General features: G+C 36.6%; 4 protein-coding genes and 1 long non-coding RNA gene across 6 annotated transcripts in view; 1 reads left to right on the top strand and 4 right to left on the bottom strand.

Annotated features, from left to right (window-relative positions):
* Positions 1-27,742: 27,742 nt before the first annotated feature.
* got1l1 (glutamic-oxaloacetic transaminase 1 like 1) lies at positions 27,743-38,086 on the bottom strand. The gene is made up of 8 exons (XM_056464468.1): positions 37,915-38,086; positions 37,322-37,503; positions 34,965-35,088; positions 34,586-34,803; positions 31,769-31,919; positions 31,517-31,676; positions 28,269-28,411; positions 27,743-28,126 (listed from the first exon to the last, which is right to left on the bottom strand). The coding sequence occupies exons 1-8, from the start codon at positions 38,039-38,041 to the stop codon at positions 27,987-27,989; spliced, it is 1,245 nt and encodes a 414-aa protein (XP_056320443.1). The 5' UTR covers positions 38,042-38,086; the 3' UTR covers positions 27,743-27,986.
* A 496-nt stretch (positions 38,087-38,582) lies between these two features.
* Positions 38,583-40,871, bottom strand: npm2a (nucleophosmin/nucleoplasmin, 2a). Its single transcript, XM_056463102.1, has 5 exons — positions 40,760-40,871; positions 40,605-40,687; positions 39,172-39,282; positions 39,008-39,101; positions 38,583-38,669 (listed from the first exon to the last, which is right to left on the bottom strand). The coding sequence occupies exons 1-5, from the start codon at positions 40,869-40,871 to the stop codon at positions 38,602-38,604; spliced, it is 468 nt and encodes a 155-aa protein (XP_056319077.1). The 3' UTR covers positions 38,583-38,601.
* An 8,727-nt stretch (positions 40,872-49,598) lies between these two features.
* On the bottom strand, positions 49,599-96,614 carry adrb3a (adrenoceptor beta 3a). The gene is made up of 2 exons (XM_056463151.1): positions 94,764-96,614; positions 49,599-50,770 (listed from the first exon to the last, which is right to left on the bottom strand). Exons 1-2 carry the CDS (start codon positions 96,074-96,076, stop codon positions 50,743-50,745), a joined length of 1,341 nt encoding a protein of 446 aa, XP_056319126.1. The 5' UTR covers positions 96,077-96,614; the 3' UTR covers positions 49,599-50,742.
* LOC130233216 (uncharacterized) lies at positions 75,179-77,057 on the top strand. Its single transcript, XR_008838195.1, has 3 exons — positions 75,179-75,263; positions 75,972-76,054; positions 76,958-77,057. It is a non-coding gene; the product is annotated as an uncharacterized LOC130233216 (long non-coding RNA).
* Positions 96,615-143,777: 47,163 nt separating the features above from the next.
* LOC130233214 (uncharacterized) overlaps positions 143,778-144,179 on the bottom strand; it is a 4,536-nt gene continuing 4,134 nt past the window's right edge. For both annotated transcript variants that reach the window (XM_056463149.1, XM_056463150.1), the window contains exon 2: positions 143,778-144,179. This exon is cut by the window's right edge. The gene's annotated coding sequence lies outside the window, so the exon portion shown is untranslated.

The following is a 144,179-nucleotide window of genomic DNA, read 5'->3' as shown; positions in this document are numbered from 1 at the left end:
CCACATTAGCCAGAGCTAACTGTGCCAAATATTTGCCAAAAGTGGCCCACATATGTTTTAAGATAACTGGGCCACATTTGCCATATCTTCTCTGGGCCACTATAGGCTAACGGCTGCATTAGCCAGAGTTTACTGTGCTGAATATTCGCCAAAAGTGGCCCACATATGTTTTATGATAACTAGACCACATTTGCACTTACACGTGTGAGCCACTTTAGGTTTAGACCCAGATTACCCTTAAATGACTATGTCACATTTTTGCCAACTGTTGCCCACATTTGTCCTCCATCATTTGGGCCAAATTGACCATCTTCCACATGGATCACATTAAGCTTACATTCAGATTACATTTTGCCATAAGTGCCAAATCTTTGCCTTAAATGGCCCATATATGAATTTGAATCTTCTGGCTATTGCGGCTGTGAGTCTAATGTGGCCCAGAGAAAATATGGCAAATGTGGTCCAGTTATCTTAAAACATATGTGGACTACTTTTTGCAAATATTCGGCTAAGTAAACTCTGGCTAATGCAGCCATTAGCCTATAGTGGTCCAGAGAAGATATGGCAAATGTGGCCCAGTTATCTTAAAACATATGTGGGCCACATAGACTAAAGTCACCATCATGGAGAAAAACGTTTGCTTTAGCTGGGCTCAAAGCCCTGAACCTCTTAATATAAATTTTCTTTTAGGCTGCTGTAACTTTTAAGAACTTTGCTTGAAAAGTTTGTTTATTACAGTAAAGAAGCCAAGTAAAAATAATAAAAAAAACTATAAAATTAAGTGAGGCACAACCTGTGATGAAATTATATAGTTCACTGATATTAGAAGTAACATAATAACATGCTTGCACATGCCACATAATTATGATGGTTTATAAGCTAAAAAAATTCTATGGTTCAACTTCTGCTCACATAGACATCAATAATCAGCGAATGAACCTCAACAATGGTGACAATTAACAAAATAAACAAAACTCACAAACATTACAAAAAGGATACTAAAAGTGACAAAATCAACAACGTCAACATAAACAGCAGAATCAAAAGCAAATAATGAAAACTGTAGCATCAATAAGCTATATAATGTATTTATACTGCAATGCATGCTGGGATTTTTGTCTGAGTGCAATTGAGAACTGATGATAAACACCTGCTATTAACAACTATAAAAATAAAAAACTATAAACTGTTTGACTTATTTCTCCCCTGAATAATATCCAGCTGTAGAAGCGCAGATACCCACATTTCAGAACACGCAATCCTCCTGACCACACAATCCAGGCTTCCAAGTAGGAAGTACAGGTTGGATACAGCTAGAAGTGTTACAGCTGTAGCTACTGAGAATGTGCACATACAGATTTAATCATTTTTGTAACGCTGTACAACAATAAATACTGTTTTTACATTATTCAAATTAGTAGATTGGTAGGTTGGCATAGGAGTAGACATTAATAAAACACATCTGATTATAGTAAAATGTAGGTTTAGGGTTGTTTTAGGTTTAATAAAATAAAACACTATAGGTTAAACAAACATTAACGGTCTAATCAAAACTTACAGTCAAAATGTGGTTGATTACATTGATCAAAATTAATATCAATAAAAAAATCTAGTTTAGTATTTGTAGTATTGTGGGTGTTGTTAAGGAGTGGCATGTGGTTGACACTGTCACGCGTGACCCAGGGCGCATACCTTGTTGTGCATTTACAGTATACTTTGCATGCTGTTTGTGTTGCTCTGCAGTAATACTTCTGTAATGCTAGCTATTTATTTTCTGAACACTACCTTAATGTAGAAGTAGCTCAAATTCATTCATTCAGAGGCGGGAACCGGCATACGTGCAACAACTTTTAATCATAAGGTAAACACAAAACAAAAGTTTCCAGGACCTCCTTCACGGGATTTGATACTTGTAAACACTCACTCCAAAGGGTTCATGCGGCTCTCTGTCACGCCCACACTTGTCATCGCAACCAAGCTGTCCAATCACAGTGCTTGTGATATGCGCTGTTGCGACATGTAGTTAAATTTTTTGTGAGGTGCGAGTCAGCGTTGGCGACGGCCACGGCAAGGGCTATGCGTCCACATGCAGGCTGTGCGTGCATTTGACCCTAGTCATTGACGCAGAAGTATAAATCAGCCTTAACAGCACAAAGAACACTAGTTCAAGTCCCAGCTAAGCCTGGAGGCATTTCTGTGTGGAGTTTGCATGTTCTGCAATTGGCCATAGTGTATGAGTGTGTGTGTGTGTGTGTGTGTGTGTGAATGAGAGAGTGTATAGGTTGTTTCCCAATACTGGGTTGCAGCTGGAAGGGCATCTGCTCTGAAGGGCCAAACATATGCCAGAGTAATTGGTGGTTTATAATGATAATGAGTTAAGCTTTGCTCAACCTGTGGGATTTCAGCCATCTGAGACAAATTTTTAGGAAAGTTTTAAAGAGTCCTGAAATCCTGGGCTAAAATCTGTGGTATTTGATCATTAAATTGACATGTTCATCGACAGCCGCTTAATAGCCGTGGCAATCAGATTTTCCCTCTACTGAGGTTCTGGCAGTGCCAGAAAATTTCAGACACTTTGCTGCAGTGGGACAACAGCTGCAATGAGCGTCAATCCAAGATCCAATAGGAGCATCGAATCTGATTACACAATCCATGTGAAAAATCAAATGACCACGGGGGAAATGCCAAAACTGTTGTTTTAATCTCCCTCGTTTTATTATTGAGACACGATGTGTGCAAAATTGCCGCTACAGATTGTTTATGTTTGCTGTGAGGAATTATTTACGAATGTGGGACAGTGAAAGTGCCACGGATGGATGATGTCAAACTCCAGGGGAGTTTTCTTGTGTTTGGCGTGTCTTCATTGTCGTTCAGTCTAACATTATGACACTGTGACATTGGAACCATGTTCGTGCAATCTGACATGCTACAATTGTTTGGGATTATTAAAAAAAATTGCACAGTGTGAACTGGCCTTAAGTCAGTGAGTGAGTGAGTGTATTTTTAATAAGTATTTTATATATAAATCAGTTAAACAAATTGACATCCAGTACAGTAGGTGGTGGGTAATAATGCTTCTAAGGAGTCAGTTGCCAATAAACAAGAAATTAATCCTTTATGGTTTACCTATTTTAAAGGCTGATTTATACTTCTGTGTCAAGCTCATGTGTATTGTTTGGCGCAACTATTGCACGGTCGCATAGCCCTCACTGTGGCTGATGCCAATGCTGATGCACACCTCTTAAAAAATCGAACTACCTGTTGCCATTAGGACAAGCAAGCGTAGCGCAAGCTATGTGACTGGCCTAATTAACAAACTTCAACTAGTTTACAATGCAGCTGCTAGAGTGCTTTCTAGAACAAAGAAATATGCTCATATTACTCCAGTTCTTTCATCATTGCATTGGCTCCCTATTAAATAACATATAAATTTACAAATTTTATTGACTACCTTCAAAGCCCTAAATGGCTTAGCTCCCCAGTATTTGAGGGAGCTCCTGGTGTATTTTAGCCCATCACATCCACTACGCTCAATTAATTCTGGACAATTGATTATTCCCAGAATATCAAAATCAACTGTAGGCGGTAGATCTTTCTCATATCTGGCACCTAAACTCTGGAACAGCCTTCCTAGCACAGTTTGGGAAGCAGACACACTCTGTCAGTTTAAAACTAGATTAAAGACACATCTCTTTGCATTAGCAAACACATAAAACACACAAAAAATGCATTTGAAATTCAAATCCTCTAAAGCAGGGGTCACCAATCTCGGTCCTGGAGGGTCAGTGTCCCTGCAGGATTTAGCTCCAACTTGCCTCAAGACACCTGCCTGGATGTTTCAAGTATACCTAGTAAGACCTTGATTAGCTTGTTCAGGTATGTTTGATTAGGGTTGGATCTAAAATCTGCAGGACATTGGCCCTCCAGGAACAAGTTTGGTGACTCCTGCTCTAAAGGATAGTTATTCTGCATTATTTAAGGCAACAGAAGTTGGGAACACTTCCCAAAAGACATTATAATTTGAACGGCATCTGCACTTATATTAGTCTGTTTTTATTATTCCTGAGGTTTTCATAATACTGGACCAGGCCATATCCTGAGCAGCTGCTGTGGTGGTCATGGAGGAGTGGAGAGCATGAGACTGATTGCTGTAAGACCCCACTGATGTTTTCCACGATAGACGTCTAGCGTTCTCCAGCCTCTGGCGCCTAGACTGCAGTTCTGCATTAGGCGTTTGGCTATAGGAGAAATGGTCATGCCCAACTGAGCCTGGTTTCTCTCAAGGTTTTTTAATTCTTCACTTTTAACAATTGGTGAAATTTTTTCCTCGCCGCTGTCACCACTGGCTTGCATGGTTCGGGACTTGTGGAGCTGCACATAGAAGAATTTGCTCTGCATTGTTTGAACTCTAAGCAGTGAATATTAAACCACACTGAACTGAACTAAACTGAACTTAAACACTAAAAATTGAACTGACACGGGTTCAGTTTACTATAATCTTCTATGTGAAGCTGCTTTGACACAATCTACATTGTAAAAGCGCTATACAAATAAAGATTAATTGAATTGAATTGATTGGTGGGCTTGGTAGCATAGATGAGTGTGGGCGGTGCTGAGAGCCGTGAGCCTGATGGAGCGAGTGTTTACAAGTGTCAAGTCCTGTGAAGGAGCTCCAGATGAAAACACTTGTTAATTGTTTACCTTATTATCAAAGTTGTTCTGGTTCCCGCCTCTGACTGAGTGAGTTTGAGGTACTAGTACATTAAGGTAGCATTCATAATAAACAAAACACTCACTAAAAAACTCAAAACAGAAGAGCATGAAAAGCTAGTGCCAGCTATCATTTTAGAAAGTGTTATTGCAGAGCAACACAAACAGCACGCAGGCGTAGAAATGCATAACAAGACAAGCGCTGTGAGTCACAGCAGTCAGTCAACGCAGAAGTATAAATCAGCCTTAAGAACCCACACACTTTAGGGGGACCCAGGAGTTACTATTAGGGGGCTTAATTCATCCCAATTGTTAGCTATCAATGTTTTGAAGAACAATTGTTGCTTTACTTGGGCACTTTGGTGCTGTTTGCCTTTTTTTTTTTTTCATCAGATAGGTATTCGTTTCTGAAATGGGTAGATGTATATGCCCTCCGACCTGCATTTGAGATGATTGCTCAAATCACTTCAGGAGGTGGTCTCATTCCAGATGAATCTGGACAGGTCTAAATGCGTTGTTTAAACCACATATGTAATTTTTTTTCCTTCCAAGTGCAAATGCATACATGCAAACGCCACAGTTTACAGTTAAAGATTTAAAGTTAAATTAATATTAAAAGGCAGCATTAACGACAGAGATGCTGCACCTGTAGTCATGTATCTCCATGAAAATAGCAAAAATAATGGAAACAATATAGTGTTTCATTTGTTTACAAAGGCATTGCACTTTTGTTTTACAATTTACAATGATGTATATTATACCTGTATGACAAAAAATATTTTTTTGTTTAGCTTGTATTGACAGAAGTTGCAAAGCCTGCCTTGTGCGCTTGTGAAGATGTTTTGCAGCCTGCATATAAAATAATGCGCGACTTGTGTAAGGTGTGTAAACGTGACCATCTTAGTGTTACACATGAATCTTAAGTTTAACTATGGGGGGCAACTGTTTGTAGGGTGTCCCTTTTTTCTGTTTAATTTTAAAATTGGTGGGCATCTGAATCTAGTTACTATAGAGAAAAAAATCATTTGATAATATTGTGTTGTATTCTGGTTTTGTGTACCTGAAGGTGAAGGATTGAGCCAGGGCAAATCTCTAATGGGTTTGCACTTTGACAGTCATTCATTTTCTTCATTGTTAACCCTGTCAATGAGCACCTGTGAAATGGAAGCACAGGAGCATAATACATCCCATCTCAGCCTGTATTATAATATACACAGTAACACAGCGTCACTAGCGCACCAATAATTATAGGACATAGAGGGAGAGAGATCGGGTGAGCCAGGAAAATCAGAAGCTATTATGACTCATATCTCACTATAATTTTGGTGACCAGATTTATCTGAAATTGATTATCTGAAGAATAAATCTTCTATAAGCCAGAGATAAAGAAGGAAGATAGAAAGTGAAATTACACATTAAGAACACAACACCATTTTATACTCAGTATTTACATGAAATCATTTAATCTCCGCTCTCTATGTCCCATAGTCTCTCAAAGGAACATGCCACATAAGTAACAGATTACCAAGACAGCATGCTGTTATAGTAATAAATAGTTAACTATATACAGGTGTGCTCAAAATTATTAATTTCCTCTAGAAAAGTCAATACTTTAATATATTTTTTTTATTTACACAAACTACCTTGGTGCAATTTTCTTTGTGTCCAATTCATATTGCTGTAATTTTCATTGTGTCCAATTTATATTTGTTGTTCTGTAAAGATATACATGCTGGCTAATTGGTATTTTCATATAAATAAATAAGGCCAGAACTTTTCCTTTGTGCTTGTTCCAAATTAGTCATACCCTAGTCATAATCACAGTGAAAAAAAAATAAAATAAATAATAACAATATATATATATATATATATATATATATATATATATATATATATATATATATATATATATATATATATATATGTGTGTGTATATATATATATATATATATATATATGTGTATATTTTATGAAACCACATGGTTTTCACACTTGATCATAATCATTGACCATTAATTTACCAGTCTCAAACTATAACTAATCAATTTGGCATACAATATTTGATGGAAACACCTGCCCTGTAAATTATTTAATAAGAAGGGACGATCATTAATTATTAAATCTCTGTCACCATGGCCAAGAAGAAAAAAATCCACCATAACCAATTTTCCATGCCTGGCAAGAGATACACTCGCATTTCAAAACAATTTAATGCCCATGTGTCAACCATATTGAGTATGATCAAGAAGATGAAGAAACTTAAAGAGGAAGTAAAGCAGTCAGGTTTCCATTATGTTGCAAACTGATTTCCACTTTAATAAAAATGCATATAGCAAACTTGATTAATGTAACCCTTTTGAAGAAAATGACATGTTTTACTATAGCTTTTTGACCTAGGGCACTGCCATCTTGATAGGGCACTGCCATCTTGTCTTCTTCTTCCCACAACAATAACGAACTTTGCTACAGTGGTGCCGAAACCTGGGATGGAGAAGAAGCCTCACTGCCAGAATGACCTCTCTGTCAAGGCTGCCATTTGCGGAAACCATCCAGGCCCTCGCGGTTCTCCAACGACAACAACAAGACGCACTGGTAAAACTGAAAAAAGTACAGGATCAACATTTCCAAGTCCTCATAAAGAACTAGCGTGATGACCACGAGTGAATCGGGAGTCTGCTAACCAAGGAGGTCCGTCCCGCTTTGACTTCCACTGCCCACACTCCCATTACCTTTTCCAAAAAATCACTGCAGGACAACTGGTAAGCGTTCCTTGTTCTCTTTGAGAAGATGGCTGAGGGACATGACTGGCCACAGGCCAAATGGTCGGTAAGACTCATCCCACTAATGTCAGGCGAAGCCCAACTCGCCACACAGCACTTACTGATCCAGAATCTCCTGGAATATGATGATCTGAAGTGAGCCATTCCCCAGCGGGCTGGCCACAACCCGGAGGAGCAACGCCAGCTCTTAAGTTCGATGGAATGGAAAGCGGCCGGCCCTTTGTGTATGCCCAGCAGCTCAGTGATGCCTGCCACGGATGGCTGCTACAGGATGGCTGAACCGTTGCACATATAATAGATGCCGTCGAGCTGGAGCAGTTCATCGCCAGCCTCCCCTACAGAACACTGGAGTGGGCCAGTGCTACTGGCCAGAGAATCTGGAGACGGTATAACCGCTTTCTCTCATGTTCCCAGGCCCAGACTGCGGGGACCACCCACGCCAGCACCCAGATGGTGGTCTAACGTATATGCACAAATATAGAATTGTAAAGCATCCTATAGAAAATATCAATTTAAAAGAGAGATCTGTGAGGGGCTTACTCATTTATGCTAAAAATTTATATTTTTCATTTATTCTTTCATGCATTTATTTATTTTTTCATTCATGCACTCCTGCAGTCCAATTAAACTCAAGATCTCAGCCTCTATTTACACACTGTAATGTGTGTAACGTGTGCTGTACGGGTTATGTTGAGTTTAGTTCTGGGTAGCATTTTTTGGAATAAATAATAATTAGGGTGGTGAGGTGCCTGAATAAACGTTGTGTTCCGTGCCTTAAAATGATAAAGCTTGGAGAATTGCAAATAATTTTTTAGCCCGCCTTTCTGATTGTGCATCAGTCAAACCAGAGGAAATGATAATGATTTTGAAAATGGCTCTGTAAAAGTGTTGTAATTGTGCAATGTCCAGTGTCTTAGAATGTCTCAGGAAATGCTGTACATATGCCACTGTGCTTTATGATGAAAGTCATTTTCTGCTCCAGTGGAGATTTCTGGAGGTGCCAGTAATTGCAAGAATAACTGTATAAATATACATGAAACATGTATGTCACACTGTATAACAAACTACATACTGTGCACTTGGGACAGTGTTTGTGATTTATGACCACAGAGACCACAAAGTGTTTAATTTTGTTGAGAACATTCCTTTAATCTAAGGCAGTGGGACAGAGAAAGGGTTCTTTCACAGACTAGCAGTCTGAACAGGTAAAGAACACCAAAAAAAAAAACAAAACACAAAATTCCAATTCTTGTTGTTCAATCAATACACCACGGAGAAAAAGAAAACACTTATTGGACAATGAAACAAGAATGCATGTGTTATGTGAAGGGACGCTGACAAGGAAGTGTGGATCTAAATGCAGAGTTTATTCATCATAGAATAGTCAGGCAAACAATGGTCAACACAGGGGTAAACAGATGTATACAGGCAAATCCAGAGTCATTGTCATACACAGGCGGATGGTCAAAAGGCAGGAAGCAGACAACGTAAATATTCAAACAAACAAAACAAAGCTAGGCAAGGTATGAGTACAGATTAGCCCATTGCACATACACGCATAAACATTTGTTATCTAAAATTATCTTGAATTTATTCATTCATATATATATATATATATATATATATATATATATATATATATATATATATATATATATATATATAAAATTTTATTTAATTTTCATTCAAAAAGGTTGTTGATTCGGCTTTTAGTTCAAGAAGCTAAGAAACCACTGCGCATTATATCTCGCCAATATCATCATATGAATGGTTAAAAGCAATCCAGGCTGTCAGAAACTCTAGTACCCAGTGTATCTAGGCTTCCAGATGTCCATATGTGATTTTACCAATATAAAAGAAACCTCAAATGTCACTGTGTACGTCACAACAGGTGAGTCAAATCTGGCTGCTGGTAAACTACACTGACCTATTTATAAAAACAAGAGCAAACCAATTCATCTGCATTGTTAACACCAATGAGTAAAGCTTTATTTTGGTAAATATGGACAAGTTAGCTAGTGAAAAAAGGTGTAACTAATGGATATTATCAGATATCATCCTGTTGAACACTGTAAAAGGTATTACCTAGATCTAACCTATAAAAAGTGAGGCAAGTCGCTGCATCAGATGTTTTAGGTTGGATCAACTTCCAGGCTTTTTTAAGTATATTAAACATTGAAACATTATAAAAAAAAAACAAACAAAAAAAAAAAAAACAGTAATTATGTCGGATCCTTTTGAGAAGTCATCTAAGACAACTCACTGAGGAAATTTTGATTTTGATTTAGGATGCATATGGTCCAGTCCCACAGTCTCTGATATATCTCAAATGTATACAGTTTTGATGGATACTTGAAGTCGAGGGCATCGATAAGTCCAAACAAGAGCCATCATGCATTTGACAGGTTTGGTAAGACTCTGACAGTCCTATGATAATCCAGACTGTGTTGGGCTGATGGCAGATTTTTCCTGTGGGCAGCCGCCAAGCTCAGCATGCACCTCTGATTCCTCACAACACACAACACCCAAACACTGCCGTGCTTTATCATACTATGGTTGTCAGTGGTTACAGGTATCCAGTTTTCTTCTAACAGGTTTGGAACATGTGAATGATGAGAGAATTTTAAGTTTTGGGCGAAATATCTCTTTAAGTCTTTTGAATTAGTCAAGTTGCAGTGATCAACCCATTGTAATGTTTGTGAGTGAACACTAAATTATTGAATTTTATATGTTTTAAAAGTAACTTTAAAGTAATTCGTGGTCTGATTAATTGTTACATGAAGTAATTAGTAATGTGATCAAATAACAATTTTTATTAGTAGTCAATCATTTTTAATTGATTCCTTTTTTTTTAAGTAACTTACCCAACACTGGTTACTACTTCCAAGGTTGCAAAATTTATCTGGCCCACTTCTAGTCCATTTAATTAAATTAATCTTTATTTCTATAGTACATAATGCAGATTTTGTCAGAGCAGCTTAACATAAAAGTTCTAGTAAATTAAAACTGCTTCAATTCAGTTGTCACAGTTGAAGTTCAGTTCAGTTCAGTGTAATGCAACTCCAACAATGCAAGCTCCACTAGTCTCAAGCCAGGCAAGCCAGTTTTGACAGTGGTGAGGAACAAACTTCACCAATTGATGAAAGTGAAGGATGTATTGTGTTCCTTCTTTCTGGTTTTCCAAGTGATGGTTTAGGTATGATGACTACTTTCTCTCCCTGTGTGAGATCAGTGGCATCAGCAGATGCTAACAGAAAGCTGACAAATTCTTTAATCTGAGGCCTCTCCCTTGGAGTGAGAATAGTCTCTCTGTGCCCTCTAACATCCAAAACATTGCACACATTTTGGTATGGATGTAAAGGATGTAAAATATTATATGCATTTTTTTTTTCGCAAACCATGTATTTTTACCCAAGAAGGGCCATTCAGACTCCAAAGGCAGAAGTGCTGATAAAAATGCAATATAATCACATAATAGCAACGCTCTCCCACATATTTGGCTATTAAAACTGCCCTTATTTAAATTTTTTGTATAAAATTGTAGAAGGATGGTTTGATTAAAACTACAATTTTTTCACCTTTATACTGTTAACTTTTTTTTTGGCAGAACTACAGTTAGAACCGCTGCAGTTAAATTCCATTCTTACACAGCTAAGCAAGGACATCAGCTGTCAGAAAGTTGAATTCCAATGAGTAGCAATCGAAGTAGGAACTCTTGTGTCTTAAATTCCTTCTTAACAGAAATACTTGTTTGCAGCAACTTTAGTCAAAGTTGAACTGCCAGCCAGCCCACCACTAACAAACAATTGTGGTGTTTGTGCAAATCCTTAAAGTCTGTTGTGACTTTTGGAGGTAAGTGTCACATCCACCCTCTCCTCCTCATCCACTGGAATAGCATTCCAAAGTTATGCATCATCAGCCACCCTCATCTGCTTCAGTTGAATTAGATACATGTGGTAAATGCCTTCTACATATCTGCATCATTTTCATTTAATCCTTTTTTGTTTGATTTCACACTGATTTCATATTTGTTGCAGATTTCAGCCTATAATGCCGCATCTGCTGCAGTGCTCATCCTGTAAGCAGTGGTGCCAAGGTAGCCTCTCATTATTCTGTCTGACAAGATGTCCACAGTGACAGACATATTTAAAACTTTTCAGTTATTTTATAAGATTTTGAAATAGAAAAGTGGCAAAATTTTATTATATCTGTAAATATATTTGTATGATAAATATTTAATTATTTGATTTATACGTATATGGCTTCAAACATTAGGTGTATGTTAGGTGTATGTCCGAATGAAAACTGTAATAACTAATTTTGTTCTGCATTTATTTGATCAAATTAGTAGTTAACAATTTATCTAATTCATTACTGTTTTCCAGATTTAGATATTATAATAGATTGATAGATGATTTAATCAATAATTTATTGATTGATTTTGTGGGGCAGCATGGTGGCGCAGTGGGTAGCACAATTGCCTCACAGCAAGAAGGTTGCTGGTTCGATCCCTGGCTGAGCTAGTTGGCATTTCTGGGTGGAGTTTGCATGTTCTCCCCGTGTTTGTGTGGGTTTCCTCTGGGTGCTCTGTTTTCCCCCACAGTCCAAAGACATGTGGTATAGCGGAATTGAGTAAGCTAAATTGTCCGTAGTGAATTGTTTATTATGAGTGAGTGTGTGTGGATGTTTCCCAGTGATGGGCTGCAGCTAGAGGGGCATCTGCTGTGTAAAACATGTACTGGATAAGTTGGCGGTTCATTCCGCTGTGGTGACCCCTGATTAATAAAGGGAATAAGCCAAAAAGAGAATGAATGAATGAATGAATGAATGAATGATTGATTTTGCCACGATGCGAACAATTCACTACTAATGTGTAAATGTGTAATATATCTCTATAGAGCTCTGAATATAAAAGTCTTCACTGTGGTTTTACACTATTGGAAATACACTATTTGAAGTAAGACTGTTAGAGACCAAGACTAATGAGAGTGTGTTTGTGATCTATGTAAAGAGAGTTTTATTCGGTAAAGGGCAATCCAATAATCTTAATCAATAAGGTAGAGCATGGGCTTTTCACATTAAGAGGTCAAACAGGTACATGGACACACAAAAACTTTACTTCCAAATGTGAACTAAATGTGACTAATCATTTAGTAAAAGCAGGAATGCTTATTGACTGATGGCACAACACAAACACGCACGCCATACAATCCTATGCTATGACGTCCATCAACTCTTTTTTTTTTACAACGCAGATTGTGTCAAAGCAGCTCCAGGAATTGACAAAAATGGAAAAAAACAGGCTCAGTTGGGGGACCTGGTCAAACAAATGAAGAGCCTGCAGTTTATCCAGCTGTAGATAACTGACTTATCAGTGTCTGGATCACAGTGTGCCAGTCCCAGGTGGGGTGCATTCAAGCTAGCCATAGGGATCTGTTCCGAGGACTCAATGTTTTATAGTGGTGCTGTGCTGGTAATGGTTCTATACAGAAATGTTATATGCAGTCATGTTAATATAGTGTTTTTTCATTAACATCATATGCAGTGTTACTAAGTTTTTGTGTATGATACTGAGTCATGAGAAATGAGTCAGAGTGTCAGGCAGTCACTACGGCCGATTCCCCCACCTGGATACCAGCTATTATAACAATCTATGGATAAACACACACCTCGTTCTCTCGCTCTGCACTGCTGTGGTCTGCGTATTAAGCAAATAACAAGCTGACAGATGAGATGAGTCAATTTCATATCCAGTTTAAAGAGGACTTATAACTTATCCAGCAGATGCTGGATTACGCAGCAGATGCCCTTCCAGCAGCAACACATCACTGGGAAACACCCATACACTTTCATTCATACACACACTACGAACGATTTAGCTTCCCCAATTCACCTATAGCGCATGTGTTTGGACTTGTGGGGGAAACTGGAACACGCAGAGGAAAGCTACGCGAGGGAAAACATGCAAATCCTCACAGAAATGCCAAATGACCCAGCCGATGCTCGAACTAGCAACTTTTTTGCTGTGTGGCGACAGCGCTACCCACTGCGCCACCGCATCCCCCTGTTGTGTATAGTTATTATAGTTGTAGCTTAATTAAGTTAGTTTTTATTCTGATTTTAATTTTAAATTTGCTGTAATTTTCTGTTTTATTTGAATGTTTTTGTTAGTTTTAGTTTAGATTTATTATAGGTAATTTATTTTATTTTTTACGCACTTCTATTTAGTTTCAGTTTAAGGTTGAGTGATTCTAGGTTAACAGAACACATCCAGTGTAGACAAAGACAAAGTTTAACGTTTTCACTAAAATGAATTCTTGTGAAAACCTCTTAGTGATAAAAAAATAAATAATTGTTTAAACATATATTTCAGTTAAACATTATAACATTTTAATTGACCAATACTACAGTGCTTAATTTGAGCCGGATCTTGCCAGATCCTGTTCCAAAAAATGCCAGAATCCTGTTTACGAAAAGATATTTGTGCTTTGTGCTCCGGTATTTATTTTAATGGATCTAACAATAACTTGTGTGTGGTGAATATCTACATGTGTGTGTGTGTGAGAGAGAGAATGTGAATGAGCGCAAGCGAATCCTGCGTGGATTGTGTGTGCACGCACACATATGACAGTAATAATTAATAATAATAATAATTCCTTACATTTATATAGAGCTTTTCTAGACACTCACAGTGCTTTACACAATGGGGGGATTTCCTCATTCGCAGCATCCACCTGTATGACACGACGGCAGCCATATTGCGCCAGACCGCACACCACACACCAGGTGATTGGTGGAGAGGAGCCAATTATTATATGGGGCTGGTTTGGACCCATGATGAACAGAGGCCAGTGGGCAAATTTGGCCAAGATGCCACAACAACCACAGAGAGTCAGGACCTTGGTTTAAGGTCTCATCTGAAAGAAGGTGCTCACTGAGCAGTATCGAGTCCCTATCAATATATTGGGGCGTTAGGACTCACGCAGACCACAGGTTGAGCGTCCCATGTTGGCATCACTAACACCACATCTGGCAGCAACCTAGCTTTCTCATGTGGTCTCCCTTTTAGGTACTGACTGGGTGCAGACCTACTTTGCTTCAGTGGGCGACCATGTGAAAGTTGCAGAGAGCTAGCTGCCGGCAAGTCACGGTATTCACCATGCACAGGTAAAAGGTAAGTCTTGTTAAACTATTGGCCCTCAACAATATTTTCAGCCAATTTGCTTTCTTATGTTTACAATCCCTTTCATTGGTTGGTGATTGTGTCACACGTTTCACTAATGACATAGTGGCCTACCTAAATAATGTTTGTATTTTTTAAAATGCCAAAGAGGCAGAACCACAAGTAAATCTGATAATGAGCCTGACTAAGGTCCAATTCTACCCCTTAGCCCTTCCCCTTACCCCTTATTTTGCATGCTCCCGCCAAGTGGTAGGGGTGTCACTATTCTCTTTAGCTTGAAGGCGTAGGGCTTAGGGCAAGGGGTAGATACCCCTTCGAATGAAGATTTTTCAGGATCACACTCGAAACCAAGGGGTAAGAAAATTTGCCAGAATACACCAGCCACAGCTGCACCCACAAGTAAGGAGATCCACAAATTAGTATTTTTTTGTAATTATGATGAATTTTTACAACAAACAAGCATGTGTTTTAATATATTCATAACCGCGTTCATGTTTTACCGTCATGCTTAAAAAAAACGCTAAAATAAAAACCGCTAAATTTCACGATCTATAATCCCTAAGAATAACTCCTGTATAGCAGTCCCACAACATTCTGACACTCAATGACACTCGAACATCATGTAAGAAAAGTCTAGTGGCTAGGAATGAGCTTTTTACAGTGTCTGCTATAATGTTAATTTTATCTTTTGTGTGTTTACATGAATATAGATTTGAATATTGAATTGAATATTCATTTACATGATAAATATGGCTACTGTGTAAATGTACAGTACAGTTACGATCTTATTGCCACATTAGATTGTTATGAAAACATAATATATGCCTTCAGTGATTTCCTGAAGATAAATACCAAAAAAATAACACAACTGGAATAACTAGAGCAGTCACGATCGTCTGATCTCATATGAAGCATGAGATCGCAATGACATATGATGATGTGTGCAGGTGCTGTAGTGCTGTCCCAATTCTTAGGGGTAAATTTTGAAGCCCTTCCCCTTAACAGTCATTTTTAAGGGCCAAGGAGAAGGGAAAGGGGTAGGGGTACAAAATTAGAATTGGGATTGGGCCCAAAAGAGATCTTGAGAAGAAGAAACTGCCTGAATGGATCAGCAATCTCAAGTCAGCCAGAAAACATGTCAAAAGCGGTAACTGTGGGCTTTTCTTGAAGATTAGACAGAGTGAGTCATCAATTAAAAAAAAAAAAAATTTCACTTGGCACATAATAGTAAAAGGAACTGAATAGTGATTGTTCACACAATTTATGTTTGTAGCTACATGTTTTTATGATCCATGACTGACCTGTAATGTTATATGGCACAAAACAATTAAAGACCGTTCAGAAATGTGATGCTCTTTCTGTGCGGTATCACCATTTAATGACGTCATGTTCCAGGAAAACTGAAAGTATTTGGTGAACGTTGGTCATGGCAACTTTTATTTCCTAATTGTGTTTCGGGAATTATTCATTTACAAATTAAGCACTGAAAAACTAAGTTTTGGTTTATTAAAATTACATTCAATAGTGGTGCAAGCTTAACTGGCGTTGTAGGCAAACGACGGTCTTGCCGTCCTCACAGTCTTCGTGTATGAAAGTGTAACCCAGGGGCGGGGGGATTTAGTTGGTGTCTCCATGCTGCCCCTAGCAAGATGCCAGTGTTCGTACCGCCCTTTCACGGACGAAATTGAAGAGCGGGTGGCAGGGCTTTAGGGGGGTGGGAGTTTTGAGGAGGGCGGGGTGTCGTGGACGAAAGTGAAGAGGGTGTTGGCGAAGTTGGAGTTGTTGTCACGGACAAACGTGAAAACTTTTTGGGGGGTTGAGTGGGGGGTGGGGGGTGGGTATGGGTGTGGGGTTCCAAGTAACAGGCCGCACCAAGATGCAAGGGTTCGTGCCACCCTTTCAAATGACGAGGTGGGAGTTGTTGTCACGGACAAAAGTGAAATCTAGGAGGGGTGGTAGTTGGTGTCTCCGTGCCGCCCTTTTGGACGAAAGTGAAGAGCATGGTGCCCCCTAGCAACATGCTGCCTCTAGATGCCAGAGTTCGTGCCACCAAAGGTCGCAAGAAGGTCGCTGGTTCGAGCCCTGGCTGGGTCAGTTGGCATTTCTGTGTGGAGTTTGCATGTTTTCCCCATGTTTGCCTGGGTTTCGGTTTACACAAGTCCAATCAAAACGCGGTATAGGTGAATTGGGTAAACTAATATGTTCTGCAGTGTATGTGTGTGAATGAGTCTGTATGGATGTTTCCCAGTGATGGCTTGCAGCTGGAAGGGCATCCGCTGCATAAAACATATGCTGGATAAGTTGGCGATTCATTCCGCTGTGGCGACCCTGATTAATAAAGAGACTAAGCTGAAAGTCATCTCATAAGTAAAGTTTAGACTTGCAGACTGCAGTTGTGATTCTACTGAACATATTCCACTTTAAAATGAGATATGTACAATTCTTGAAAAATGTTGACCGATCTGTGACATGATGAAATACACCCAGTTCAGAGCAAACAGCTCATAGAGAGCACAAAAAAGCCTGAAACCATCAGTCAACCGTAACAAGAATATGACGCATTGCCTTTATATATAAACCACTCATGATAAGAACACACTTATTACCTCTATGCTTTCTCCTCTGCTTGAGACTTGAAAAACAAAACATGAAATGTGCATATTTATCTAGTTGCCTGGTTTTCAATGAGCACTCTTCAATAATGGTAGAGTGTTTTTGTGGTCTTCCACCTCAACTGTGCTGCTCCAGAATCCTATTTCAGCCTGGAGGGAAATGATTGACATGTCTAAGTACTTCTGCTCAAAGTCATGGTAGTGCCCTTTAAACCTTTCTTGTTAACCATCTTATTGATTTAATATCTGTCCAGCTTGGAGTCATGTGACGGTTCATTTCAAAATAAGTATAGGTCAGTTTTTGGGTCCATCCAATAGGCCCAATGATGGTGTTTAATAGTGGCTGATGGTTTACTGTGTGCTCACTTATTTCAGTATACAAAGCTGTTTTAAATTCAATTAAACTCACATCTGACCACACACTGAATGGAATAATGGCTCTAGGGCTGTCCGCTCCTGTTAGTCAGATCTGGGCCACAAATAGCCAGAGCTAACTGTGTCAAATATTTGGCAAAAATGGCCAACATATGTTTCAAGATAACTGGGCCACATTTGCCATATCGTCTCTGGGCCGCTTTAGGCTCACAGCCACATTAGCCATAGTTTCCTGTGCCGAATATTTGTCAAAAGTGGCCCACATATGATTTAGGATAACTGGGCCACATTTGCCATATCTTCTCTGGGCCGCTTTAGGCTAACAGCCACATTAGCCATAGTTTACTGTGCCGAATATTTGCCAAAAGTGGCCCACATATGTTTTAACATAACTGGGCCACATTTTCCAGATCTTCTGCGCCACTATAGGCTAACAGTTGCATCAGCCAAAGTTTACTGTGCCAAAAGTGGCCCACATATGTTTTAAAATAACTGGGCCACATTTGCCATATTTTCTTTGGGCCACTTTAGGCTCACAGCGCAATAGCCAGAGCTTACTGTGCCAAAAATTTGCCAAAAGTGGCACACATATGTCTTAAGATAACTGGGCCACATTTGCACTTACATGTGTGAGCCACTTTAGGTTTAGACCCAGATTACCCTTAAATGACAATGCCACATTTTTGCCAACTGTGGTCCACATTTGTCCTTCATCATTCGGGTCAAATTCATCATTTTCCACATGGGCCACATTAGGCTCACATTCAGATTACATTTTGCCAAAGGTGCCAAATCTTAGACAATATAAATTTTAGTTGAAATATTGTAGTTTGTATTTGTTTGTTTGCATTAACTTATTTGAATTTAAATGTATTATTGTTCTATTAAAGATGTTTAGAGTATATCTATTTACTCTAAAGTGACTATAAAGTTTTAATCATTATTATGAGGTTAAATGAAGTAAAATGGCATAACATTGTGGTAGACGAATGTTAACATTTGATTTAAGCTTAACCTTAAGACTTAGCCTGAGAGTTAACCTGCCCCAGAACGTATTTCTAGCAACGTATTTCCCAGCATAAGTTGCTAGAGTAACTGAGTTTAAACTATCATAAATTAGATTTTTGAAGCAGAATCCGCCATTAATAAACCTCACTTACCAAATTAAGCATGCCTAATCAATCTAGAATTTTTTATGTAGTCCACATAGTTCTGCACCTACTAAATTAATATAATACTACAAGTCATAAAAATTGCCATACAAAATTAGCAGAACAACATACTATATATATTGGTAACTTTAAATATTCCTCTAATTTGAAAAGTACTAACAAGTATTTAATTAGGTCTCACAAAACTCTGTTGTTAAAAATTAATAATGAAAAAGGCTTGAGGTGTAACTTATTTAACAATCTCCTAGAGTTAATAATGCAAGATCAATTTGAATAATCTGAAACATTTATTAGTAAATGTATTATGCCAGATATATAGTCAGTTCAGTGATTTCTCAAAGATAAATCTTAAGTTAAAAAAATACTCCTTAAATAGAGAAAATTTTCTGAAAAATTACTTAAATACTCAGACCAAGAGTACCCAAGTAGAGTACCCAAGTAATTTGCCTGTGGAATGCTAGATCTGAAGAATTTGTGTCCTATGGGCCATTTGAATGAAATGCCCCAGCTAAGGGCACACACTAGTATGCATTGTATCTCAGTCACACCAACACATTTCAGATGATATCAGACGTGATGGAGAACTTACCTGCAGAAACACTTAAACAAAACACTGGAGGGATTACTAGCATTTTGGAGGAGGTTTTTGTGGTGGAGGAGGTGTTTGTGAATATACAATTTTTGTATTGTCCATATGCCGAGATGTCAAATTACATGGTTTATTTTTCAACCTTACAGGAGGAAAAAAAGTAATAAAATCAAAACAAATAAAAAATGAAGAAAAAAAAATGAAGAGGATGTGCATGCCCACTGATTAGCTGTATCCACTGATATGTAATATGCTGGAAGCAACTTATTACATTTATTTTTCATTAAATTGTCTTAGCATAACAGTAGTGTCAAAGTCTAAGCTCTGCATGTTGTTGAAATTAATGAATAATTATAATATTTGATTGGATTCAGACTGGGCACCAAAACTGTAATGACAATTGGTTGATCTCACTCAGAGCACCAAAATTGTAGTAATAATTTTGGTCTCAAATTTTAGTATTGATGGTATAAAAATGATTAACAATGAGTTTTTGATTAACCTTCACTTAAAATCAGTCAGTGTGAGAGTCAGATCATCTGTTGCTTCTTTTAAAACAGGGCACCAGCCATGGATTTTCACCGCAACAGACAATAATAATAAAAATCTTGTTAAATGGATATGGAATAATCAAATTTGAAGGAGTTTAAAGTATACTTAATAATCTGAAGGATTGGTGAGATATTAATTTGTAGAGCCTCTTCTGTATACCAACAGAAGACAGACACGGTTATAATAAAATACATTGTATTAACAACTGAGCAAGGCTTAACTAACAACAGCTACATGGCCAATAAATAATGTGCATAAGATTGAATAACGGAAGTTAGTGGCTGTGAAGTTTATATTATATTATGTAAATATAAACTTGAACCTATAAAGTTAAAGCTTATTCTAAAAAAATTAACATCAGCTAATGTAAAACCTAATGTAAATTAGGACATAAACTATAGAATACATACTTTACACTACACCAAATCTCTGATAAAAAGTTTTGTATAGTGGTACAGTACACGTACACTTTTGCTAGATAATGAGATGATCCCAGGGGTCTTCCACTGGGTGATCTAGGCAGTGTTATTAGCTATTCTTATAACACCAAGAAGGTCCTAGTACTGGAACTCAAAGAAAAGGATTTTGTCAACAAAAAAAACAATCTTTAAACTCCGAAAGACAGAGTAACACAGACCTCTGAAGAGATTTTACTGAAGCTTGTGTGGTTGCTGCCCTTGTTGCGGTTTCAAACTCCCCAGATTCACTTCTTGCAGACTCATTTTTGGCCACGCCAAGACATCCTTTTCGCTTTCAGATCCTTTCACTAAGATTCTGAGAGAGTCTCAGAGGGTTTTCTCCAAGTGAATCTTCACAGAGAGAGACTGAAAGCAGGCTAAAGCAGGCTGCTTCTCCCGGTCTAGAGTGTGCGATATGCGGCGGCAGATGGTCGAGCTGGGTTTCTCCCTACTTCTCCATACTTCCACACCAACATCAGCTTCTGCAGTTTGCGTTCGAAGGTCAAGCCTGACAGTCTCTCTGTCTCTGCGGGTTTTCACCAAGCTCGCGTAGGGTGGCCTAGCGCCCCTTCGGCCGGGGACATCCGCATACTCAATGATCTCGATTGGCTGATATTAGCGTATTCACGGGATAAATTGATTACGCGCAGAGACAGGGTGTTTCGGCACCTCAACTTATTGGGGCTTCAGGTCAACTGAGAAAAGAGCAAGCTGGCCCCCGTAAAGAGTATCTTCTTTCTCTGGTTGGAGCTGGACTCAATCCCCATGATGGCGCGCCTCCCGCGAGAGCTTATGGCATCCGCAACTGCTGTCTCGCCACTCGGGTGCTCCATATGAGACACATTCAGCATTGGCTTCACAATCAGGTCTCACGACACGCATGGCATGTACTGGATGACTGTCACTCTGCTGTGTCACCACGCCCTCAGCCTCTGGACGGACCCTGCATTTCTACAGGCCTGCATGCCTCTATAACAAGTGTCCAGGCATGTCATCGTTTCAATGGATGCTTCCAGTTGTGCTGGGCCATGTGTTGCGGGCATGCAGCTGTGGGTCCATGGTAGGAAACTGGTTGCATTGGCGTTTTAATTTGCCTGGAGCTGTTGGCAGTGTATCTTGCGCTGCGCTGTTTTTTTTGGGGTGCTAGAGGGGAATCATACGCTGGTCAAGATGGACAGCACGGCGAAGTTGGCACATATCAACCACAAGGGGGGTATACGCTTTCGCCACATGTCTCAGTTCGCTTACCATCTGCTCCTCCGGAGTCACACATGGCGGAATCGCTGCATCCCATTTTCCCAGCCGAGCTCAACCATACAGCCTATGCTCTCTCACGGTAGTTTCGCCTGGGAAAATGGAGACTCCAGCCCAGATTGTCCAGCTGTTATGGGTGAGTTCTAGTGCACTGGCTACACAGTTGGCCTCGGGGCATGCGTAATGCGCATTTCTCCAGTGAGCCTACTCGCACAGAGACTGTGTAAAGTCAGGGAGGACGAGGAACAGATCTGTTTATTGCGCCTCTCTGGCTCAATCGGAGCTGTACGTCATTTCTCCTCGTGATGGCCCCTCCCTGGCACATCCCCTGGAAGAAGCTTCTTCTCTGGGACAGGCACCGTTAGGCACCCGCGCCCAGATCTATGGAACCTCATATGTGATTCATAGATGGAGCACGGAGGACTTAGGTGACCTACCGATTAGGTGGTTAACGCAGTCACTCAGGCTAGAGCACCCTCTACGAGGCATGCCTACGCCCTGAAGTGGAGTCTATTTGCTGTGTGGTTTACTTTTCTCCGAGAAGGACCCTGAACATGCCAGATCAGTGTGATGCTATCCTCCTTCAGTCGGCTGGAGATAAGGCTGTCCCCTCCGCACTGAGGGGTTGGCGTTACAATCATCCTCACTCTGAGGACGTGGCAATGGCGGTGCACTGGGAAAGCATGGCCTCATCATCCAGTTCCAAGAGGTGTGAGACGTGGATATTAATTCTATCCTGTTCCTTTCTCATACCCACTTGAAGATCTCTATTAGGAGAGATATGCTCGATCCACTCAACTCAATATCTTTAAGATTCCTGTCCAGGTAGACAGCTCTGCAGGTCGCGTTGGCTTCGGTCAAATGGGCAGGTCTCTGGAGGCATTTTTGATCAGCGAAATGTGCCAGCATTTTGAGACAGCCCACTCTCATGTTTTTCCTGAAACCCCGGCCCACCTCGGCGCCCTTGGTTTCTACAGCATTCATTTTAGACTACGTAGAGAACCTGCAAGTGCTGCTCACGGAGGAGATAGACCCAGCCCCTTTATTGCTGTGTCCTGTTTGTGCTTTGCGTATTTATACAGACCGTACTCAGAGCTTTTAGATCCTCTGAGCACTTTATTTGTTACGGTGATCAGCAGAAGGGAAGAGCCATGTCCAAACAGAACCCTGCAGAGTTTCTCCGAGGGCCCCAGCATCTGACTCAGCGAAGGGGTCAGGTGGTTGGCCCGTTATGTTGTTGGCATGCCCGCTGATCAACCCACGTTCTGGGTATAGGTGTCTGCTATGCGCGATCCAATATGCCCACTCAGCCACAATGTAGTCCCACCTCTTAGATGGGCTCGTGTCTTCCCTCCCGCTAATCTTTTCATATGAGTACTGCCCCTTTTCAGAGCTAGACCATATGCCTTCTTGCCACCATGTCTCCCTACGCTTTCCAAACGTACTGTTGTATGTTAAATTCCTAGAACTTAACTAGGTGTATTTTTACAACTCCCCGAAAAATATATCTAAACCTATAAAACTTCCCAGGTAAGTGAGATAAATAGGTGCCAGGGGACACGTTGAAGTACTGCGCCTCTTGTGATGCAGGTGCACTCATGCTGTAGCTTGGAATAACCCCTCACTAGAGACGTGGTAAGGCTCAATCGTTGTGCCGTTTTTATAGATTTCCCCATAGTGGAAGTTTTCCACATAGCATTGAAGTTCCCCTCCTGATAGGCAATGCAACAGTTACTAAAGTAACCCTCATTACCTGAGAGGGGAAGGGAAATGCTATGTTCCTTCGCCACAACGATTGCCCCTTAGCTTTTAGCCGTAAAAGTTCTTTCAGCTAGAAAAGAATGTATTGCATAAGCTGCGTCTTTATACAAGATTAATTGTAATTGATGCCAGCTGTGCACCCTGACGCTGCCAACTCATTTGCATTTCATTGGCCCATTTTTATACTCTTTCAGACGATTGGATTCTGATGAAATCCCCATAGTGGAAGTTTTCCACATAGCATTTTTGTTCCCGGGGAACAAATGGTTACTTTAGTAACCATTGCGTTTCTTCACATTTATAAAAAATACTGTGGATCTTTGAAAACATGTGCAGCAGTGATGTAACTTTGTGAATAAAGAACTATGTGCCTCTACATATATGGTACACCCTCACTCTGCATTTGTCATCGAATACACATGCATGAACGTAAAATGAAGATGTAGAAGGTATGCACATGACGTCACCAGTTTCACAAAATCATCTTTTTGCAACTTACTCCAAGTCAATGACTGTATTGTTTTCAAAAGTCTTTCTTTTTTAAACCTGTTCTCAAACAGTAGTTTTCTGCCCTCACAAAAATCTGACACCTTTGCAACCAGAAAACGTATACCATTTTAGATGAAAATTGTGTCAATCCATTTGAACAGGGATCACTGTCATCTGTCTAGAAACCGTTTTGATTGCAATTCATATTGGTAACCATAAAACAAGATTTATTTTTATCTTTCAGGTGCTGTGAGTCATCTGAGGGCAGTTAAACTTGTGTGGAGGAAATAGCTGTCAGAGCTGCAGTGATTGTTGGTCTATACCAGATGTATTTAGATTGTATTGAACTGTCACTGTGTAGGTGGCTTGTTGCTGTCCCTGCTGTCATTTACAAAAACTCCATCATACAAACTGTGGAGCACTAGTGTTTGAGACTTGTAAGAGGCTAAATTACCATATGCATTTGTTTATATGACAAAACATGTCTTTTCGACTCAAGAAGGTCCATACTGACTCCAAAGGCAGATACTGATAAGATCAGGGCCTGGTGTGTGGACTTTGGGGGTTTTACGATGTGGTCACATGTTGATTGGTCAGTTTGAATGTCTCAGCATTTGGGCTTTAGTCATATGGTCAAAAAAGATACAAAATAGGTGGTAAAACGCTGCTCTGGCTCTTTTCCTGGTCTGCTTTCCTGCTCTGCTCCTCTCCTCCTCTGGAGTATATCTTCTCTGACTCTACTGCAATCAGGCTAACTTCTGGGCCTTTTCTCTTTGTCTCTCTCTGAGGGAGAGGGAGGCCTTGTGTCTCTCCTTCTACCTCTGGTAACTTTAATTTTACATTTAAGCTGGGTACAATTTATATCATATGTTTTATCATTCCATATTTTATCATTTTATACAGTTATTTTGTAATTAATTCAGTTTTAACCATAGCAAATTATTGTCATTAAATCATCTCATTATCAAGTATTTGTGAATTACTTTTGATTTAACATCAACACTTAACTGTTCCATATTGCAATACAAACAATCACATAATATCAACGCTCTCCCACATTTATAGCTATTAATACTGCCCTTATTTCCATTTTTGGTATAAGATTGCAGAAGAATTGTTTGACTAGAATGTACAGTTTGTTTAATTTCAATACTGATAACTTTTTAGTCATTCGGCAGAACTACAGTTCGAACAGCTGTGGTTTAAAACCCATTCCTACAGACTATTAGGGGTAAAATAAAATAAAACCAGACTAAACCTAAACCTCTGAAAACACAGTGCATTTACATGCATATTCATGCATATAATGTTATGCTGTATAAAGATTTATTTTATTATTTAAAGGTTAATATACCTTAAAATCTGATCAGAAAAGTTTTTGCTTATTATATTGTTGAATAAAAAGCACTTATTGGTGCTCTAGCAGTTTTTGTGTGTGCAGGTCTAATTGTGCACATGAAGAGTATGAGTAAAAAACGTAATGGGTGCTAATCTTTATCCGTGTATTTCAGACTCACACAACAAATCCATTGGTTGATCTATGTCAATCAGATGGCCTCTGGACAGTCCATGGCCAAATGAAGTAAATAAAAAAAAAATAATAATAATAATAAAAAATTATATATATATATATATATATATATATATATATATATATATATATATATATATATATATATATATATATATATATATATTATTATTTTTTTTTTTATGGTCCAGGTTGCTCGCTATTGCTGGTATAATGTTGACACAATGTACAGTATGGTCACATTTCATTATGGTCCCAGCAAGCAAAACATATTTTGCTTGTGACATTTGTCAGAAAATCTTCTTTTATGTATGGGAAGAATGAAAGCATGTGAACAATACATGAATGAGAAAATGTTATCAAACGTTATCATAATGATCTAATGTGGGAATAAGATCGTAGCTATACTGCGCATTTACACCGTGGCCATATTCCTCTATGTAAACACACAAAACAACATTAACATTACAGCAGACACTGTAAAAAGCTCATTCTCAGCCACTAGACTTTTCTGATAGGGTATTCGAGTGTCATCGATTGTCAGAATGTTGTGGGACTGCTATACAGGAGTAATGGATTATAGATCACAAAATTTTGCAGTTTTTATTTTAACTTTTTTTTTTAAGCATGATGGTAATAAACAAACGCGATTGTGAATATATTATAACATATGTTTGTTTGTTGTAAAAATTCGTAATAATGACAAAAAAATACAAATTTGTGGATCTCCTTACTTCCGAGTTCAGCAATACTGTCGTTGTGGCTGGTGTATTCTGGGAAATTTTCTTACACCACGGTTTCGAGTGTGGTCCTGAAAAATCTTTATTCGAAGGGCTAATCACCCCTTCCCCTTAGATCTACGCCTTCAAGCTAAAGACAATTGTGACACCCCTACCCTTTGACGTGAACGCGCAAAACGAGGGGTAGGGTAAGGGGAAGGGCTAAGGGGTAGAATTGGGATTGGGCCGCAGACAGAGAGAAGCAAAATGAGTGAGAGGACAAGCATTCAGCCGTACATGTACGACCCGGACACAGACAAAGCAGAGACTACTGTTAAGGAATCTATATCCCTAATGTGCCAGAATGCAAATAAACAATGCATGCGTCATCCGTATAGGGATGCAACGATTAACCGGTTTCACTATTAACAGCGCTTTAATTCGTCACGGTTAACTGTAAAGGCTTCTCAACACCGTGTTTCTGCACGGAACAAAACTGCGGCAACAAAACAAAGTTATGCTAACTGTGTGCTAGTTTAAAGTTCCAAACTTGTACACTAAAATTAATAACCATGCACACTGGATTAACTTTGACTGGGGCTATAGGCAAGGTTAGTTCGTTATTTCCAATGGAGGGATGTGCACTCAAGGCAACGAGCTCACACTTCCCAGCCGCACTTAGCTGACTTAGATGACAGGGTGCTTCTGTGACCGCAGGAAATGCAAACGACTGAAGTTTAAGGAAGACACAATGAAAAGTACACAGGTTTTCAAACCCACCTAAAGTTACAAACAATGGCGCCAATGAGAGTGATCATGTGGTGAATGTTGATCCGCCAGCCGAGATCAATCGAATGTTTTTGGAGAGAATGCTGAAAGACTCAGTGGATCAGCTGTTTAATTGCCCAAATCTTGATATGTTGCGTTCACAGCGTTTTCAGCACAAATGGCCGCTAAATGTAAAATCTCGGTTGCTCATTTGCAGGAAGATGATGAAGGCTCTTGTGTTGAGCCCAATGAGCCTTACATCCAAAAATAGAGCAAGGGTGTTCCTTTGGTGACATCACTTTGACTCACACGCTGAAAATGGCGGACGTGAAACAACAAACTGAGGATGTGGTAATGCGCGCCTGTCAATCAATATTGGTGGGCGGGGAGACCGCACTCCTATGTCAAGTTGCGGTCGATGTCAAAACCGCTCTAGTTGGTCCACCGTTTTTATGTTGTTAAATTGAATAAAATAAAAAAAAGGACTGGGTGTGTTTATATCACCCCAATATGACGGTCTATACACTATACCTTCACACGTCTGTCCAAAGAGCTTGAAAAGTAGATTTTTCACCATAGGTGTCCTTTAATAAAAAAAATTCTGGCTCCTTTGTGAAAACTCATGCTTCATCTTGTTTTTTTATGGCTACGAAAGTAAGAAGGAAAGAAAGAAATCATTTTCTACTCTTTTATTAGTGAAAATTAAATGGTGCCTCTAATTTTAGACCATACTGATGTGTGAAATGGCTAATGAATGCATTTCTATGTGTTTTATGTGACAATGTTGCTTAATAGGTGCCATCACAAAATGCTGTGGGTGAAATGAAGTGTTCATTTATTTCTCATTGTTTGTTACAGGGACTGTCTATTGCAGCTCTGTCTATATTATAGCCTTCATTAAAAGTTAAGCTTAACATTAAAAGATTTTGTGTGCTGAGAATCCTGTTTGAACATGTAAATTATACCTACTGTCGATTCAATGAAAAAAAAAGATGATGAAAAGAATATTTCAGATGAAGAGTTTGATCTGAGATCAAAGTCCAGCACTCAAGGCTTGATGGATGGATTCAGCAACATAGTCCAGGTTACGACTATTAATTGCACTAATATTAAAACACCCGTTTGGTAATAAGTAGATGTGCTTCTTCTGAACCAGAAACTCAACCTGTTGAACTGAAGGTAAAAAGTAATTACTTTCTTGAAAGTTTTTCAATTGCATCTTCAAATGAATAATGTGCTGAGATTCTCTGCTAAGCTGCTTTAAGTAAAAAGTAGCATTCATTTTGTCCTTAGGCACATATTATTTATCACTCACCACTGAGTCCAAAACAGCAATAAAACCCTCCCGGTTTTATTATGTGGTCCCAACACCCCGGAACACCCAAAAGCCTCAGTCTCTCACGTAAATGTTCTCGGATAAGCATGCAGCGTTCAGCCATGGCCTTCACACTCTCCTGCCTGTAAATTAATTAAAAATAAAATACATCAATAATTCAAACTCTTTTGCTGAATAATTTAATTAGTAAGCCGTGGGAATTTGTTCATCTTAGAATTATTACTGCATAATACATGTGAACAAGTGAACGATCGAGATCTACATTTTATTTTTTAATATGACATTTCATTAGTGAATGATTTTACATTGCACAAACATTTGATCTTAACGGAAATGGGACCAGTCATGAACAAATATTTATTTGGAGAGCTTTGATATGAAGAGGCTGTGCCAATAAAGCGTTATAATGAAAAGCCTTTAAAGGTTTTGTTTATTCCTGGCCTTATATCCCCCCAAAAAAATTGTCCTAAAAAATAGTTTAATATTCACTGCTGAGAGTTCAAACACTAGAAAAGCAAATATATCGATGCACAGCTCCACAGGTCCCGTACCATGGCAGCCAGTGGCGAGGAAAAAAAACAATCACTGAAAAGTGGCGAAAACTGAAGAATTAAAAAACCTCGAGAGAAACCAGGCTCAGTTGGGCACGACCATTTCTCCTATAGCCAAATGTCTTGTGCAGAGCTGCAGTCTAGGCACCAGAGGCTGGAGAGTGCTGGACGTCCATCGTGGAGGAGCTGCAGGTGCACATGCAAGCTTAAACGTGCACTCAATAGAGCTAGTGTCATCTATGTGTGGGTTAAAAGTCTCATGAAATTAAATTTTTTTTAGATTACAAACAAGTTTTTTAGATGTTATCATCAGTATTGTTAGTTTTTAGGATATCTTTAAGCTAGTGCACCAAAACAGTGACAAAATTTTACGTTTAGAAACTATCACTAGCTATCACTAGCCGAGCAGTGATAAAACAAAATGCTATTGGCTGTTTTCTAAAAAGGGGAGGGGATAAACCCACCCGCTCTTCATGTTTCAGTTGAGATTATGGTCAAACATCAAATAAAAATGCTAATTTTAAAACACTTCACAGGACCTTTAAGGATGGGGTTTGGTGTATGCATTACATGCAGTCTCAGCACTGCATGTGCACCTGGTCTGCAGCCATACCCTTCTTACTATGATTGTATGATCTTTCTGCACAGAAAACTAGTGCTAATGTTTAAAACACATTTTTACAGAAATACATTTTAATGTCAATTTACAAAAAGATCAAATATGATGGTGAGATCCATTTTTGGTGAGTTGTTTATTTAAATAGAGCAATCGTGCTTAGATCAACAAAACTATCTGTCAGAAATTGACTGAATGAGGTGGTCTGAGTGTGATTGAAAATGGATACTGGAACAATTTGCACGTGGTGAGAAATAATAGACCAATCAAATAGGTTGATCACAATGTATGATGGAGAGTATAGTTCAAACTGAACAGATGTATTTATTGAACAGATGAGGATAAATACTGTTAACTGCTAGAGTTGTAGTTTGAATTTAGAACCACATGGTTGTAATGGATGATTTGAAATGTTTCTTTTACCAAACTCCTGAATGAACTTGACATTTCAAGAGCTGGATTGTAGACTTCAAAGGATAACTAGGAGGAAGCTCACACACGAACACGAGTGGAGTGGAACACACAGGAGAGTGGAGAGTCTGGGGACAGGGGCCAAGGCATGTCTTTTTCAATAATATAGACCTGACAAATTGCTGTGGGGACTGAGTGCTTTGATATTAGTGAGTAAGTGGAATTGTGATTAGTAATCCGGTAAGGGAGTCTCTCATGACCGTGACAGAACCTCCCACTCCACGGCCCACTATGGAGGCCTGAATCCTAGATGTTGTAGGGTCATGCTAGGCCTTTGAGTGCTGGAGCATTAGGATGGGATGCATGGAACTCCGATAGAAGGTTGATATGATACCCATCTCTGGATCTTTTCATCTTCTCCTGTCGACAAGGAATTCCAGCTTATCTCCACTGCATTGGAAACCCTATTCCCATCCTCATTCATGATCTCGAGATCGTCTGCAGGACAAGGCTCTGTGGAGATAGGATAATTTACTCCAGAGGATGGGGTTGGATCAATAAATCTGGGACTAGGTTTCTTGCAGGGCAGTCTGAGGCAGATATCCTTGGTAGAGTGCCAAAGCTTCTGTCCTGGAAGGAAAGTTGAAGTAGGGGCTCTGGGGACATCCGCTTCGAGTTGACTTCAGCATGCCAGAAATGTTGGCGAGTTGAATACCAGTCCGGTTCACTCTCCCAGAATCAGTGTTTCAAAGATACTACTTATGATCTCTCCCCTGAACAGGGGAAAGAGGAGGTTGGCAATTGATTACACACTAGAAGAGAATGAGATACATGGTATGATGATGAAGGGAGTTCTGCATGTCCCGGACCAAACAATTAAGCAGTTCCAGTTTCTTTCTTCTTGTCATTACAAGAAGATACCCCTCTTGTTGACTTACGGCATGTATACAACAAATGAGTGAAAGACCCTCTCCAGCCAGTGTCTGCATTCTCTGAGGGTGAATTTGATGCCGAGTAACTTTTCATCCCCAATATTGTAGTTCTGTTCCACCAGGCATAGGTTTTTGTTGGTTGACTGGTCGGACTGTGTATAGGTCGGACTGTTGAAAGGTCGGACTGTGTATACAAATGTTCCCATTAATCCATATTTTTATACTTAATGGAAATGGCAAGATGTGCATAAATTATTGAAAATGTACCTAAAACTCTGAGTAGGATAAACTTTATCTCATAAGAAAATATGCATAAACTACTATGGAACAAAATTTACAGAATAAAATCTAGCATGCACATAAAAAAGGTCATTAATTCAACATTCATCTTATGAGGTGAAAGTAATTTATTATACGAGAAAAATGGCAAATTCCATTCTTCTTATTTATATCTGTTGCCAGTTTTTCAGGATGAGACTATTTAGTTCTCTATGAATGAATGGAAAATGAATGGTTTATTTGTAATTGTTTTATGCAACTGTAATTATAACTTGCGAATCATAGCTTAAATTTTTTACAAACATAATAATATCTTGGTTTGATATTTTGTACATATAGTGCTTTTTATTATTCATACTGTTTTTATAATTTCATCAGTAAGTTGACATGAAATACAACATATATATTTTGCATAATGCACAATGCATTTGATCTTACCACTCTACCAGATGAGCAGGGTTACTTAGAATGGTGGCAACCACTCTGGCACCTTCTATTGGTGGGCAGGACCAAAGTGTTTGCACAAGCTTCTCAGCTTGAGATTGTACAGCCAACACATTCTGCTTTAATACGCAGAGAAGATGCCCCACTCTCTCACCTGTGAATGTGAATAGCCAATATAATTCCAGTAGTTTAACATGCATTAATTTATAAATCACATTTAGATATGTTTTTGGAATCATATCATACCATAAATGCCAAAATTGTGTGAAAAAGATTGAGCGCAGAGGAGCTCAAGCCCCAAAGACACACAGTGGTGAAGAGGCCAGGCATCTTGCTCAAGAGAACCACTGCTCAAGCCTTGGCCAGTCATCAAGAAGAATGGAAACAACTGGCACCTCTAATAAAGGGAAAAAGAAGTGAAAGCCTTCAAGGTAAGGAATCCATAAATTTGAAATGCTATTAAAGCTCTCTGTGGCTATTAATGCTTAAATTATGTTTGATCTGGACTAATCACAATGACATAAAAAGCAATACAGCATACCTTGTCAATAAACTAAACACATACTGATGTAAAAGGCATTTTTGACTTTATTCTCCTCTGAAACACTAGACAATGCACTGATTGGCACAACTCTAAAGGTCCATTCACTACAGCAATAAACCTTTCCATGTGTTGACACAACATAAGATTTAGCGGTCCAGCTTTGTATCATCCAGTGGTTTAGAGGAAAATCTAGTCAAAAATGTGTTTTACTTTGGTATATATATACTGTATATAATACATACGTATGTGTTTGTGTGTGTGCATGTGTGTAAAGACAATACAAGTTTGAAGTTTACGTAAAATATAGTAAACTAGTTATGTTATATGGTTTTACAACAGTAACAATATATACAATGTTTTATTACATCATGATTATTTCATCTTAAATAATCATTCATATACAGTATGTAAAAGTCAATTCACATAGCACAGATGAATGGCAACAAACAAGGCTGTCAGAGATTGTTGAATCAGTGTGTTACCCCTGTCGGCATCTGTTGCTGTTGGTCATTGGCGTTTTTTCACATGATTAATCTGTGTTTATTGGATCATGGAATGTCTGAGAAGTGTGATATGATTTCTAACAAACAGCAACAAACTCTGACATAATCTGAGGGACCAGATGGGCTTCATGTAAATTTCTTTAAAGCTCTGAGATGTTTATTATTGTGCATGGACATTCTTGGGGTAATGTGAACACGAGATCATTTCTATAATTTTACAGATATTTACTGACTGGTATGTGTGAAAGGAGCTAATAGCCCTTCACACCGTGATATTGGTATGTATCCTGAAAATTTCAGGAATGGCTTCACCGGTATATTAAAAAGCACTGTTCACACAGGCAAGGCATGTTGTAATTTTTACAGAAAAGCACCATTCACACATCCATGTAAAATTACCAGTAAATTCTGACATTATAACTAGAAATGACATCTGAACGGTTTCGCTTGTATTTGTAAAAATGAAGGGGTCGGTCTTTTTTTGTTATTGGTTTTACTTTTATTTTGAGGTGAACTCCTTAAAAAGATTTTTTTGGCACACGCTTGCTTGGGATTATATACTGACACACCTCTATAACTAGTAATGAGCAATTAAAATAATAATGATAGCCTATAGATACTGTAACAGGTCGAGCAGATGGTTACAGTATCTTTAGCATTCATGCGGCTGTATTTGTCCAAGACAAACCAAATTACTAAATTACAAAAAGCCAATTCTGTGGATGGTGAACAAATTCAATAAAGAAATATGCAGGAACACATTTGTATGTCGAGTCGTGCATTTGAATTTGTGCTGCAGCTTGAGAGATGACCTTTGAAATGAAAGAATACAGGTGTTTTTAATGAAATCTGACTCACCGGAGCACTCCTTTACATGCACGCATACAGCTGAACGCAGAGCTTGTAAGTAAACCCATTTCTGTTTAACATAAGCATTTAATCGATCCATTTTCCTACTCTATTCACACAGACCAGCATTCCTGGAAATTACCAGTAATGTTAAAACTTGTCTTTCTGGAAGTAATTTTCCAGAAAAGTCTGTATGGGTGAAATGGGCTAGTATTGAAGGTTGTAACCACACCGTTGTGATTGTGCAACCATTTCACAGCAAAACAAAACTTTTTGATTTGGTGACTAATTCGTACAATTGCATTCATACAATTTAGTACAATCTGCTTATCCCCCAATGACAGTTGTGTTTAAGGGTTAGGTTGGGTACCATGCCTCCTTTTTAATACGTACATTTTCATACAGCATTAGCCACTAAACTGACAAAACATAAAATACTTATGTTTCTTCAGTCCTGGGATAAACCGTACGTCACTGTATGCGTCAAAGGGCTATGATTACAAAATTGTTCACCTGTTTTATTTACAGCAATATATAAAGCACAAAATACAAAATTGTAATTAGAAATTTGAATAACAGGATTGTTTGTTTTAAAGAGCACAGATATTATAACTTGAATGATGGCTCAAACACATTTAAGAAAGTTTTTTAAAACCTTAGAAAGACCCTCACCCTAATGTTAAGATTGTTAATGTATATTTGATCTTAGTCTTGGGGTTTATAATGTATACATTTTATGATTAACTTAATAAAATATTGTACTGTCACTCTACCTACACTCAAAAAAATATATTTTTTTGTTTGTTCAAACTACTTTTCATTGGGACAACTTATTTTTTTATGTTTAATACACATAAGTTTGTAAAGTGTTAAGTTAAATTAATTTTTTTGTTTTGAATGAATTGTGTAGAACCTTACATTTTTTACAGTGTACACTAAAAAACACTTTTGCTTGTTATTCAAACTACTTATTTAAAATGAGTTGAAACAACACGATTCTTAAGTTTTTTGGGGGGAACAACTTAAATGTTTTATGGTGAATCCACTTAAATTTGAAGTAAGAAATGCATGAATTCAACTGTTTTGGGAGAACATGATGGAATTGAGAGCTCTGCATTTTTTTGTGTGATTGGGAAGTATTTGTATGATTGATTTCTTAGACCATACCACCATGACCTCAGCAACACGTTTCCAGTCCTCCTGGGAGAGCTCAGCACCAGTGGGGTTGTGGCCTGAAACAAACAGAACCACCACACAGTGCTCTGGAGCATTCTCCAAGTCTTGCACCATGTTTTCCACACACAGTCCATTGGAATCTGCATTGCAGTACCGATAATGTTGCACATCATCAATCCCTGCTGCCTTAAATGTGCCTGTCAGTGAATCTTTAGAAAAAAAAGAAAAAAAAAAACATTATGATGGCTTCATTAAATTGATATATTTTAAAGTTCTTCAGGTTAGAGGAGAAAGAACTGAAACTTTATATTTAAATTAATACACAGTTTACCAGACTTCACTTAATGAAAGGTTTACATTTTGAACTCACCATCACAGGTATTGGGGAGCAAAATGGGTCCACTCCAGGAAGAATTTGAACGGTACCAGGATCTCAGCAACTCGGCACCCAGACGCACTGCTCCAGTGCATCCAACGGTTTGGATGCCAAACACCTATTATATGGCCAAACACATTTCATGAGCTATCTAATCCACCACATAAGGCTTTTTTTTCCTTTGCATGTACAGTCAGGTCATAAATATTGAGACATAACAAGTGGGAGGCACATTTGCAGACTGTTGTAATTCATACACCGTTCACCTTATTTGGATGTAAATACTCAAATTTAAGCTGACGGTGTGCACTTAAAGCACATCTTGTTCATTTCATTTCAAATCCATTGTGTTGGTGTATAGAGCCTAAAATGTTGGAATTGTGTCGATGTCCCAATATTTATGGACCTGACTGTATATCCCCCCAACCCCTCTCAGTGTGGCTCAAATATCATTATATATTTAAAACAACAACATACATTTGTTGCATGAACAACAAAAAGTAATTTACTTCACAAAATGGCAATTAACACCATTAATAATGATTTAAAAGGTGCCATAGAATAAAAACCTTACATTGCTTAATAGTTAATGTAAATCATTGTGTAAAAAAAAAAAAAAAAAAAAAAAAATAGCAGGCCAATTGGAACAAATCACTGACTGACAAGCCACATGAGATCATTAAAACGAATACCCGTGTGTTTGATTGGCCACAATGTTTTTTCCATCCATTCCCATGCTGACTGGACTAAAATGGCATGGAATGGTTAAGCAAACAGAACCATTTGGCCTGATAGTGAAAACTAGCTAGAGAGTGTAAGGCACTAAAATGAACTGCATGAGCGTGAGAACAGGTCATTAATAATCATGACCCTTACAAATCTGTCTAAAAAAAAAAAAAAAAAAATATATCATATCCTAGTGTTGGAAATGGATCTGTAAAAACATGTCTCAAGATTTGTTTTACACTTAACTAAGCCACATACAGTTGCTTATATACTGTAGATATGAGAGAACGGTTTATTTTAGCAATACATTCTCACACCTTCAAAGTTACTAAATTTACTTAATTTAATCTTGTTTTAAGTACATTTTATTGGGCTTTCTTTTCTTAAACATAGAAATGCTTCTAAAGTAAATGCTTCTAAAGTAATTTAAATCAACATCAATGTGAATTTCTTAATGCACTCTGTACAACAACAAATCAACAAAACAAAGGTACCTAGCTGACCTCAGTACTTTGTACACAATTACACAAGAAAGAACAAGAAGAGTCATTTTGAGAAAAAAAATATATATATCTTACTGGAAATGGTCTCATCGCATGATGCAATACCAGTAAGGTGAGAATGTTTTATAGAATCCAAATGAAAACAGATCGACTAAAAATTGATAACATTTCAATAATGCCTGAACTAACTGTTGGAATTACATCTGTTTTCAGTAGTATTTAGTAGCTAATTGTATGTGCTTATAGCAGCTTGTCTAGGCATCTTTTAGCAGCATCAGCACAAAGCAAATCTGGGCCAAATCAAGAGGAAATTATAACAGAATGAGGACAAATTCTCACATTTAATTTGCTACTAAAAAGCTTTGGCAGTTTTTTTTTTTTTTGACCGTTTATTAGCACTTGTAATGCACATTGTAAATGTTATTCCTAATCCATATCAACAGCTAAATCATCTACCTTACTCCTAGTAATAACTAAATTAAAGGTTCTATTGTCTAATTTACTAAATACTATTGTCCCCATACTAATTTACTTTTTTTTTACCTGGTTTTTAGAACAATGTACCAAGTGCAAGATAAATAAATTAATAAAACATTAATCCATTTAGGTGAAAGTGTCAGATTTAAAGGTTTGAATGTTTATATCTTATATGCGACTTTTGTCCCTGCTTTGCAGCACATTAGCTTATAGATATCCGTAAGACTAACATACTGATACTAACATTATTCAAATGCCATTATTTTTTAATTAAAGTAATTCTAAAGTGTAATATTTATCATTGGGAATATTTATCATTAGTTCCCTTATATTTCATGTATTATGTCTATTATTAAACCAATTGCGTCACATCTTTGTAATGCAGTAATCAAAAGCTATTTGCAGTTTACAACTTCCACACTGACATTTCATGATAGTGTTGATGAAAAACGGTTTTAAACCATCTACAAACAAACCACACACTATATATGTACAGTACCAAGCTTTCACAGCGCTATCAGTTTATTCAGCTTGCAAGTCTCTATTTATCAAATGCAATATTGGGGTAGTGTTCAACGTGTGCATTTAACAGCTGTAGGAAGATACAGTGACGTTGGTTACTGAAAATAATTAAAAGAATGTTACCCTGCTTTCAATAATGGCGGGGCTATCTTTGCCTAATGCAAGTTCAGTTGCCCTCCTGGTGAATTCTGGGATTCCAAGGATGGGTGGGTACTCTGGGGTTAGAGTCGGGTCTGTGGCAATTTGCTGTTTAATTTTGCGTACAAGAGGAAGCCATGTGGTGTGTCCTTGCTCTCCAACATACTCTGGTCATAGATAGAAATGTACATTTTATTATAAACAGCCAGTAAAACAAGTAGTGAAATGTACTGTATGACATTTCTGAGGATTAACTATATAAAACTATACTATCGATCATGCTATTGTGTATGTGATGTTGGGCCACTAGTGTAAAATTCACCATCATGTTGACTTTCCTATGCATAATTTTCTAACACTACAACATAAATTACTAGCAGACACAACTTGAAACTCAGTTTTGATTTCACATGTTGTTATACTGGTCTATAATATATATATATATATATATATATATATATATATATATATATATATATATATATATATATATATATATATATATATATTAATAATGTTAATAATTGCAGCAAGTTATAATTATGTCACATGTGGGGAATGGCAGTAAAATTACTCACCTCTCCCAGCAAGATTCACTTTATCAGGGTGTGTGTCTCGTTTGAAATCCTCTATAATCTTCAACTTGGATGACATGAAGGCTGCACCATTAAACACAGAGCTAGATGACAATTTGCGCTGGTGCATCACTGGTTCTTCTCCCTCTACAAACACGTCATTCTCCAGCTCCTTGTCAATGACAGTAAGCAAGGGTTTGTTTACTGTCTGTTGCTTGGATGCGTGACTGTTTCCAAGCAACGGCTCATTAACTCTATAAACACTACCAGGCCTTGATGTCATACCCTAATCAAACTAGTATGCCTATTCTTGTTGTATCAAATTAAACAAAGTGAAGTTAATCTTACAATTTACAGCAGGCGGCTAAAAATCTAGGTTAAAAAAAAAAAAAAAAAAATCACATTGAATATTTTTTTTTATTTAACATTCTTTGGTTTGTGTTCTATGAGGCATGTATGTCACAATATAAAGGGAAATACATCATATAAAAAGTAGCATTATATACAATCACTTTATTGCATTACACTTTCCTTTGTCTTTAGCATTAAAACACTTGAAGATAATAGTTCTTTCCCCCCCAAAAAAACTGAATAACACTTATGTTTTAATAAGTATACATTGACGTGATGCTGATCACACAGGAACTATCAAGGTCACAACTGTCAAAATAGGCTTTCAAGATTGCCATTTTAACCATCTTCATCGTCCTCTTCCTCCTCCTCTTCTTCTTCCTGCTCAATCATTTCAATAGGATTCACTGCAAAAACACAGCAAAATTATGATTATTTTTATTTTTTAGCATGGTTGGACACCATTCAACATTTTATTAAACATTTCATTTACTACATATAAAAGTACATATAAATTATAAACAAGTCAGAGTTGTAATTAAATTAGAATTTAAGTATTTTTAAAACTATAAATTTAATTTCTTCAGTTGTGAAAAAAACTAATTTTCCCTTCAATTCAATTTCAGTTCATAAAAACCTCCCAGCCATTACAATTTTAACTGGTCTAAAACTGTTTTTTTTTTTTTTTGGTCCAATCTTGTAGAACACGAAAATATAAAATAAGTATTCGAATACAAGCTCTTACATGTTATATGCTGAGCAGAGACAAACACAGGCCCTTTACCAGAGCACAGTTTAAAGGTAACAGGGGGTATAAGCTCCAAGCCTGGAAAACTGATCTGCAACATAATGACAAAACATTCAGATCTCTAAAGACCTTCAGGCAAACTATAACACACTAATAATCACCATTGGCATACAGTGGCGGAGGGAGGCAATGGGCAATGGTTTGGAAGCACCAACACCATCACAGACAGCCACTATATGCATCTCATCACCTGCATCCTCACTAAGACATATCTGTGAAAATAGAAATCAGACCATTTCTTTTAATAACATACTTTTTTATTGTGGTATAGGTTTTTAGTAGGGCCAGACAGAATCAGTAGGCATTTCTTGCTATTTCTGCTGAGAATTTTGTAAAAACGTTGGGGAATTATGCGGATTTTAGGATTATCATAACTAAAAACCTAATATCTAAAATAAAAATAATTTTTTAACTTTTATTTAATGTTTACAAAGCAAGTATTGTATAATATCTACTAAAAGACAGAAAATATTACTTTACAAACTGCTGTAAATAAATCATATGAACATTTTCATATTACTTTTATTACATCTTAATAATATTAGTGAAATTAATTTAAAAAACTGAATAAATATAAATTTACACAAGTAAATACAATGATTTAATTCTGCATGCACAGATTCTGTGTGGGCCTAGTTATCAGTTACACTCAACTAATATATTTTTTCCAAGATGCTTTTATTCAAAAATGTAAGTCACTCGCCCTCATGTCTGACACATAAAAGCATAATTATTGATTTGTTTTAAAAAAATCTTTATGAAAGAAGGCAGACTTTTATTATTCTTGCTATTTTGTAAATACTAGTTTATAATATTTTATTATATAATTTAGAAAAAATAATCCCATTTTTGAAATGGCTATAATGAGGATAATGATTCGATTAGTCGAATGGTGCGATGCTTCCTTCAAAAATTTGGTACACTGAAAAAAAATTGTCAGCAAAATTGTTGTAAGCAACTTATATGTGAAGAATTTAAACAAACAAATTTAATTTAGTACTACTAACTACTTACAACTAGAAAAAATAGTAAATCCAAGGAATCATCTTTGAATATTTTTCAACATTAGATTAGTAGGTGCTGAAGCCAAATCTGGAGTTTATCTAGCAAAATAACTTATGACAACGGTCCAAAAACTAGTAAACCCAAATTTATGTTGTAAAAAAATTTTCAATACAAATTTGAAAAAGAGGAAAAATCAAGAGAAGGAAAAAAAAAAAGATAGAAAAATTTTGTTGAAATTTTGTAGGTTGTAATGATTTTTTGCAATATTTAGTTTGAATTTAATTGTATTATCGTTCAATTTCTTAATATGTTTGGTGACTAAAATATTATTTTAATAAACAAAGCGGTTTAATCTGTTTTGTTTGAATGCACCGCCTATATATTCACTAAAAAATGATAAAAATATTCATTTTCAAAATGGGGTGTAGCCTGCTCAATTAGGCTGAGCACTGTATGTGGGTAAGCAAATTGTTTCACTGATGACGAGTCCCAAAAATGAGCTTGATAAAATAACTGACAGATTTGTTACCGTTTTGATGAAAAACTGGTTCTCCAGAAGATCATTTTCTGCTTTAAAGACAGCTGTGGTTTTAGAGCCACTGAGTACACAACCTTAAAGAAATAAGCCACAAGCGGTAGGTAAAACAATACAGGCCACTAAAATGGTCACTAAAAATATCTTACCCCAGTGAACACAGGCTCTGTCTGACAAAGATGATGAGCTGGATAATTCAGACAAGCTACATGAAGTTGCAGAGTCATTTTCATCGAAGCTGCTCGTCATTTCAGCAAACATAATCGCTTCTACTTTTGGTATATTTCAGTTCGTAAATGTTTGTTTACAAAGTGGCGTTTTGTGTTATGTTTTTTCGCGCCCTGTGAAAATAATCAATAATGTACGGTCAAAACAAAATATATCAAATAATACTTGCCCTGCAACAGGATTTTAATAAATGTAATGTTTTATTATAAACAATGCTATTCACGAGGCTCACCTGTAAACGGCGAGAAAAACCCTGCACGCAAACCATTGATAAACTGACCCCTTTGATGATGAACTTCAGGTGTTTTGCCTCAGCGTATGAGGCACTTCGTCAGACACCAGAGGGCGCTAGATAACTTTTTTTTATCAAATTTGTTGCCTGAGGTTGTTGTGAATGTTTGATCCTACAGCAAATAGTTTTTGTGTTTTATAAAATTATTATTTTAACTTTTTGTTTCCTTCTGTATATTATAAATATACGTTTTTCAATATTTTAGATTTTTATTGAGAAATATACCAAAATAGATGGATATTAACTGTTGAAACTATGTATACAGTTGAAGTCAGAATTATTAACCCCCCTGAATTATTAGCCCCCCCTGTTTATTTTCCCCCCAATTTCTGTTTAACGGAGAGATTTTTTTCCACACATTTCTAAACATAATAGTTTTAATAACTCATTTCTAATAACGGATTTATTTTATCTTTGCCATGATGACAGTAAATAATACTTGACTATATATTTTTGAAGACACATCTATACAGCTTAAAGTGACATTTAAAGTCTTAACTAGGTTAATTAGGTTAACTAGGCATGTTAGGGTAATTAGGCACGTTATTGTATAACAATGGTTTGTTCTGTAGACTATCGAGAAAAAATTGCTTAAAGGGGCTAATAATTTTGACCTTAAAATGTTTTTTTTTTAATAAATTAAAAAATGTGTTTTTTTTCTAGCTAAATTTAAACAAATACGACTTTCTCCAGAAGAAAAAAATATTATCAGACATACTGTGAAAATGTCCTTGCTCTGTTAAAAAAAATCAAAATGGGGCTAATAAATCTGACTTCAACTATATATATATATATATATACTGTTGCATTAACTGTTACATGTTTCCTGCTCACCCATCAGGTTTTCTAGCAACGGTTTAGTCCTTTTTCAAAATTCTTTAAAAAATCTTGTTTTGTTTTTTGTTTTACAGTCAAATAGCTTTTCTTTCATCTTGCTTAAGCTTGTAATGTCCTACATTGCAAAAATAGTTTAGCTAATTGTATGTATGTGTGTGTGTGTGTGTGTATGTGTGTATTTATGTATGTTATTTGTATATGTATTATTTATTTGATTTACCAGTGATTTTATTACATCACTAAACAATTGGTAATGTTTAAGAGATTATTAATTAATTAATTTAAACAACACTATAATAATAGTAAAACAAAACTCACAATATTGTGAAAATGTAAATGTAAAAAACCAGTTTTATTAAGAACATACACTACAGGTCAAAAGTTTGGGTTAAGTTTTTTTAATTATTCATTTTATTCAATACATTTATTTAACAGAAACTTTTTCTGTTCATTAAGGCGGCATTTATTAAATGTACAAAAAATTGTAGAATTGTTAAACATTTATTTTATTAAATATTTATTTATTACTTACTCTATGCAGTTTCAAATGAAATTATTACTCCAGTCATTATTGCTTTTATTACTATAATCATTAATAATAATAATAATAATAATAATAATAATAATAATATAATTAATAGTAACAATAATAATTAACATTAGAGTGATTTCTGAAAGATCATGTGACTGAAGACTGGAGTAATGAAGCTGAAAATTCATCATTAAAATCACTGGAATAAATTATTAAATTAAAGTTTAAACTACTTTCGAACTGTTATTTTATAGTACAATAACATTTCTCAATTTTACAATTTTTACTGTATTTTTGATTAAATAAATGCACTCTTGGTGAGCAGGATATGCTTCTTTTAAAACATTTTAAATCCTACTGACCCTTTGACCGGAAGTGTGTACATTGTGAAATTAACAGTGTTCATTTGAAATAGATATTTTTTATAACATTATAAATGCCTTCGTTGTGTCAATTAATAACCCTGCTGACTAAAAGTATTAAATGTGTGGATGGAGAGTTCAAGTGCTTTTTTGATACATTTCTTTGTTTGAGTACTTGTTTATCAAAAATCAGAAAAAAGAGATTAAAAGACTTCTGACCTTTTGCTAACCTCTTAGTGTTTTTATTGTCTCATGATTTTCATGTGCTTCTGTTGTAGGGTGAAATTCTTGTACACATTGTTTTGGCAGGTGAGTCTCGATGTTCCCTGTGTTGCTTATCAGATAGTCAACCAATCTGTCCTGCTCTATGACATTTTTACCTCTTCTTTTGTGAGGAATTCTCCACATTCTCTCTTCGGTAAGTTTCAAAAGAACATACCCACTCACTCTACTCATGTTATCTCCAGTGCCCCAGTTATCTTGGCATCGGCACCCTGCCTAGACCTGCAGTTTATTTGAGGAACACAGAATCACATAAGCGGACACAGTATTATTTGGAACTTTGAAAGAAATATGATTCAAGTTGCTTAAACACACAGCTGTTTTGGTTGATGCTATTTTAAGCCAATTCCGGGAAATAATCATACATTTTATTATCTAAATGTTTATACTTAGTTAAGGACATGAATGTAATGCTTTCGGTTCAGTACACATGTGTCAAATGCAATCCTTGTTTTCTAACCCACTTGTAATCCAAGAAAAAGTAAAAAAGAAAACGAGATTTGTCATTTTGTCTATACTGTATGTTTTGGCTTTGTTTACTCCACATATTAGATGATATACCTACATTGATTGGAGTAGAATTAAGGGATATGCACAAAGAGACTCACAGACACACACACTGCTCAGTCAGTAAGCCTGTCTGGCAATTAACTTCAATCATTAAAAACATACAATATTTTTATATTTATTTATTTTTTTAATAAAATGACATATTGTTTAGTTAAATTTGCCCCCATTCCTCAGTTGGAATTGTTTAAAGTTTGGAAATTAAAATAATTGACCACCAGTTTCTTTTTGACTGAAGAAAGAAAGAAATATATTAGATGACAAAAGGCTAAATTACTGTAGAAGTATTTTTTATTCTGGAAGTGAACTAATTTTTTAAAGACGGCCATAGCCTCTTCTTTATTTATTGTAATTCATCTTCATTTTACAATTTAGCACCCTATTGTTTTTGTTAAAATGTAGTCAAACATTTATTTACTTTTTTTTTACATTTATTCTTATGGGGGTGATACAGATATAAATTTATGATTGATGAAACGATCTCTAAAAATGAAACAGTTGATATCAGAATTATCAACCTCCCCCTTTTTTCTTTTTTAAATATTTCCTAAACTATGTTAAACAGCGCAATGAAATTTTCACAGTATGTCTGATAATTTTTTCTTCTGGATAAAGTCTTTTATATTATTATTTCGGCTAGAATAAAATAAGTTTTTAATAAAAAAAAAAACATTTTAAGGTCAAAATTATTTGCCCCTTTTAGCTATATTTTTTCGATATATATTTATTATTTCAACAATAATTTGCCTAATTACCCTAACCTGCCTAGCTACCCTAATTAACCAAGTTAAGTTTTTAAATGTCACTTTAAGCTGTGTATAAATGTCTTGAAAAATATCTAGTGAAATATTATTTACTGTCATCATGGCAAAGAAAAAATTAATCAGTTATTAGAAATGAGTTATTAAAACTATTATGTTTAGAAATGTGTTGAAAAAAATTCTCTCTGTTAAACAGAAATTGGGAAAAAAAATAAACATGGGGCTAATAGTTCAGGGGGTTTAAGAATTCGGACTTCAACTTTATTAACTGTATTGAAATATTCAGACCTATTTAAATTATACAATGTGATTCTTGTTGTCATCAATTAAGAATGCTATTAGCTTAGTGTCAACAATTACTGTGATTATATTATTTCTTTAATATGTGGTTTATATTAGAAATATAATACAATTCATTTGTAAATATTACAATCTTGTAACTCCTCGCTGACAAATGTCCAGAATTTGTCCCATACATGACCTCATTTGTCCTATTTTGATTGCTATGCCATCATGGTGAAAATAACCCATTGAAAAGGCTTTAGGACCAAACAGAATCCTCAGTTGACTGTCGCTTCGATGTGACTTCAGCTAATCAGTTTTGGCCAATGCTAACAAATATTTTTCATGAGGCCAACATACAGCTAGGTAATCTGATGTAAGAGAAGTCATCATTTGCTACTGTGTTCTTGAGAAAACATTTTACAAGTAACTTTTATTCTAAATCTTGAACCTTATCTTTGACAAAGTAGGACCAATGAAAAGGTGTGAAGCACTAAAAGTGTACCATATTAAAATTTATTTATTTACTGATTAATTGAATACTGTTTTTGTAAAATACTCAAAAAAAATAATAAATAAAAATAATTCCTTACATTTATATAGCGCTTTTCTGGGCACTTTTTTTTCTTCTCATCCACCAAAAAGTGTGGTTATGATGACCATTCAACAAGCTAATTCAGGCTGAAATGTCACTAAAATGCATTATTTAAATTTCATTATTAAATAAAAAATGAGGTGTATAATTGTAGAAAGGTCAACTTTTTGAGAAAAAAGAACCATCCATTTCACCAGCTGTATGTCAGTGTATATTCCACTTATTATATCAAACAGTTATCAAACACGTGTTATCATTTTTAAGGAAACTATATTTCTTTATTATTATTTTATTGCTCAGACCTAGCTATTTATATTTTCTTTTCTTTTTTTCCTTTAAAAAATGCCTTTATCTAACAAAATAATTTCTAATAACTGATTTCTTATATCTTTGCCATGATGACAATACATAATATTATCCTAAATATTTTTCAAGATACTAGTATTCAGATTAAAGTCTAATTTAAAGGCTTAACTAGGTTATTTATGTTAGCTAGGCTAGTTAGGGTAATTAGGCAAGTCATTGTATTACAGTGGTTTGTTCTGTAGACAATAAAAATGCTTAAAGGGGCTAATAATATTGACCTTAAAATGTTTTTAAAATGTTTTTAAAATCTGCCTTTATCCTAGCAGAAATAAAACCAATAAGACTTTCTCCAGAAGAAAAAAAAATATTACAGGACATATCTAATGCACATCTGTAACAGTGTGGTTGTGGGCATTCCATACCCTTAGAGGAATCTTAAATCCTCTTCATTCCAACATTTATTTGTTTTAGAGAGTCTGAGCAGCTCCATTTGTCTTACAACCACAATCTGATATAACTCTTTAGGAAAACTCATCTTCCCTCCTGACATAATGCTGTTTATTATCGCTTTGAGCTGCATGGGAGGTTTAGAGATCATAATCTTCTGGGATTTTTTTTTTCTTTTCTTTTTCTTTTTTTAGTCCAGGTCATTGACCGAGGGTAGGTACAGTGTTGGTGTTATAATACCCATCAAATACCTGGTGCCAGTCTAAATGTCAGTTTTGACGTTTTTCTTTTTGTAAATCCTGTGAGTTTTTTACATTTTGTTTTTATCTTACCCTCTCTCCACATGTTCTCATTTTGTGCACATTTTATGCTGTGGAAATTATTCTTGTGATTCTTCCTCTTGTTCTCCTTTAATTGTTTCCATCCAGTAGAGTTGTAAGTTTGGCTGTTGCATCCACAGAATGTTCTGGTACACACAAATACTCATGCACGTATCTGTTTGGTTAGCATTTTTTTCATTTTATGTCAGTTTATGTTGAGCAGAGTCCCATGGATTTAATTATACTGACTTCAAAGCAAAAAAGCAAGTGTTTTCAGATAATAACACCAGTGTAGTAAAAGGAGAAATCATTTAAAAAGTAAGATGTTTGGCTAATAGTGGTATTGATATGTTGGCTCCAATGTGGCCACTTAGGGCTGATAACCCATATTACAATTTAGAATATAATTGAAAAGAATATACTTTCTGAATTAATTGTTGGACACTTCTTATTTGCAATTAAATGTAAATATTTTTTTTAAAGTTTAAATTTATATCAATGGCAGTTAGTTGAATTGAAATGTGCTCTTTTTGATTTTTTTTTTCTTTCTTTTGCATGAATTATTACATTACTAATGTTGTTAAGGACAAATAAGTTCACAATGGACTAGAATTAGCATACTAAATACTTTAATACTAAATATTAGCAAACTTAGCATAATTTGGGCAATATATTTCAGCTCAAACCTTTATATAGACCTACACACAATTAGGATAGTTTTATATACTGAGCTTGAAAGGTAGACTGTATTTATTGATATGTTTGATTAATTTAATATCAAGCGGTTTTTACGTACCACTTAAGCACTTATTAAAGAAATCCAGTGAAAAAGTGATTCATTTTGATTTGGACGGCAAGTGTCATGTTAAATGTATGACCTGATATTAAATTTATTTGTAAATCATTCATTCATTCCTTTATCCATTCAATTTGGACAATATGTCAGCTCAAACATTACTTTTTATAGACCTACACACAGGAGGGTTTTATATACTGAGTTTGAAAGGCAGACTGTATTCATTGATATGTTTGCTTAATTTAATATCAAGCAGTTTTCACATAATTATTTTTTATTTCTATTTGTAATCTTAATTAAATAACATTTCGGTAACACTTTATAATAACTACAAATGAACCATTTATTAAGCATTAGCAAATTGTGAATCCATTATCTGTTAAGCATTAACTATACATTAATAAGCGTTAGTAAGCAGTTTATAACTGCAGCTGCAAATGCTGTATTCTTGACTTAAAACCCCATATATAATGTGCTTAATAATTATACTTTCATACTTTGTTAATGATTTATTTTTCATTACTAAATTAAGTATTGTGTTATTTACAAACCAGTTATTTAAGCATAGTTGGTGGTTTTTAAGATTATTCAGAATGAGTTAGTAAATGATTAATAAACTATCAAAATTAACATTTATATATCTTATTATTCAGGCAAATATTAATAGTTAATTTGCATGTTAATAAATGCTTTATTAACTCAACTTCATCCAGTTTTGTGACCTAATCTAAAGTGAGGACTATTTATGCTTTATAAATCCCTTATGAAGGACAATTAAAGGGTCAGTTATATTCTAAACATGAAAAAAGAAAATAAACGACTTTATTAATTTTGATTTATTTGAAGAAACACAACTGAAACTGTATCAAATGAAAAATAAATCTTTGGAGCCTTATCTAAAATAAAATTACTGTACAGTTTAAATACTGCATCCTATTATATTGTTAAATTATTATATTGTTGTTTTTTATCCAATTTTATGTCGTATTTTGACACTTCTGTTATTCAACAATGTTTAAACTTTACAGTAATTTTACTTTTTAAATAAGATTGCAAAGATTATTGTTCATTTGATACCAAGCCTTTAATTGTCATTTATAAGGGATTCATGAAGTATAAAGGGTCCTCACTTTAGGTCACAAAACTGCATGAAGTTGTGTTAATAAAGCATTTATTAACCCACATAGTAACGATTACTATACGCCTGAATAATAAGATATATAAACATCGATTTCAACAGTTTATTAATCATTTACTGACTCATTCTGAATGATCTTCAAAACCACCAACTACCTAAATACAAGTGATTTGTAAAAAATGTAACTTATAATTTAGTAATGAAAAATAAATTATTAACAAAGGATGAAAATACAATTATTACTATACAATAACAATACAATAATTACAATAATTACTATAAATGTGGTTATAAGTCAATAATACAGCATTTATAGCTGCAGTTATAAACTGTTTACTAACGTTTATTAATGTAGAGTTGATGCTTAACAAATGATGAATTCACTAGATGCTAATGCTTAATAAATCATGCATAGTGTGTAGTTTATATAAAGTGTTACCAACATTTCTTTTTGGTCACACTTAATTTTGATGGTCTGTTTTTAAGTTACTAAGAATTTAAGTTACATTGCATATACATGCCAACTAATTCTCATTAGATTATAAGAAGACTGTTAGGTTGGGGTTGGGGTTAGTGTAAGTTTCGTATAGTCAGTTAAATGTCTGTTAAAGGAGCAGTATTAACAGATATTAAGCAGACGGTCTACTAATTCTCAAATCGACCATCAAAATAAAGTGTTAACTTTTTTTTTACTACAGTTGTAATTTAAGTTATTTTTGAAGAAATCAGTGATAGAGATAGTGATTTATTTTGAATTGAACACCAAGTGTCATTTAAGTGTATGACCTGATATTATACAACAAATTCTTGAATGTGTTCCCATTCTTTCCCATTATATCAAAAAATACATTATAGAATATGAGGTTTATGTTTGGTTATGTCATAGAAGCATTACTGTGCATCATTAACAGGCCTATACGTTGATGTTGTTGGAAAAGTGAAAAGCAGCATTTTAATATTTATAAAGCAGATAAATCTGATGAGATCATATTTGTTATCATCTAACATTCACTTAAATTTAATCCTTAATTCATATTTAATGATGTATATTATAATGTCTTTACAATTGATGTTGTGTTCATTTATAGACTTGTTGCATTAGGGATTAATTAGTAATTGACTATATTATAAAAAATAATGACTGGTTTCTCAATTTTTACTGTAACTTTTAATTTAAGCACATCACTGTTTTAGAGAGTGTGAGGAATTGACCTTAAACTCATTGTTTTCAGTCGCACAGCAGTTTACAGTGATAGTACATTTACGCAACAACAATGTGTTAAAACTTGAAAAGATTTTCATTAAGCACTTTTGACAGTTTTAGAATACAAATGATGCCCGTTCACAAGGAACTTGGCTAAAATCTTGCATGCCAGTTGGTGATGGTTATTTGTAAAAACTTTGTGCCTTTTTCTTTTTTTTTTTTTGTTAAGCATTTTACTGCAAACATTTAATACACAAGCATGACAACCCATTTTCATTTTCATGTTTTGTTTGCTCAAAGATGAAAATTTTCAAACACTTGAAAGGCTTTTTCAAAGCTTAAAAAGTGATATTGTCCATATGCTGATGTGTAAAAAAGGCCAACAATAAAACTTTACTTGAAGGTAGTGTCATATAAATGTCCCTTTATTTACACAGCAACCAAATTAGAGGGTTCCAATTCAAGTTATTAGAACTTTCATAACACTATAAAATATTCTTTAGAGTTTCTTATATTTTTAAAGTGGGAAGTCTAGTAGCTTATATTTAGGTGGCTGGACTGGAAAGTTCAGTGGACTACTGAAGTGTTAACCTGTACAACACAAACATAACAATGTGGCAAGCATTTGATAAATTCACAGCTAAAATATTGGGAGTAAAATAAATAATAATAATTTAGCACATGAAATTGTACAAAATCTATACTTTTTTTATGAAAACACACACACACACAGACACACAACGTGCATGGAAAGTCTTTACAGAGCAACTGTGTCCATTTGACATTTGAAGAAGTCCATACTCAGAACATAGCACTGAAAACACGTTGGAGGACCTACAGGTCTGATTTGTTTTCTGCCAAATAAACTGGACCAAACCGGGCTGAAGTCGATCGTTCCAGTTCGTTATGCAGTTTTCCATCTTATACTCCTTCATGAGCAGTACCAGTTCGGTCATTCTCTTGCGTTGTTTGATTTCATTCTCTCAGCGTTTGTCTCTCTATGGTCATATCTTTTCACTCTTCTGTGTTTCATTTTTGGAGCTGGCTCCCCTCATGGCTTCATGGATGTTTTGCTGGGGCCTTGTGGTCTCTGCCGGGGAAGTCCAGCCAACTGTGACGTAGGTCAGTCCTTTTCCCTGTTTCTTCCCTTAGTGTCTTTTTCTTTCAGCCATGCTTGGCACTCTCAGCCATCCTGCTCCTGAAGATTAGAGCTGAAAATAAATAAATAAACAAAAGTATGCAATTGTTGCAGTGTTTTCTGTATTACAATTATATCTTTTTCCAAAATCCATGTTTAGCAATCTGTTGGACGTGGCAGATTCCTTCTATTCAAATTTAGGGCACATTAAATTCAGGGTGACTTTAGATTTGTTTTTATCATTATGGTTTTTAAGATGAGAAAGAAAGCATGTTGGTTTCTGAATTTCAAGTTTAATCCTAACAATTATATTTTTATACTATAAAATTCCCATATATTACAACAAAACATGATAAAGGTTTCCTGAGCACCAAGTCAAGCTGTAAAAAATGCTGGGCTCCACACAAATTCTCTATGTTGTCACAACAACACACATTGATTAAGTTAGCTTAATTATTTTTTACAAATTTAAGTGGATTTGAACATAAAACAATTAATTTGTTTTTAAAACTTGTGTTGTTTTAGAATTTTAAATAAGTTATTAAATAAGTAATTTGAACAAGCAGCAAAAGTCGTTTTTTGAGTGCAGCATTTATTTCTACATCTAATACTAGAAGAAGACTAAAGAAAAAGTCTAAAAATGATCTTTGTCATCATAGGATTTTTTCTACATTTACATTATAATTTGAATGTTTGATCACCAGTGGTGGAAAGAATACTCAAAATCATACTTAAGTAAAAGTAACTTTACTTGTCAAAAAACGTAGTGCAGGTAAAGTAAAAGGATCTGTTGTAAAAATTACTCATAGTATGTGTAAAAAGTATCACTTTCAAAAGTACTCAAGAGTAAAGAGTATTACACTACAAAAAGCAGAAGCATTTACATGTAATTTGTGGATGTGTGTAAACGTAACATTCTGTAGTCAAAATACATTAATATTAGGTTAGATTTAGGTTGTACTGTCAGGTGACTAAAATTCAATGTCTAGCCAGCGTCTAAGGAAAACAATATTTTGATGTCCAATAATGACATGAAATTACATAGATTTTTGGTTGATTTTAGGTTGTGTTGGAAAGTGACCAAAATCCAACGTCTGATAGACGTCCACACAACAGCTGTAACATCATTAGATGTTGATATTTTTTGTTGATTTTAGGTTGGACATTGGACATTGACATCGACCTGATGTTGGGTTCTGATGTCAACACAATTTTCATTTCCAAACAAAATGCAACGTCCCCACGATGTTGGGATGCAACGTCAACCTGACGTCATGACGCGATTTTGGTCATCATTCAGTAAACATCCGTCATTTTCTCATCAGTGACATGCATCTAAACAGTCTCTGGGTGAATGCGTGTTAAGATTTTGAACATCTTCTTGAACACTTTTAATGCTTCCAAACAGTTTGCTGCAATTATAAATTACTCATGCCTTGAGGTAGTTCTATATGATGCGATTAACCTTCTATGTGTGATCTGAGTGAACAGGAATCACATGACTGATTTTTCTAATCCCCATAGACAAGAAAAAATAAAATAGTGACTGCAGGTTGAAAGAAAGTAGTGGAGTAAAACTACCAATACTGCACTAAAAATGTACTCAAGATAAAGTTAAAGTACACATTTTTAAAACTATTTAGTAAATTACTATTCCTTGGAAAACCTACTTAATTATAGTAGTTTGAGTATTTGTAATGGATTTAGTTTGAAGCAGTTTTCTGGGCCCAGTATTATCAACGGGTGATCTAGTAAGCGAATGTTTTTCTTCTTCTTCAAACTGAATGATTTAATGAGTTTTGTATTCAATGATATATTGTTTGTATGCTAATTTGGTCAATTATATGTTTAAAAGATTAATTTAGAGCATGGTAGAAGAGACATTTCGAAGTGCATTGAATACACAGTTGTTTCAGCGTGCATAAATGGGAAATCTACTTTAATGTATATGAACTGGAGAGAAATTTTGAAGTGCAGTGAATACAAGGTTGTTTCAGCGTGCACAAATGGAAAATCTACTTTAACGTATATAAACTGGAGACATTAGGAAGTGCAGTGAATACACGGTTGTTTCAGCGTGCATAAATGAAAGATCTACTTTAACGTATATAAACTGGAGAGACATTTTGAATTGCAGTGAATACACAGTTGTTTCAGCGTGCACAAATGGAAAATCTACTTTGTTAAGCTTGTAAGATTGAGTTTTCTATTTGTTAATGTGTTGATTATTGCCTCGACATTATTATTATTATTATTATTGTTATTTGTTTGTGTTTAAATTTGATCATTATTGGTTTTGCATATTCTGGAAGTCTGGAAATTTAAGTTTGTTTGGTTTATGATGAGTTAAACTAAAATGTATTAAAGTTTTTTCTCTTTAATTATTATATTGATTTGGTTGATTGAACATTTGATTTTAAATCAAACAGTTGTTACAACTTTATTATTATTATTTATTTAATGGAATTATTTGAGTAACTGTAGTGGAATATTCTACCCCTGATGCCCAAACCCATTTTATTAGCCAAAAACCGCTACAGATATTTCATATTATTTATGTTTTTCTGAGCATTAGTCTTCTTTCAAAATCATTGAAAAAAAATTCCCAAGTATTTAAACTTTTGTTTTAATGCCAAAATGTGAACTAGTTGTCCTCTTGCAGTGTCTTTGCTCATGTCTTGTCTTGCCTGGGGCAGCAATTGAACTAAGAGTCCAAACTAGTGCCCCCTCATAAATGTGTGTGTCTGACGCTTCAGGTTGGTGGTTAATCTGTAGCAGATGGTTGAAATGCTGCCAATTAGGAATGAAAAACGTTTGGGCTCATAGCACTAATAACAAGAGAGCATATACATCTTACATTGCTTAAGTAAGTTTTAAACCAGCCTATGACATGTCTCGGTCCTAATCAACTGTCACTTCTCCACTCCCTTGCTCAAATAAAGACTGGCTGGCTGAGAGATGTTTTTGACATTTTTATTCTCTGTCATCTCATAGTACCCTCTCGTTAACCTCAGCCCTAGCTCTTCTTCTTCTCCTCCACTATTTTCTTTTGCTCAAAATGCCTGAGATTCTGATCCTATCTCCGCTACTGTACATGTCTCCACAGGAACACATAAACAATACTGAGCATTTATGTGCTATCTGAGGGAAGAGGAAAAAACAAAATGAGAAATGTTCAGAGAACCCGGCCCACTGTTCGATCCTCAGGGGGGCAGCATGATGGAATACAAGACCACCAGACGCATTTCCTAGGTAAAGTGTCTTGGTTAATTAATTGTCAGAGTCAAGTCAAAGTCAGCTTTATTGTCAATTCGACCACATATATGTGACAAACAGAGAATTGAAATTGCTTTTCTCTCAGACCTTAGGTGCATAACAGATAATATTAATACAAAAAGTAGGAGTTAAATGGTATACCAAATGTATAATGGGGTGATGTGATTGCAGCTAGATCATTTAATAACTAAATATGAATTCATAACTAAATATATGTGATCAACTATAGTTTACTAATGTTTGGTGAAGCTACAAAACGTGGCTAAAAGCTGCATGTGTGTACTGTTGACATGTATTTAATAATGTCTAGTCTCTACCAAAAGCAGTTATGCTTATTGTATTGTGCTTGTCAAGACCTTTCTAATTATAGCCTATGTAACATAAAGCTTATGTATAATGTTAACATTTTTACTGTCAGTAAACAAATATTTTATCCATAAATATCGGGGCATCGACACAATTCTAACCTTTGAAACGAAACGAACAAGATGTGCTTTAACTTTAGAATGTCAGCTTTAATTTGAGGGTATTTACATCCAAATCAGGTGAACAGTGTAGGAATTACAACAGTTTGCACATGTGCCTCCCACTTGTTAAGAGACCAAAAGTAATGGGACAGAATAATAATCATAATTCAAACTTTCAATTTTTAATACTTGGTTGCAAATCATTTGTAGTCAATTACAGCCTGAAGTCTCGAATGCATAGACATCACCAGACGCTGGGTTTAAACCCAGCTGATGCTCTGCCAGGCCTGTACTGCAACTGTCTTCAGTTCCTGCTTATTCTTGGGTGCATTACAATAAATTTGAGCTATGTAATCAGATTACTTTTCAAATAAAGTAAAGCATTACTTTTTAATCTCCAGGAAAATATCTGATTTACTATTCAAAAAAGTAATGGCAGTTACTTTGTTTTTCCATTTATTGACAGAAACCCAATGTTGATAAAATCAAATAAGTGCAAATGCGTCATGTATAACGTATATACATGAAACTTACTGAACAGTAGTTCTAGCTTAATGTGAACAAGTATTTGCTCATTTGATTTGCACAAAAACAAATTTAGCGTCTCTTAACATGAGGAAAATCTGTGAAATGCAAACTCAGAGCAGCCATTGCTAAAGAGTGTTCTATTTTCTTTTCATGTATCCTATTGTTTATGCAGTCCAGGAAGGCAACACTGCTGAATGGTTTGTGTGAGCTTTGCCCTCAACTGTATAAATGTGAATTTACATTTCCTTCAGCTTGAGGTTTGCTTACTTCAAATTTCACTTTTGGTCTAAAACAGCCTTACATTTGTCGAAAATACAATTGATATAAATAGCTTGACAAACAAGCATGGTCAGATGTATTTGATTGTTTTAGACAAAGTAACGCTACGGTTACTAAAGTAACCCTTCGTTCCCCGAGGGGGGGAACGGAAATGCTATGTGGAAACTTCCACTATGGGGATTTCGTCAGAATCCAATCATCTGAAAGAGTATAAAAACGGGCCAATGAAATGCCAATGAGTTGGCAGCGTCAGCGTGCACAGCTGGCGTCAATGACAATCAGTCATGCTATAAAGACGCAGCCAGTGCCATGCTCGACATCCTTTTCTAGCTGAAGAGACTTTCACGCTCAACAGCTAAGGGACAATCGTTGTGGCGAAGGAACATAGCATTTCCGTTCCCCCCCTCGGGGAACGAAGGGTTACTTTAGTAACCGTAGCGTTCCCCTTCGGATGGGGAACTCCAATGCTATGTGGAAACTTCCACTATGGGGAAATCTATGGAAAACGCCACAACGAAAGAACCTTACTGCGTCCCTGGCGAAGGGTGTGCCACGCAGTAGAGCGAGCGCACCTACAACGCCCCGAGACACAGTCTTCCAACGTGTCCCCTGGCCCTCACTTACCTGTTCAGAACAGTTATGTTTTTCGGGGAGTCGCAATAACCCAGTAAAATAGGTTTTGATACGACAGTACGTTGGGAAAGCGTTCAGTCCCGATAGGGAGGACGCTGCGGAGCTCACCTGTTACCCAGAGGGGAGACCTGGTGACAACCTATGGACTAGCCCAGAGATGGGGAGTCCTTGCATAAGGATGGTTAGCGGGGAGGGAAGACACGAGCCTGCCCTAGAAGGGGGGACTATACCGTGGCTGAGTGAACGTATGGGATCGCCAGCGGGGATCACACATAGCAGGCACCTATACCCAGAACGCGGGCTGAACGCATGCCGACAACGTAACGGGCCAACACCTGACTCCTCCGCTGAGTCAGGTGCTGGGGGCCTCGGAGGAACTCTGCAGGGTTCGCCAAAGAAATGGGGAACTAAACTGACAAAGCTGAAAAAGCGCACGTATCTCCGGGTTAGGGAGAGTGGCGCAGCAAGCGTGTTTCGACACCTCAACCGAATCGTTTCCTCAATCACCAAGGGTTGCCTAATACCCTTGAGGAAACCGGCTCCACTCGCAGATTGTAAAATTGCAAATGTATTGGGTGTCACCCAACCCGTAGCTCTACAAATGTCTGTCAGAGAGGCGCCGCGTGCTAACGCACAGGAGGATGCGATGCTCCGTAGTGGAGTGCGCTCTCACCCCCGGGGGACACGGCTCACCCTGGCCCAAAGGCGAAGGAGATGGCATCCACTATCCAGTGGGCCAACCTCTGTTTAGATACGGCACTTCCCATCTGCCGACCACTGTAATGGACAAAGAGCTGGTCAGAGGATCTAAGGCTCTGAGTGTGGTCCCCATATATTCACAAAGCGCGAATCAGGACACAACAATGAAAGGGCTGGGTCTGCCTCCTCCGCGGGCAGCGCTTGCAGGCTCACTACCTGATTGTTAAACGGCGTGGTAGGAACCTTGGGCACATAGCCGGGCCGGGGTCTCAGGACAACGTGAGAGTAGGCCGGCCCGAATTCTAGGCACGAGTCACTGACCGAAAATGCCTCCAGGTACCTAACCCTCTTAACCGATGCCAACACGACCAGCAGAGCTGTCTTCAAGGACAGAAATCTCAAGGATACTGAGTCGAGTGGTTCGAAGGGATCCCCACGTAGGCTCGTAGCACTACCGCGAGATCTCAAGAGGGTATGAGAGGGGGGCGGGGTGGAAACATCCGCCTAGCACCTCTGAGGAACTGGATGATGAGGTTATGCCTCCCCACGGTGCCGCCATCCACGCATCATGATGAGCGGAGATGGCGGCCACGTAAACCCTCAGTGTGGAGCGCGACAGCCTTCGCTCCACCTGTCCTGAAGGAAAGAAAGCACAACACTGATCTGGCAAGATCGGGGGTCTTCTCGGCGAGAAGCACACCACTCAGTGAATAGACTCCACTCCAGGGCGTAGGCATGCCTCGTAGAGGGTGCACTAGCCTGAGTGATGGTATTAACCACCGCCACCGGTAGGTTACCTAAGTCTTCCTCGTCGCGTCCTATGGACCCCACGTGGAGGTTCCACAGAACTAAGCGAGGGTGCCAGATGGTGCCCTGTCCCTGAGAGAGTAGGTCCTCTCTCAAAGGGACTCGCCAGGGGGGGCGTCGCGAGGAGGGAGAGTTCTGATATCCAGGTCCGGTTGGGCCAGGGGCGCAACTAGCAAGACCTGCCCCTCGTCCTCCCTGACCTTGCACAGAAACTGCGCGAGTAGGCTCACTGGGGGGAGTGCATACTTACGCATGACTCGGGGTGGAGTCGCCATTCTCCCGGGGAAGGAGCTGCCGTGAGAGCCTGTTGGCCGCACGGTTGAGCCCATCCGGGGTGTGAATAGCAAGCAGCGACTTCAGCCGCGTATGACTCCAGAGGAGCAGACGGCGAGCGAGCTGAGACATGCAGCGGGAGCGTATACCCCCATCCGGATGGAATACGCTACCGCGGCCGTGCTGTCCGTCCTGACCAGCACGTGTTGCTCCCTCAGCACCGGTAAAAAGCGGCGCAGAGCGAGAAACACTGCCAACAGCTCTAGGCAGTTGATATGCCAATGCAGCTGGGTTCCCCTCCACAGGTCCGCAGCAGCATGCCCGCTACACACGGCCCCCCACCCCATACTGGAGGCATCTGCCGAAACGACAGCCTGCCTGGACGCCTGACCTAGGGGCACACTGGCCCGTAGGAAGAAGGGGTCCTTTCCAGGGGGTGCGGGTGCGGTGACACAGCGCAGTGACAGTCACTCGGTGTGTGCCCGTGTGCCATGCGCGTCTGGGGACCCGATCGTGAAGCCAATGCTGTAGTGGTCTCATATGGAGCAATCCGAGCGGCGTGGCCGCGGCTACGGATGCCATATGCCCCAGGAGCCTCTGAAATAATTTCAGGGGGACCACTTTTTTTTCCTGTCAAACTCTCTCAGACAGTTCAGCATTACCTCGGCGCGCTCTCGTGAGAGGCGCGCCTCCATGGTGATCGAGTCCAGCTCCAACCAGAGAAAGGAGATGCTCTGCACGGAGGCGAGCTTGCTCTTTTCTCGGTTGACCTGAAACCCCAACGGGCGGAGGTGCCGGAGCACCTTGTCTCTGTGCATAATCAATTGCTCCCGAGAGTGGGCTAAAAATCAACCAGTCATCGAAATAATTGAGCGTGCGGATGCCGGCGAGCCGAAGGGGCGCGAGGGCACCCTCCGCGAGCTTGGTGAAAACTCGCGGAGACAGAGAGAGCCCGAAGGGGAGGACCTTGTATTGCCACGCTCGACCTTCAAACGCAAACCGCAGAAACTGCCGGTGGCGTGGAAGTGTGGAGATATGAAAATACGCGTCCTTCAGATCTATTGCTGCAAACCAATCCTGAGGACGAACGCATCGCGTGATGCGCATCTGCGTAAGCATTTCGGAGCGCAGCCAGTGAAGGCAGCGGTTCAAAATGTGCAGATATAGGATTGGCCATAGCCCACCGCTTTTTTTTTTTTTTTTTTTTTGGGGGGGGCACGATGAAGTGCGGGCTGTAAAACCCGCGCTCCATCTCGGCTGGAGGGCCGGCTCGATTGCATCCTTCGCCAGGAGGACAGCAATCTCCTCTCGCAAGACAGGGGCGGACGCAGGACTGACCCTGGTCGCCCGTGAACCTGGGAGGCCGTTTAGCGAACTGAATCGCATAGCCGAGTCTGGTCGTATGGATGAGCCATTGCGATGGGCTGGCCCGCGCTAACCAGGCAGGCAGAGCCCCCGCAAATGGTCCCACCCGCACGATCGCTGACGTGCCAGCGGCGGGGCAGCGTGGAGTGAGTGGGCTCATCCGGGGAGCGCTGGGGTCCCACAGGAGAGCAGGAGAGGAGATGTTCTCGTCTCGCACTCAAACTCCAGGAGAGGGGCTGGGAGTGGAGAGAAAGGAGACCGTTCTCTCGTGCTCCATGAGCCATTGGCGAAATGCACAGATCCTGCGAGCTGGAAGGCATAGCGTCCCAGACTGGCAGTGTTCGGGCTGTCACATCCGGAGAAGGGGAGAAGTGCTCTTTCACTGAGGATTTTTATGGCGTTTTTTTTTTTTTTTTTTTTTTACGCCTTTAAATAACGTGCCCCGCCCTCCAGCGGGGAAAGAGCAAATTCCCTCCTCCCCAGATGGCCCGCCTCAGGGACGCTTCGCGGTCCGTTTTACCGAACTTAGCGGCGCCCTGGGCGGGGGACGCTGGTTGCCTGTGCGATGCTCGGCGCAGCCGCGTGGCCGGAGGCGCAGGCGGGGCGGCGAAGCAAAGCTGCGGGCGGGCGTCCTCGGCGAAAAAGCAGCGGATGTGGATGGCTCGGCGGGGGGGAGCGGTCATACAATCCCGCCGATAGAGACCTCGCCCATCGCCTCCGACTGCTCTTTCACCGGCGTGAATTCCTGGGCGAATTCACTGCCAGTGTCGCCGAACAGGCCAGCCTGGGAAATGGGTGAGTTAAGAAAGCGAACTTTGTCAACGTCACGCACATCACCAGGTTTAGCCTGAGGTGGCATTCCTGGATCACGGATGTGATCATCGTCCTTCCCAGGGCACACACAGCCGATTTTTTTTTTTTTTTTTTTTTGTAAGAGCATAGTCGGTTGCGGTGCGGAGCGCATGCTCAGTCCTGGGTCAGAACCATCCTCGCGCAGCCGGGTCAGCACCTGCGCTTGGTAGCGCTGGTAGGTGGCCATAGCGTGCATGGTGAGGGGGAAGGCGCACGCAGCACACTGCGTGAGCCTACTGTGCCCATCCAGGAAGAAGGGGATGGGGAGGCTTAGAAAGTCTCGCCTTCATCATCCACATCACACCCCTCTAATCGGTCCGGCCGCGGAGCTGGGGGATAAACCATCTCCAGAGCCACGGCCGAAGCAGCCTGGGGAAGCACAGCCGCAAAGTCTGCTTCTGGATTCGACGCCGCGCTCAAAGTCCCGGAGGGAGCGAGCGGGTTCGAATCCTCGTCAGACCTTGACAGCCCAACCTCCAAGGATGGTGAGGATGGAAGCGCACGCAGATCGGGCAGAAAAAAGTGCCCTCAGGACAGCGTGAGTTTACTGTGCACTTCCGGGAAGAAGGGGACGGGAGGCTTTGAAGGTCTTGCCTCCTTATATCCTCCACATACACCCATCTAGTCGGTCCGGCCGCGGGGCTGGGGGATAAACCATCACCAGACCCACGGCCGAAGCAGCCCGAGAAAGCACGGCCATCATGTCTGCTTTTTAGATGCTAACGCCGCGCTCTCCACCCCGGAGGGAGGGAGCGAGCGGGCTCGCATCCTCATCAGACAATGACAGCCCATCCTCCGATGCAGCGATGGACATCTGACCCCCGGTGTCATCAGGTGAGAGAGCGACCATCCAAGGACGGAGCGCTTCTCTTCACCTGAAGCTTGGATGGAGCGCGTGGAGGAGCGAGAGGTCCACGGCCCGGGGGCGGCGGATTTACTCTCACTGAAACCCTCAGATCTGCCCGAGTGCCAACCGCAGTGCGGGGGACAACTGGGGTGGGTGGCTCTTTTGCAAGAGCGAGCCGCGATCTTAACTGCGCAACAGACATGACATCAGTGATGGCATGCACTGCCCGCGAGCACCGCATTAACATGCTGGACCCCCAGACATGAAACGCTGTGCTCGTGCCCATCATCCGGGGATAGGAAACCACCGCATCCAGAAACGCACGGTCGGAGTGACGTCTTGAAAAAGACGCGCTGCACGACCGTGTTGCTCTTTTAGGAAAGCTTTTTTCCTATATACAAACCGCTCTTGGAGGACCGGACCCAAAGGACGCCAGGCAAGGGAGAAATACCCAGCTCGACCATCTGCCACTGCGTATACGCGCTCTGGACCGGGAGAAGCTGCTTCTCGATCTCTCTCTGTAGACACAGGTTGGAGATACCCTCAAAGACTCTCTCAGAAGCTTCGTGAAAGGCTCTGAAAGCGAAAGGATGTCGAGCATGGCACTGGCTGCGTCTTTATAGCATGACTGATTGTCATTGACGCCAGCTGTGCACGCTGACGCTGCCAACTCATTGGCATTTCATTGGCCCGTTTTTATACTCTTTCAGATGATTGGATTCTGACGAAATCCCCATAGTGGAAGTTTCCACATAGCATTGGAGTTCCCCATCCGAAGGGGAACATTCAATTTCAAAAAGTTGGGAATTTTTTTTTTGTAAAATGCAATCAAATCAAGAATATGTGATTTATGAATTCTTTTTATATATTGAAATAATAATAAAAAAATGTCACAGACCAAATTTGTTGTATTTTTATAAACTTAAACAATTTTTGATTTTGATAGCTGCAACATACTCCAAAAGTCTTGTGACAGAAGCAAAATAAAAGGAAAACTGTTATAGGACATGATTAAAAGAAACCAGAGAAATCTGTTTAGGGCAAGGCAGCAAACCTCAGCTCAATGTACTCAACATTTAAGCCTTCCTATGGCATTGAATTTTACAATCCTGTGTTGTTAATTGAAGGGCACCCTACCCCTTTTTCCAGATTTAATATACGTCTTTTGTGCCTCCAGAATGTGTCTGTAAAGTTTCAGCTCAAAACACCCATCAGATTTTTTATTATACCTTTGATAAGTTTCTATTTGATACTTTTTTGCGTCAGCTTGCGGTTTTGTTGTACTTCACCTTTAAGGCTAGTCCTCCCCACCCACCGTTTTTACGTGCCTTGCTGCGTGCCTTAATCTCCTCCCTCTGATGATTCAGAAAACAGACAGACTTAAAGGAAGCAGATCTCACGTAACACTTGTGAGAAATACTACAGTAAGAACTTTACCAATCAGCATTTGATGCATTTGTTAAGATGCAATGATGAGTCACACAAAATGTTGTTACAAAGTTCACGTGCACACACACAGATACACACACACACATACACAGAGCAGCGCACGCGTTTAGCTATGCACTCTGTTTGCACGCAAATGTGACAGGTTACAGGTTAATATCCACTGCTTTATGAATATCTGTTATGCTAATGTAAAAAATAAACTTGATTTAACGTCCACAAACCGGGATTGAAGCGTCTACTTTTATAATTGTTCTGACACGCGGCTGTGCTGATAAGGTAAAGCTGAAGTAAATCGCTGTAATTCATTACACACATGCACTGTTTTAAAACATTTAAACATGTGAAACTCACTCTTAATCACATTTGATGATGATTGATGATCCTAGCAAACTGAACAGGCCTTTTATTCCCGGTTGCTTTGTGCTCGTCTTCTCTTGTTGATATGATTATACACGTGACTACCGGGAAACTTTAATACGCAGCTGTAAATCAATATGGTGGGCGGAAGGGCCGCACTCCTACGTCAAGTTGCGGTCGGTCTGAAAACCGCTCCAATTGGTCCACCGTTTTTATGTTGATAAATTGAAAAAAAGGACTGGGTGTGTTTAAGTCACCCCAATATGATGGTCTATACATTATACCTAAACATATGTCTGTCCAAACAGCTTCAAAAGTAGATTTTTCACCATAGGTGCCCTTTAAATGTTCTCAGTGGTACTTCAGAAAAGTCTCAGTTACTGAACACAGTCTGCTGCTGCATCAAGGAATGCAAAGTGAGTCTTTAATATTTTGGTATGTGTCAGTTCTGTGTAGTGATGTCACGGTGTTCTCAGGGCCGGAACTAATCTCAAATAATCAAAAAAAAAGTTTCTGATAAAGATAAGTTTTTTGAGAATGAGAACTCAATGTCCAATAGGACAATCAAGAATTTCATGACTGATAGATGCAAAAGCATGTTATGCTTCAGGGAGCAAACGAACAAATGAAATGGGTGACATGAAAATCTGCACATAAACTATTGTATATAAAGGAATATATTAGTAGTGTATCGTACCTGCCAACATTTCTGTTTTTCCCAAAAATCTCCCGTTTTTCACACCCATCTCTCACCACCCTTCCATTTTGTTATTTCTCATGGGAAAATCCCATAATTTTTATGGCCCAGTCTAGTTATGAAAAATCCCTTTTTGTCCATGTTTGTCAGGTTGCCAGATTTCGTGAAGCTCATAACCTCACACAATTGATGAAATATTTAAATCTAAAAGCATTGCAACATACATTACAACCCAGTGCTGTTGATTTCTGTGCAAGTAGTAGATGCGGGATTTGAATGGGGCGGCCCCCACACATACCCCGGTCTTCCATAATGATGAAGACAAATGTTGGCAGGTATGGAAAGTATAGAGTTAGATAATGCCAACAAAATGACGTCTTTCATGGAAGTTTATGATTTATGATCAAGTCTTATTCCGCATGTGCTACAACAGTGTGGGTTCAAAGTTACAGCGCGAGTGTGCTTAACTGCCATGACAGCAGTACAGATTTGTCTTTTACTGAGAATATGTGGCTCATCATGTAAAATCAGGAATTCAAGCAATTCAAGGAAAATCAGACAATGAAAGATTAACAATGAAAGATTAACAATTAGTATTGTCCATTTCCAAACAACTAAACATCGTAATTAAAAGGAAAGTTGATTTAACTTCATGTTAAAACAAATTTGGCAGTGTGTTGTAGTAATGGAATTCAAAATCTCTCTATAGTTACATAATTTAATGGTCATTGAAATCATTGGAAATCTTTTCTCTGCACTTTAGTAAAGTAATTAAAAATTAAAGAGCATTAACAAGCCAAATATTCTTAATTTTATTGCATTTTACAAAATAATAAAAATAAAACAATAAAAAAAATAATTTCACATAGCACAAGATTGTAATTCATTACTTTTGCTTTAAACGTTGTGACATTGCCACTAAGATATTACATAATTTGTTTGAATTAGGGATGCTCATTTAGTTAATTTTGATAACTGACAAACCACCACTCGTTAATGGAATATTAACCGTTAACTGGTCAGATAAATATTAAATTATTATTACATTTTAATAAAATAATAATCGATGTGTCTATTTTGTGTCTGACACAGTAAATATTGCATTTTAAAACACTGATTTATTTTAACATGCAAATATACTAATAACAGAACACAACAACAGAGCATCTTCACGTACCTGCAGTGTTTCCAACAGCACAGAAAAAAAGAATAAACTAAATAAAAAGAATAAAATAAATAGGCCTGCCCTAGATATTTTTCACTTAAATGACAAATTTAGATTACAAAACGAAAACTCTGACTGAATCCTTTTTAATAACCAGCATAGGCTGTTTTTTTCCCAATCCTAAATTTTTTTGTCCTCCGTCAAATAAAAATAGCAGGCTACCTTAAATCGATCGCTCCACAGAAAATATGCATTTAATTAATTATATTATAAAAATAATATTATTATATTATTATATATAATATTATATTATATCATAAAACCTTTTTACATTTTTAATAGAAATCATTATTTTAAAGATTATGTCTTGAGTGTCTCTCACTAGCGGTTCAAGTGTTTGCACTGCGTTGTGATAAAAGCCAATAATTACAACGTGCGCATATCTTGACTTTTTGTAAACAGTTTTGTTGTTTAAATTTGATATTGCATTAATTTGCATACATGTTTTACAAGCTGTAAAATTAAAGTTATAGCCTATTTGTTGTGTTTATGATGCAGATTCAGGACAGAGGCGATTAGCATCAGCGCTAGTTTGGCATCAACTCGTCTGTGTCAAACTGCAATATTCTTCTTCCATTTTGCTTTTTTTGGCAAATATGTCTGTAGGCACTTGTGGTTGCACGTTACTATCCCGTGAGTTAACAAACATGTGTTGTAGTTGCACATTAAGGGGCCGATCACAGCGAATGTGGTTTTCCGTTTCAAAATTGCAAGGAGCACGTGCCACACTGTCACTGCCTTTTTTGTTGACAAGAAAAAAAGAAGCGCCATGCTCTTTTTTTATGTCACTAGAAAATGACGGAATCAGCTGCATATTGAGTGTGCGCGAGTGTTGCTGTCTATGTTGTAATAATTGTAATATTTAATAATATTGTGAAATTTAAGATTTGTAAATTAATACAGCTCTGGATAACTTGTAACAGCTAGCACAAGCCTCTCCTCTATCTTTAAAAGTTCTCCGTAGTCGTCTTGACAACACAAACACTGCTGCTCTGGGAAAAAGATGACCCTCTCAACGCAAAAAGCATCTTCGCTGTGATCGACCCCTTATGCAGCCAAACTTTAAAAATAGATAAAATCATATTTTTAATCATTTAACTGAAACATTAATTGGTTAAAAACGCACTTTCGGTTAACGGTTAATCGATTATTTTAAGGATCCCTAGTTTGAATACACAAATGTCTGATGACAGAGTGCAACAGCTAATGTCCACATTTCCCCCGTTTATTTTCTCCATAGTAAACCACCCAGCCTCAAGACAAGAGTTCAAGTTTCTTCCTTGAAGTATTTCTGCTTAATGATGGTAAAATACAAAACGATAATTTTATTATTTATTTCATTATCTATTCAACCAGTTTAACTACATCCTCTTTAAGCATTAGCTAAGCTTTTGTATTATATTTCACTGAATTATAAACAAGGACATTTCAAAAGGTTCAAAAAGTCAGTTTTAAAGTCTCTAAACATACTTTAACAACATGTTTTGTATTTAACTGCTCCTTTAAAGATATTTAACCCTACATTATCATCCATTTTTATTACCAATAGCATTTTAATATAATTTACCACATCAGTGTTTTAACACTTTACATCAACCACGACTAAAGTTCCACTGCAATCTCCAAACTAGAATAATCACCATGTTTTATTATCCAAATAGGTACAATGAACAATATATAACACTGTCTCTGGCCACCATGAGCCTCAGCCGGAAGCCTATGTTTCACCATAGCAGCGGAGGTCAGTGGCAGCGCAGGCTTGCTTCTGTTTTGAGTTTGGCCAGTGTTTTCAGGCTAGTCTGTGGAAGTCACACTGGGATATGTTTCCCATCTATTCAAATAGTGTGTATTTAGTTTAAAATATCTTTCTCTGAGTAAAGGTAGATGGTTATGTTGGCCATTTCTTGCACTATTTTGGACACCGCTTTATTTGGAAAGGTGGTCCAATAAAATGTCAGATGTAAAACATGGTCAACTTAAGTGATTGATGACCTGAAAATATTTTAATCACGTCTGGCCTTGCTGCCATGCCTAGAAAGGCCACCTGGAACACGTTTTGAATTTCTTCGTTTGTGATCTTGCTAACTCAGCTAGAGCTGTTCCCTTCTGTCACGCGTCCACTGTTGTTTTTCTTACAAAGCTATTCATTAAGATAGAGAGCTTTGGGAGTTACCTGACACTTCAGGGGTCGAAGGGGTCTATTATGTTATAATTTCAAATTGTGGGGTGTACTATTCCCAGTGTAATTATTACAATTTATCATCTAACGTATGTCATGGCATGACTGCACATTTTTTCGCTCCAAAATTAAAATCTTCACTATTATCATATTCTGCTGGCTCTGTCCACTTATCACAATTGTTTCACGCTGCCACTCAAGTTGTCACTCTCCCTCTGTTATGGCTTCTTTCCTGATTGCATCATAAAGAATTAGAGGAACAAGGGGTATTTTTAACCTTTGGATTCTGATGCGCTGAGAGGATGTGCCACTTCCGTTTTTATTGCCGCCGTTTATATGCATGTGAGAGCAATGATAAGAGCACTACATAAGGTTTGGACAGTTTATTTTATTTATTTATTTATTTTATCTGGACACTTACTTTGTTTCCAACAAAGGCTCATTCTGAATGTGTAGCCCTATATATGTTTCTGGAGATTGCAAATTATGTAGACAGAAGTAGGTACGGCTGCATTTCATTTTTAAAACGAATGTTACGGGGCGGTATTACGCCATTCTTTTTCACGTTTACCAATTGACCGCTTACCTCCGTATGTTAGTTCGCCATGTACGTCAGTGGATTTGAGATAGAGAGAGGAGTTGATCACGACAACGGCGCTCGAGTCCGGTGAATAACGGTTCCAGAAAGCAGGTTAGACAAAAACAGAATCCAAAAAATAAAATAAATAAGTAAATAACAGGGTGAGAATGTGGTAAAATCTGAAAACGTGGTCAAAATCAAATGAAGGCTTTTCTTTTTCTGGATTGCTTTTGAAAATTGTTGGTTGGGTTTAGGGAAGTGGGTAGGTGGGTCAATCTGTGCTTTTTAAAATACTATTGGTTGGGCTTAGGGAAGGAGGAGGGTGGGTCAGTCGATCGGTCAGTCAGTCAGTCAAACGGTCAGTCAACAGTGGCCTGTGGTGGATTTACGAGAGAACAGCAGGCACGAATGGCACTCTCAAGAGAAATTGGAGATCTTAAAAAGCGTACACAGTGAACATTGAACAGTGAACATTTGTGGATCATCACCTTTCTTCAAAGTTGTCATAAAACTATCAAATAATACTTATTCTTGTGTTAGAACATTTATTCATTTTCTTTTCAGATTAGTCCCTTTATAAATCAGGGATCGCCACAGCGGAATGAACCACCAACTTATCCAGCATGTTTTACGCAATGGATGCCCTTCCTGCCGCAACCCAAGACTGGGAAACACCCATACACTTTTGTTCATTCATTCATTTATTCATTTTCTTTTCAGCTTAGTCCCTTAAATAATCAGGGGTCGCCACAGCGGAATCAACCGCCAATTTATCCAGCATATGTTTTACACAGCGGATGCCTTTCCAGCTGCAACCTGACATTGGGAAACACCCATACCCTCTTGCATTCACACACATACACTACGGCCAATTTAGTTCATTCAATTCACCTACAGTATAGCGCATGTCTTTAAACTCTGTTTTATTTAAATTTAAACTTCTTTATTTAAATTTTAACTTCTCCAGCGCATTAGTCCGGGCAACCTGAAAATATGCAAATTTAGTTTGATTCAGACATTTAGAAACAAAACTTATAAGAAAGAAGTTGTTCAATCTTATTGGTGGTTCCGAATATGTAATGTAATCGTAAGCTTGGGGAACAGTTTTGGAGAATTTGATTCAGACAGAATGCCCGAACATACTGCCCAAGAGGCATTTCAAAGATGGCTGCCGAGTGAAATGACTTGCCTTAAAGGGACTTTGGTATTAGTTAATCAATTCAAACTCTTCTTTAATTTATGTCAATTTTTGTTTCTAAATCACTTATACATTATTTCCAACAGAATCTCAACAGAATTTTAGGCAGGATTTGAAACCTGGGAAATTTAGAGCCAACTCAATATTCAAATCCTTCCACATCCACTGTTTGTATTTCTGAATGAATTTATAGGAACTCAAGCATGGTGACAATTTAAGATTCAAAAAAATGAAAACACTAAAAAAGCCACACCTATAAAATAAAAAGACATTAAAAAGCATAATTCTGTCACATATGCTCTCTCATATCTTGTTCTCCATTGAGTTCCACCTTGATTTACGGCAGTTAGCCCTTACTTGCCATAGCTTTTCCATTTTAGATGAATCACAGTCATTTATTTAGCACAATACCTGTCACACACAGTGCCTAAGGGGAAATGAGGTCGCCGTTGTTATAAAATGTAGACCTGGATCGGAAAGCATGATTTATATCAGGCTAAATAGAAAGATTTAGCTTGTACTTCGAGTGGAATATCAGTATCCTGCCATTTATCAAATCTGTCTTTGGGTATCCAGAAGGCCTTTCATGTGAAGTGCATGGAGTTAATCTTATAGATGCTGTATGTATGTGCGTAAGAAACAGCAATATCCACAACAATGTCATATAAGTTTCTCATGAGAAATATTTCCATGACATGATTCCTGACAAGCTTTGACAAGAAACACTGTCCAGAAAGGGAGAAAAAGACTTTCTACAAATATCAAGGAAGTGAATGTTATACTGGGAACTATATCATGGACAGGAACGGGTGACACTTTTTTTGAGCATTCCATTCAGATATATATTTATATATATATATATATATATATATATATATATATATATATATATATATATATATATATATATATATATATATATGTATATATAATAAAAAACTACATGATCCTGTCTCAGCGAGTTGGCTCTAGTTCTGAGTTCATGGCAATTCAGTTCTCTTGTTTGCTTTTTGTCACAGACACATCCATCTCTTTTGTCAAGGAAATTTGGTGTCATTAAACAAAATGTTTGTGTAGTCTGTTTGAGTAATAAGATGTTGTATTCTGATTATGTACTTCCATGGATGTAAATCCATCTCATCATTCAGCAAAATGGAGCTCTTCCAAGGCTGATTTCATGCACCAGTACCAGCTGAACCAAATGGTTATATGAACAAAAAGTAATAATGTGCTTGTTGTCCATCTAAGTTACGCTGTTTAACCATAAATTAACTGTTAAGGCTTCGGGTCAGAGTTCAGAGCGCTAATATTATTTCAGCCACTTTCAAACCACAGTATTGGCATGCTTAAGGAAATGACCTCACAATCAACAAATGTTCTCACAAAGTTTTATACGCTTTTACACTTAATCTATTAAAAGGATCTACAAGAATGGATTTATTCCCAGCAGACAGCTTTTTAAAATATCGCAAAACTTTTTGCAACAACTATGTGTGTAAAGTTTGATCACCAAGACCATCAGGAGTTTAGCTAAAATTATCAGATTTCAGAATTGTTTGACATACACTGATAGTTGAAAGACAACAGTTTGGACAAATATTTTCACTTGGCCCATCTGTCAATCCAGTTGGAGAAGTAATTACTCAATCTTTACTGCATCTTGGTGTAGCAGAACAACAGAAATGCCCTTTGACCTCCAAAGCTTATCCTTTAAAGGAATTCTGGATTTTTTCCTCAGAGTTCCTTGTTCTGAACCGAACAAGCCCTTACTGATTTGATATACTATATACCTCTGAGACAACTGTCACAAGCCAAACTTTAAAAACAGAAAGGCTTTACAGGGCAGAACTTTGAGGTTTTCACATGCTGATTACAGCTCAGAAAATATCCTTGTCATTTTCTTGTCTAATGTACCCATATGGCCAAATCAGTTATAAACTCAGATATAAGTTTTCATTCAAATCACATATTAGCCACCAATAATACAGACATTTGGTGTTCTCCAGCAATAAAATCCAAGTCAGAGTGAGTAAGGCTTAGATGTAAAAGTCATCACCTCATAAGCGGTCTATAATCCACCACTGCTGCTGGCCACTGACTAAAAAATCACACTTTATCATAGCTGTAATAAAATGTGGCACAGGGGTTTGCGAGATGGGAGCAGATGATCCTCTCTGTGAAAACAACTTGACTCTTGCTTCTCATGAGAAATTTGGAAATGCTGAGATATTGACTTTATTACACAGCTGTTTTGGCAGAATGAGTGAGTGGAACACTCTTAAAGAAAGGAACAGAAAGATCATCCACAACTGGCTTAGCAAATCATGTTACCATAGATCGAATTAAATTCTGAGTCAATTACTGCTTAAACTAATTTGGGTGAGATTATTTGCCAACTCACAGGAGAATGGGTATCATATACATATATTTTAATAGGAAGCTTTACAATATTATATTTGTGCATGTACATTGTTAGTCAGCATTTGTTAAAATTTTGCATGCAGGTTGTATTTTTTATTTTATTATTATTATATTTTTATTATTTTTCATCATATTTGATGACTAAAATACTATATATATTTACACTATATATCTATATATATATGGGCCATTTATATGGAGACACTTTAATAAACTTATTGGGAATTTCACAAGAACAACAATGATGTGCTTGGTTTTAAATGTAACTTTATTCTTTCATGAGTTTTTTGACAAGCCCGCTCACATATACTAATGTGTCACAAACAGGATGTTAATATCACCAGCCATTCCCATTTTATTAAGGTGTATCCATATAATGGCCCACATATATATATATATATATATATATATATATATATATATATATATATATATATATATATATATATATATATATATACATTTTTTAAATGCTAGCAGCAAAGCAAGACACGAAGCATGCATTTTACATTGAGTGCAAAGCTTTGACAGTTAGAGAAGCGCTCACAGATAAACATTTTTAGAATACTATGGCTTTATTTCAATGACAAATGAAATTGTTCATGCACAAAACTTCTAGGGCACTGCCAAATATACTCTTCTTGTGCACAAATGTTCTTGTGCGCTCTCAAATAAACTGCAGACTCACAATCTGTGCCTTGGGGTCTTTCTTTCTTTTGTGCTTTTCCTCTCCAGACGTCCTCCTGTTAAATTAGTTATCCCAAGAATTATATTTACATTGGTACACTATTGATTAACAATACACAAAATACTAAAAACAGGTCTACATATTATTTAATAATTGGTTATTACCTTTATGTTTGATGTAATAAACCATAACATTTTCGGCTGGACAATTTTGGCTACATAAATGATGGACCAATATATGAATCATATGGACATTCTTGGCTGCATATATTTGAGAGCGTGCAAGAAAATTTGCATGTGAGCAGTGTATATTTGATAGTGCGCAAGACTTTTGTGCACGAACAGAAGAAATTGGTCTGTGAGCAAAGAGATTTGCATACTCGTATTAAATGAGTGCACTCTCGACTTGCAGTAGTGTGCTCATGACATTTGTTATAGAAATAATACCATAGCAACAACACTTGTGTTACTGCAACTCAAAAATGTTTCAGTGGACACATGCCCTAATTCTCAAATAATTACAACCCAGGCTCATTCTGAAAACGTAGCCCTATATACATTTCTGGAGAAGGCCAAATACATCCCAGGAGATACTTTTTTTTGCAGTTTTTGTTTTAACGAATCAACCAGAGGCTGCTGTTTGCACTTTTTGAGATCTTAAACTTCTGTTTGCGTCTGCTCTTCTTGCGTAAATCCACCAGAGGCCACTGTCGACTGATTGACTGACTGACCGACCGACTGACCAATGCCCTCAACTTTCACCTATACCTAACCGATAGAGTTTTAAATAGCACCGATTGATCAGCACCCACCCACTTTCCTAAACTCAACCGACAATATTTTGTAAAGCAAACCAGAAAAAGAAAATCCCCCTGATTTAACCACTTTTTCAGATTTTACTACATTTTTCACCCTGATATTTACTTGCTTATTTTATTCTTTGCCTTTGGTTTTTGTTTTATCTGCTTTCTGGAACTGTTCTTTACCGGAATCGAACCCCTTCATCGTGTTACCTCGTTACAAACTGGTAACAGCGGAAAAGCCGTCCATACGAAGATAAGCAGTCAGCTGTTACAGCACTGTAAAAAATAAACGTTATTTTACAGGTAATTGTCTGTATTTTTTTACAGAATTTTTCAGTTTTTTCATTATACAGTGAATACCTGTTGTTTTACAGATATGTTCTGTAATAAAAAAATCTTACATTAAATTTACAGTTATTGCTTGTATTTTGGTATTACATTCTTTTTCTGTTTTTTAAAGGAAATGTTCTGTATTTTAAGAGAGTAACACGTAATTTTACGTTAATATTTACAGATTATTCCTGTAAAAATAAACTGTAAAAAATAAATGTTATTTTACAGATAATTGTCTGTATTTTTTTACAGAATTTTCCTGTTTTTTCATTATACAGTGAAATATATATTTTTACAGATATTTTCTGTATTTAAAAATTCCAACATTTCAAAATTCCAATTTACAGATAATTGATAGTATTTTGGTATTACATGTTTTTTCAGGTGGCGCAGTGGGTAGCACAATCGCCTCACAAGAAGGTCGCTGGTTCGAACCTCGGCATGAGTCAGTTGGCATTTGCATGTTCTCCCCATGTTGGCGTGGGTTTCCTCCGGGTGCTCCGGTTTCCCCCACAGTACAAAGACATGCGGTACAGGTGAACTGGGTAGGCTAAATTGTCCGTAGTGTATGTGTGTGAATGAGTGTGTATGGATGTTTCCCAGTGATGGGTTGCAGCTGAACGGGCATCCGCTGTGTAAAACATATGCTGGATAAGTTGACAGTTAATTCCGCTGTGGCGACGCCTGATTATTAAAGGGACTAAGCCGAAAAGAAAATGAATGAATGAATGAATGTTTTTTCAGTTTTTTTAATTAAATTTTCTGTATTTTCAGAGAGTAATGTGTAATTTGACTTTAATATTTACTGATTATTCCTGTAAAAATAGGTTAACAAAAATCCAACCACATTTAAAGTGATTTTAGTACCATTGAAGATATAATCACCCCTTACAGAAATGTCACATGATTTTGCATGTGAAGTTTCACTTGACTACATGTGCATGTGAAATTGCACATATTATTCATTCATTTTCGGCTTAGTCCCTTTATTAATCTGGGGTTGCCACAGCGGAATAAACCATCAACTTATCCAGCATGTGTTTTAAGCAGCAGATGCCCTTCCAGCTGCAACCCATCACTGGGAACACCCATACACACTCATTCACACACATACACTATTGACAATTTAGCCTACCCAATTCACCTATAGCGCATGTCTTTGGACTGTGTGGGAAACGGTGCACCCGAAGGAAACCCACGCTAACACGGGGAGAACATGCAAACTCCACACAGAAATTACCACTGACCCAGCCGAGACTCGAACCAGTGACCTTCTTGCTGTGAGGCGACAGTGCTACCCACTGCGCCTTGCACATATCTGTTTTTGCTAATAAACTTTTCAAATTCTATTTAGAAGATGACTAGTTTACCATAAGAAAATACCTGAAAATAAGTACAAAAACAAGTACAGTAGCTTATAGTAGTCCAATTATCACACCATTGGCAAATTAGACTGTACAGCACTACAATGCACAAGTGGAGTAAAGTTGCAGTTTACCTTTTTTTATAGTTGTACTTTAATGTACTGAAAATTAAACTGGCGTTGAACTTTCAATTCAATATGTAGTAATGTAGTTGAACTGTATACTTCATTATATTGCAATTTTGCAGTAGCAAATATTTTTACTGCAGTTATTCTTTATACTGCTATTGTTCCACAGTTGTACTGCAGTTTTACTTCAGTTTACTGCAGTTATTTTTTTTAAGGGTTTGTTATATTGTTTTGTAAAGTATGAAATGTAAAAGTAACACCAATAGCACCAAGATGTTGAGGTTTACAAATAAATAAGTAAAAAACTTGTAGCATATTGGGCTGAAAATACACATGAATGTCTTTTTTAATGTGAATGTTGAATCTTGCAAAATGTGAACATGCAATTTGTATACAATAGCTCATTCAAATAAATATTTGTAAACAAGGTTGACAAGCAGTTGCTGAATAAATTGTAGCAAAGCTGCTAAAATGCAATATGGTGAGCATGTTGGAATGAGTTTCATGTGCTCCACATGTTATAACATGGGTTAGACTATTTGTCCAACTTTAACTGCCAGCTGTTCACAGGATAACGTGTCATCTCGAACAAGTCTCCATGTGGTCACATGAACTTCATGCGTGGTCACATGTGATGATTATGTGGATAAACGTGATTTTTCTGTAACCTGTTAAAGTGAAGATTAAATTGAAGTTATAAATGTCAAATAATAGCCTAGTATTTTAGGCCACATACTGTACAGTACATGCACTGTAAAATACAAAAAAAATGCTCATTTTAATTATTATATTCATTTTCTATAATATGTATGATGTATGCTATTATATTATTTTTCTCCTAGTGACTAATCACACATATTACTTGTGTATGCATGTTATGACCTGTAAATATTTTTTCTAATCAATCTTTACAGTTACAAGTCAACAAAAAGTTAACTAAACATTACATGGCCTACTTCTGTGTTCGTAACACGATTAGCATAGCAATCATTTTACGACATCAGAACACGACTGAAAGGTGGCAGTCCTGAACACGGGAAGAAAGCGCGCCATCTGAACGGAGACGCGGCCGCGCAAATTTACTTCTCTGCTGTGAAGAGGAAACTCCACATCTGTGAGGTAACGCCAAAAGCTTGACTCTAAAGTACCTATCGACGTATTCAAATATACAACTGTCAAAGTGTACGTTTTGATAGACAAGGCGAGTAATGTAGGACATACGTTATGTTTGCTAAGTAACGTTAAGGTTGCAGCTGAGTTTTAGCTTCAAATTCAACGTTGCCGAATAAAATAATTCCTAATTGCCTAATTTAAAACTTATGCTTTTGTTGTTTTCTGTGGCCGTGTTTTTGACACACAAGTTAGCTGGTTAAATAGGCTAACATTAAAGATTTGCTTAAAATAATAGCAATATGCCACATTAACCTTACGTTACTTCGTTGAGATTTTTAACGACCAAGATACCGTCTAAAGTGTTATAAAAGATAATGGTTTGGTTTAAAACAAGTCAGCGTTGAGTCTGGCATAAATTGAACGTAAATTAGTTGATATAAAGCTGAAATGCAACGGGGGAAATAGTCACTCATACTGTGCTATTATAGTCACATTTGTAAGGGGAAAACATTAACGTTACAAGCTGCATTTCATTTCAGAAAAGGTTAACTATACTACAAATTTCACAGAATTTTTCATAAAGATTACAGGCATTTGACTTTTCTGTATAAAATGGGAGTTTGTGAGTTTTCAGTGATTTGTGTTTAGTTATACTTGGATAATTTTTACATAGCAAGCATTTGCAAACTTCTGTCTCTTTTTTTTCACCCTCAGTTGTTTGATTCAAGAATTTAAACGTGAAACTACCTGAAGCAAGAAGGCATTTTCAAGCTCAAATATATCTCTATTACACTGAAGTGAGTATGCAACATGGCAAGTGTTTTAAAAACTTTCACATGTCCTATATGTGGCATTGCTTCAAAAACACTGAAAGGGTATGTAAATCACCAACAGTTACACAAAAATGAAGCTCATAGTGAATATGCCTGTTGTGTAGCTGGTTGCAAATCAAGATTCACAAAGTACAATTGCTTTAAAAGTCATTTTGCGCCACCATAGACAGTCATCCATATTGCAGTGGGAAACAGTACAGGGTCCACTGATATGTCAAAATCCACTTTGTCAGAAAGTGCAATGATCTTAAAGATCTCTTAGATCATTTAAAATCACGTTTCGAAGAAAGATTGCCCATTTAAAATGTGTGGCAAAACCTTTTCATTGAGGTCCTCCTTTACTGATCACCTCTCTAAATATCATAAAAATGCTACATCTTTACAGGTATCAGATGTGTATTTTGTTCATTCTGTGCAGAGTGAGTCACTTGATGTTGCTCAAAATGCACCAGAGGTAAGAATTGATGAGCCAGAGAATATCCTGTGCCCACCTGATATGATATGAGGACTTTATCTCGGTTTTATATGAAGTTATAAGCCAAATACCTTATACCTTCCTCCACTATTCAAATGATTGTGGAACAAATTGACAGTCTTAACTCTGTGTGCCACCAGTATGTAGTTGATCTACTTCAAGGTGCTCTGCAAGCAAATACTCAGTTGAGTGAGTCGGAAATTAAAGATGTTGTGTCAAGTTTAAGTGACAGGTAAATTAAATCTTGCTGGGGTTTCTAGTAAACCATAAAAATTTATATTTTTTACTATTATTATTTCTTCATCAGGGTAGTTAACTGAAAAGGAGAAATAGCCATGTAAGCACTGTTGTCTTTTTAAAATTTGACCAATGTGTGTGTTTGTGTAATGTAGGGAATTCTCCCCTGACAGCTGGACGCTTTATGATTGCTGTGGATCAGACCATTGTGAACGATGGTGTCACAAATTGTGGTGATGCCCTTCTGATGATGTTTGTGACCTACTACAGTCTCAACATCAGTTATCCATTGGAAGTTGATGTAACTCTGGAGTTCATGCAAAGGTAAGCCTTCAAAGTGTAACTACAAAATAGATGCTTGGTAGGGAAAATGTGTTTATATATGTGACGAATATATAAAATGATAAACTTTATTTACGAATCGGCTCATTTAATTAATGGACTTTAAATAACACAAGAATAGTCCATATTTAAAAAAAGCTATTTAATGGTAAATTCCTTACAACATATAATACATTTATGAAGTTTAAGGAGCAACTTCACACAAGCTCTTCTGGCAATTTTGGGAAGATGTATTGGTACATTACAAACTGTCTATTCCTTTTCGATAAATTACAATATTCCAAGTTTTGAGAAATATTTAAGAAAGAGTTGCTTCGTGTATGTATATATCTTGTGGTGCGGCCATCATGACCTTAGTAATCGGTGGAGATGTTCACACTGGCAGCAGATGCTTCAAAGTCATTGTAGGCACAATTGCCTAATGCGAGATACTCAAATAGAAGTACATCTCAATAAATTTAGATGCCATGTAAAAGCCATGTAATTCAATTTAAATAGTGAAACTCATATATAATATAGATTCATTACACAGCCTAATATATTTGTGTTTATTTCATTTACTTTTGATGATTATGGCTTACAGCTAATGAAAACCCCAAATTAGAATATTACTTAGGACCTATTAAAAATAAGATTTTTAACATAGAAATGTTGGACTACTGTAAATTAACAACATGTACAGCACTCAATTCTTGGTCGGGGCAATTTTTTTCATGAATTACTTTAGCAATGTGACGTGGGATGGTGTGGATCAGTCTGTGGCACTGCTGAGGTGTGAAGCCCAGGTTGCTCTGAAAAATGGCTTTTAGCTCTTCTGCGTTGTTTGGTTTAGTGACACAACTTCCTCTCCATAATTCCTCATAGGTTCTCTTTCCATAGGCCAGAGTTTGCTGGCCAATCGAGCACAGTAATATTGTCCTTCTGACAGTGTGGACAGGTGTCAAATCCTCCTGGAAAATCAAATCAGCATCTCCATGAAGCTGGTCAGCATATGGAAGCATTAGACTACATCAGAGGTGTGTTTCCTGGGCTGAGGACAAAAGACTGCTCAAAAAAACTCTTAGTCAGTTTACCAAAGTCCTCTTTTAAACTTGAAATTTCCTTTAGAAGTGAGAAGAGGCACATAATCCAAGCTGCTTGAGGTCCAGTGTAGATTTTTCAGTCAGTGGTAGTTTGAGGAGCATGTCATCTGCCTGTGTTGGTCCACTGCTGGTCCACTGCGCAGCCATCTACCAGGAACATTTAAAGTACTTCACTGGTTCCCCAGATTAATAGAGTTGCTGATTTTATTTTCCAGCAGGACTTGACACCTGCCCACCTGCTGACACAAGTACTTATACCTGGTTTATGGACCATTGTATCCCTGTGTTCAATTGGCCACCAAACTCGCTCAAATTTGAAGTAGAGAAAGATGTGAGACACTAGACCAAACAATGCAAGAAGTTCTGAAAACTGCTATCAGAGCAACCTTAAGCTTCATAGCATCTCAGTAGTGCCATAGACTGATCACTTCCATGCCATGCAACATTACTGAAGTGACTCATGCAAAAAATACCCCAACCAAATATTGAGTGCTGTGCATGTTCATAATTTTCAGTAGTCCCAACATTTCTGTTATTGGTCTTAAGTAATATTTTAATTTAAATGAATGTATGTAATATATGAGTTTAATTTTTATAAATTGAATTACTAAAAACTTTTCAATGACATTTCAATTTATTGAGATACACCTGTATGGCCATGTCACGTCACAATCAGTCTGCAATCCAAGCTAACCTACAGAAGACATGAAAATGTTAGTGTGGCACAGTATATATATATATATATATATGTATATATATATATATATATATATATATATATATATATATATATATATATATATATATATATAAATTTTAGATTTTGCTGTATTTGGCTTAACCATTCTTGGGTGGCTCGCCAATGTATTAGATGACTCTAATACATACAATAAGTAAGCTGACCAAAGTTCTTATGGGGAGAAGACTTTATTGAAGACAATGAATAGTGCATTTCCTCAGCAGTGATGTTAACTCGTCTGTCTTCAAGTAACTTAACCCAAAGTACTGTCTGTGAGACAGTACTTTATAACAAAGGATATAACCTCTCCGGAGATTAACAAATGGTTTATTTGGCTCACAACTCTTGAGATCCTGCAGGCCATTTGGTTCACACCTTTTCAGATGCCGATACTTGTTTGCATATGAAACAAGCCATACAATCTATATGCAAAATACGATGGGACCATCGCAACTGGCCCACCTTTACAGGTACTCTGCCCTGCACCAACTGTGGGCCAGTGGCATAATTTCCCCCTCCTTTCTTCCTTTAGCACCATATGTATATATATATATACACACACACATACATATATATATATATATATATATATATATATATATATATATATATATATATATATATATATATATATATATATATACACACATATATATATATATAAACACACATATATATATATACACACATATATATATATATATATATACACATACATACATACATACACACAGACAATTAACTAGGTTAATTAGGTTAAGTAGGCAGGTTAGGGAAATTAGGCAAGTAACTGTATAATGATGGTTTGTACTGTGAAAACCGTGAAACTGTATTTTTATCCAAGGTTATCATACCGTCAGAATGTTATATCGGCCCATGCCTAATAAATATATATATATATATATATATATATATATATATATATATATATATATATATATATATATATATATATATATATATATAAAAAAAAAAATATATATATATATATATATATATATATATATATATATATATATATATATATATATATATATATATATATATATATATATATATGTATTTAGACAATTGTTGGTAGCACTATATTGAGGTGTAATTCTGTCTTCACAGGTGCCTTTTCAAGATAAATCCAGACAGAGGGACCAAGGTGGAAAAGAAGCAATCTAAAAGACAGCAGTCCATTAATCCCAAGGTTCTTTCTTTGATTGCAAACATTGCAAACTTTGAATAGAGTAGAATAGTAAGCTTGCATTGCCAGTATCTTTTTCTTTATGCACAGTTTAAACTGTTCATTCTGCTGTTATTATTTTTTGGGAGGCTAAGCTGTATATTGTATAGAAATTACTCTAAAAAGATGTTTATGAAAGAATTGTAAAAAAAAATTACCAGTAATGTTGCTTTGGTGGTGTTGTTAAATGACTAAATATGTTGTTTCAAGTAACATATAATAAAAAAGCACAAAAGCAATTAATGGCTGTGTATTTTATGCCAATTGTTTTGCAGTTTAGTCTTTTAATTTTTACAGGTATATGTATATAAACAATATTATAACACATTAATTTAGAGTGTTTTATTTTAACAACAGTAATTATCTGTACCTAAGCTAAATGTTCATTATACTTTTAAATATAATTATTGTTTTAAAGGTATATTACTGTATTTTGAAAATGATGTTAAAAGTAAAAGATTTCATGGAATTATGCTATTAGTTCTTGTATAATCACAGTAATAACTTGTAATCTTAGAAAAGGAAATTAATTGTTTGTTTTTTTTACATTCCATGGAATATTTAAAGACTAATAATTGAAATAACTACTGTAATAATCTGTATTACATTAATGACATGTATAACTTTAGTAATAGTTTGTGTAATTTCAGTGATAACCTGTATAATTTTGTTAATAACGTATATAACTACAGTAATATTGTGTATAATTATGTTAGTAATCTGTGTAATTATGTTAATAACATGTAGAATTACGTTAGTAACCTGTATAATTACAGTGATAACATGTATAATTATGTTAATAACATGTATAACTACAGTAATAACCTATTTAATTAAAGTAATAACATGTATAAGTATGGTAATAATCTGTATAACTAACATAATAACTTGTGTAATTACACAAATAACTTGTATAATTAAAGTTATAACATGTATAATTACAGTAATAAAGTGTATACCTACCATATTAACTTGTATAATTACATAAATAACTTGTATAATTACAGGAATAACCTGTATAACTACCATAATAACGTGTATAATTACATAAATAACTTGTATAATTAAAGTAATAACATGTATAATTACAGTAATAACCTGTATAATGACCATAATAACTTGTATAATTACATAAATAACTCGTATAATTACAGTTATAACATGTTTAATTACAGTAATAACCTGTAACTGTAAAACAGAAAACTACTGTTTTTTAACAGTTTATCTACATCTTTTATTCTAACAGTTTTTTTCTGTATTTTTACAGTTTTTTTCTGGCGCCCCTGCTGCCAGAAAATAACCGTTTTTTTACGGGGATTTTTTTTACAGTGAGCCATACATATCTCTGACTACATAATTCGCAATCTCCAGAAATGTATATAGGACTACATTTTCAGAATGAGCCTATGCTGAATAATTATATTTATATAAAATTCTTATATGATTTAATGCGACAGCCGTGAGACTATTTTTTTTACCTTAGTCACTTAGAAAAAAAAATGTCTAAGCTGTTGTTGAATGACCAACGATTAGTGAGGTCCCTGAAGAAATACAAAGTGGCCTTGTCTACATCTATACACCAACATTTTGAGGACATTTTGAAAAATTGGTGGAATTTCCTTTAAGCTGTCGAGCAGTATTTTTGAGGTTAGAAAAAGAGCTCTATTTCTTGCAACTGAACCATGGGAAACGTTTACTCCATTGCCTCACTCCCTTCACATGCTGTATACGTGACAAGTTTGCAAAGCATCTTAAGTTGTTGATGTGGGTTTGGGGCCATACCTATACCGATCTGTTCTTTGGAAAGACAAGACTCTCCAAGTTAAAACAGTCTAACTATTACACTCTGAGCTGCTTCTTTGATGCCTCGGTTTGAAAGTTCAATGTACTAATTTCAATAACCGAGTCTGAGTTATTATTCTCCTTTTATACTGTATGAAAGTCCTTTCCATCTTGTGCGCATGAGGAAAACTCTGATCTCAGTGTGAGATCCAAAACAAGCAAAACCACATCTTTTTGACACCCTTGCAAATCCTTTTTCAACAACCTGGATCATTATCCTTTTAACCTTGTGACATCCCTCTTTTATTTTCTCTGGCAGTTTGCTCGAGTATCACATTTTCATTGTCCATTTATAAAGAATGATTGTTCACTGAGGCAGTGTGCAAAGTTTCCAATGACTTTTCGGAACAATCTCTTGTGGTATTTGGTGTGTAATAACCTTTAATGGATCTATAATGTGATCTCCAATCTGCTACTAGTAGAGTTTATAGAGGTCAATACTAAAACAAATATGCATGTTTGGTTTCCAAAATTCAGACGTTCATATTATGGATGAGGTATTGCATCATTAAACACATGCTAATTGTCAGGGGAGACTGATCTGAGTCAACGTTGCTTCTAAGTGATATCGTGCAAACAAGAGTCCTGTTGTTACAAATATTGGCGTGGCTGTGTTTTTGCAGTTGACACAAGGCTGAGTTGTTTACATGATCTTTGGATTTAGCGTAGGAGTGTTGTGAAGTGACGTCGCTGTAAAAAGGCACCATCAATTAGAAAACATGTTAAAATACATATAGACTAGGGTTACATTATAATCAGTGTTTAGTAAGTTACTTCAAAAACTACTTATTGCATAGTTAAAAGTAGTATTTAAATTATTGTATTTAAAAATAGAAATGTATTAAAATTACTTTATAATTACTTTCCCTGAAAATGTGCCTTTTTACACATTTAAAATAACAAATCACATTAGCCTGTTTTAATATTTTTTTATCATTTAGCTCTATTTCAAAATAACACTTAAGAAATGTTAATCAAAGCACAAAATGTTTCAAATAAATAATAAATATGATCTTGAAATTAATTAATTAATATTGAAATTAAGTGTAATTATCTGACAAAGTTTACCTTTTTTAGTTGAAAAATAAAGCATATAGAATTTTTATACAGAACTGTTCAATTCATGCACATCATTTTAGGCATTTTAATTGAAGTAACTTTCGATAAATTAACTGAGACAAGAAGTAATACCTTTTCTTTTTTGAGAATCCAACATTAATTTGTTCAAAATAATACCATAATACAGTAATAATGTTAAATATTATTACAATAAATTTTAGGGTAACATTTTATAATAACTACACACTACCAGTGGTGGAAAGAGTACTGAAAAAATCATACTCAAGAAAAAGTACTATTGCTTGCCCAAAAATGTAACGCAAGTAGAGTTAAAGTATCTATTGTACATATTATTTAAAGTATGAGTAAAAAGTAGACCTTTCAAAAGTACTTAAGAGTAGTGAGTAGTAAGTATTAAAAAGCTGATGCAGTTACATGTAATTTGAGGATGTGTGTAAACGTAACATTCTGTAGTGCATTTTATTATTGGCCAGCAGACACACAACATCATAAGACGTTAATATTAGGTTAGATTTAGGTTGTGATGTCAGGTGACCAATGTCTAGCCAGTGTCTAAGGACAATGTTATTTTGATGTCTAATAATGACGTCAAATGACATTGACATTTGGTTGAATTCAGCTTGTATTAGAAAGTGACCAAAATCCAACATCGAGCCAACATCTTAAACCAATGTCATATTAATTAAAAATACTAACATTTATTCGTCAGGTATGGCAATCAAAAACCAACATCTGATAGACGACATAGTGGTAACGTCCACACAACGTCAAGCTTTAACATTGTTAGACGTTGATATTTGGTTGATTTTAGGTTGGACGTTGGACATTGACATCGGCCTGACGTTGAGTTCTGACGTCAACCAGATTTTCTTTTTCAAACAAAATGCAACGTCCCTACACAACATCAATCTGACGTCATGTTGACATCTTACTATCAAGTATTGACTGCAGGTTGAGGGAAAATAGTGGGGTAAAAGTACCGTTACAGCACTAAAAATGTATTCGATGGAAAGTAAAAGTACACATTTTTAAAACTACAAATCCTGAGAAAAACTACTCAATTAAAGTAGTTTGAGTATTTGTAATTTGTTACTTTACCCACTGCACACTATAATTCCTTTATTAAGCACTAGCATGTAGTAAATTTATTATCTGTTAAGCTTTAACTCTATATTAATTGACATTAGTAAGCAGTTTATAACTGCAGCTACAAATCCTCCATTCTTGACTTAAAAGCACATGTGTAATGTGCTTAATGATTGTGTTTTCATATTCTGTTAATGATTTATTTTTCATTACTAAATTAAGTATTGCATTATTTACAAACCAACTATTTGGGTTGTTTTTAAGATCATTCAGAATGCATAAGTAAATGATTAATAAACTATTCAAATTAAAAACTTTAATTCTCATTATTCAGGCATACAGTAATAGTTCATTTGTATGTTAATAAACGTTTTATTAACTCAACTTTATCCAGTTTTGTGACATAATTTAGTGAGGACTATTATTTATGCTTTATAAATCCCTTATAAAAGACAATTAAAGGCTCAGTTAAAGAACATACTGTAAACAACTTTATTAATTTCTGTTCATGTGAAGATACACAAATCGAACTGGATCAAATGAAAGCTAAATCTCTGCAATCTTAACTAAAATAAAATTACTGTACAGTTTAAACATCCCTAAATAACATTGAAATGTTGCATCATATTATATTGTTAAATTATTATACTGCTGTTTTAACCAATTTTATGTTGTATGTTGATGATGTATTTTGACACTCCTGTTATTCAGCAATGTTTAAACTTTACAGTGATTTTATTTTTTAGATAGAAATTGCAAAGATTATTGTTTATTTGATGCCAAGCCTTTAATTGTCTTTTATAATGGATTTTAAAACATAAATAGTCCTCACTTTAGATTAGGTCACAAAACTGCTTGAAGTTGAGTTAATAAAGCATTTATTATCATACATAGTAACCATTAATATACTGTATGCCTGATTAATAAGATATGTTGAACGTACTGTATCTTAATAATAAGAACGATAATAAGAATGTTTGATTTCATTTGTTTATTAATCATTTACTAACTCATTATGAATGAAAACCAGCAACTACTCCTAAGTATAAATGATTTTAAATAACGTGATACTTAATTTAGTAATGTAAAATCAATCAACCATAAATTATAAAAGTACAATTATTAAGCACACATAAGTCAAGAATAGAGCATTTGTAGCTGCTGCCAGTCTTTATTAAAAATTCTTGGGACCACACTGATGTGTAAGTTTTTATTAGGTTTTCTTGATTTTCGTTTAGGTTTGCATTGATCAAATAGTATACAAATATTCTTAATAGTTTCTTAAAGGTAAAATCTGAATGTTAGCAATGTAACTCTATCTCTTCTTGCTCCCAGCTAATGCAATAAAATTATGCTTTCACAAAATTGCTGAATTAATTCACTTATATTCAGTTTATGTTCAGAATTTACATATTTCACTTTTTTTTTCTCTAGTTTAAATTTTTTTTTTCTGCTTTGTAAACTAATTATATGTTTAAACTGTAATTATTACAACATAAACTTATAAATTGTACAGTTCTGAGACGTAAAAAAAGATGGTAAAGAACTGTAAATATTACAATATTAACTTTTAAACAAGAGAGTTCTGAACTGTAAAAAACATAATAAACCGTAAATATTACAACATAAACCTTTGAACAAGACAGTTCTAAACTGTAAAAAAGATGGCCGTGAACCGTAAATATTACAATGTAAATTTTAGAATAAACTGTTTTTATAGCAACAGAAATATGTTGATAAACTATAAAAAAAAACGGTTAAAATTCGTAAAATATACAGAGCAGTGGGTGCAATCCCGTAAAATCAATAATGTTGCTACCGTATTTTTTACAGTAAAGTTCTGGCAAACACAGCTGCCGTTTTTTACCGTAAAATTTACTGTTTATTTTTTACAGTGTGCAGTTGATAACTGCTTACTAACATCTAATAATGTAGAGTTAATGCTTAACAAATAATGAATTCACTATATGTCAATGCTCAATAAATGATTCATAGTGTGAAGTTATTAGAAAGTGTTACCAATTTTATTTATTTACTTTTACAATGTTATGTATTTATATTATTCTTTCAGTAATGACAACGCAGAATTTACAGCAACAAATTGTGTGACTTATTTTATTGGTGATACATTATTAATATGGTTATTATTATTACATTATGTTAAAAATATATATTTTCAACATAATGTAATAATTTTTATTACATTACTGTGCTTTATATTTTTATGGCAACTTTGATATAGAGCTTTTATTGTTGTTGCTGCTGATGTTGTTGTTGTTGTCGCTAAAGCAAATGTCTTTAATGCAAATGTTGGGGCTGTTTAAACGACATAATTTTTAGCCTAAAACAGGAAAAAAGTATGTGTTTTGCCTGGTCATTAATACAACATTGCTGTTTTTGTGAACGAAAACACATAAACCTGAAACCTAAATTTTTTTTTTTAAAACACCATTTCTTGTGTACATGACAACACCAACAAAAAGAGAGTGTTTAAAAACAACGATCACTTGTATAGTATGTGTTTATGTAGATTAAAGGCAGCAAACACAAACAAACATACAACAAGGCGGAGTACGGGGTAGTAATGTTGTTGCTCAGGTGTTTGCTAACTCTTCATCATCAGCAAAGTGTGTATTTACTTCACTATACAGCCAACATCTTCTGTTAAAGCTAAAAGCCTACACTCAGGTCAGGTGGCCTTAGAAAGGGATCATCTCTTGAAATGAGAATAACAGTGAGGTCATCTCATAGCAGGCAGCTAGGGATGCTAGATCTTGCTGATTTGCTCTATATTGTGGCTAAAAGAGTTCTTTTCCATATTGAGTTCATATCCTGTTGCACAGAATTACCTCATTGCTTATTCTGTCTGCACTTTTTTGTCATTCTTTCTTTTTTTTTTTTCAGCTCTCTTTTTTTCCCTTGAGAATGATAGAGCAATCATTTGAAGGCATACTCGTGTTGATGTATAACATATGGCTCGATGCAGCCCATATACAGAAGGTCTGCATCAGGGTGTTATCCAAAAACCGAATGCCATCTGGACATATCCGCTGTTCAAATTTTAATGATCATTAAACTTATGTTATTTGTATACTCTTGAGGGGGATTCATTTATTCAAGTTTGTACAGATATTATTCAATAATTTAATTATTATTCATCCTCCTTATGTATGCTATATGGATGAAAATCACACAACTACAGCTATAATGTTTTGCTATAAATTGGAATAATTTTATTTTTTCTTTTAAGAGATTCGACAGTATCTCTTATCAATACAGCATTGCATTTATTTAGAAGTAGTCGCTTTTATAGTAACTTTTTTGACATTAAATGAGTTTTTTTATTGGGGGGTCCTATTTGAAACATAAAAGCTTAAGTCTTTATTAGTTGTAAGTGATAATAATAAAATTAGTAATAGTGATAGAAAAATGAAAGGAAGAAAGAAAGAAAGAAAGAAAGAAAGAAAGAAAGAAAGAAAGAAAGAAAGAAAGAAAGAAAGAAAGAAAGAAAGAAAGAAATGTATGACTAATTTATCTTTTTTTTCTTAAATGCTATAGGATTTAATAAGAAAGAAATAAAGAAAGAAAGAAAGAAAGAAAGAAAGAAAGAAAGAAAGAAAGAAAGAAAGAAAGAAAGAAAGAAAGAAAGAAAAAGAAATTGGTGACAATTTTATGAAGGATTTTCTTTTCTCAAAAACTTAAGTCTCCATTACTTGTGATAGTAATACAATTAAAGAAAGAAAGAAAGAAAGAAAGAAAGATATTGATGACAATTTTATCAAGTATGTTTTTATTCAGAACTTAAAATGAAACTCCCAGTCTGCCGCACCTTGATTTGAAATCTTAAACCGAAACCTGTTGCTCCGCTCTGTTATTTATCAATCAAGAGCCAATCTTAGCTACCCTTTCTTGTAAAGATCAACAGTAGCTAGAGAGCGATACCAGTAGTTGATGGTGGCGATAAACTGTCTGATCTGTGGAAACATGGTGCCTCAGTGTAACAGCAATGAAGGCGATTGGAACAGATAAGCCATTATACCAGCCCCGGCTTGTCAGCTGCATTGTGTTCTTCCTCATAAACCTATTCAGTGATTAAACACCTGTTTGTAAAATCAAGCACCAGGAAAGTACACATTTAGACAGTCATACAGTAACAGGAAGATTTGCAAATGTTTTTTAAATTAGTTGAGTTATGATCAGATGGAACTGACATCCTAATTTGTAGAATGTCATAAGGCATCACATATATTTCTTATGTGCCGAATGGAAATTTCCATCCTTGCTCGAAATGAAAGAATATCTTAAATCTTTTTTTTTAAGAACATTGTAATCCTATGGAGTAATGCTGAGAGAATGTTCGGCCTGTCTGATCTGCTTCTACATTAATTCGCTTGATTATTTTCCCAACAAAACGTTGCTTTTGATCTGTCCTTCTAGCTTGCAGTTTGCATGAATAGGTGAATGTAATTTATTTCTTTTGGCCAATCATCTGCAGGAGAACAACTGGACGTGCTCCAATCTAAGCAGTCTCTTACTTCAGTATGCAAATGTGTTGGATGAGTAAGTCTTGCATTCAGGACTTTATTTACTGACCTTTGACATTTGCTAATAAAATGCCAAGATTCAACACAAACCAACACTGTGATGCAAAAAAATCACATGGGCTCAAATAAATGTTCCAGATGTGACCAAAAAAGAAAAAGCTATTCAAATTGAGTAAGTCAAACTTTGTCAAAACTGGAAAAACTTTGGATGCATTTATTTATTAAGGATCAACCTGTTAGCATTTAGTATTACTTTGTAATTAATATTATATTATTTAAAAAATCATTTTATATAAATTTTATAATCAAGTAATTAAGTTTTTACTGTTCCTTTAATGAATAATTGATTTATAGTAAATATATTAAATGTATGCACAGGGGTGGATTTAACCAATAAGCAAGGTAAATGGCCGCTTAGGGCCCCAGGAAACCTGAGCGCCCCTAAATAAATACCTATATATAAATGATACCTATAAATTATATATAACATTGTTTGATATCATATTTTGCACAGTGAGGGTCTATGTAATTTGAACGTAATTATTACATTTGCGCAAATGTGTCCACCACCTTTAAGCATGGTCCAGTTCTACAGTCGAATCAGTAAAGATTTAGTTTTAAAAATGAAATAGTTAATTTATTATTTTTAGTTGTGAATTCATCTTAAGAAAACAAATCAATGCAAAGTCATTTTACAAGGTGCTTGACATGCTATTATTTTGCATTAACATAAACTGTAGAAAGAAGATCAGATGATATAAGAAAAAAACAGCTAAATAATAATTTTTTAAAAATTACTTAAGTTGCATTTTAGAACTTTTGGGTCCCATGGCTGGAATTGCTTAAGGCCCCAAAATCACTAAATCTGCCCTGTATATACAGGTGTTAAATGTAAATATGATTGTCATACACTGATGGTCAAAAGTTTGCGGTCAGTAGGATTTTTACATGTTTTAAAACGAGCTTCCCCTGTTCACCAAGGCTGCATTTATTTAATCAAAGAAACAGTACAAACAGTAAAATTATGAAATGTTATTGCACTATAAAATAACTGTTTAAAAGTAGTTTATAATTTCATTTAACAATTTATTCCAGTGATTTTAAAGATGAATTTTCAGCTTCAATACTTCAGTCTTCAGAGTCACATGATCCTTCAGAAAGTCACTCTAATATTAATTTTATTATTATTATTATTATTATTTTTATTATTAATAATAATAATAATAATAATAATAATACTAATAATAATAATAATAGTTATAAAACCAATGACTGGAGTAATAACTTCATTTGAAACAACATGCAGAAACAAAGCAGTTATTTAAAATTGTAATAAATGTTTAACTTTTTTTTCCATTTAATAAATCGCCACCTTAGAATTATAAGGTTCTATCTGACATTTTTGTCAAAATTGAGTTATTCACATATTCTTATTAAATGACAACTTATTGACATGATGTGATGTTTTTTTTTATATATAAGTTGTTTTCATTTGAAAAGTTTTCATTTAAAAAACAAAAAAGGTTTTATCTACAAAGTCGAACTCTAGTTTGGCTTTATAAGATTTTTTTCTGTGAGCCAGTCAGCATTTCAAATGCACGCACAAGGACCAATCAGGACTAGGTTTCTTTGTCATTCCGCCAGATTTCTTCATTGACAGCGGGAAAGACCAGAAAGAAACACAAAATTGTTTCTTCCCAAAATTGTGAAGAAACCAGAAACTGAAAAGATGTGAGTAAATGTGATGATTTAGAAGGATTTTCTGAGATGAAATGTTACATTTTATGTCGTTGGAAAATATTTTTTTCATTGGAAAAAAATGAAAAAAAAAAAAAGTTAGAAAATTTTTATAAAAATTATATATTAATATATAAATGTAAAATATATTTTTATTTCTGTATATATATATATATATATATATATATATATATATATATATATATATATATATATATATATATATATATATATATATAGTCAGTGAAACATTTTTCAGTGTTTAATAAACTTTGTTAAACAGCTCATTTGCTTATTGTCTGTTTTCTTTTAAAGTCTTTAAATTTGATATAATAATAATAATTATATAAATAAATATTATAAATAATTTTATAATAAATATAATTCAATAATTCATATAATTCAATAAATATCACCATATTAATTACATAAATTTAACATCTGTACTGGACAAAATATTTACCACAGCCTTGTAGGTTTAATTTAACCAAGAAAAAATACTCATCCTAAAACATTAAATGTTATCGAAAGCAAAATGTAACTATCTCAAACATCAACACATTGTTACAATTTTTTATGTTTAAATTAAATTAATCAGCATACTGACTGTATTTCTTGAAAAGCAATGTTTCAATTTATGATCTGCCAGATAGAACATTATAATTCCAAGCGGAAAATTTCTTTTTAGAATTAGGTTATATCTGCAATTGCACTGTTTTTGTTTCTTTTTACCCTAATTTGCTATTTTTTTATGATAAAAAATTTATAATTTATATTAAGACTGCATTTAGAGTCTCTGTCATGTTAATGTATGAAAGAGAACTGTTACACACACATTCTTTTCTATAAGGAATGCAAAAACTTTGAAGCTCAATATTTCAAAATCATTCAGAACACAGATAGAACCTTAAAATTCCAAGGTGACGAAATGCCACCTTGATGAACAGAATAATTTTCTTTACAAAAAAAAAAAAAAAAAAACATGAAAAAAAACCTGACCCAAAACTGTTGACCGGTAGTGTATACATATATTTGTGTTTGCTTGCTATCTGGCATTTGCTTCACTGATTGGCTGCTCTTGCACTGTCTAGGTCGTAAACAGCTTCTTCTCAAAGGCGGAAGTGTTGCGTTTCAGTGATAAAGTTTATCAGCTCCTGAGGGTGTTTGAGAAGCAGCAGAGGGGCCCTAAAACTTGCCAAAAACACTGCAAGAGCCACTTCTTTCTCACTCAAGCCAAATTAGTGGTAGCCACAAGTTTACAGACAACAATGAATCCATATTTAGCTTCTACAACAGTTCAATACAATTATTGCCAAATTCTGTATTGCTTAAAAATGCAACTTTTGCTAAACAATTGCAACTGGCTGTTTTTCACTGAGGGTTAATACATATAATACATTCACAGCATTTCTCAGTGCATTCACTGAACCACAAAGCAATCATTGTGGCTTCATTTACTTGTTTGTGCCAACGACACAAAATCTACCCAATAGCAGCAAAAATGTTGACTTTCCGTTAAACAAAACGCTGCCATTATCTTCCATCTGTCATTATTTCAATTGCTGTATGTCCACAAGGGCAACTTTCATAATACGCTGCACTAAAAATACTCAAAATGCTCATTCTGTCTTATTGCAATTTTTGCTAGACATATTGTTGAAGCTGCTCCGTTTTTAATAAAACTCACTGGAGACCCAGTCACGGTGTACGAGCATGAAAGTACACAGTTTACGTAAAAAGGCCTCAGACATAACAAGGCTGATCAAATTTTACTCAATGTACTCGTAGGTTGGTGAGCTATACGCTGAATAATGTGATTTGTTTGTTTAAATGGGCTACCTGACACCATTGAACTCACTGCTTCAAGCATTTGGAAATTGAAGTGGCACAGAATGACTTGATTGTAAGTTGTTCCTTTTTGTCTGTGCTTCAGCCTGTTGGTTTCCACTACAGCATTTCAACATTTTTACACCGCATATGACGTTGTGTGTTTAATAAAATAATTTGCTTAACATTTGTTGAATATAACATATTGACCCTGTATAAAAATGACAAATGATGTTATATATACTGTGGGCTTGTCTGGCTTAATGTAAAGCTATACAACAAAAGAGCCATCTATTTATAGTGGAGCTGGCGGCAAAACAAATATGTTATTTCACCCATTTCTGGTAGCTTAGAGAAATTCAAGACTCTGGTCAATTAGAGAAAAATGACACTATGCTATTTTTTGATATTTAAAGACAAAAAAAAAAAAAGAAGAGAATATTTCTCTTGAGGAGTGTAGTGTACATGACACAGGTGTTTGCATGTGAAATGCGTATGTGTGTGCATTGTTTCCACTTCATTGTGGCTAGGAAATGTCTCCAGGGCTTGCCCATCCAACCCCCTGTAACAGCTGCTGTAACCCCTATACTTTGAAAGTCAAGTGTTTACCCCATTCTAGGAAGAGTCTTTTCTAATAATTATCTACAGTATATACAAGCAAACACAAATCCAAAATTTAACATTAATTAAAAATACATTTAATGTTTGATTTTTATTGCAAAGCTCAGTAAAAAAATGTTTATGTATGTATTTATTTAGAAAAATAAAAATATATCAATAGACACCACTTATTTACAATTTGCCTATTGCTTTGACTCAAATAACTACTATGTGTCCTCGATAAAACTTGAAATGTATCAATATTTACATTGCAATTCTATCAGACTAAAATATAAAGTACAGGTGAACTATGAATAAAAAATAAAAAAATACTAAAATGTTTTCTGTCTCTGTGGCCAGTGTTGGATTAATGCATATTTTGGCTTGGATGAATAAATATTCATATCTTAAATGAAATAAGAGAATGAAAATTTCTAGAAGAAAGAATTTCTTTTTTTTTCTTCTGGAGAAGGTCTTATTTGTTTTATTTCGGCCAGAATAAAAGCAGTTTTAAATAAAAAATAAAAAAAATTGGGGACAAAATTATTAGCCCCTTTAAGCAATTTTTTCGATTGTCTACAGAACAAACCATCAATATATAAATACTTGCCTAATTACCCTTACCTGCCTAGATAACCTAATTAACATAGTTAAGCCTTTAAATGTCACTTGAAGCAGTATAGAAATGTCTTGAAAAATATTAGAAATAAGTTATTAAAACTATTATGTTTCGAAATGTGTGAAAAAATAAAATAAATAAAAAATAAATAAATAAATATATATATATATATATATATATATATATATATATATATATATATATATATATATATATATATATATATATATATATATATATATATATATATAGCAGTTAATTGGCTATTTTAAATGGTCCAATTAAAAAGTGTGAAAAATCTGCTAGTGCAAAACAGTGTAATATTAGAACACATTTCATTTCCATTTTATATCAAAGCATGTACCCTGTTCCATCCCTCAATACTTTTCTACCGACAAACATTACTTTTAAGATAATGGCAAAATGTAAAAAAAAGTCCTTCCTCATGCCAGTTTTGTTTATGACCATTAAATGTTGTAGCTCCCAAGAGGAAGCTTCATCTGCACTGAGTTTAACTGGTCCGCTTGTTTCTGTATATCCCAGCTATAAACACAAGCAATTATGAGCTTAAGCCTCGTATTTTTTTTTCCCCTACACAAACTTCACCTGGCTGATTTACATTCCACCGTAAGCAGTACCATAACAAGTCATTCATTTTTTTGCATGAAATGTCGTACACATCCAATCACTCCGTAATTCTAGACAGCAACAACACTGCCCCACACAACCTTGACGTACTTCTCACAGGGCTCTATCCCCAGGAGAAAAGTCACCACAAGCACATTCACAACTTTAGGTCACCTGGTTCCAACAGGTTTGAAATTCACCTGACATGTGATATAGAACAAACTGACCCTGATGTTGATTCTGGGAAACCTTCAGTCATTTGTCAATAAAGATCCAATAAATAAATTTAATAAAGAAACTCTAATTCTATCAACAGATAAAGTCTTTATATGAAGAGTTCAAATGCGAAAGCATCTCAGTGCCATATGGAATTTTTGCTAAAATGACAAGTTTTCTCAATCTTTTCCCGTAGGTTTAGTAATTTCACTTTTATAGCAAAGAAAAGGTTATTTTCATGGCCTCAAATGTGAAATACCTAAACATAAACACGGGAGGATCATTGCAGCTCAAATGCTCTTTGCAGAAGAACATTTCAGATGCACGTTGGGGTTTTACAACTCTTTTTACACCTGAAAGTAAAGAAGTAAGTAAAAAATGTGACTCACAATTCTGTCTCGGGTTCAGAGACTTCACTGAAGAAGGTGCTGCCGTTGGAGTGTGGTGGTCCAGGTGATGGCTCCTCACTCCTGTAGCTGCTCTGGCTGCTCCCGTCTTCAGGCAGTGCATCTGGAGATGTGGGGGGCTTCTGGAAGGATCCTGCCATTCCTGGATCTGCAGACCCTAGGAAGCAGGGACAGCGAATCTGAAACTCCTTGTAAAGGAAGTTCATTTTTATTGAGGGAATCCATGGACAGGCAAGAAGGTTTTTGAAGGCTGTGCGAAACTCTGGGCTTCGGCAGTAGATGATAGGGTTGAGTCCGGAATTGATATAGCCTAACCAGTTTAAGAGTCGGAAAAAGTACTTGTCTTGTGGTACGAAGGCATAGATGATGTTTGCCACAAAGAAAGGCAGCCAGCACAGTGTAAAGACGCCCATGATGATACCCAGTGTCTTGAGGGCCTTGTGCTCCTTGATAACAGTTAATCTGGAAGGTCGCCTTCGGGAACTCTTCCTCTTTGTTGTCATCCCTGCGATGTTATTACATATAGATGGCAAGTTATTGTTGCCAATGATCGGTGGCTGTACCTGATTTCCCATGTACTCATTTTGGAACCTTATACGGTTCTTGTCAATTAACTGTACCTGTCGTGTGGCAATGAGAAAGACACGTGCATAGACAAAAATCATGATGAAGAGTGGGATGTAGAATGAGACCACGGATGAAATGATGGCATAGGTCATGTTTGTTATAAAATCACAGCAGTTTGTATCACTATAACATGCAGTTGCTACATCATCATTAGGGTCTCTACGCCAAAAACCGTACATTATGGGGATAAAGGAGATACAAGCCGATACTATCCACACAATGCAAACAATAATTCGAGCTCTGCACTTATTCAGAAGCACTTTATGTCGCAGCGGTCGTGTGATCGCAATATACCGATCCACTGCGATGATGCAAAGAGTCTCTATGCTGGCAGTGACGCATAAAACATCAACTGATGTCCATAACTCACAGAAAGTATTGTTGAGTTTCCATTGCCCAGTTACGACAATTGTGGCACCCAGTGGCACCACCAGCACTCCCATAATGAGGTCAGCACATGCCAACGACATGATGAAGATATTTGTCGTAGTCTGCAGCTGTGAGGTGCGTGCGATAGCAATGATGACCAGGAGGTTACCCACAATGATAATCGTGATGATGATCACCATGACAAACAGCAATGACTTAAACCCTTCATTCTGTGTCACATTCTGAGTGTTGTTTGTCATGTTTGTCATGTTTTCCATGTTTAGGTATTCAGAGATCATGGCATGCAGTTTTTCGAGGCATGCGATTTTTCAAAGAAAAAAGCAGCAGCAAAGAGACATAGCCAGGTGCTCAAAACGTCTTCAGAGAAGTGACTGAGATACAATGAAGATTTCAACTTGCATTTTATACCACCGCATCTCCAAATCTTAAACCACAGCATTAATTCATGTTCTTCTCTTCTTCAGTCAGCCTAAAAAAACATGCATATCCAGAAGTCCTATGATGCAAACATATCTGTCATGTTCCACACTTGTGATCGGAGATGTAGGTGAAAAACAAAATGCAAAAGTCAGATTTATTCTGAGTTGAAATTGTCCTAGAGCTTTAAAGGAAGAAAAAATTGAATTTTTAGTTGAGCTCTTGAAATGGCAGATAAGCAGCCATCCTGAGGAAGTAGTCCGCTGAAGTGGAGTTTGAGCTGAAGTGGAGGAGGTTCAGTCAGCGTGTTACTGCCTCGTGTGTGGTGTGAGCTAGAGGAGGTGCCTCGACTGCTAAAAGCTCAAAGGAGCAGTGACACTGCCGTGGTAAAGAACTCTCCCTCTCTGATAATGCTCTCTCTCTCTCTCTCTCTCTCTCTCTCTCTCTCTCTCTCTCTCTCTCATGAGCTGATCGTTCAGCATGCTGTGGATGCAGTCACATTTTGCCCAAGGGGTGGAGTTGTAAAAAGTGCCTCACTCCTAAACTTCACACACGCACACACCCTCTCGTTCTTTCTATCCAACAAGTACACAATCAACTCACATAAAACTTTTTTTATCTTGGTTGTTAGACATATACATGAGGTTAATGTGCATGCAATATATTATGTCAAAAAGAGGGAAACAAATAGTACTAATGTATTAGCTTATGGTAATCTAGATAAATCATCTTCTTTGTCTTTTGTTTGTCAGTAAAGTGATCATACTAAAAACATAGACATTAAATTTATTGAATGTTCTTTAAAGTTTTTTTTTATCAATTTATTATTTTGACAGACTTTTTTACTATTAATATATTAATTTACTGCATCTTATAATTGTTAACCTTTGCTCAATGGTAATTGGCCAATGGCAGCCATGTTTTTGAGATGCGTCAATGCCCACATTAAGCTGCGGTCACACCAGAGTTTGTGTGTGCGAAATTCTGTTGTGCGGCATTTCTATCTAGAGAGGTCCTGTTTTGATCCTCGATTGTTCTCACGCAGTCAAGTGATGCAATTTCGCAGGTCAGAGTTCACCAAGCTTAAACTTTGCACCGCAGCGACATGCGAAACTTGACGCATGACCTTGCGTTTCCGGTCTGACGCATTTGCGTGAGTATGAATGGAAGTCTATGGAAGGAAAAGCCCAGTGTGACCGCAGCTTTACAGTGGACAAGAAAGCTTAACATGCTGCAATTTAAGAAAACCAATGCTATTACAAAAAACACCAGCAAATTAAGAAACCATCTTCATGAGTTTGACACCACACTTGTTGGGAACAGATACAACTAAAGAAACACGCTGCATTTGGTCATAACACAAACAACTGAAGAAACACGCTACATTTGGTCACAACACAAACAACTGACGAAACGCACTGCATTTTGGCAAGAGTCACCACCTGAGCTCCACGAAACACCAGAGTTGCCGCCTGAGCTCCACGAAAGGCCAGAGTTGCCGCCTGTGAGTGAACATTATGATGTATTTTCCTTGCCTTGACCCTCGCTTTGTTTTGTTAGTCTACGTTGTATGCTGCCTGCCTTTTTGATCATCTGCCTGTTATTTTGACTATGACTCTGGATTGCCCTTATACATCTGTTTGTTCCTGTGTTGACTTTTGCTTGCCTGAATGTTCTATGTTCAATAAGGATTCTACATTTGGATCTGCACCTCTGTTCTCAGTGTCACCTCCCATGACAATAGCTTACTTTGTAATGTGGTTCTTGGTGATTTATTTAATAGAAGTCAATGGTAATGATCATATGAGAATCAAGAAAGCATATCCAGGAGCAAGAAATAAATGTCTGTGGATTCAGATTGCACATTGAGGTCAAATGAAGCTAAACATTTGGTCTGTGCAAGAAAATGCAGAGAATTAAGCAATGAAGTGCAAAACTAAAGTGTCCATTTGGTTTATGTTAAAAAACTGAGCTAATGGAAACTAATTAGTATCATTTATTAGTTTAACATTCAGTTTTATCCAAAACAACTTAGACAAACCAGGACCTAAAATACTATTTTTTGATTCTGTTATTCTCATTTCTAACAATCAATGATAAATAAGCAATAATAATGTATTTAGTTGTATCCCGAAAATGACTAAACATTTAGCTGCTTTTAGGCAATTCATTAAAACAACATGAAAGAGTAAAAGTGAAACCTTTCACTAAAGTGTGAACTCCTTGAAAGTGTGAATTTTGTGTTTATTACAGGTCATAATGTTCAGTTGATTCCATTGCTGATAGTTTTGCTTCACAAGACCTAAATGATTCATCAGGAACCATGGAAGTTTATTTTCTTTTTCCTGCATACCTTTTTCCTCCTATAGTCATGGTTGACATTGACTCGCATTACATAAATTGCCAAAGATCCACATTAATGCTCTACTGAAGAGAGAGAGAAAAGGTAATTTAAAGCTTTTAAAAAGTCAACAGGGTGAATAAATGAATAGCAAATTTTCATTTTAGTTGAACTGTCATTTTAATCTAATAATAGGTGTTAAATTGATAGTATATTCAAAAATTTAAATGTTACTCACTATTTACTTTCTCTTAAGTGGTTCCAAACCTTTAGGAGTTTCTTTGTTCTGTTGAACACCAAATAATTATTCTGAAGAAATACCGAAACCTGTAATTATTGTCCTCCATAGTAGGAAAAACAAATCTTATGAAAGTCAATGGTTACAGGTTACCAGCTTAGTGTTCTAAAAGGAAAATGAAGATAGTAAAGGTTGAGTAAATGATGACAGAGGACCAAAAAACATAGCACTTTTAATCAAATCACTTTAAATTGGTAAGTAATAAAGTGTAAGAGATTAAATTTATTACTTAATCAAATCAAGAGTTTTGTTAACTGCTGTTGTTTACAATTACCCAGTGTTTTCAGGATCAGTGATTACATTTACATTTAATCATTTTTCAGACACTATTATCCACAGTGAAAAAAATGGATCCACCACTGCTGGAAAGGCCTGTTCAGACTAAGTTTTATCTGCTCATACTCATCTCCTTTTGCATGGCCCTGGTGTTACATGTTCAAAGAAATTCAGACCTGTTATTCTATGTCAAGAATTCAGTCACAAAACCTATCGTATTCTGTCAGTCAAGCTGTGCTCAGATTAGTAGGAGCCAAACTGATGAAAGATAGTCCATGTCTGCTTATTGTAGATTCTTTTTTAATAAGAGCCTAGTTTTAACAGGAGGTAATTTGTAATTTGTTAAATGTATAAATGTAATAATTCCTATACTTGTATAATGTAGATACCGTAGGCAATATTTGATCATTATTTGTGTTCTATAAGATAATGTTAATTAGATACATGAAAATGAACATTAAGTATCTTTTTTTATATGGAAAAGCTGTAAAGTATTTATTGTTTACAGTCAGCTCATTGATATCCCAACTTGCTGTGTAGTCTCTTCTATTATCACATTCTGCTTTGCTCTGTTGCAGTGTTTCTTGATATGAACAGGATACCAGCTCCCTTGAGGCCGTTGTTCAGCACTAAAAATAATAGATGCGTATCTGGCCTGCGACTCACGCCAACCCGGCCACAACCAGGAAGAACAATCAAGACAAATGCCTGGCATGCCTTTCAGCTGCGAAAAACTGGGCAGTGTAGTCGCCAAGGTCTTTGTCATCAAGTACTTCCTTCCCCTGTCGGTCCCTTTCCTCCCCTCTCTCTTTCTGTCTGACATTATCTTATTTTACTCACACCACTCAATACATTACATGTGCTTTTGTTTGCAAACATCGCAGCATACATCTAAATCAAATGATATTTTAAATACATGTACTTTTCAAATAGAATAAAGCATTAATTCATTCTCTTTTTGGCTTAGTCCCTTTATTAATCCAGGGTCGCCACAGCGGAATGGACCGCCAACTTGTTCAGCATATGTTTTACACAGTGGATGCCCTTCCAGCTGCAACCCATCTCTGGGAAACATCTATACACACTCATTCACACTCATACACTATGGACAATTTAGCCTACTTAATTAACCTGTACCACATGTCTTTGGACTGTGGGGGAAACCAGAGCCCAGGAGGAAACTCATGCGAATGCAGGGAGAACATACAAACTCCACAAAGAAACGTCAACTGACCCAGCCGAGGCTCGAACCAGCGACCTTCTTGCTGTGAGGCGACTGAACAAAGCACATTATTATTATTATTATAGGAACAGTGGTTCAGTAGCTAGCACCGTTGCCTCACAGCAAGAACGTCACTGGTTCGTGCCCCAGCTGGGCCAGTTGGCATTTCTGTGTGGAGTTTGCATGTTCTCCCCGTGTTTGCGTGGGTTTCCAGCGGGTGCTCCGGTTTCCTCCACACTCCTAAGACATGCACTATAGGTGAATTGGGTAATCTAAATTGTCCATAGTGTATCTGCGTATGTCCTGGTCCTCCTGTTTGGGGGGTTGAAGATTGGGCTAATGACCCACTTCATAAAAACAAGAGGTTATGAAACACCAACATGGTGCAGCTACATATCAGCTTAAATATAAATGGCCCAGAGGGTAAGTAGGTAAGTTTTATAATTATTTTATAAGTATAATAATTATTATTATTGTTATAGTGGTGACTTCTTGGTCCTTTGTAAAATTTAATTGGTAGACTAAAATTAAATTGGCTCTTCATAGCTGTGTATTAAAGGAACACTCTAGTTTATTTATTCATTTATTTTTATTTATTTATTTTTAAAGAACAACAGTTAAACAGTTGAGTTTTGGTTTTGACAGGAGCGCTTTTAGCTTAGCTTAGCATAAATCATTAAATCGGATTAGACCATTAGCATCTCACTTAAAAATGTAAAAAATACATAAATAAAAAGTTGTGGTATTTCTTTCTATTTAAAGCTTAACTGCTCTTTAGTTAAATTGTGTACTGACAGAAAATGAAAAAAAAATCAATTTTCCTGGGTAAACGCTACATTAGTAGAAAATATATACACTCTTCTTGTGGCGTAATAATAAATAAAAAAAAAAAACTTTGCAGTCATATTTTGGCTGCAGCAGACACAACGATATTATGCAGCACCTGAAAACCAATAGACCCAAGCTTTAAACAATAAAGTTATAACAACTTTTTGAACATTTTGGAGTGAGAAGCTAATAGTCTATCCCAGCAAACAATTTTGTGTTTAATAGACATCTAATAGACATCTAAAGATAGATAAAGAACATTCATACACACTCTTTCGCACACATACACTACAGACAATTTAGCTTACCCAATTCACCTATACCACATGTCTTTGGATTTAAAAGGAAACCCACGAGAACACAGGGTGAACGTGCAAACTCCACACAGAAATGACATTTAATGTGACCAGACAAACAGCTTTCTATATACAGTAGCTGAATATTTAGACTTTTCCAGATGTATGTTTGACCCCTGATAAGTACAACAATTTGAATTATCCTCCATCTAAAAAGTGTGTGCATCTGACAATAATAAATCTAAAAGCATCTTAACCGAATAATGTTATATTAACTTTTGTCAGAGAAGTCAGCAGATTTAATTTTACAATATTGAAAAGTAGGCTAAAATTAGTTCTGGTCACACGGTGCTGGATCTAGATGAACATAGATAAAAGAAAATAGTATTTCCAGCCTTTTTCTCAACAAAGAGTTAGCAGCATTATTCTCTCTGCTGTTAAGTGAGGTTTTGTAGCTTTTGATGTTCTTTTGGTACCTTTTGGGCAAAATCTTGGGATTGACAATTTAATACATTCCGTAAAGGCCGAATGAAGGCATTTCAAATATCAGAATGATCCAATGCAGCTAAAGGTTTACAGTAGACAAAGCTCAGATGACCTGAAGTGCATTTTGTCTCCATCTGAACACTATGAAAGTATGTCGGTGCTAATTATCTTCACAAAAATTCTTCTGTAAACCCTGATGGGACTTTAGTACTTTATTAGATTTCAGAATGATCACTTACCCACAAGCTTCATGCCATTCTAAATGAGTTTCGGCTGAGGCTACATATAAACAGGTAAACACTGAGATATCCTCAGAAGATCTAGCACTTCATGTTACAGTAGTTTAGACGTCTTCTGTAGCCTTTTTGTTTACTGCTCAAATATAGCATTCAGACCTGCAGTCATGAGATTAAACTACTCAATTAAATTTGGTCCTATTCCATCAGGGTTCATTTATTTTACATTGATTTGCCAGTATGACTTTAAAACAATGAAACTGCATTTTATTTTTAGATTTCATAATTTCATTTTAACTTTAGTTACTTGTTTAATGCAATTTATGCAGCGATTTATGATTGAAGTGCCAACAATTGAAGCGTTTTTGGAAATCATACTGTAGTAAATTATTATTATTATTATTATTATTATTATTATTATTATTATTATTATTATTATTATTATAAAACACATATATATATATCAAAATCTATAATTGTGGAAAGAATTACAAATAAAAACTGAATTAGAAAACTGATATATTACTTGCTCACAAAATATTTGCAGCATGACAAGGGGCATGTGATTGTGAGTTATCATTGCTGTCACTGAGTCTGTTAGCAAATGGTGATAAATGTGTAAGTTGAGTGACTCATTAGCAAGAGGTTCATCTGAACTTGTTAAGGGCTTAATTAGATTGAGCAATAAAAGCTCTTCTACAGTCTTTTATTTTGATTGATTACAGTGCACAGGTGGCTCTTGCCCTCATTCCCTCCCTCTCTTCCCTCTTTCTCACTATCTCTTTTTCTTTTCTTGTTTTTCATTTGGTAAAGTGAGATTCCAAACTGTAGGCTGTACGCATAATACAACCCTAATTTTCACGGTTTGCATTTGTATAATATTATTATTATTAGCATTATTATTTATTATTTGCATATTTATTATTGTGTTTTAATAAAAACAAGCTTAGATTTGTCCATCTGTTGGATTTTGGAGACGTATGCATCACCATATGCGTCATAAGAATAGGATGTGTGTTTGTGTGAAACTTATGTTTTTGACCAAATTTGTTATTATTGTTTATTTATTCATTTACTGGAAATAGGAACTGAATTTAGAAATAGTTTAGAGACAAATCTTTGCGCCTAAACAAAATTAAATTTGTAGGCTAATGGATGTCTTCAGCGCAGTGAGTTTCTATCGTTTCCTTATCCATGAAAGTAAAGGAGTAAAGTAAAGAGTAACAGTAAAGTAAAGAGAAAGTAAAGAGGTCGAATGAAGGAGGCTTTATTTTCACGCTGCAGATGGTTTGTTTAACTGTTTTCTCGCTAAGCATTCAGTTATTCCACTTACAAAGTCCGCCATGTAAATAGCAAATGCGCCATGGCACAACGCAACTTACTCTTAAAGAGCCCATATTATACATGAAATAGGGTCATATTTAGGTTGTAAGGGTCTCCAACAACAGTCTAATATGCATGCAAGGTCAAAAAACAGTTTCATGGTCTTATAATATGCATTTATTTTTACCTAATTATCCCAGCGACTCCCATATGAATCGTTCAGCGATTCATTTGTTCTCAAACCCCTCCTCAGCGCGAAGCTAATATGCGCTGATTGGACCGATGACAGCCTGCTGCGATAGCTCGACGACACTTACAGGCTTCAGTGCGAGACTTACAGGCTTCAGTGAAATGCCCAGCAGATAATCAACAATATAAAAGTAGTCACAGTGCATACACGCTTCATAGTGGATTTTGGCTGCCAGTGGGTGAATGTAAATACAGATAATGGACTAGAAAATACCGACGACTAACTATTTTATCAAGCAAAAAGTCCAAGAACTGGCCAGGAGATCTCCTAGCCCATCACAGTCTACCTGCTCTTTTCACACACACACACACACACACACACACACACACACACACACACACAGGGCCGGCACGTCCATAGCGGCGTTGGCGACACCTCCCTCACCACACGCGTCCTCAGTTATATCCGCGAATAATAATCCTTAGCTGGACATTTCACTTCACTTAGAGCTGTGTCACACACTATATGGAAGAGCATTTTCAATAACCCATAATATGGGCTCTTTAAAGGCAATGGGAGATGAGACTCTGATTGGTTTAATGCACGTTATGCTTACAACACAACCATAACTCATTAAGAGAATAAGCACAACCCTGTTAGTCCATGCGGCAGTGCTCAAAGTATGTTTTTCCGTTCTTAAAATAGCAAAAGTAGATTTTCATGATTTTGTGCCATGCGCTTTAGACTTTGTGCCTAGATCATTTAAATGATCAATTCTAGATGGACAAAATGACAATGGCAATTTTAATTTATAGTACAATTTTAACAACTTTCATTGACCAAAGTGCTTTCCAAAAAAACAGAAAACAACAAATAGGTTAAGCATATTCAACCTCCTAACAGCCAAATGCCTTTGAGAACAAAAAAGTCTTTAGTCTAGACTTAAAAATGAGGATGAAAAGTTCTTGCCTTATTGATGGTGGTATGGTGTTTCAAAACCTGCAATGCAGAAAGCAGAATCACCCCTACATTTAAGTCAGGATTTGGGTATAACCAGCAGATTCTGATTGGTGGACTGACAGGATCTGGTAAGTCGGTACATCACCTCTATTCAATAAATTTTCACAAAAATATCTATACAGGCCTTGAGGGATTTAAGACCCCCAGAGTTTTGTTTTACTGGCTAAAAAAAAAAAAAACATTTCCTAAAAATCTATCCAAGAGTGTGCATATAAATTAGAAATAACAATGGGGTCAAAATAGAGTCCTGGGAACTCCACAGATCAGTGGAGCATTTTTTGAGAAACGTTCACCAACCTTGACTGTAAAACTTTTATTCATAAAATATGATTTAAACTATTCTAAACTATACCCCTTAAACCAACATACTGTTGTAAGCGATCAATAAGCATAACATGGCTGACTGTATCAAAGGTAGCCGTCAAGTCTAAAAGATCAAGGACTGAATCACAGGATGTTAAGATATCAATAAAAACGTTTTAGAGCATAGTCTCAGTAGAGTGAGTTACAGAAACCTAACAAAAACATTTCATATATATATATATATATATATATATATATATATATATATATATATATATATATAAATTGTTTGTGAAAATTTTTTTTTAAATCTTAGTAACAAAAGTAACTGACTCCAGAGTTTGTGCTCAACTTAGTAAAAGTAACTGACTCCAGAGTTTGTGCTCATGCTCATCCCCCTGTGGTACTGCTTATATATATATATATATATATATATATATATATATATATATATATATTATATATATATATATATATATATATACAGTAGAAGTCTGAATTATTAGCCCTCCTGTTTATTTTTCACCAATTTTTCTGTACCAGGTTGAAACCACTTTTGCCTTCAGAACTGCCTTAATCCTTCGTGGCATAGATTGAGCAAGGCACTGTGAATATTCATCAGAGAGTTCGATCCATATTGACATGATAGCATTAAGCAGTTGCAGCAGATTTGTCAGCTGCACATCTATCATGTGAATCTCCCATTCCACCACATCCCAAAAGTGCTCTATTGGATTGAGACTAGTGACTGTGGAGGCCATTTGAGTACAGTGAACTCATGGTCATGTTCAAGAAACCAGTCTGAGATGATTCGTGCTTTATCACATGGGGCCCTATCATATACACCCGGCGCAATGCAGCGCAAGGCACGACGCAATTGTTGTTTGCTAGTTTCAGCTTTGAGTCGTTTTGACTTTTTGAGCCACGCTGTTTAAATAGCAAATGCATTTGCGCTTATATGTGCGCCCAGGGGCTTTTTCAGTTTATTCATAACAATTTGCTTTTGTATAATGTTATCATTATTAGCAGTATTATTTATTATATGCATATTTATATTTGTTTTATTAAAAACAAGCTTAGGTTTGCCCACCTGTCTGGTTTTAGACCATATAGGGCACAGCGTGTGTATTAGGATATAAGTTTTTTGAGCACACTTCGTTATTATTGTTCATTTATTCGTTTGCTGTAAATTAGAACTGAATTTAGAAATAGTTTTGAAACAAATCTTTGCGCTTAATAAACTAAAATAATTATTTATGGGCTAATGTGCGTACAAGAAGTTTCCCTATCCACGAGAGTGAAAGTGGAAGTAAACAATGAGGAGGCTCATCTCTCATTCTCATGCTGTAGATGCTCTGTTTAACTGTTTTCTTACTAGTGAAACGCTCAGTTTTTCCACTTACAAAGTCCGCCATGTAAATAGCAAATGCGCTATGGCGCGACGCAACTGACTCTTAATGGGAATGGGAGATGAGACTCTGATTGGTTTATGCTCCAAACACACCTATAACTGATTAAGAAAATAAGCTCAACCCTTTTAGACCACGCGCCACGGCGCAAAGTGGATTTTTCCATCCTTAAAATAGTAAAAGTGGATTCTGACATGCCCTTAATGCTTTTGCGCCCTGCGCATTGCACTTTGCGCATGGATCGTCAAAATAGAGCCCATGATGTGTTATCCTGCTGGAAGTAACCATCAAAAGATGGGTAAACTGTGGTCATAAAGGGATGGATCAGCAACAATACTCAGGTAGGCTGTGGTGCTGACACGATGAGCAATTGGTACTAATGGGCCCAAGATGTGCCAAGAAAATATCTTCCACACCATTGCACTACCACCACTGATTGTTGATACAAGGCAGGATGGATCCATGCTTTCATGTTGTTGATGCCGAATTCTAACCCTGCGATCAGAATGGCACAGCAGAAATCAAGACTCATCAGACCAGGCCACGTTTTTCCAATCTTCTATTTTCCAATTTTGGTTAGCCTGTGTGAACTGTAGCCTCAGTTTCCTGTTCTTAGCTGACACGAGTGGCACCCAGTGTGGTCTTCTGCTGCTGTAGCCCATCTGCCTCAAGGTTCAATGTGTTGTGCGTTCAGAGATGCTCTTCTGCATACCTTTGTTGTAACAAGTGGTTATTTGAGTTACTATTGCCTTTCTATCAGCTCAAACCAGTTTGGCCATTCTCCTCTGACCTTTGGCATCAACAAGGCATTTGCGCTAACAGAAATGCTGCTCACTGGATATTTTCTCTTCTTCGGATCATTCTCTGTAAACCCATGGTTGTGCATGAAAATCCCAGTAGATCAACAGTTTCTGAAATACTCAGACCAGCCCATCTGGGACCAACAACCATGCCATGTTCAAAGTCACTTAAATCACCTTTCCTCTGCATTTTGATGCTCCATTTGAACTGCAGCAGATTGTCTTGACCATGTTTACATACCTAAATGCATTGAGTTGCTGCTATGTGATTGGCTGTTTAGAAATTTGTGTTAATGAGCAGTTGGACAGGTGTACCTAATAAAGTCTACATTTTTATATTGCAAAATGCAAATTAAGAAAATAAAATTGAATTCAATTAACAGTATAAAAATATTTTCATAGTTGGCATACAGCTTTATTTAAAAGTTATTTGATTTTATACAAATATTAAATTTTTATGTCTTATTCTGTTCATGAAGTTGTGTTGACATGTATTTAATCTTTTCTATACAATTTGTTCTTGGATCGCTAAAAGTAGGATTCTATCTGACATAGCCTAATCGGTGGTAACCAACCATAGTATATTTTTCAAGAACAAAATGACCATCTAATCACTTTTTCATATTGATTGACTAGTGAAGATGGGATCTCCCATTCAGCATTAGTGTCATAGGCAGTATGGATGAGATTAAGTCGACATTGTCATTTTGCTATTTCCTGACATGCATAATGTGGTATTTCAACAATTATTGCTGAACAGTGTCAAGGTGATTAATTTTGACAGCATTGGCTGCTATGCAACAAACTAACTAACTCACTTACTAATTGACTAACTAATTGACTAACTAACTAACTTTCAATAAATAAATAAATGCTTGCATTTTTAAATTTTACACTTTAAAATGTACTTTTAGTCCCCAGTCACCTCAAAGGTGCTGCAAGTCAAATTAACTTATAGGACTTACAAACTTGAACAGATATAATGTATGTAAACACTATATGTGAATTAGAAATAATCTATCAGCACCCTTTTTTTGGAGGACGGTGGACACTCCCTCTGAAGGAAACGAAGTGAAAAGCCTGTATATGTTTTAGGGTTGCCAGTAGGAACCGTAGCAGTAAGTGTTGAAGCTGACAGACTTGGCAGGTGGTCATTAGACTGTGCGTGAGAACGTGCCATAGCTGGCTGTGGTAGTAGTCTAGAAGGCTGGGGTAAAGACTGGCACAGATTAAGGTGTTGACGGCCAGTGGTCCTTTAAAAAGTTCACCTCTCTGCTTTCATGCCGACATAAACTTTTAGAAGCAGTATGCCTGACTTGCCAAATAAGTTAATAAATGTTGCTCCAGACAGAGGGTATACTGCCAAAATTATACTCTAACTTAGTCTTTGTTTATTGATCAAATGAGCCTTTAATAAATGTGGTTAAATTGAATTTAGTTTTAGTCTAATGTGAATTGAATAAACTGAAGTAGTGATTGAGACTTAATTGGATTACACTGACCAAAAGTGTCTTGGCATTGAAAAAGGATTGGGTTTTGGTTCAGATGTAAGCCAGTGACTGGTAAGAAAAGAGATTATTGTAAGAAAAGAGATTATATATTTGGAAATATATTTGGTACAATCATAATCTCTTGGGAAAGCAGTCAGATTAATTCAGATTAATTAGACATGACAATTTAATGGTTATGGTTTTATTGAGGTAACAGTTGTTCTTTTCATTTTCTTTAGCACTTTTACCAATGAAGTTGTATGCAGTGGGGAAACTTTCTTTTAGGGTTTGTCATGCACTGAATATATTTATTTGGGCGACGCAGTGGGCGCAGTAGGTAGTGGTATCGCCTCACAGCAAGAAGGTCGCTGGTTTCGAGCCTCGGCTTGGTCAGTTGGCATTTCTGTGTGGGAGTTGCATGTTCTCCCTGCGTTTGTGTTTGTTTCCACCAAGTGCTCTGGTTTTCCCCATAAGTACAAAGACGTGGTACAGGTGAATTGGGTAAGCTAAAATTGTCTGTAGTGTATGTGTGTGAGTAAGAGTGTATAGGTGTTTCCCAGGTATGGGTTGCAGCTGGAAGGGGATCTGCTGTGCAAAACATATGCTGGATAAGTTGGTGGTTCATTCCACTGTGGCGACCCCTGATTAATAAAGGGACTAAGTTGAAAAGAAATATATATATATATACTGCGACCTCACCAGGTCTATGCTGCGACCTACTTCGATGATGTTGTGATCCACTCCGAGGCATGGAAAGAACACCACCTATGGAGGGCTGGACTCACCGTCAAATCCTGCAAATGTCATCTGGCACTTTCTGAGGCAAAGTTACCTTGGTTTCCAGGTGAGAAGAGGACTCATGCGACCACATGAGAAAAAGGTGAGGCTGTCCGCTCAGCCCCTAGGCCTGAATCGAAAACTCAGGTACGATTGTTTTTACGGTTCTTTTACGGTACTATGGCTGCTTCATCTCTCATAATCCAAGCCTCAGGCTTTGGCTGCCCCTTCTTGCTGCAGATGGATGCCTTCAATACAGGACTGGGAGCAGTGTCTATTAACCTTCCCCTTCCTCCCACCCTGTTCTTGTTGAGAATACTTCTGTATTTAGAGTCAAAAAGTTGCGGGCTGTCTCTCTCTGTGGATGAGGTTTACAGTATCTGGTCAATGGGGAGGGCTAGGGCCCAGAGCAGAAAAGCTGGGTTGCAGCCCGAGAGATCTTGAACCATTTACTGATTGAGGGTTTCTCTAGCTCCCACCAGTCTCCCTTCTTGGTAGCACCAGAGGGCAATCCATGGGGAGAGGTACTGTCATGTGTCAGGTTTGATGTGGGCTTCTCTCTGTTCTTTCTGTAATGTTTTGTTTTCCATTGTCTCAGCTGTTGACTCTTGCCATCAGCATCAGTGTGCACCCATTACACACCTGTTGCCCTTTTCCCCCTGATTTCCCCTGTACATACAGTACAGTATACAGTACCTGTGCATTCTGGTGGCTTACTGCCAGATTATTGTGCTCCACAAGCCCTGCTTGAATCTTGCCCCTTTCATAGGTGGATTCCACATTAGTTTTTCTGCTTGCAATTTCTGCCATGTAAATAACGCATATGCCATTGTGTGACTGCCACTTACTCTTATAAGAAACGGGAGACTCTGATTGGTTTATTGTCCATTACACCCAAAACTCATCATAAATAGAAAAAGGAAAACCCTTTTAGAGAATACGTTGAGTGCACTAATTTACCCCCCCCCCCCCCCTTAAAATATCAAAACACCATGTACTTAGATAAAGATTGATTATAAAGCATTGGGTGATTACCAACTGTTATAATAAGTGTTTGCCCCTTTTTTATGAACCACAATTCTCTGGTGATGCATCAATGGGATTAGCTTCTTCACCTTCTTCCATAAAGCAATCTGAATCACCAGTTTTTTTTCCATCAATCAACCTGATTCACTGACACAGGTGCTTAAAAAGTTAAAAGTTTGTCAACTTATGCCTCAATGCAACAGAGCAAGTTGGAAACCCAAGTTTCCCGAAATGCCAGGCGACCAATCACTCTGAAGAGTAATAAAATGGGCCAATGAATGTCAAATGAATTGGTGGAACTCAGCTCCACAGCTTTCAGCAATTAGCCATTAACAGGAGATATCAGATGGCGGCTGAGAAGTGAGCATTTGAATTTTTGCCTACAGATGAGCCTATCACTCAGCTACAGCTGGACACTGAGCTGCTGTGGTGGTGAAGAAACATGTCTCCATTTCCTATTCAGGGGAATGTGGGTTACTTACATAACCAGGATGATCCCCTTCTTGGGAACCACAATGCGTGTCTGGTAACAGACTATGAGAGACTGTATGGAAAATGCCACAGCAGCTAAGCCCGTCATGCTCCTGATGTGAAGTTTGGTTTGCCAAGCATAGCGTGAGCACACAAGCATCACCAAGAGCGCAACCTTCCAACATCCCCTACGCTCTTTAATTACCATTACATGGGAATAATTAGAAAATTTTGATTGGGGTCGTAAATGTGCTACCAAGCTAATATAGTCTAGGAATTTTAGAAATATGATACGTCCCCAAAGGGGGAGGATGCTGTAGAGGCCACCTGCTACCCAAGAGGGGAGCCTTTATGGCAATAAGAACATTATGGACTACCCCTGTGGAGGGGGAGTGCTACATATTATAAGCTGGTTGGCAGGTAGGACGACACGAGTCCGCCTGGTCAGGGGGAACACTTCATGGCTAAAAAAGCATAAGGGATCACCATCGGAGACCGTGCATAGCTGGCACCAAACCTCAGCATGTGGGTTGACCAATATGAGCATACCAAACATCACACTGAGCCAGGCACTTGGCTCTACCACTAAGTCGAGTGCTGGGGTCCTCTGAGGAGTTCTCTAGTATTCGCCAACGGGGAACTTTCTAGCAGAATAAAAAAGGCGCACACATCTCCGCAGTATGGCGTAGCTAGCATTTTTGACACCGAGCTTGATTTCCTCCTGATTGACTGGAGTTACCCAGTAATCAGGAGGAAATGGGCTCCACTCAAAAATGATAAAATCTCACGAATGTGTTAAGGGTTGCCCAGCCCACAGCTTTATAGATATTTGTGAGAGAGGCGCTGCGTGCTAACGCCCAAGAGGAGGCAACACTTCTACTAGAGTGTGCTCTCACGCTCGGAGGACACGACTCATCCTGGCATTGATAAGCGAGGGTGATGGCATCAACTATCTTGTGGGCCAACCTCTGTTTTGATACGGCACTACCATTCTGCTGACCACCATAACAGATAAAGGGCTGTTCACAGGATCTTAGGTTTTTCATTTGTTCCACGTAAAAGTACAAAGTACGAAAGGGACAAAGCAGTGAATGGGCTGGGTCTGCCTCCTCCGCAGGCATCGCTTGCAGGTTCCCCACCTGACCTCTAAATGGGGTGGTAGGAACCTTGGACACCTCGCTGACCAAAAATGCCTCCAAATCCAAATTAGATTATGCTTCCTGAGCGTGTTGCCATTCACCATGTCATGATGAGCGGAGATGATAGCCACATAAACCCTCAGTGTGGAGGTTAACACAATGCTAATCTGGCAAGCTCGGGTGTCTTCTCGACGAAAACCAAACCCCTCAGAGAATAGACTGCAATTCAGGATGTAGGCATGCCTCGTAAAGGGTGCTCTAGCCTGAGTGATGGTGTTAACCGCAGACGCCGGTAAGTCACCTAAGTCTTCCGTGCTCCATCTATAAATCACACGTGGAGGTTCCAGAGATCTGAGCGTGGGTGCCAGAGGGTACCCTGTCCCTGGAAGAGGAGGTCTTCTCTGAGCAGAATGTGCCAGGGAGGGGCCATCGTGAGAAGTGTGAGTTCGGGAACCTAGGTCCCGTTGGGCCAGAGGGGTACAACAAACAAGACCTGCTCCTGGTCCTCTCTGACTTCTACTGTCATGCTCGACCTTCGAACCCAAACAAGAGAAAAGGATGGTGGCGTGGAAGAATTGAGACATGAAAGTATGTGTCCTTCAGGTCTATAGCTGCACACCCATGAACTTGGGAGGGCGAATAGTGAACTGTATCACGTAGCCGATTCCAATCGTCCATATGAGCCACCTCGACAGGCTGGACATCGCTAGCCAGGCTGGCAGAGCCTGCGCTAATGGAACCATCAGAGTGATCATTGACATGTCAGCAGAGGGGCAGCTCGGGAGGGATGTGCTCACCCTGGAAAGCTGTGCGGCCCGAGGAAGAGCTGAAAATAAGAGAGAGTCTCTTACCTTCCTCCCCAAGGTCACATGATGAGGCTGGATGACTCTGGAAACCTGAGGTGATTGGGCCCAGCACTGCGAGCTGGAAGGTGGACTGGCAAGGCTCGAGTTTGCACGCTCAGCGAGAGAGGAAACTGCTCTTTTATTGAAAATTTGGTCACCGCCGGCCCTGGCAGCCAGCAGTGGAGATGTTGTCAATTTTATTTACATGTGAAATGGTCCTCAGCCCGCCCACCGAGGAAAGAGCAGGTCCCATCTTCTCCAGGTGGCCCGTCTTAGGTGTGCTTTGCAGTCCTTTTACTGGACTTAATGGTGCCCTGGGATGTGACAGTCCCCCTCACCAGTAAAGCAGGCAGCAGAAGCGGAGCAGATCTTGAAGTCGTGGGTGGATGCCCTCGGTGAGGAGTAGCCAAGGTGGATGGGGCAGCGAGGAGAGCAGTTTTCCAAGCCTGCTGGTAAATGACCTCACTCATTATCTTTGACTGCTCTTTCACCACCGGGAACTCCTAGTTAAAGTCCCAGACAGTGTTGCCGAACAGGCCAGCCTCGGATATGGGAGCGCTGAGAAAGCGAGCTTTGTCAGCGTCTCTCATATCTGCCATCTTTAGCCAGAGGTGGCGTTCCTGGACTATATATATATATATATATATATATATATATATATATATATATATATATATATATATGTTAGTGCTGTCAATCGATTAAAAAGAATTAACTAATTAATCACACTTTTTAAAATTAATTGCGATTAATCGTGAATAATCACATTTAAAAAACTGAAACTTGTCATTTTGGCAATTCAAATGTAAAATCAATGTAAACGCAATACAAAAACTATTTAAATTCAAAATATAATTGTTTATTAGAATTTTTGTTTAACTTGTAATACAGATTTCTTCATGTAAACAACCCACCCACAATAAACCATCAAGACCCTGGCTTGACAGCCATATTTATTACAGAAATAAAAACACAGGCATGTTAATGCCATTTGAATTTCAAAACAGTCAATGCCAATAAAAAAATTGATTTCCAAGATTCTAAGTGGACTGCAAAATACAGACGTTGCAGATATGGAAAACAGAAAATTATCATAACAATAAAGTATTGAATACAAACAATTGTACTTATTGTAAAGTTGTATTGCTTGGGGCGGCATTCGTAACTTTTTGATTTAGTGGCTACGGACAACGACGTTTAGGCAGGTTTGTTGCTAAGTTTGTTGCACGCGCACACACAAACACACAAATTTGCTTAAACTAATCGTTCTAAAGTATGGCTGTATTTCACAAGCATTCTGACACAACAACACGAAGCATACGCTTTTACAAAAGTTGCGTTTAAGGGGGAAACACGTCAAACTTAATGAAACATTGGAGGGCGCATGCTGAAAGGCAGTGGAATGCGTCTTTGACAGCTCACGACTTCATCGAGTACTTTCTGATTACATTTACAACATTGGACACCAATACTCTGATTTTAATATGATTAAGATACTCTTATTAAGAGTCGACCATGTAGGCAGCGATATTTGATTACCTTAAAGGACCACCGAGTCACGAAATGCTGAGGTTTTTCTTTCCGTTCGCCAGAACAGAAGTCGAAAGTTAAAAATGAAAACACCCAAAATTGCATGAAACTCTGGAGGAAACGCTGGATAGCCTGGTAATGCGACATTAATTGTTTTATACTGAAACATTCCTTCAAAAAGTGCTTCCTTGGTCTTATCCATATTTCTTTGCATATTGAACACACGTCGGGCACAATGAATGAACAACTGATGCAGCAACCCCCTGAACAAATTTTGCTTAACTACAAGCACGATTCCTGCTTTACACTCAAATTGCAGGTATAAAAACACACTTTTTTTAAAACACTACACACAATTCTCTGCGTTTGGCACACTACCTTGTGAATGTATAAAGATGATTCAGTTGACGCTATTGAAAAAATAATGAAGAGAACAATGAACTCATAAGTGCAGCAGCTTGTTGTATAGCAAGGGAAATCAACTTTTGGAAGCTGTTTGGACAGAAATGTGTTCAGGTACAGTATAGTGGATCTGTGATCAAACTCAAGAAGCAGAAAGTGGTGCACTTTGTATTTTTATATAACTAAACATTTTGAGCTGCATAATTCCTAAGTGCTGGAATCACCACAGTTGCATAGTGTACACAACTATAAACTAGGACACTTCAATAACGCAACATGAGTCCCAGTTTGTGGATGTTAAATCAGGTTTATTTTGTACAGTAACAAATATTTACCTGTTTAGTAGGCATCCTGCCACATTTGCTGCAAGTAGATGAGTAAAAACAACACATGTTAAATACATGTGTATGTATTTCATTCTGGCTTTCATGCCAGTGTTCAAAAATTAAATGTACAGCAAGTGTGTCCAAATACTTGTGGTCATAGCGAACATCAACAGGTGCATTTCATCACAGTATTCATGTGAAAGTCTTTAATATTGTTAATGTTGTTGTTATTATTATTATTAATATTATTATTATTCAATACTAAAATACAGCAAAAAGACCTTGATTAATAGTCAAGAAGCTGAAGAAACTGAGAACCGCCCTTCTAGAACATTCACATCAACACAGTAATGACTCAGGAAAAGCTCTTTATCACTGGTGGCAAACTCAAAAATACAGTCTCGTCAGCATCCACATAGACTCAATGTCTCGTGAATTTGTTTTGCTCTGTTTCCTTGACCCTTTCCACATCTGTCCATTTCCAGCCTCTCTCTGAATTGCAGTAAAGACCCTAGCTGGATTGTAAGAAGTATAAAAGACTGCAACTCAGTCCTTCAAAGGGTGGAAATACAGTGTGGAAATACTGTACAGTTTACAAAGAGCATGCCTTCCTGAATGAGCTAGATGCTATCAAGCTCAGCCATAACTTACGAGCAGAGTCAAAATGCCTGTTTATCATGCACCAGCCACCAATTTGTTTCGGGATTGTTTCATTAATTGCCATGGAAACATCTGCGTACGTTGGGATCAAATTAGAGACGGCCCACTTTGCAGAACAGTGACATGATCCCGTTCCTTGAAGGGGGAAAGAAGAGTGAGAAAAGTGGAATTAAGGATGAAAGGAAAAATCAAATCCAATTTACAGGGTGAGATTGCTGAACTCGAATGTGCGGCATGTGGTTTTGGTCAAGAGAGGACAACTGAGAAAAAAGTACTGTGAAGAAGAAACTGCAAATTATCCTGAACTAAGGGATGATAGAAAAAAAAGATGAGAAGAGGACATGGTAAAGCAAATCTGTTTAACTCTTAACTCTTAAGGCTATTCATTCAGATTTCTCTAAAATATGACTGTCATCGTGTTACACAGAAAACTAGTGAGCCATATATTATAAAGCAAACAAGTGAAAACACCTGTGGAATTACATCTCAGGTTCAAATCAAAGAAACAGCGGAAGGTGATTTTGGCGTGTTTGTTTGCATAAAATCTTTTCTAATATTTCCATGTGTTGCTCTTCTCAAAATCAATTGGACATAGTACTGAAGCAAATAAAGCATGTTAATCCTTGTCAAACATTAAAACCCTTTTCTCAGACAGCTGCAATTATTAAAGACAATGTTTCCATAAGTCCAAAAGAATGTAGGCTTGAAACTTTTGCATGCTGTTTTAATATTTCTCTATTTTCTGTATTTCAAGACTGCATGTCGTGACTAGCCTGTTTGTGTGTGATTTAGTATTACACTGTCTCGGTTTGTTTGAGTGGCATTTTCTTAACACAGGAAATTCTCCATTAGCATGGAAGGCTAATCAAGAGCGCTGAAGGAAATAGGAAATGTTCAGAGCAAAACACTGCGCCCCTCCCACTCAACCTCAGCATAAGCTATTCTAGTAACTTTTCTTTATTATTATTATTATTATTATTATTATTATTATTGTTGTTGTTGTTATCTAAATGCCATTATTTCAGATCCTATTATAAAATGTCAATAAATATATCAATATATGATTTTTTACAAGAGTATGAAATGAACTTTAAATGAAAGAATGAAACTAATTTACAGGTTTAATTTTGCTAGTCTTTTTCTCTTTTTTTGAAGAGCAGCTGCACTGAAGTGCAGATTTGCCAGCCCCAAGAAAGCAAGCCAGAGGTGACAGTAACTACCAGGGCTAAATTTTAACCGAATTTTACAGATCCCCCTCGTCACACACACCCTCGCTCTTCACTTTCTTCCGCGACACCACCTAACCCCCCAAAACCTCTCTTCACTTAAGTCCACGACATCTCTCCCTCGTCTTGTAACATGCCGGACCATTACCCCGATCTGTTCCGGGACCTCGCAATTTACAAATTAAGCACTCGTGACAACCAAGGTGGAACAAAAAACAATTGGGAAATAGGGCAACCACTTCTCCTCTGGCCAAACATCTTGAGCAGAGCTGCGCCGGAGTGCTTGAGAGCAATGAGCATTCAACGTGTAGAAGGTATAGGTCCAAGTAGGTCACCTTGACTCATCATTGACCCTGAGAAACATCTGCTCTGGATATGGGCCTGGTTGACGATTATGAGAATCTCAAGATAAAGCTGTTTCAGGGTTTAGATGCCAGATATGAGAATGTTCTACTGCAGTGGTTCTCAAACATTTTACACCCAAGTACTACTTCAGAAAATATCTGTTTCTCTAAGTATCACCATAATGACCAGCATTTTAGTACAGTAACGCAGTAGCCTAATTCAAAAACAAAGCAGTTTTATTCCTAATAAGCAAATTTATTAGTCAGCCATTTTAAACATTTTAAATGCAGTTTGCACTGCGTTGTGTTTACTTGTAAAAAAAAAAAAAACTTCAATGTTTAAATTAAAATATGCTAAAAAATAAGTACTGTTCTGCTGTACATAAATGTACAGTATTAGTGTTCATTAAAACCTGAGATGTGGCTTAGTCCTCATAATTGTGTATTCAGTAAGCTTTAAAACTGAAATCTCATTTAATAAAAATGCTAGCGCTGTGTCATCCATTATGGCAGGTGCAGCGGACAACAGCTGTTCAATATCATGTGTGGATAGAAAAGAGACTCACTCTCAGGCAGATTTACGTGCACACAACATGAGACCATATATTATATTTCCATTGTTTCACTGACATGCGTGATCGTTATACGCAGATTTTTTTTAGAAACCATGTGAAGATTAAATGACTTTAAATTTTACCCAGAAGCAGTGCTGATTTGTCAGTCAGTTCCAGAGCAGTGGCCCAATCAGTAAAACTTGGAAGTGGGACTATTGTTGCGAGATTCTGTTTATGGTACACTTTCAAAAATAAAGGTACGTGAGCTGTCACTGGGGTGGTACCTTTTCAAAAGGTACATATTTGCACTTGAAGCGTCCATATTGGCACCTCAAAAGTACATAATAGTACCTTCAAATTTTAAGAGGAACACTGTTGTACTTTTATTATACTAATATATACCCTTGAGGTACTTCAGACACAATGACTACAACATGTAACTGATGCACCAACCCCCTGAACAAATTCTGCTAAACTAGAAGCACAATTCCTGCTTTACACTCAAATTGCAGGTATAAAACACAATGTTTTCAAAACAATACGCACAATTTCTTTGCGTTTGGCACAATTTTTATGCAGAAAATCTCTTGTTTTCACAAGGAACACACTGTCATTCAGAATCGTTAAGTCAGTTGTCCTACTATGCATACTAACTCATCACATAGGTAAACACCTGTCAAACATAATTGCAATTTAGAAATCAAAGCTCATGTGGTTCATAACTGGTTCACTGCTCACCCACGTTTTTTAGTTGTTTATATCACTCCATATTCTCCATTTCTCAATCCTAATGAGGAACTTTTTTCTGCCTGGGGATGGAAAGTGTATGACCGAAATCCACACTTTTTTTTTTACTGTAACAGTATTCTGTAAATACTTCTGTTGATGGCATATGTAGACCACGTTATTTGCAACTTTGTGTTGGTTGGGATGAACACTGTGTACACTGTTTTTGTGGGGGAAAACAGTAAAATATATGTGGTACTGCGTATTTGTGTGTTTTGTATAAAAACAATATTCTGAAATGTTTTACAATGCACTTATGTAGGCCTATGTACTGTCTGTAGTAAGTGTAACACTGAACAAGAATTGAAGAGTTTTGCCCAATGTGTGCGTGTTTTGTGATTTGTGTGTGGAGCTCTGACAATATAAGACATGCTTTCAGAAAATGTGTGTAAATAATTGGGAAAAACTGTAAAATGGACCTTTTAGGTACAAATTTGTACCTTTCGAAACCCCATTGACAGCTCGCGTACCATTATTTATGAGAGTGTAGCAAGTTGACCTGACAGTGGCAATATGGCCAATACTAAGAGATGCCTCACATTTTCAAATACACACAAATACGCAATCTTTGTGAATGGCTCCTCAGTAGTTGCACTGCTGTGGTCTTATGTGTGGTCTCAACAAATAACAATAATATGTATTTATTTATTTATTTATTTATTTAATGATTTAAGAGCACATGTGCTCCACTGGAAATGATAAGACATGATGTTTGGTTCAGGCTTGTTCTGTCATGAGAGATACAACCAATGTAGCTTGGCAAGAAACAACTCAATGTGTCAAAGTTCAGGAGTGCACATCTCCCCTTATTGCATAATGGAGCTTTGGGAATAATGGCCAAACAATCTTTAAGCACTCAAACAAATCTATCCCCTAATTGTTTAGAGACGTGCTGAAGTCAAAATCCACATGATTTGTGAAGCTCAGTTGGTCAATCTGTCTGGTGTTTCGACACAGCAGGAGGAAAAATGCTATTTCAACACCAGAGTCAAATGAGTTTTTTGGGGTTTACACTTCAGAAAAGTCTACAATAAAATTTTATTAAACATTATGCCATGTTACCTACCTTTAAATAAAGAGGCAGTTGTAAAAATTACACATAACATACAGATTTAGAAAAAAATAAAAATAAAACTATAACCCATAATTAATGTCCTTTTTTTCACTGTATTTTTCAATTTTTTCCTTTCCTTTTTTTTTTTTCAAAGTAAATGTGTACAGGATGTGTAAATACACAACGGATTCAATACCTGGAGAAAGGTTTTAGTTAACTTTGCCATTCATCTAATTGGCAATTGGCAAAACAAATAGGTATTTGAAACCTTCCATCTTTACTCATTGGTGTTCAATTTTGAAATTATTAGTCTTTAAGTCTCTAATTGACATCTAAGGTAGTAGACAGGGAAAACTGAACTGCATAAAACATTTAAATTATACTGTATGTGATAACTGATTACAATATCAGTATTGTATATTTGCATCCCTTTGGTGTGAATATGAAATAAACTTTCGTATTCCAACTTTCATGTTCCTTCCTCAATTAAAAAACAAAAATAACATAAAGATGATTGTAAACAGCATGACAATAACAACCTTTTTTTACTCATTGAAATAGATTGATTTATGCAATGAATCAATTAATCAATCAACCAATTAATAAATCAATTAATCAAATAAATTAATAAAACAAAACAAACAAAACACAGAGTAAAAAAAAAATCTTTTTTTTTGTAACAAACTCTTTGTTACACAGTCAAAAACACCACAATAAGCAGGTGTGGTTGAGAAAAAAATGTAAGTAATGCAGTAAACATTATTTATCATTATTTTATTTAGATGTAACACAACTCAAATGTGCACAACTCAAGGGAAAAGAAGCTAAAAAGAACCATTGTAATGTCAATAAAAATGCATTAAAGTGAACTGTAATGAATAGAGTTCTAGTGAATTTTTCACCGTATACACCGTATACAGTATACACTGACCGGCCACTTTATTAGGCCCACCTAATAAACCTGTCCAACTGCTTGTTGACACAAATTTCAAATAAGCCAATCGCATGGCAGCAACTCATTGCATTTAGGCGTGTAGACATGGTCAAGATGATCTGCTGCAGTTCAATTTGGGAAAGAAGTGTGATTTAAGTGACTTTAATGTGGCATGGATGTTGGTACCAGATGGGCTGATCTGAGTATATAAACTATTCAATATTCATATGTAAAATGTAGTTTCAGTGTATGAGCCAGTCTCTCTATCTCTATATTGCAATTCAGTCTGTCCATCCATGTGGAGTACTGTTGTTTAAGTAATTTCCTTATTTGTATATGATTGTCTTCTGAATATGTTTGCTTTGTTATATTGTTCTTGGGATGTAGGATTTGATTGTTTTCAAGGCTCTGTTTCTTTTCTGCTAGTCTTTTCATCATTTAAACACTAGCCAAAAAATAAAATAAACAAATAAATGTACAGAAAACAGGGTGGATCATCTTGTGAAATCCCAATAGTGTTTCGTGTTGTCTGTAGAAGAAAGCATGAGATCATAAAGCAAATGTTTAACACGCACTGTGCAGGTTGGAGCAGTGCAGCTATCAGTATGTGGGGGGAAATCGCTGTCATTACGCAAAGAGTGGAAACACATGCTATGTTTTGCACTTTGGTTTTTGATTTCTTCCCCTACAATCACACAGATGAGCTTGTGTTGTGAAAAACTAATGTGAGAACGTGAGAGACAAAATTTCAATAGCATTTATAAATTCTTAAGTGGCTTCATATGGTTTCTCTCTGTATGTTAAAAGCCCCCGAGAACCGAGTTCTGAGTTCTGCCAAGAGGAAACGCTTATAGAAATGAGGCCCTTTGCATATAGAGCGAACATAAGTGCTGCTTTGGTTATGTGTGTTTCGTTTTTGCTTTCAGCTCATGAGCAATTGCAAATGGGTTTAAAACATGAGTAAATCCAAACAGGTCTAAAGATTAAATAAAATGGCTACCAGTCTGACAAAAACCAACAATCAGCCTTTATACAAAATACAGCAAAAAACACTTTGGTTTATGTACTTAAATCATCATAGTCGTACTTCATATGAAACGGTCCTTCATCACTGCACACAGAAGTAACTGTTAGTTAAAAGGCAAAATGAGAAGCCATGCACTCAGTGAACTGAAGCACATGCTTGATTTATACAGTACATACACACTAGTGCTGCACATGCTTGCAAGTTCCACATGTTAGCTGGTATAGAACTATTAAACATAAAACATATGCCTTTCTTGAATTGTAATCTATTAAACTTAAACTTAGATTTTGGAAAATCTTAAAAACAACTTGTTATGTCATCATTTATGAAAATCTGAGAAAGACCATTTTGGGTCTACTGTAGGACAAAAGTAAAGCAATAAGCTCTAAGCAATATCGGAATGTACCAAATAAAATAAACAACCCAAATATTTAAACACATATATTTTTAAATATATATATTAGTATTATTTCTATAAATGCCACCATTATTTTTGTGTGAAATGATCCTCAAATTCTCAAAGGTTCTTTATTTGACCGTCAAGAACTGAAAGGCGGAAGTCTCTTTGATCAGTTCACAAGGTGCATAGCATTGGATTTGATTTCTATGGGCAGTGATATTTATTTATGCAGCTTGCTTTCCCTTCAGCCGTCTCCCAGGCTGATAGAGCGGAGTCAATTTATTAGTCCTGAATTCACAAGAATGTACAACAGAGGCTTTGGGGTTTAAACAGGACAGTGGGATATTTTTTTAAGAGTTGCATTGCATTTATACAGTATTTCATCACCAGATGATATGTACCAGAATTTTAACGGCAGGAAATTTTACAAGCAAGACCTATTTTTACAGACGATGGCTATATTTCTTTAAGTCACTGTAAGTATATGTAGACGTCAAGTGAAATCTTTGGTACCTGTGCTCCATATGATCTACTTACAACATTTTTAAGAAACACTGCCCAAATAGCTCTTTGTAGTGGTTCAGTTGGCTCAAAGTGAACTTAAAAGTGAACTGTTTTTTTTTTTACTCAACCTTAATTTATTCCAAAATCAATTATATTTATTCTCTGATTAAAGGCAAATAAAAAATAGTTACAAATGTGTGCGTTTATATAAGCCATATACGCCAAATTGGTGAATCGTTATACACTGACAACTTTATTACTTTACTTTATACACCTTACTAGTACCGGATTGAACCCTTTTTTTCCTTCAGAACTACCTTAATCATTTAGGGTATAGATTCAAAAAGATACTAGACATATTCCTTAGAGATTTCGGTCCAATTTGACATGAAGAACATTTCCCCACATCATTACACGACCACCACCAGACTGAACCATTGATTCAAGGCAGGATGGATCCATGTTGTTGATGCCAAATTCTGACCCTAAAATCCAAATGTCGTAGCAGAAATCGAGACTCACCAGACAAGGCAATTTGAACAGGTTCCCCAAAACTGGACAATAGAAGATTGGAAAAACAATCTTCTATTGTCCAGTTTTGGGGAACCTGTTCAAATTGTAGCCTCAGTTTCCTGTTCATAGCTGACAAGAGTACCACACGGTGTGGTCTTCTCCTGCTGTCCGCCTTAAGGTTCAAAGATCTTCTGCTTACCTCGGTTGTAACAAGTGGTTATTTGAGTTACTGTTGCCTTTCAATCAGTTGGAACTAGTTTGGCCATTCTTCTCTGACCTCTGCCATCAACACGACATTTGCGCACACAGAACTGCCACTCACTGGATATTTCCTCTTTTTCTGACCATTCTCTGTAAATGCTAGAGATGGTTGTGCGTGAAAATACCAGTAGATCAGCAGTTTCTGAAATACACAGACCAGCCCGCCTGGCACCAACAACTATGTCATGTTCAACGTTTATTCCCCATTCTGATGCTCAGTTTGAACTGCAGCAGATCGTCTTGACCATGTCTACATGCCTATATGCATTGAGTTGCTGTCATGTTATTGGCTGATCAGAAATTTGTGTTAACGATCATTTGGACAACTGTACCTAATAAAGTGGCCGGTGAGTGTGTAATATAGGTGTTTATTTATAGTAACACACTTAATAAAAAATAGTCTAGAAAATAAAATAGTATATAAAAATAAAAATAGTTAAACAATTATTTCTAAATTTGTAGCCTAACGCGTTAAAATGAAAAAGATTTTTGTTATTTGCTTAAGATCTGCTCTGACAGCTCACTAATAAAAATAGAATGTGAAAATATGTTATACAACTTGTGAGTAATATAATTATAATGATTAGCGTCATTCAGATCCAACTTGTAGTGACATAATTGGAATATGTTGTGAAATATGTCATTTTTATGATAATTATGTTCTGCTTTTAGACATGAGCTTTATTCACTTTGATTTATGTGGAAAAGAGTGGCATCGTAATTCTGCTAAACATTTGTGTTCCAGTGTATGCCAGTCATACACATTCAATTCAGAATAATGTCAGTGTAATAAGTAGGAAGAGGCATTTAACATGTCTAAAATACATAATTCAATCAGGGATCGGGGCGCAGTAGAGGGACTCTGATTGATTGACTGATTGATTGATTGGTTGATTGATTGATTGGTTGGTTGATCGATTGATCGATTGATCGATTGATTGATTGATCAATTGATTGATTGATTGATTGATTGATTGATTGATTGATTGATTGATTGATTGATTGATCACACGCACACACACACACACACACACACACACACACACACATCACATCACATCACAGTAATAAATCAAAGAAACATTAGGAAACCCATTTGAAAGTAAATTAGACTTCTGAAATTTAAATCCTGTACTGGAATCCTGAAATTTAATTTAAATAAACTTAGTATGTTGGTGCAAATTTTAAACTAAAGGTTGAGAACCTCTGTAATTGAATGTGTTGTTTTATGGACACCCAAAAGGTGTCAAAAACTCACAGGGAATGTGTAACCTCCCTGCACTTCCTTTGAATGAGTGAATGTGTCACCGATGGAGAGGAAACAAGGGTGCTGAGAATAATGCTATGGTGTGGCAACAACTTGAGACAAAGGCAGAGAAAGTAAAACAGCATGTGTAAACACATACTGTAGTGAAAGAGGCTTTAAATTAAGATGAAAAAGTTATAGGCAGAGAACAAATCAGGTGGGAGAAACACATAATTAGGGTATGACAGAAAAGAAAAAACTATTAAGAGTGTAAAAGTAATTGAGCTCTGTTTCCTAGTACACATTCATCATAACAATGGCTTAATGGTTTCTTAAAATAAGACAATGACAACACTCTGCCCATGAACATGTTGCAAAAAATGTCAGGTGTAGTTACCAGTTACATATGCTATTTTTATGGAGAGCTATATCTTTGTAAGGCAGTCACTGCAGCCACATCAGACCCACACGCGTTCCAAATCTGAAACGACTAGCCTAAACGGCAAAAGGGCTGATGCTAATGCCTCAATGGAAGAATGCAGGGAATGAGACCAAAAGTCCTTATGTGATTGGCTAAGATGTGCTTCACGTGCCCAAGTTGGTGTTTTCCAATGATGTAACACATTATTAGTACTGTAAGTCCACAGTAAGAAAATCTCTGCCCTTTTCCACTTACAAGACTTTTCATCATACACTCCTGGCACATCTCGTTAGTCCCTTATATAAATAGTCACCAGGCAAACGCTCACCATCTGCTCTACCATTCACTTACCAGACTCAATAATTCATTGTGTTTTAGAATCTTCACTGTTTCTTCATCCTGTGTGCTTCAGCATTCTCCATGTTCAGTTTCATCCACCTTCAAACTAAGACATTTAGTTAAGCAAAGATTTTACATCAGAAATTGCATTTTACATTTTTACATCAGAAAGTCAAACACACACACACAATAATACTTTGAAGAAATAAACTGACTTCCATACCCAGATAGTATACGAATATGGGCCACTTTAAGCAGTTATGCGGCACTGGTGAATGTTAGCCTAAAGTGGCCCACCCGTACAATGGCAAAGGGGAGCCCAAAAGATTCAAAACATATGGCAAAATGTAATCTGAATGTGAGCCTTATGTGGCCCATGTGGAAAACGGTAAATTTGGCCCAAATGATGGGAGACAAATGGGGGCCACAGTTGGCAAAAATGTGGCATAGTCATTTAAGGGTAATCTGGGTCTATACTTAAAGTGGCTCACACGTGTAAGTGCAAATGTGGCCCAGTTATCTTATAACATTTGTGGGCCACTTTTGGCGAATATTCGGCAAAGTAAGCTCTGGCTATTGTGGCTGTGAGCCTAATGTGGCCCAGAAAAAAATATGGCAGATGTGTCCCAGTTACTTTAAATCATATGTGGGTCACTTTTGGCAAATATTCGGCACAGTAAGCTCTGGCTAATGTGGCTGTGAGCCTAAAGCGGTCCAGAGAAGATATGGCAAATGTGGCCCAGTTATATTATGTGGACCGAATAGACTAAAGTCACCATCATGGAGAAAAGTGTTTGCTTTAGTTGGGCTCTTAGCCCTGAACCTCTTAATATAAAACTTATATTGGACGGCTATAACTTTTAAGAATTTTGCTTAAAAAGTTTATTCATTACAGCAAACAAGCCAAGTAAAATACAAAACAACAAAAAAACAAAAAAAAAACAATAAAATTAAGTGAGGCACAACCTGTGATGGAATAATATAACTCACTGATGTTAACCAATGTTTAATTCATTGTTAAAAGTAATGTAAGACCATGCTTGCACATGCCACAGAATTATGAAGGTTTATAAGCTAAAAAATATACTATGGTTCAACTTCTGCTCACAGAGACACCAATAATCAGCGAATGAACCTCAACAATGGTGACAATTAACAAAATAAACAAAACTCACAAACATTACAAAAAGGATACTAAAAGTGACGAAATCAACAGCATCAACATAAACAGCAGAATCAAAAGCAAATTATGAAAACTGTAGCATCAATATGCTATATAATGTATTCATACTGCAATGCATGCTGGGATTTTTGTACTTTGCCACACTCAGCAAGTGTAAGGTGTAGGCCAGATCTGGGCCAGAATAAAAGCAAATTGTGGCCCAGAATAGGGTCAGTTCTGGTTCATTTGGTTGAATTCTGGCTGATATATGTTATTGCTTTGGCTTATTTGTGGCCCAGATCTGACAAACAGGAGCGGACTGCACTAGAGCTATCATTCCATTCAGTATGTGGTTCAGATATAAGTGTCTGGTGTGGGCCGGTTCTGGGCCAGAATAAAAGCAAACTGTGGCCCAGAATAGGGTCAGTTCTGGTTCATTTGGTTGAATTCTGGCGGATATGTGATATTGCTATGGCTTAATTGTGGCCCAGATCTGGCAAACAGGAGTTGACCGCCCAAGGGCCATCATTCCATGCTGTATGTGGGCCAGACAGTGACTGGTGTGGGCCAGATTTGAGCCCCATGAACTTTGCTAGCTGAGTAGTATTTTTTCACCTGCTGTCATTGTCTACTATTTACATTTTGGTCATCAATATTCTTCAAAATACCTTTTTTGCATTCAACGGAATTAAGAAAAGGCAAAGTGAATGATGATGTAATTTTTATTTTTAATAGTAATATTAGTAATAATTTCAATAAGTTTAGACAGTTCAGACAGCTCTCCTTAAAGTGTCTAATGATATTTTTCTGACTGTTGATTCAGGAAATTTCTAGTTTTGCTAGATTTGACTGCTGCATTTGACACCATAATTTGTGAAATTTTAATTGAGCTTTCAAGATTGTGGACTGGGATTCAAGGAAATGTTTTAAATTGGTTTAGTTCATATGTTTTAGGGAGAACTTTTTCTATTGAATAAGGAAATGTTTCATCCATTTCTGCTCATATGTAGTGTGGTGTCCCCCATGGATCAATTTCAATCAAGAAAACAAAGCACAAAGGCAGAATATTTCATAGGTAAGATTTCGTTTTTTACGTTTTTGTATGTTATGAACTTTTGGGCTAAACAAGTCATGATATTGATGATAATACAGTCACTTACTGCACTGATCATAAGGCAAAGTAGCACCAACTCGCACTAAATACTTGGCTTATGCTAGTTATGTTGAATAAAATAAGCAAACAATGCAAAAGAAATATGACAACAAGATGCTGCGGTGCTAGAAACTTGTATTATTGTCAGCAAAGTGAACGAGTTGTTCATAACGGAGATTCATTCACAAACGAATCATTCCCTCCGTTAGAATGAGAAGTGAAAGCAGGAAAGGGGGTGTGTTTCAGGACAAGAATTACATCAAATTTAGGGTGGATAGCACATTTTCATATAAGTTACACAAACACTCACTCTTTGTCAGGAATGCCTGTGCGGTTACATCCATCCATGTAGAAAAGTGATGTAAAATTATAATTTTCGTAATTTAAAAAAATATTTGCATATTGAGCACCGGTAAAACTCCTGATCATAGATATATGTGTATATGTGTGTATCGCTGGCTCTGAATGGTCACAGTCCTCCACTGCAGCTTGGTCCATTCATTTCAAAGGAGCGCTACCCTGTACAAAAATGGCGGCTCTATTGACGCATTCCTTCCAATAGACAACAACGGGGTAGGCGACATATAATGTAAATATTTATGTAGCTGGTTTAAAATGCATGCACTAGGCTTTTTACTGGGCCTAAAAAAATTAAGTGTTCCACCAATTTTATCATCCCTTTTATCATCCCTTAAGTTATTGATATTTGTTTTTAACCTCTTAAACCCCAGTGCTATTTTGAGATTTCCGCCTGGATTTTGCCTACCCAAATTTAAAAGCTTCCCAAATCCACACACAGAGGTGTAAATGCAAAAATTTGGTATCATTTTAAAGAAAACCCTTTGAATTTTCACAAAAAACTACTGAAAGTGTTTAAATAACTGTATATGTTATCTGTGTTATAATAAACACCTAAAAAAAGAGGCGCTTTTTGTATTTTTTTATAAACTCAAATTTGAAAGTGTACCTTTTCTGTGTGGTCTAGGTTGCTGTAATTCATTTTGGTGGTTCCTGCACATGTCTGTAATCATATGAAAAAAGAAAAATGTCTCTACCATAATCTATGCAAAAGTTATTGTAATCCAACAAATGAGAGGTGTTATACAAGGCACAGGCATCTATCATTGTTTTCATATTTCACTATTCTTTTGTTTGATCAAACATATTTCACTGTGTTTGGACCATGTCAGACATATAAAAGGATTACTTATGCACATCACCTCAAAAATAGAGGAGAAATGGCCCTGAAGCACACAGCATAAGGTAAGACAGCTGTCTGTGCTATCTGGGGCTGCTTATTGATCATAAATGTATTGTTTTCACTTCTGCACCATGGAAACACCGCGATTCATTCAAAAACTATTTGATATGTGAATATAATTTATTAAAAAGAACTAGCAAGAGCTTTCATTTCAGCTATAACATGTACATGTGTCATATATGAACCATATGAAAAATATGAAAATGAACCAATGTTCATATATATATATATATATATATATATATATATATATATATATATATATATATATATATATATACAAAATACTGTGTATTTAAGTGTACAGTAGTATAAAAACCAAAGTGATGCATATGTGCATAAAATGTAGCTTTTACACTTTCAAACGAAACCACTTAAGGAGTCTGGGGCAATGCTAGCCCTTTAAATCTTAAAGCGAAAGTCAATGACGTACCGGGTCCGTGGAGTTTGAGTGGTTAAAGGTTTGAATACTCCAGGAGCATCACAGTGGGTAGCACAATTGCCTAACAGCAAGAGGGTCACTGGTTTGAGCCCCGGCTGGATCTGTTGGCATTTTTATGTGGAGTTTGCATGTTCTCCCCGTGTTTGCATGGGTTTCCTCTGGGTGCTCTGGCTTCCCCCACAGTCCAAAGACATGCACTATAGGTGAATTGAATAAACTAAATTGGCCGTAGGCGACGCAGTGGTGCTGAAGGTAGTGCTGTCGCCTCACAGCAAGAAGGTCGCTGGTTCGAGCCTCGGCTGGGTCAGTTTGCGTTTCTGTGTGGAGTTTGCATGTTCTCCCTGTGTTCGCGTGGGTTTCCTCCGGGTGCTCCGGTTTTCCCCACAGTTTAAACACATGCAGTACAGGTGAATGGGGAAGGCTAAATTGTCCGTAATGTATGAGTGTGAATGAGTGTGTATGGATGTTTCCCAGAGATGGCTTGCGGCTGGAAGGGCATCCGCTGCGTAAAACATGTGCTGGATAAGTTGGCGGTTTATTTTGCTGTGGCGAACCCTGATTAATAAAGGGACTAAGCCGAAAAGAAAATGAATGAATGAATGCTCTGTCACCAGCATACATAGGTGAGCTTCTTCATTGGCATACATCATTTACGCTTCTTTGGTCGGCACAACAGTTTCAGTTAGTTGTTCCCCAGTCTCAATTAAAATCAAAAGGAGACAGGGCTTTTTCTGTTGTAGACACTTGTCTGTGGAATGGTTTGTCTTTTTATATCAGGCCATGCTCTTCCCTCGGTGCCTTTAAATCTCACTTAAAAAGCAATCATCTTGTGTTCCTTGCATTTGATTGGAATTCAATTTATTTTGCTTACATATACAAGTATAGATTTTCTGTGTTGGCTAATTTGTAAAGCACTTAGGTCAACATTTGATGTTTTTAAATGTGCTATATAAATAAAGCAAACAAACATTATAAAAATAATTCATAATAATGATTAAATAAAACATATGAAAATGCATATAATTTCCCTAATCAATCAAGTTATTTTCATTATTTTCATACCTATTCGTTATGCTATAGCTGGATTTAAATAGGTTCTTCATTTCATTTCATTTCGACATGTTAACACACTCATTTTTTCCAAGAAGCAGTTTAGAGGATAGCTGTTACATCAACAGGAGTTGCACATCGATGAGAGTCATTTGAATATGGGCCTCAACGAGCATAATGACGTAAATGTGGTCTCTCTGCAAACAGAGTCCAAGATGGTGGCAAGCCTGTTCAAATTGAGCACAAACAGAAACTGAATAAAGGCAAAATAGACACACTGTGTAAACGCTGGACTGTGCTTAATATAGTGAAATTCAGAGATGGAGAGAATGACGCTGCTTCAAGTTTTCAGCATTTGCTTTAAACAAAACTCTATTTATTTGTCATTGTTCTTTGGAATTTAACAACAGAAAAACACCAAGCTAGACCACTTGCAAAGTATTTCTTTGTAGGATGTGTGCGTGTACTGTCTTTTAAAGTGGTATTGGGCATAATGTTTTAATGCTATTTTATAACAGCCTCATCCAGGTTGCCTTGCGTTTTGGCTATTGTGATTTCTGTTGATGATGATAAATGATGTGCATGAGAATGTTTTGGATGGTAATGTGAGGAGTCTAGAATATGATTTCCTTATGTGATATGACCCTGCTGGAGCTGAAGCTGCTCATGTGAGGGTGCAGCTGGCTTTGTGATTAAAGTTGTTGTGGTCAGTGGATGTCCACTCGAGGAGATCCAGTTTATTGGCTGGGATGGGACTGTAAAGTTCCTGTGGTGGCAAGAGGAGAGATATGTGGATTTTTGTGTGTGTGTGTGTGTGTGTGGGAAAACAAGAAAGACATACTGCCAAACAAAACCATATTAAGGAACAATCTTGACAAGTGTGTTTATGCCATCTATCCTTTCGCTGGACACCTATTCTCAGCCTCAGATGACCCGCCAACGGACTGATGCTGAGACAGATAGAAAATGAGTCAATCAGTTCAAGTCTCATTGACTAGCCAAAAAACTTATGGAAGTTAGTGTCTCAGTCCACATTCTTTACTATAAAACCTCTAATATATGCTAGATAATATATTTTTAATAGATAAAAAATATTTACTTGATTATTATTATTAATTTTTCGAGTCATTGCATAATTTGGTTATAAATATAATTTTTAAAGCAAATGACAGTTCTTTAAATTAAGTTTAATTAATTTTCAGTTTCAGAAAATAAAACTAATCTCAAATGTCTATAAATTACATTTATGAAATGAACATTGTATCAGTTAATGAAATACGCTTATTTTTCATACATTTAAACAGTTCTATAAAGCTTCAGTATTTTTTACAGAAAAATTTGTGCAACCACAGCTGCTGGTATTTTTTCGTAAATAACAGATTATTTTTAACAGTATACAGTACATTAGAATTAAATGTTCAATAAGTTTATTTCACATAAACAGTGGTTTCCTGCCCAATTGGTCAGTTTTGAATTTGATTGTGTGGGTAAAAAATGACATTGGCAGGTTGACAAAATTTGGGCAGTTTTGAAACTTAATTTTATATTATACTTATTATACATGAAATAGGGTCATGTTTAGGTTGTAAGGGTCTCCAACAACAGTCTAATATGCATGCAAGGTCAAAAAACACTTTTATGGTCTTATAATCTGCATTTATTTTTACCTAATTATCCCAGCGACTCCCATATGAATCGTTCAGCGATTCATTTGTTCCCAAACCCTTCCTCAGCGCGAAGCTAATTTGCGCTGATTGGACTGATGACAGCCTGCTGCAATTGGTCAACGACACTGACAGGCCTTAGCGCGAGACAGAGTGAAATGCCCATGGAAACGGCCAGCTGCTAATCAACAATATAAAAGTAGTCACAGTGCATACACGCTTCATAGTGGATTTTGGCTGCCAGTGGGTGAATGTAAATACAGTCGATGGGCTAGAAAATCCCGACGACTAACTATTTTATTAAGCAAAAAGTCCAAGAACTGACGAGGAGATCTCCTAGCCCATCACAGTCTACCTGCTCTTTTCACACACACACACACACACACACACACACACACACACACACACACACACACACACACACACACACACACACACAGGGCCGGTGCGTCCATACAGGCGTCGGCGACACCTCCCTCACCACCCTCACCACCACGAATATGATCATCCTTTGCCTAGAGCGGCAGTTCAGCTTGCTCCGGTGCTACACACACACATTACCCTCCGCCCCAGAGAACACGACATACACGCCTAGAGCGCCAGTTCAGCTAGCTGGGTGCAATTTAGACACCTCACCTCAAACCTGAGCTGAACTATTTTGAAACTTGACCATTGCATGTGTGTAGGAACAGCTGATGATCCGTAAACAAAGCGGCACGCGTCGCGATTTCACGTGGCTTTACACGCGATATGAGAATAAAGAGATAACCTGATAGTAACTGAAGTAACAAAACACAACTAAATACATAATTTGCAAGCTAGAGTAAACGAGGCAATAATTTTAATCGCACGTACTTACACTTGTGAAATGGGGGAAGAAACTGATTCATGATGCACTGATCCATGTTCTGACAGTCTTTACTGATCCTTCCTTTAACAAGCCGATGAAGTCTTCTTTGTAAGTATGTAGTTTTCAGATGCACTCGAACTGCTCAAGGCTAGGCTATAATTGTTGAGGTTTCATCTTTGGGTGAACTGTCAATAATATCCATCTGCACAGCGTGACTTCATTCGACCGGTGTCTGTGTGTGTCTCTCTGTGTGTGTGTGTGTGTGTGTGTGTGTGTGTGTTTGTGTGTGTGTGGCTCTTTTTCTGTTAGTGGGCGGGGCCGCAGGTTTCAAATGTCCCGGGTTTGCGCGCGCAACTACTTGTGTTTCGTAGCCACGTCATCACGAAACACCTAATGACTCGTTATCAAGACGACTCGTTTGAAGCTCTATGAGTCGACTCTTTTATAGATGAATCAACAGTTTTAAACACTGTACACTTACAGATTTAAGCCTTAGCTGGATATTTCACTTCACTTAGAGCTGTGTTACACACTATATGGAAGAGCATTTTCAAAAACCCATAATATGAGCTCTTTAACAAAACATAACTGTGCTCCTACTCTGTTCAGTTAGTAGTGACCAGTGCATAGCGCAAACTGCATGGGCCCAACCGCAGAAAAGTTCTATCAAAATCTGATTCCCCGAACAAATCTGAACCCTCTTTGCAGGCATGCGCATCACGCAGAACCTGCAATTAAACTCACAGTGGTTTATCATGACACTTTTGTCAATCTTTTTTCCACACTTGACTGTAAGAACAAACATAGAAGCATTGTCTGATTGACAAGCAGCACCTAATTATGTTCACAAGAATGTAGGACCGCAAATGGAACGAATTTATAGCCCATTTTGAAAGTAAAAGATACTCAAATAGGTAGTGTAATCTACACAACAATAAGTGCAGGGTGAGAGGGGGGCAGTGTATTGATGTGATCCGGTTATGTTGTGGTTCCGTGACTGATGGTGTTGGTTGCTGTGTGGTTAAAAAAATTATGACAGTTAAAGTAAATAGGTTAAATTTTTATTTAAATAAACTAAAATGTAATAAAACATTAATCTAATATTTTGAGCGTGTTATGGACAGCTTTTGGGCTGGAAAAAGTCAGCTATATCTGGCAACACTGCACATAATTTTTTTAGGGGAAAAAGCCATGCATGTTTTGATTTGCATGCAGAATTTGAGTTGCATGTATGAATAATTTTATTTTGACAATCTTCAATCTGATCGGCTCATACCTGAAAATAGATGTTTTGCTTTTGTGCAGCTGACAAAAAAACATTTAATGTTAAATAAACATTCACATAATCATTGCATATCATGTTGTATTACAATCTATCATGTGACATACTCTTATATAACACATAATAAGACTATATTTATGTATTTGGTTTAATTACACTTACACTGTACGGTTCAAAACTTTGTGGTTGGTATATTCGTTCATTGATTATGAAACAAATCCCATACAATGCCTATTAAGTTTGCATTGACTGAATATATCATATTAAAAAAGTAACACTGTCAAATATTATTGCAGTTCGTTGCAGTAGTGGATAATTTATCCAAAACTAAAAGTTATGTCATTATTTACTTCCCCTTTACTTGTTCCAAACTTGTTTGACTTTCTTCTGTTGAAAACAAAATAAGATATTTTGAAGAAAGCTGGAAACTTCTAACCATTTACTTCTATAGTATTTGCTTTTTGCTATAATGGAAGGCAGTTGTTACAGGTTTTCAGCTTCTTCACAATATTTTCTTTAGTGTTCAACAAAAGAAAGAAACTCATAAAGTTTTGGAATCACAAAGATTAAATATTGAGTACATTTTCATTTTTGGGTGAACTACCCCTTTAATCAACTTTAAAACCCAATAAGTTGAGGTAACTCAAATCATTTGAGAAAACAGATTGCACCAAACCATTTAAGTTCAAAAATGAACTCTAATGAGTAAATTGTGAAATTTATTTGAGTAAACGGAGCAATTTGAGCACAAAAAACCCAATAAATGAAGAAAACTCAAAGCAACTGAGTACTATAAAACCCAATTAGTCAAGGCAACTCAAACCATTTGAGGAAACCGATTGCTACAAACCATTTTTAGTTAAAAAAAGCTAATCTATATGAGTACCGTGAACTTACTCTATTTACGTTGAAGTAATGAGGTATTTAATCAACGTTAATACAACGTAATCAAAGTTCAAAACTCTTTCAATTGAGTAGAATTAACTTTCAGTCAATTTTTAGTTATCTACACTCATTTCATTTGATAAAGTTGACTGTTGGGTTTTACAGTGTAGTTACAGATTTTCAGCTTCTTCACAATATTTTCTTTAGTGTAACAGAAGAAAGAAACTCATTAATCTTTGGAACCATTTTAGAAAGAGTACATACTGAGTAAATACTCGTTTTTTGGATAAACTACCCCTTTAATACACTGTAAAACCCAATATGTTAAGGTAACTCAAACCATTTGAGGAAACCGGTTGCAACAAACGATTTGAGTTTAAAAATAAATTCTAATGAGTAAATTGTGAACTTAATCTATTTGAGTAAATGAAGCAATTTGAGCACAGTAAAACCCAATAGATGAAAACACCTCAAACCAACTGAGTACTTTAAAACCCAACAAGTTAAGGCAACTCAAACCATTTGAGGAAACCGATTGCTACAAACCATTTGAGTTTAAAAAAAATATTTATGGGTACTGTGAACTTACTCCATTTAAGTAGAACTAATGAGGTATTTAATCAACTAATTACCTTCAACATTGAGTTTAAAACTCTTTTCAAATTCAGTCAGTTTCGAGTTAACTACACTCATTTCATTTGATAAAGTTGACCGTTTGGGTTTTACAGTGTAGCAATGCTGATTTTATAGCATGATTCTTGCTGAATAGGAAGTTTCAAAGTGGAGCATACCACTGCAAGAAATATCTGTTTACTATCAGTTGCCTATTTTCCATGTATTTGTGACTTTTAAATAAAATTATGAGGCCTCGATCTCTCCTTACCTAACTTATCAAAATCTAAAATTATTGGAGCAGAGATCAAAGTTTCATAATGCAATTCAAAGACATAAATAAATAGAAAGGACACATAATTCATAAAACACAGGAAACTGTCAAATAACATATATTTTATATCGTGTAAATGTAATACTCCTAAAAATCTCGCACATAACCAGGTTGTTTTCAGTTGATGTGCCAGCTTGACAACTCCTCTCAAACCACATACCAGCCTACCACCAGAGACTGGTTTGTGCTGGTTTTAGGACCCAACAGGAAAACAGCTTGTTCTTTCTATTCATTCTTGCCACTAAAGTGCCTCCTTAATGTTAATTCCCTAAACACTCTAATTTTCCGGAGTCCTGCAAATCAATCAAGGCATCATACATTTTGTGGGAAAAAAATTATAAAAAAGCAAAGAAGGACAAAATAATTTTTTCCATTTTATACTGACCTGTCAGCATCAGCTAGCTTTCGGTAGCTGTTACAGTCGGGAAGTCTGATTGAAATTAACACCAAATATTTTTATTTTCTCAGCCTCGGAGAGACTTTATGTACTGTCTGAGTTGTCAAAAATAACTGAGTATGTTTTCACACAAGGCTTACTTGACGACCTGTGTCCTGCACTTTTTCACATTCTGCAGACGTTACCTAGGCTAGTGATCAAGGTTTGCATTAACTGCACTGGGCTGAGATGGACAGAGGAGAAAGATGTGTTTATTTTCCAGGCTGCAGTCAAAAAGCTGATGCCATCATCAGAGGTGTCTGGCTCCGGCATCAATCCTGTCCATCAGCCAGACCAGCTCCACCCTTATTAGACGCATGCACACATGTATACAAACTATTTATTCTTTTTTTGGCCCTTCAAATCCCACCCTGGTTATTTCTCTGAATTCATCCATGAGGCAGCCTTCAGACATGATAAACTGTTAATAATGCATTTAAGCTACACTAACAAAACAGCTTTATTGATAAAAGACAGAGCCTTCTTTGATTGGTCAAACTTACCAAGGGCTTTTCCGTTAAATGTCCAGTCCTGTGGGATGTGAGACGTGATGTCCTTTTAGTGGACCGAGGATGGTGTAATACTGCATGTGTGTGTGTGTGAGGGAGAGGTGGGGAGCATTTCTCCATCAAAGTGGTCTCTTTATGTAATTTAGCAATGTGGACCCAACCTAGTCTTATGTCTACAAAGCAAGCTTTGGCACATCACAACACAATCACAAGTTTTATGACATCTATTTACCTGATATTTATTAATTGTGGCAGTTATTAAACTAACATGATGCAGTTTTAAATAATTTGAAGTGGCTCAGCTAAAATGTCCCGTTGAAGGATGACATATGCAAAGCCTTAGGTGACTGCAGTATCAGACGATCTGAAAGAGGGTGAGAGAGAAAAGTGTGCTTATTGACTTTGACTTAATAATATTTTATTTGTAGTAAAAAAAAAAAAAATAAAAATAATATATATATATATATATATATATATATATATATATATATATATATATATATATATATATATATAATTTTTTTATTATTATAATTTTTTTACGTACTTTTACTTTTAGAATGATCACAATAAACCTGGAATTTTTTTATCATGCATTTGTCATTTTACAAATGTTTTTTAAATGTATGGTTTAATTTAATTAGGTTTAATTAAATAAAATTAAGGGGGGGGGGGGTACAAAGTAACACTTTTTGGTTTTGGCCAAATAATGAACAAAGTATTGGGGTTAGACAAACTCTATTTTTTTTTTTACCAACAACAGATGAGCCTCTCCTACAAATGAGCACTGAAAGTATGATCGCTGGACCTATTTTTTTCTGTGCAGTATTGCCAAAAATGCCAGAAGTATATATGTTACTATTTACCCCACCTGTGGGGTAAGTTGTAACAGGCAGAGGGTTAGGTGCAACACATGCTTAAAAAGGCAGATTTCACACAATTAATTTAAATCCAGTTAACTTTATATAGTAGCTATATTTTCTCAGTACTTACAGTAGCTCTATTAAATTTTTTATTCTACATAGAACAGTATCTATATTTATTTATTTATCTATTGAATAAACACATTTGGATTATTTGCATTGTTATCTAATATTTTGCAATGCATTTATTTTTTTGCTATTAAAATGTTTTTTTCCATTAAAATACTTTTTTTTTTACATTAAAAAAGTTCTTAACATTACACTCAAAATTCAACAATTATTCTATTAATTTAGTTGGTGTCCAACAGTGTGTGGCTTAATTGTAACACCCTGTTAAAACTAACCCCACCATGTCGTGTTTTGCTTAAAACTGGCTAGCAGTCACTGTGTGTTTTTTACATCTTTCAAAATGGTTCCATCTTTTAGCCTAGAAGACAATATAATATTTTACGTACATACTTTCACAAATTTTTTTTTTTAAATGAAAAAAATCGACTATAACAAAAAATACTTCTATGCAGCAAAAATGGTTTCTCCTGTGTTTCTCGTCCAAATTTCCCTGAACTTTTTCAATAATTTGCAGGAATATGTCTGCTGACACTGGTGAAAACTTTGGATGCATGACATAGTTAACCCTGAGTAAATACCCTTAAATCTCTGTGTTACATTTAACCCTGCCTTACTTTGTGCCCCACGCTCCCCTAAATATGATTTTTTAGACCAAGACTTTCAAAATAATCTATTAAATAATAATACTAATAATAATACTAATACTACTACTAACAGTAATAATTATTATTGTTGTTATTGGTAAATATTGGAGTATATCACAAATAAATAAATAAATAAATAAATAAATAAATAAATAAATAAATAAATAAATAAATAAATAAAGGTATTTAAATAAAAAGGTTTATCAGTTTTTTCTTAAGAATGTTTTACTTTTTAAACATTCATTAATTCATTTTCTTTTTGGCTTAGTCTCTTTATTAATCAGGGGTCACCACAGCAGAATGAACCGCCAACTTATCCAGCACATGTTTTACACAGCGGATGCCCTTCCAGTTGCAACACATACTATATAACACATGTAATATTTTAAACATTTAGTGATTACTCTAATCTTGACTGTGTATGCTATTGATTAAATATGTTTTGGCTTTGTTTTTTTTTTCTTTTCTTTATATAATTACTTCAAGCAGTGTGAGGCATTTGGTGTTGATAAATTAAGTGGAGCTGCAAGTTTCACTACAACCAATCAACAAATTGTCATAAGGCATAAGTTACTGTATCTGCAGTGTAACTAAATTGAATTCATCTTTATTTCTATAGCGCTTTTACAATGTAGATTGTGTCAAGGCAGCTTAACATGGAAGATTATAGTAAATTGAAACTGTTTTAATCCAGTTTTCAGAGTTTATTTCAGTTCAGTGTGGTTTAATTTTCACTGCAGTAATTCAAAACACTGAAGAGCAAATCTATTGATGCGCAGCTCCACAAGTCCTGAACCATGCAAGCCAGAACTTGTGGAGGCGACAGGCGAAAGCGGCGAGGAACAAAATTCACCAAGTGACGAAAGCGAAGGAAAAAAAACCTTGAGAGAAACCAGGCTCATTTGGGCACGACCATTTCTCCTCTGGCCAAACTTCTTGTACAGAGCTGCAGTCTAGGTGCCCGGAGCTGGATTACGCTTGACGTCCATCGTGGAGAAGTTGCAGGTGGAATAGCTCACCAGCTGGTGTACAGGCTGGCACTTCAGGATCAATACGAAGACTCATCTGTCGCTGGCGTCCTACAGAAATCTCATGCTCTCCATTTCTTAATGACCACCACAGCAGCTGCTAAGGATACAGCCTGGTCCAGGATTATGGAAACCTCGGGAATATAAAAACAGACTAAGATAAGTGCAGTTGCCATTCAAAATGTAATGTCTTTTGGGAGTGATCCCAGCTCCGGTTGCCTATAACTAATGCAGACACTTTGTCCTTTAAAGAATTTGGATTTGAAAAGCATTTGTGTGTTATGTGAATGCTAATGCAAAGAGATGTGTCTTTAATCTAGTTTTAAACTGACAGAGTGTGTCTGCTTCCTGAACTGTGCTAGGAAGCCTGTTCCAGAGTTTAGGTGCCAGATATGAGAAAGATCTACCGCCTACAGTGGATTCTGATATTCTGGGAATAATCAATTGTCCAGAATTAATTGAGCGTAGTGGACGTAGTGGACCTGGAGCTCCCTGAAATACTGGGGAGCTAAGCCATTCAGGGCTTTGTAGCTTGTCAATAAAATCTAAAAATGTATATCATATTTAATAGGGAGCCAATGCAATGATGAAAGAACTGGAGTAATATGATCATATTTCTTTGTTCTAGAAAGCACTCTAGCAGCTGAATTTTGAACTAGCTGAAGTTTGTTTATTAGGCCAACAGGGCAACTGCCTAGTATTACAATAGTCTAACCAAGAGGTCATGAAAGCATCAATAAGTTTTTCCGCATCAGACATTGATAGCATATGTCGCAGTTTGGCAACATTTTACATTTTTAAGATGAAAACATGTAGTTTTAAAGATGCTTTAAAAGTAGACTCATTTAAAATACATTGAAATAAAGATGTTGAGATCAGATTTTATAATCTTCCGAGTTCTGTTGTAATTTTTTTCCAACGAAAAGTGTTATTTGTGTATTTTAGAGTTTAACAGTTATTACTTTTTTCTCCTCTTGAGGGTACTTGAGATTACTTTACAATTACTTAAAATTACTTTATAAGAAAAAATACTTTGTAAAGACAATTATATTGCAAGTACATTATTTGTAATTGCTAAATTGGGATTAAAGACCTTAAATAAAATGTGTAATGTAATTCATTGTCTGTTCTGTTTTTTTTTTTTTTTTTTAATTGAGAAAATCTGCTAGATTAAGGTCAGTGAACTTGAAAACGTAAGTTAATGTATTTAAACCAAGCGGCCACCACCCGCTCTCCCTCGTGAAGCCAATACGGAAGTAACTGAAACTGCAATTCATTGACTCATTCATTGACAGCCCTTTGGGGGCTGGCTCCATAAACTACTGGGGCCTCAAGTATCTACACTGCGTACGCACAAAAACTTTGCGTATGCCAGATTTCACGCTCACGTTTGGATTTACTAATGATGAAATTAACGTGAGAATGTGCGTTGGTCCATGCCAACTTCATGTCAGGCGTACGTGTATTTCTTGTGTGTGTCTGTTTTATTTCCATTGGCAACTCCTACAGGCAATTGTGTTAAATTGCACACTACAAAGTATCTTTAGCCGTGCAATGCCAGCTGTATGGGACGAGATCATCTGCATGTCTAGCAGGTATATAAGGTTTCCATACCATACTGTTGAACTGCAGTAAAGTTAGTTTGACATTTGAAATTCATTAGACATTAGATTTCAAACCAATTTCTTTGCTCCTGTTATAGTTTGAGCAAAAAATAGGTCAGATAGGCATAAATATGTGCCCTTTATGTTGCACAAAGCTTAATTTCTCAATTTAAAATAAAAAATAAAAATTAACCATACGAATGAATTAAACAATTCATCCATATGAAATTATACAATAAAACCAGTACCAAAATGTTCAGAAAAAAACATCCTGCTTATTGCACAAGACTCTGTTTTTGGAACTAGCACTTTATTTATTTTATAATATTTTAAAAATATCTTTTAATGTAAAAATTGTAAAAGTCAACACCATTTGAGATAAAATATTCAAATCAACTCTAAAATTGTGTATCGCCCACAATTGAGGCAACTCTCTCCTCAAAGGGTGTTAGTTCAGCATCCCCTGTTCCCCGCCTGTTCGCTCCACACTTGGACAGTGCGCCGCTGTTCTCTTCTTAACCTGCACCTTTACATTGGACCATTTCTTTTTTAATTCACTCAGTGCTATGTTCAGACCCCACTGCGTTAACCATGTCAGCTAAACTCTCCCACTCTATTTTTTTTCTTTTGTTATTAATTCCGGAGGACAAACTTGCAAATAACACAGTTTTTCTCCGGTCTACCTCCGATAGGAGCACCTCCAATTCCCATTCTTTGAAGTTTCTCTTCTTGCTTGCTTGCTTTTGCCACTGCTTTTTCATTTGGTTTTGCCAAAGTAGAGTCATTACCATATTTATTAGGGGGAGGAGGCAGGGAGGGGTTTTGCGTTCGTGCTTGTACGCTTAGTTTCACGTTAATTCGGATGTACAAAGAGAATATGCATGGGATACCTTGTACGCAGTGTTTCATACATCTGATTTTTTTACTGCTTACACACAATTACAGCTTTCAGTTACAGCTTTTCAATTACAGCAAGTCTTTGTACATGAGGCCCCAGATGTTCACGGACTGCAATGCTAAATTGGCAAACTTTACAGCTGATAAAAACATGTTTACAGCCTCGTATAAAAGATGGTTTTGGTGCAAATAGCTTATATTACCCTTCATCACAACTGTGAGGGGGTATTTTTATAACTCATTAGTTTCATTTATATTAAGTTATATTAAGTCTGCATAATTAAGGACATGACCACTTGAGTGACAGCTAGGTCTTGCTGGTTGCCATCATGTCACCTTAGCTGATTGTGGCTGATTAGCTGCTGAGCTTGGCATATAAATGATATTTTTTTTTGTTTTATGTGGCTTTACACATCAATTGCCTTTCGGAATTATTTTCTACAATTATCAGATAATTTGACATGCTGTGTGCACTTAATTGTGCTCACAAACCTATCAAATTTCCTCTATTTCCCAGGTGAGTGCAAATCTTACATACTTGTATACCATACCTATAAATGTGTTTGTTCTATTTAGGATCATTTATCATTTATAATTCTCTTTAGAACTTGAATGCACTCCAAAATCTGAAAGATTGATTAGCTGTAGGCTATAAAACAGTCATCTAAAACATTGTCATACAGTGTTATGCCTTGATTTCCTAAATAGCCTTGCATTTACTAACACAGATTATATTTGAAGTATTTCGAAGTAATTTGCTTTTCCTACTGTAGAAAAACGTAATAAGCACAATGTTTAGTGGCTCAATGTATTACAACAGTGTTACAACAATTACAACAGTACACAGCCAAGCACATGTGGTCAGAACACAAACAAGTCACAGGTAATGAAGTATTAAGCGTTTCTCTCAAAGAAAAGCCTGTCTAAGCAAAATTCTAGCATGCTTCTGTGGCTCCACTGACACTCCACCTTTTTTACCTTGTTTGGTCACCCCCGGTCAGTGCACAGACAAAATGGCAACGATTGGCCGTGCCTACTTGTAACTTTATTTGCACTCATGAGACGTCATGAATACTATGTCCATATTTTTTACAGTCTATGATTTAAACTAAACTTGACAAGTTCTGCTAAATTGATAATGTAGGTTTACCTTTTAAAACTAAACTTTGCAAGTCCAGTTAACTTGAAATAAGTAGTTGGGTTAATTATTTAACTCTGTCAACTAAACATTTTAAGTTGAGAAAACTTCAATACAACTTAACTGAGTCAATGCAACAAGATGTCAAATAAGTTGAGTGAACAAATCGTTTTTTACAGTGTAGTTTTTTTTAAGAATGTTTTACTTTTTGAACATAATGAATTCAATTTTTTCAATTCACCTTTATTTGTATAGCGCTTATACAATGTAGATTGTGTCAAAGCAGCTTCACATAAAAGGTCACAGTAAATAGGAACAGTGTAGTTCAGTTTGTAGTGTTTAAGTTCAGTTCAGTTTAGCTCAGTTCAGTGTGGTTTAATAATCACTACTGAGAGTCCAAATATTGAAGAGCAAATCCAACGATGCGCAGCTCTACAGATCCTGAACCATGCAAGCCAGTGGCGACAGCGGAGAGGGAAAAAAAAACTTCACTAAAGGCGGAAGTGAAGAAAAAAAACCTTGAGAGAAACCAGGCTCAGTTGGGCACGACCATTTTAATTTCTCCGCTGGCCAAACGTCTTGTGCAGAGCTGCAGTCTCAGTGGCGGAGGCTGGAAGCTGGCCTCAGCGAAGACTCGTCTGTCTCTGGAGCGTCATAGGAAACAGTCTCATGTTCTCCACTCTTCCATGACCATCGCAGTAGCTGCTCAGGATTCGGC

Source organism: Danio aesculapii, chromosome 8 (assembly GCF_903798145.1).
Source record: "Danio aesculapii chromosome 8, fDanAes4.1, whole genome shotgun sequence".
Taxonomy (NCBI): Eukaryota; Metazoa; Chordata; class Actinopteri; order Cypriniformes; family Danionidae; genus Danio; species Danio aesculapii.
This window is presented reverse-complemented; position numbering and strand designations above follow the sequence as displayed.

Bases quoted from the DNA above. Each gene is read 5' to 3' on its own strand.
- got1l1 (XM_056464468.1), bottom strand. From the start codon at position 38,041: ATGCACCAGCGCAAATTGTCATCTAGCTCTGTGTTTAATGGTGCAGCC. The intron at 37,504-37,914 runs GTGAGTAATTTT...ATCTATGACCAG, and splicing joins AGTGAATCTTGCTGGGAGAG to AGTATGTTGGAGAGCAAGGA. The intron at 28,412-31,516 runs GTAAGATCAAAT...ATTAATTTACAG, and splicing joins CCTGCTCATCTGGTAGAGTG to GCAGGAGAGTGTGAAGGCCA.
- npm2a (XM_056463102.1), bottom strand. From the start codon at position 40,871: ATGTTTGCTGAAATGACGAGCAGCTTCGATGAAAATGACTCTGCAACT. The intron at 39,283-40,604 runs GTAACAAATCTG...CTATTTTCACAG, and splicing joins ACCAGTTTTTCATCAAAACG to ATATGTCTTAGTGAGGATGC. The intron at 39,102-39,171 runs GTGATTATTAGT...ATTATGTTGCAG, and splicing joins TCCGCCACTGTATGCCAATG to ATCAGTTTTCCAGGCTTGGA.
- adrb3a (XM_056463151.1), bottom strand. From the start codon at position 96,076: ATGATCTCTGAATACCTAAACATGGAAAACATGACAAACATGACAAAC. The intron at 50,771-94,763 runs GTGAGTCACATT...ATTTATTTTCAG, and splicing joins TCTGAACCCGAGACAGAATT to CTCTAATCTTCAGGAGCAGG.